General features: G+C 39.0%; 2 protein-coding genes across 3 annotated transcripts in view; both read right to left on the reverse strand.

Annotated features, from left to right (window-relative positions):
- Positions 1-3,366, reverse strand: part of LOC132092549 (protein jagged-2-like) — a 41,545-nt gene extending 38,179 nt beyond the window's left edge. For both annotated transcript variants that reach the window (XM_059498831.1, XM_059498830.1), the window contains exons 1-2: positions 3,167-3,366; positions 2,405-2,725 (exon numbers count right to left, since the gene is read on the reverse strand). In XM_059498831.1, coding sequence (XP_059354814.1) covers positions 2,405-2,725; positions 3,167-3,235 — 390 coding nt within the window. In that variant the 5' untranslated portion in view covers positions 3,236-3,366. The remainder of the gene's footprint in view (positions 1-2,404; positions 2,726-3,166) is intronic.
- Positions 3,367-18,265: 14,899 nt separating this feature from the next.
- On the reverse strand, positions 18,266-71,712 carry LOC132092551 (uridine diphosphate glucose pyrophosphatase NUDT14-like). The gene is made up of 5 exons (XM_059498832.1): positions 71,520-71,712; positions 37,887-37,930; positions 28,930-28,994; positions 26,575-26,872; positions 18,266-20,578 (listed from the first exon to the last, which is right to left on the reverse strand). Exons 1-5 carry the CDS (start codon positions 71,598-71,600, stop codon positions 20,329-20,331), a joined length of 738 nt encoding a protein of 245 aa, XP_059354815.1. The 5' UTR covers positions 71,601-71,712; the 3' UTR covers positions 18,266-20,328.
- Between the last annotated feature and the right edge of the window lie 48,288 nt (positions 71,713-120,000).

Genomic DNA, 120,000 nt, shown 5'->3' on the forward strand with positions numbered 1-120,000 from the left:
CTTTTTGTTGACCGGAGACACAGCCAGCTGTGACTGGCTAATTACACACTCAAAAGTGTAATCAGTTGTGAGGCTCTAGCACTTCTTTCCCAGGTGAGACGAGAACGAGTGGCTCCACTGAAAGACCAGTTAAGGGGGAAGGGAACTCTGAGGGCAATAGATAATTGTTTATCCATGTAACGGTCTCCTAGCAACTGCCCAGCAAGCTCCCAGTCAGGTGTGGCTGACGCTGGCGTTTAGCCTTGAAGCGTAGTGGTCCTCCACTCTGACAGACGGATACAGCTGCCGTCTCTGTCGTCAACATTCACTGTGCCACCAGAGAGGCTCTTTACAGTCTCTCAATCTCTTACGCTGGAGTTACACGTCCACTAAAACTGTAAATTAACTCGGTGTTACACAACTGCAAGGGACTAGAACTAACAAGTGAAGATCCAAGCTCAAAATCTGCGTTAAATAAAAAAATAAACAGTCAGACTGACTGATAAATGCACCCAAGTAGGGCTGTGTCAAAATCTTTATATGCACTTCTTAAAAACACAAGATCAATCTTAACTTTATGCAAGTGTTTCCTGCATTCCTGCTACTGAATCTACATCCCCAAAACAAAACAAAAAAGCCATAGTTTACCATAGTTTGTAGTCCAAATTATATTTGACATTATAAAAAGGCTTTATACAACAAAATAATGGCAAAAACATGTTCCTCGCAGGTTGCATGCGCTTAAAACTTAAAACATTATCAAATCAAATAGGGAAATCTGTTTTAATACTAATAAGCAAACTACCATGCCAAACAATCCAGAGATATAAGAAAACAAACTGCCCCTCCTATGGGTGAGGTGCTAGAAATCTTTACACAATGCACCCTAGATGAGGTTACACCAAGCACATCAAACAGATGTCCGGATGCAGAGGCACTCATGAACACATTCCTCTGGCAATTTCATTAACTTCCATGGGACACTAAGAAACTGCAAACACTCAGCACTCGAAATTCAAACTCAATCACAGCCTTTAGAGACGGATGTACAACCACACAACATGTGCTCGGAGTTATACAGGGACATATAAGGTGAAATTTCAAGCGGTGGTCAGAAGAGATGCAGGTGTAGCATCAAAGGCGGCTCTGAAAGGGTCAGTGTGATAGCATGTTACAGATTAACTTAAACGGTTAGGTGTTTGTGTTGGGGGGGGGGGGTAGTTTTTCATGCCTATGGGAGGGCTAGTATAGGGGTCTGCCAGGTGAATGTGTGCCTAACTGGGCTGCCATCCAAAGCAGACAGTCAATACTACAAAACACCTATTTTGTTGTTGTTGTTGTTGCTGTTGTTGTTTGCAGGTGTGACACTGAACCGCATAAAACATTGCAGTGATTTGCTACCTGATATCAGCAGCAGTAATGTGCCTGAGTGTCTGGAGAGACACTTGATAAGTTTTTCACATATCAACACAAGAGAGAGAGACAAGTAGTACAAGGCCAGCTTTACAACACATTGCCATAGAAACTATACTTTCCACTAAAATCCCACAGTTACTAGTTATGGTTGTCACTACTATAAAAGTGCAATATTAGCCACTAGAACCTTCTCACAATGTTTGAAGATGATTCCAAATGAATGTATTAGCACTGTATAGATGTATTTGTCGTTGAGCATTTGTTACGACATCAGTTTACCCTAAAACATTTTTAAGTAAATTTTTTTTTTTGAAAAATGTTTAAGTTAAAAAAATAATATTTCAATAAGCCATTAAGTGAATCTTTGATAAAGATTCGCATCACTCGCAAAGAAAAGCCAAATGAAACCAATGCAGAAGCGGCGTCAGAACCTAGTGAGCTAAAAATGATAGGCTATCTAGGTAGGCAGCTCACTACGTTTTAAGACTCAACCACGCGTAATATTCTCTCATGTTTTTTTTTTCTTTCTAAACCTGTGTGAATAACAGACTCAGTCCCCGTTCACTTACACTGAATCGTGTTCCATACGATGCAAGTGAATGAGGACTGTCATTCTGTCTAACATCTCCTTTTGTGCTCTAATGAAGAAAATAAGTCATACAGATTGGAAACAACATGATGAGGATGAATACAAGACAGAATTTTGATTCGAGTGAGCCATCTCTTTAAGAGATGCGTGTCACCTTAAATGCACCCTAGTTTTAAACACGCACAGCAAAGTGAATGAAAGATAACCGTTCTTAACCATTATAACAAATGACTTCTTTTTTTTCACAGAAAAATCGTAAGGGCACAGCAGCCTTAAACGCCCAAGATTAAAAAAAGAGACCCTGTCATTACTGTAACAATATAGTGCACTCAACTTCCGAGTAGTGACAGCTCACCGCGGCGCATTATTATTATTATTATTATTATTATTATTATAGTTAATGCAAAGATGCGCACTTACCGGCCAGGCGAAGTGAAAGGGGATGATGATCTTTCCAACATCGCTCGTTTTGCTGGGGTTGTTCTTTGCAGTCTTAAAAGAAATTATATTTCCACCGAGAACGTCAGTAGATCCAGAGCCAAAGGTGCACGGCCCAGTGGTGATGACTTCAGACTGGTACTCCTTCAGACACACTTTAAAGTATGTATCGCACTCGTCCCGTGCGCAGCGCTGGTCTTTAGAGTTCCGCGTGCCGTCGCAACATTCCCCGTCCCACAACTCACCGTTTACATTCTCTACAGCAATCAGTTGTAACTCAAAATAGCCAGAGGATTGGGACACCTAAAAATAACATATGAATAAAAAAATAAAATAAATAATCAGAAGCCATAATTCTGGTGTTTTATTATTGAAATGCAGATCGTGTTTGCAAAACTACGGTCATATTATTTGAGGGAATGCGTGGCGCGCGCTTTAGCATTCAAGTCTCCAGAGAATCAGTCTACAATTTTGCTAACCTGTTAGTGCGTAACGTTACAGGGGCTGGAAACAGCGATTTTAAAAGATCCTCTAATTGATCCACCCTTAATTTTATCGGAGTGCAAGTTAACATGCATTACATCTGACATTTCCAATTGCACATGTGGCTGCGTAATTCAAATATCGATTACTTTGAGCAAAATCCATTGAAATCTCCAGCCCACACCCATCAACTTTTGCCTGCTGATCACTGCTATGGCAATTAAATCTATCTGCAATACTGGAAACAATCAGCGCTCTCACCTTCGTCCATATCGTTAACAGCAGGCACGCGATTGGGAGCCAATTCCTAATCCAGATACAATTCCTCATGCCGCTGATTTATGCGTTATGAATATTAGATGGGAAACGGCCGTTGACCGGCTACAGGATCCTCCGTTTCTGACATACAAAAAAATCACAAGCGTGGTGTGTTTGCGCGGTGATGGTCTGTGCTGATCTCTCCCTCGGTCTGATCGCTTCACGACAGAAGATATGTTTCACAGCTACCACACGCCTGGAGGAGATCTCGCATGATTGACTGCTGGTTGATCCAATCACAAAGCCTCTTGCTGATACGTTTGGCCAATAGCCATTCGAGGGCGGAGCATTGTCAAAAACTTACGCTGTCTATTTCATTACTGTTTCACAACGAGCAATAAAATGCATGTTCTTTTTCCATCAATAATTCTGACATTTTTGTAACAGTAAAATTAAAGAATTTGTATATTATTGTTTGAATGGTTTCTGAATACATTCAGCGCCAACCACACAGCAAATGTAACAAATTTTAGCATTTTAAGCGTTAAAACATGACCCCGTTGGCTGGAAATGTATCTATCTAAATTCATTACAAACAATGTTGTGTATTTTAAATTGACATAATACTATATTAACTTAATGTTTGATTACAATTCCTTTAAAATTGTCATTATATTTTATTAGCATTACAGGCACTTTGTTTTATTCTTTCTTTAGTAGTATTGGGTGTACTGGTGATTTGGCAATATATTATATAAAATAAAATAAAAATCAAGTCAATTAAGTGTTTTAAAATTTTATTGAAATTCACAGTTGAAAACATAATGTAAAAAAAACAAAACCACGTAAAGTAGTCCGAGCCTCAGGAAACCTGTATATCCTCGCTCCTGTCCTGATGCGTGCACAGCCTGTGTGATTTGACACAGGTGAGAGCGCCCTCTACTGTACATCAACATGAAAAAAGAGATCCCAAGAGGACAGAAGACAAACATCAAAAAACATTTAAATTTAGATTATTTATGGGGGGAAAAAATGTATAATCTAAAAGTCTAATAACCTTAGTACCTAAGGTGGTTCTCAATGATCCTTGATGGAAAGAAACAAGTATAAAACATCTTAAAGGAATAGTTCACCTAAAAATGAAAATTTGCTGCACCCTCTCCCTCAGGCCATCCAAGACATAGATTAGTTTCTTCAAATGATAATTTTGAAGAAATTTAGCATTACATTACTTGCTCAAAAATGAGAATGAGAGTCAAAACAGCTGATAAAAACATCACACTAATCCATAATTCACATAATTCAAGTCCAACATTTAACATCTTGTGAAGTGAAGATCCGGCATGCTTGTAAGAAAGAAATCCAAATCCAAACTTTAAAACATAGCTTCCGGCTAAAATACAAGTTCATAAACTAGAATAATGCTTCCTCCAGTGATAAATTTGGAATCTCATTCTGAAGGCACCCATTCACTGCAGATGATCCATTGGTGATCAAATAATGAAATGCTATTATTTCAAATCCGTTCCGATGGAGAAATAAATTACCTACATCTTGGATGGCCCAAGGGCGAATAAAAGTCAAAGCCTAAAAACATATTAAACCAGCATAAGCTGGTTTGTGGGCTGGTTGTAGAGGAGTTCTGGTCACTTTTCAGCAAGTAAAACCAGGAGATCGGCATGCCGACCGGCTGAACACCAGCTTGGCCAGCTAGGCTGATAGGCCACTTGGTCATTGATAATACCTTAACACTCTACATTTTGCTTGTCTACCTTATTTATCACACCTGATTTATATCATGTCTCATTATTAAAGGCTGAGAGACCTGCATTTTATGTGTCAGATAAAGGAGTCATACAAATGAGCAGTACTGAGCTCCTCCGTCATTTTAAAATATGTCTGATCCTGATTTGTATTAATAGGCAGGATGCATGCTTTTGTGAGCACTTGAAGTTATGCAGACAGGCAGTGTGCCCGAACAGGCTTTGGTTTTCTTATGCCACCCAATGCCCTCTTCCCTGGCAAATGCCATATATAGGCATACCGTAGATAAATGCAATGATTACTTAAACAGCAAACTCACTTCAGCTGGAATATTTCACACACTGCCACAACCAGGCACAAAAGGGTGGGCTGGGGGAGCCTGAAGGAAGAGGAAGAGGAAGAAGGTATGGGTGAGTAATAGCAGATTTGTGGTGGAGACGAAGGGGGAAGGGACTGCCGGACAGCCGGACAGAGATGCTGGTGCTGGTAGGCGTGTCTTGGTGGCTTCCCTCATCCATATTTCATGGCTTTTCCTTTGAGGGCTCACATATAAACCTATGGCTAATGCATTGATTCCCTTATATCTCCAGTCATGTCCTTGACCCACTTTAATGGCTTTTACAATTGTTAGTTGTTCATTTCCTCCTAAAAAGCAGCTGGGACTGGGATATTAGGAAATAATGAATCCCTTGTTGCAATTCTGATAAGACAAAACCATATGTTAAAGTGACAGCATGATTCAGCCATGCAGAAAAAAACAGGGCATCGAATAGCAACATTTGTACATGCTGACAGTTTATAAATCAATTGTGGGACCCATTTTCTTTTTGAATTGCTGTGCTCAATTCTCATCCCTATATTTGATGCATGACCTTATTACTGAAGCTTGTTTCCATAGCGATAGGCTTACGATTTTACTGTAAAGCAAGTACAGGAAATTAAATGTGATATAAGGAGATTTCCCAGAAGTGAGAAATTATTGATAGGAAAATCACACAGATTTAATGGCTGCTAGACACTGGGTCCTTTGTATCAAGTTACAAAGAACTTCCTGTCTTTTTTCACAAATGATCTTCATAATATATATCGGTAACCTCTCCAGCTACCAGTTTTTATTTCTGCTTTAGTGTGAAGTTAACATATTGGATTCATGAAGCATGGCAAAACAAGTGTCCACCATTCATTTCCAAATAAAGGCATTATTAGAAGAATATTTCTAGGAGATCTGATGAAGAAAAAAAACACATATTGCTATTTTTTGTTATCAGTAAAATTATTTTACTGAAAAAATACTCAGTAACTGAATTACAATTTGTTCATGAGGATTTCTTAATTGTACATGAGATACAGTTACCAGATTATTATGTGCACATTTGAATTTGAAGGCATTTCCAAAGCAATTTTATAGACACCCAAATACTTTGATATTTTAAGTTAACTTAAAAGTACAAGTTATACCTCTAATTTTTACATTATATTACCTTTAAGGAAAAAAAAAACAAACGCATTATGCCTTCCATTTGCTTGACCTTTTCGGGGGGGGGTGGGCATTGACTAATGTCATTAGTGGAGGTGTGACACCCTTCAAGAAGCTGTCAGTAAATGGTCAGTAACCCATGTCCATAATAACAAATGTGTTTTCATGAGAACAGATGGGCTTCAATGAGGCGTTACAGTAGAAAGGTATCAAGGGGAAAAAAAATATCAATTACATGTGACTTTAAATATCTGAAATAAACTACTTAACCTCCCATAACTTCAAAAGAGCAAACAGAAGAATAAGGAAATGGCATCAATTGTTCTCAATGGAATCTCACACTTCACGTTCCAAAAACAATTCTAGTAAGCTGTTGGACACCAAAGCCTAGTTCATGGAGACATAAAAGACAACTAGGGAAGTATGTCATATTACATCACTCCTTGTTATGCATTTTAAAGTATTTTTTCCTCATTTGCTATTGGTAACATTCATCTTCGGAATCCTAATGTTATTGTATGTACTAATGGGAACGGTAAAAAGCATACTGTAAAAAAATGTCTATTTTCAGGGGTCAAATCCCTGTCAAGCAATCTGTGACCTCTTAAATGGTAAAAGTGTTATGCATATTTGCAGTAGTGCATAACATGAGGGCATCCGACACCTGACAGAGCTGAGACTCCTCACACCCTGATCACTGTTCCCTGCTTAGTCGTCTTATCTCCCAGGAAACATTACTTCCTCTAGCCCTGTAAGCTAAACAAGGAATGCATCTTAGGACAGACAGAGCTCATCTTCAGTCAGTGTGTGCTTACAAATAAATTTAAAAAAATTATAAAAAAAAATTATATAATAATTACATATTACGAAATGGGAATTTGATACACTATTCAGTGGTCAAATTGAAATTAAGTTTAAATGTAAAAACAATGCTTCCGATATGTCTCACGGTGAAGGAACAAATAAGTTATCCAGAATAATGGGCGGATTTAATGTAAAGCGAATAAGCATGACAAGTTGCAGTGTGTAAGCTTCTTGTGTCTGCCCTTGAGAATGACCTGACACATCCCCGACTGATTCACTTCTTTGGAGCAGGTGCAGATTGTGCTGCTCAATAATCTTTACAATTAGACCTTATACAATGGGCCCAATCAACCATGACAATCGGTACCAAGAGAACTCACGGATTCACAGCAGCCTAGATAGATAGATAGATAGATAATTTACTTCAGTAATATTCTAATGTTATTTGTACATAATAATGTGCATAATGTAGCTGCACATTTGTTTCAAAACAATTTTGAGTTCACCCTGGACATGTTTAATGAGGAGCAGCAGCAATTGATGATAAATTATGCTAACAATATATAATTAGAGCTCACTTGAGCATGTTGATGAATTGTGCGTAATCAAGAGACTCTTCACCCTCGTTTCATGTGGGTCTCTGAATAGGGTAGAATGCAGGGACATGCCTGTGCTATTTGTGTCATTAAAGATATAATACATTTGCACAGATGATTCTTTTGTTGTCCAGTTGATTAAAGGGGGGCACATATCCGTTTGTCATCCACATCCCCCATTTTCAAGTATTTGAATGTCCCATTCTCAACCCATATTTACTACTTGCCTCTATTCATTTTTATCTACTATATATTTTCAGGTGTGCTATTTATGCATCCTAATCCATAGATTTATGAGACTATTATGCTGTAATAATCACACTTGAAGCTCATGGTTGTCTTATGTACTAAAACGCAGTATCAACTTCCACTTCACAAGGACATTTTTTCCATATGCGAAGTGGTTATATTTGGGCTAGAAATGTCCAGGATGTCCGTCCTGTTTATGACATCACACACTGGCTTCTAAATGTCATGAGAGCTGAACATATCAAACTCTACATGCTTCGGCTGCCCCAAAACAGCAGGGACATGCACTCATCCAGGATATCCTACAACATAGTCTGAATGGTGAACCCGCTGTTTGCTTGTTTTTTTATTCTGCTCCGTTCCAAGCTCCACATCCGTCCACTGGTTCAAAGAGGGTTCACTGAGTCTAAGAGTACACAGTGAAGACTGTGGAATCAAAACTCCTTTCTTGCCTAAAAGACAGGGAGAGAAAGAAGCACACTTTGGAGGAGACAGAGCAGTAGGAGAATGTAGTCAGTGAAGCCTCATAAATATCTACAGCATCTATGATAAGCATCTGCCTCACTCTGTATCGAAACATGCATCATTCCTATACAGTACAGTATACCAGGACATGACTGCATAAAAATGACAAAGATAATTAGATGCATTAGAGGCTATAGAATTTATATATTATATCTGCAACAAGATGCTTGGACTATTTTAATTGGGAAAAAAATACATATTTTTCTAAACCTATAATAAACAAAATGTTTTTTTTCTCTTAGTCTCTTGCTCATCAAGGCTGCATTTATTTGAACAATAATTGTTTTCTTTGATTAAAATTATTGTAAAATAGTAATGTTATAAAATAGTTTTATATTTTATCCACAGCAGAATACTTGGCCTAAAGACATAATACATCTCACCGGAGCTAAAGTTCCTAAAAACAACAACTGTATTTTTTTAAGAAGCCTATTTTGGTCCAGAATGACTTTAATTTAATATACACACACACACACACACACACAAATACACATAAATATATATATATATTATAAATATATATAAGAGAGAGAGAGAAGCTCAAGAAACATTTCTTTTTATTATTAAGGTTGAAAACAGTTGTGCTGCACTGTAATATTTTTCAGGACTATTTTATGAATAGAAAGAGCAGCATTTATTTGTTTATATTATTATTATTCATTAAAAGATGAAGGAAAATGCTTAAAGGGATAGTTCACCCAAAAATAAAGATTGATTTACTCCACGTGATTTACTCACCCTCAAGCAATCCTAGGCGTATGACGTTATTCTTTCAGATGAATGCAATCGCTTATATTAAAATTGCCCTGGATCATTGCACCGATAGACTTGTGGTTAGTGTGTCAACATATAGTGCAACTGTGCTCATGGGGACATTAGTTCAATTCCTCCTTGAGGTCCTATGCCGATCCCACTCCCCTCTCTCCACCCAACACTTTCCTGTCAGCTCTCCACTGTCCTCTCACATTAAAGGCATAAAGAACCCATAAACATATCTTTAAAAAAATGTCCTGGCTCTTCAAAGTTTTATAATGGCAGTGAATAGGCATTGAGATTTTAATGGTCCATTAAAGTTAATCCATCCATCATAAAAAGTGCTCTTCAAGGCTCTGGGGTGTTAATAAAGGACTTTTGTGTTAGACGTTTGTGTTAGAAAACTATACTTAACTATTTCTAACCTTAATCTCTGGCTTCTGCTTACTGTTGTTCATGCGTTCACTAGAGAGTGGCGTTCCAGCAGATGATGCAGGACATAGGTGTAGCCTAATCTCCGGTGAGAACATGCTAGTCTTGTGAGACCCAAGTTTGTCTCCTCTTAGTCTCAGCCTCAGACATTGAGGTTGACTGACCGTTGGCTGAACGTCTGATGCATATGGCACACATAGTCCTCATCGGATTGGTTGAATTCTATAGGATTTTCGCAGGACGTGTGTGTCACGTTCTTTAACGGCTCCAAACACGAAAGAAGAAAGCCTAGTGTTTACAACAGTGACAACGAGTGCTTAGCAGGATCAAATAAATGCTGGATTTTCAAAAGTATGTGAGATATTTAAAGTTCGTGGCATATAATCTTTAAAATATGTCAGAGTTTTACACACCGGTCTGTTATTATGGCGACATTTCCACACCTTGAAACGTGATGATGAATGAAATGAACTGTGATTGGTTGTTTGATATTTCAGTCAAATGGCCTCATGGGCGGGCCTTGGCCAATGAAAGCTGCCAAAGATTCCAGACCTTCAGCCTGAAGTCTAGTCTCCTCTTGGCTTGTATCGAAATCTTCCAACATTTCTCTTTACAAATCCCCATTTTGTACTTCAAATTCATCAAAAGTGCTTTGTTTTGCTTTCTCCTCTGTACTTCTGCATTCGTCACATCTCACCGGAGCTTACACTTCACCTACATCATCTGCTGGAACACTTTCTCTCAGTAAGCGGAAGCTAGAGATTACAGTTTATAAAGTTTCAAATATGGATTTTTAAATATATCTAAGATTGTATTTGTCTGAAAGTAGAAAGTCATTTACACCTAGGATGGCTTGAGGGTGAGTAAATCATAGGGAATTTTTTATTTCTGGGTGAACTATCCCTTTAAGAGTATTATGACACCATCATCCATGAGATTCCTTCACAGGGATCCGCTACAATTTCTCATTCAGAAACCGAACCACAAAAAACAAAGCAAAAATTTGAGACTTGTTGGCCACACAATGTTTGGTGACCACCATTTCCAAGTCAAAAGCCTCTCAGGACACGGTGTGGGCAGCCATATCCTGTATCACTGCCCCTGTGTGCACAGCATTTCTCATTAGCATACAGATGGACAGTGTGTTGGAATCATATCGTGTCTCCTCCTGCTCTTTGTTTGCCAGTCATAACTCCAGAGGTGGGCACAATGCTCCCTGCTCTTCAAAGGGCCGGTCACACCTGGGAGTGTTCTGAGAAAGGGAGCAGGCACCATAGCCAGCTGCATAGATGGCCTCTCACTCTAAAGCACAATGGGCAATCTGTAAGAGGTCCATGTGTCGGGTTACATATGAAAGTGCTTGGCAAAACTCCCAAAAAGAATTTGGGAGCCATTTACTAGAGGAGCTCATTACTATTTCATCAGTAGTGACATAGTGGAAACATCATGTTGTGATGGGCTTTTTTGGTGTATGGTAGGGTTTCTCATTACCTGCAAACATTACATTACGCTAACTAACTTTTTACTACATAAGCCTGTTTTTCCACAACAAGATAAAAATAAGTAACTGCAACTTTTTATCTTGCAATCCTTAGAAAAAAAATAAAAATAAAATAATTGTGATTTATAAATTAATAATTGCGAGATGTAAACTTGCGATTCTGAGAAGAAAAACTAAATGTGAAATATAAACTTGTAATTGTGAGAAAATAAGTCAGAACTGTGAGATAAAATTTGTACTGCATGAAAAAAAAGAATTGCGAGATGTACGCCTATTCTTTTTAATTAAATAAAAAACAAAAAGCCATATTAGTGAGATAAAATGAGGTTTACATTTTCTTTTTTCCAGATATTAAGACAATGTCAAATAAGGGTGTTCACAATAAAAAAGGACGAATCTTTTAAAGACTTCTTTGAATTGTCTTAATTATATTCATGTTGGTTTCATATGTTTTTTTTAGTCGTTTTTTTTTTACTTTTATAGCTTAAGAAAAAAATTATTTATATGTAGAGACTTTATATATAACTTGATTTTTGATTTTATATATACACACACATATATGCATAATTTGTCTCAAATATGGTATAAAATTTTTATAAGCTGCCTTTGCCCCCAAAAAATATTAAAATGAACATTAATAAAAAATAAATAAAACTCATCATTGCATTTTGAACGTATTGATGAACAAGTTAATAGATGTGCATTATGCAATTTATGTGCACTGATAAAAGCAAAATGAGTAAAAATGTGCTTGCAAGTGCAATAATTGATTATCAGTTGATGAAGAATACTACCATGCCCTTGAGAAGATATGATGAAGGTTAGCAAATGCTCTGAGAGGCAAACAGACTAACAGAGAGACTTGCATCTCGTTGAACAAAACCCTGAGGGGTTGCTCCATGACCTGTTACCATTTCGTTCCCTGGCAACAAGTTTTTCATGCAGCACTGGTTGTACTATAGAATTTTTTTGAGGAATACTGTAGATGGTTTGGAGGTCAAATCACGATTCATAAAATCCACCACCTCCAAGAAACTCAGCCTTCAGGTCTGCAATGATAACATCTTTATGTACAGTATGTACTGTACCTCATCCCAGGAACTTACAGCATCCATATCAATGCAATACACCTCAAGGGACTTTGCGTACAGTGAGGAGCAAACTCAAAATACTTAAGGAAGATCTGAACACAAGCACCTCAGTGTAGGTGATCCACAGCCAAGGGCGGTGGAAAAATAAGCCCTTATCTGTAACACAAACCCACATGAGATGCTCAGAAGATGGTGAAGCTTGAAAGAGGAAACAAATGATCACTAACAGGTCAGATTTCGAGTATGCCCTGAGGCATTGGAAGCAGAGTGAAAGTGAAAGCAGGAATTATTGGAGACCAGGACCAGTCTCAACAGGACAATTTGAAAAATGACTTCCTAGCAGGCAAAGCAGATGATGATGCCATGAAAACCCAAATGAAAATATGATCATTACTCCAAACGCGCAAATGCAATTAATACTTAAGAATTAAAAGAGTAGTTTTGATGCACAGATGCAAAATACTATGATTATACAGTCAGATAATAATTCTTTAGACACTGACAGATGATAAATGGGGATATAACTACAAAAAGACTACCTTAAGAGTTCATGCCACAGGCTATGCTTGAGTGGTTAGCCTTAGGAGGAAATAACAGGAAGAGAGGACAATCCCTTGACACCGGCAATCTCATGTGCACTGATTACAAGTACAGGTTCTAGCAACTTAGCTTGGCTTTAGTTTCATCTGAACATTAACTTCTACACAATTAGCCTCATTTATTGACATTTTATGCAATTACTAAGCAAGAAAATGAATGAACTGATAAAATTCACATTAAGTAGATAATATGTGGGATCAAAATCATCACAATTACCACACAGTGTTCCATAACAGGAGTGACAATAAGAGGCTTCAGCCTCCAGCTGCAAGTCTGTCCACACTGAACTGGAGAGTGGGGTGTAACTTGAAGCAATCAATCACAATAACACAGCCAATCAAAACAGTTTCTCTCTTGCTCTTTCTTCTCTTTCACTTTCCCGAACTGCAGTAAAAGATAAAATTTAAAACACACACCTCGTGTAACTTTTAAGATTTTGTTTAGAAAGTCCAATTATAAATGTCTACACTTAATCAGCATGTCCCCGCCCATGTTTGATGCTTCTTCAGTCCAATGAGATTTCAATGTGGGCGGGCCTACCTGACACAATTCAGCCAATCCATTTGATTTATAAAGAACAAAAATTATCTTATTTATATATATAAAAAAAAATCTTATTTTTTTGGTGTTTTCTTGTAACTGTTCAAGTGTTGTGTGATATGTTTGTTATTAACAAAAGAAAAAGACTGTTTACAGTTTGCTATTGAAGGGGTGATATTTTTTATTACATTTCTTTAAGGAGAACAAAAGTGGGTTCATATTGTCTTAGGCAAGTTGCATAGTCAAGACAGTCAAATGCGATAATGTAACAAAACTGTAACAAAACAGAAACTGATCGCTAGATTTGCACCAAATGTTAGAAATGTTTCAGTTTACGTACTTTCTCACAATAAATATTCCAAGGTGGCTTTCAAAGGGGATACATGTGCAAAGGTGATACATTAGGCAACTAAAGACCAAGTCAGCTTAGCAAACAAACTCAGTGGCCAGTAAGTTAATATGTTAATATGACATATCTGTGGTTTCTTGCAGATAAGTAAAAATATGGGCTATCGCTCTACCTTTAAGGCCCAAAACAGAAAACAACAGGCCTTAATTAATCAACCTCCTGCCTAGCGTGACAGCTTCTGAAGGATGTCTAGATATTCCCCACTGAAGCTCACAGCAAATCAGTCCTATGGTAGCCTACTGCAAGAAACAAAATTGGCACATTAGAGGAAGCCCGTGGTTGACATCAAGAATGTGCAAGTTCATACAAACATTCAGCAGCACCATTAATGCATTAAGCTCGCATTATCTACACTGAATCTTATCAGCTGCACTTGGTGTGTGGAGCAGGATGGGGGAGTGATGACAGATCAAGACTTCAGGGAAATGGAAGTGCCCTTTCCTTTAGGGATGGGAAAGACTGGACACTGCATGAAATTTTGAAGTTGCTGTTCAAGTTGAAATTTTGACCTCACCTTTTCATCAAGAACATTGTGTTAATAAATTTTATTCTCCATGCAGATGGTTTATGAAAGTACTGACAGTGAGAATAACAATGAGTGAACAACTCACAAAGAATCAAAATTATGTGAAACTATAAAATACTGACTGAAGAAATCAACAGCCTCAAGAGACCCATTAGTAATGTTTACTCAACCTAGCCTGTGTCTGCCTCCGAAAATGATTAAAAAGGTACTGTAATTTCCAAATGAAGTTTGAGTCACAATGTGAAATAAAGTCACAATTATGAGAACAAAGTCATAATTACAATAAAGTTACTTAAATTGAGGAATAAAGTCACAATTATATTTTGTGCTTGATAAAAGTATACAGAAAAAAGAGTTGTGCTCAAAGCAGCACAACTCTGCCTCCCACACATCATTTTAATTGTAAAGTGAGTTTCCCTCTGCAAATCAAACTGATGCCAGGCTTCACAAAGACAACATTTATCTGAATGTTCATAATCCATTTTGCTTAGACTGGTTTTAAAGACATAATCAAATATGAGCTCTATATTTTCACTATATAGGCCATAAAAGACCAATGTATCAAATATGATAGTCAACAAAAACACATATGCAAACTTTTTATTATTTTTTTATTTTAATATTTTGTATAAAATTTCAAAAACTGAATCATTCCAAACAAATGATCAATTATTTCATGCCAGGCATCACAGGGTTAATAAAAAAGCACCTGAAAGAAAACACAGCTGAGGCAAAATCTTTATGTAAATGTGTCCCACCCCCATCATTAATTTCTATTAGCAAGCTAATCCCATTAGGGTGTACTATGAAATAATCTTTGCATCTCTTGAGTGGTTCCCAGTTCATTTCATTAAACACACAACAAGAAAAGCCAAAAAAAAGGGCTTAATACATCTGTTTTGTATTGATAATGTATTCAGTCTGTGTACAGTGCCCAAGCCCTTTCTGGGTCACCTGAACAAAGCCATCAGTAAATCAAGAAGCATAGAAAACATGCTTAAGTGCCCTTGCCATATCTTCTCCTTTTCCCTGCCTCACAGATCACACTCATTGTGTCTTGTTGTGAGGCGTGCGGTTGCTATAGCGAAGTGGTGGTAATTGCACTCAGTTACTTAATGCTATTATTTGTGACCCCCTCACCCAACCACCTGTCCCTCCTCCACAATCCCTTGCCCTGGACATTCGTCAGTAAGGCGGTCTAATGATTACCAATGTGCCTAAAAAGAGCAGAGATGAAAACAAACATTACCTTGACAACTCAACTCCTCTCGAAGCTCTACATAAAGAAGAGCTCACTCTGATCCCTAGAGAGCCCTGGATGAGAAAGACTTGATGAATTGTCCCTTAGCTTGGACGAAAACATCACGGTCGTTTGGCACATGAAAGCCAGATTGCAACCAAAAGATGTGATAATGTGAGGGACCTAAGAAAGGAGAGTGATACGGGGGCAGGTGGAGTGGATTTCGACACTATTTGAATGTATTACAGCCCTGCAACTTTTAATTAATTACTAATTTATTATTAATTAGTTGATTTACTATTGGCAAAAGAAACTGAAAATTTAAAAAATAAGTCTAATAACGTCAAACAACTTTAAATAAACAAGTTTATAAATTAAGCTTAATGCTAATAAGCTGATATGCAACAAAGGCCTGTTACCTAATTTGATGGCAACAAGTTAAAAAGAGAACTGAATGAGAACTTTCCATTATAGTTTTTTATCCCACAAAATCTGTAACAATCTGTTGTTGTTTGGATGTAGCAGAAAAACACCTTGGTAATATTTATAAAAAAAAAAAAAAAAAATTCTTGAATCTTGATGGCCATATTTCTAACCTTGAAAATCAGGACTAGGTATAAAGTAACATCTTCATAATCATTCACACACATGAAAAATGGCTGAGAATTGAACAAATAATTCTAATCTTGTTGAAAAGTCATAGGCCTACACTCGTTTTCATCCTCCTCTCCACTCTCTGAGGCAGAAGTCTCTAATCTCATCCTTTCCAATCATCATACTACTTGTCTGCTTGATCCTATTCCATCTCATCTCCTTCAAGCCATTTCTCCTGCCATTGTACCTGGACAAACTCACATCCTTAACACATCTCTTCACACTGGTGTTTTTCTCTCAACATTTTAAAAACTCATATAACCCCACTTCTTAAGAAACCCACTCTTAACCCAACTCTTTTAGAGAACTACAGACCGGTTTCCCTTCTACCTTTCATTGCAAAAACACTTGAACAAGTTGTGTTCAAACAAGTCTCTGCCTTTCTCACACAGAACAACCTCTTGGACAGCAACCAATCTGGTTTCAGAAGTGTACATTCAACCGAGACTGCCTTCCTCTTAGTTGTTTAACCCCTTAGACCCCTTGGACCCCTTCTCCTCTCTGTCTGATGAAATTAAACTCTACCTCTCATTCCATCCTGATGATCCGACAATAACTGCTCGCATCTCAGCATGTCTAATAGACATTTCTTGTTGGATGATGGACCATCGCCTTCAACTCAACCATGCCAAGACAGAACTGCTTGTTGTTTCAACAAATCCAGCTAAACAGCTAGAAAACCTCGGAGTTGTGATAGATGATAAGCAAAAACAGCTAGAAACCTTGGAGTTGTGATAGATGATAAGCTGAATTTCTCAGACCACATTGCTAAAACTGCCCAGTCCTGCATTTGCTGGAAGATCAGGCCCTTTCTTTCAGAACATGCAACACAACTCCTTGTTCAGTTCAACCGCTCTTGTTCTGTTCAGGCTGGACTATTGCAATGCTCTCTTGGCAGGTCTTCCAGCCACTTCTGTCAAACCTCTACAATTAATCCTAAATACTGCTGCAAGATTAATCTTTAATGAGCCGAAAATAATGCACATCACACCTCTGTTCATCAATTTCCACTTGCTACCAGTAGCTGCTCGCATAAAATTCAAGGCATTAGTGTTCTCCTACAAAACCACTACTGGCTCTGCATCTCTTTATCTAAATTAATTACTTCAGTTATGTGCCCTCCAGAAGCTTGCGTTCTGCTCAAATCTTCATCTCAAAGAGGCACAATATCACTTTCACAGACTTTTAAATTAAATGTTCCCTCCAGGTGGAATGACCTGCCCATGTCAATCCCAGCAGCTAAGTCCTTAGCCATCTTCAAATAAATATCCGTCTTTCGGATCTTCCGTCTTTATTTGACCCTCTAACATTAGCATTCTGTTTGAAGTGTGAAGAGATGTGTTAACGATGTGAGTTTGAATTCTACTTTATTTATCTTCTTATATATATATATATATATATATATATATATATATATATATATATATATATATAAACACCAGCTTTCTATTTTCTTCTATCTACTTGTTTTTCTTTGTGTGATTGTGTGTGTGTGTGTGTGTATATATATATATATATAAATACCTTGCTACATGTACTGTGTTAGGCTAACCGAAATTGTCATTTGCACTTACATATTGTTGCTTTTTTGTTTTGATTGCTTCTACTGTCCTAAACGACCAAATGTAATGTAAATGTAAAAGAAGATAGGATAGGAGCGAGAGGGCGCTCTATGCTGCTCAGTGCTCCTGTAGTCTACACTGAAAACATAGAGCGCCCTCTCGCGGCTGTAGACGGTCATGTTTTCTCTTGGTTCTAAATAAATGCGACTTATAGTCCAGTCTGACTTATATATGTTTTTTTCCTCGTCATGACGTATTTTTGGACTGAAGCAACTTATACTCGGGTGCGACTTATAGTCCGAAAAATACGGTATGCACATATTTTGTGGAAAAGTGTGACGTGCTAGAGCAAAACATGCACCCCAAAGAAAGTTCTGGATTTCATTAAGCAAATCAGTCATTACATCAATTAAAATTTTGCACATGTATAATAATTTTGCATGGATACCTACTGAAACTGACACAAATAGAAACTCCATGACCTAAGGCAGTAACCTTTTTATTAATTTAAACTTAATGCAGATCAATGTAATACAGAGTGCACATGCAGTATTTCATTTTTGAAATATATATATATATATATATATTCATTCGAGGTGCCATACATGAAAACGATCAGCAAGTCTAAAAATCAAGCATTAGTAAAAGTGGCACGACAATAAATCAACAATTTCTTAATATTGAAAAGAAATCGAGCCCTATCCTGATATAAACATACAAAACACTCAAAAAAGTAAAAAAAAAAAAAAAAAAAATAGATTAAGAAAATGAGGAAATTATATCTGAGGCATTGTGATATGAAATAATGCTTCCAAAACAAATGTATAATTCTAATAATTTGCATACTTTAAAAGGAGTGCTTGAAGTTTAAGAACACTCCTATTGTGGACCAAACCAAACCTGTTCATCTTTTTCCACAACAATATGACCATGGTAACTTGTGAATTAGCACACTGATCATAAGTATTGATTAAGCTGATAAACAATCACAATAGAATATAAACTACAGAGTACAGTGATAGGACAGAGGAAATTCTTTACAATAAGTTCAAATCAGCTGGTAATACTGTTAATTTAACGTGACTGATAATACTCATGACAAAAACAAAGATAGTATTAATAAATGTTTGTGCCTTCACAAAAGTATTAATCCAACAAGATTTAGGAAAAACAACTGACTAATTAATCAATTGATTGAAATTAAGCTAGGAAATGCTTTGTGCATAAGAGAATCTGAACTGACCTACAACAGAGTGACAATCTGATTCAGAAAGCTTCAGCTCACTTTGATAAAATCTTTGCAACTGAAATTACAAGCAGCCTCTCAAATCTTCAAGGTATGATGGAAAATATTAAGGGGATATTGATTATAATCAAGCATTCATAGTCATCACTCTATATATTCATACAGTAAACTGCTAGTGTAATATAAATTATTTCAAGTATCATATTCAATGGATTTCAGAAAGTCACTGTGCTTTGCTGCTGTGACTTTAGGAGGTACCAGTCCTCTGACAATATATGGTATTTGAAAATATACAATTTTATTTTTGTAACTTCAGCAGACAAGCTCATGCACCCCTAATATATTCTATTCCATAAGTTCTGAAAGAATTCAGAACAATGTTAGAGTTATGATGATTATGATAAAGCAGCGTTAAACCTGTAGCACTAGCACTGTACTCACACTTTAGGTTTTTGTAGTAGATATTTCATGAATTAATTCTGCGCAAAATACTCAGAATATCAACTTAATGCTAAGCAGCAATAAACAAACAAAAAAATGTAAATAAAAAAAACACCTCAGTATTTTTCGGCATCATTACTAACCCTGAATGTCCCAAAGTCAGCTTTGGACCTGAGATAAATGCAACAGCATAATAGTTTTTCTTTGTCAATGATTGTTTTCTAAGAAGTGGCTCTCAAGTTCTCTCATTTGTGTAGCTGCCTGTATGTTGGTCACATAATTTACATTAATTATTGTGATTATTTACTTGCTTATTTATATTTAAAAAATTAATGTGATTCTACTAAATGGCCTGACAGCAAAACTGGTGGGAATATGGCTAGAGGTCTCACTTTCTGAACCCAAAGAACAGCTTCAATCACAAATGATCCGGGTCTGAGATTCCTTACCCTCTCAAATCAGAGTGGAATAGATCATCATTAAAAAAGTCTTTAAGGGCTGGGGTATGATTTCAAATGGCTGGCTGAAATTCCTGACATGTTAAAAACAAAGCATTCGGTTACACGAAACAAACTCACAATGAACCTCTTCAGCGGATAGCACACAAGTGCTGCTTAAGACAATAGCTAGAACCACAACAAACAGATAAAAGTGTGAGAAATAACAAAATAATTAACAGTTAGTGACCATTTTGATTACTATATATAAAAATGTATGCAATAACTTGTATTTCTGGATGGCTTGGAACCATTATGTTACACGTTGGTGGAGATCTTGTACTTCGGTGACATGTTGCTGTGGAACCATATGAAGCTGAAAATGACACCCATCGTTTTAGGGATGCTCTCATCAAAGGCAAAGGTCATGGCTTCGAGAAGGGGAACTTTGACCACCTCGATCAATTCGCCCTCTTGGGGTTTACCTCCTCCCTCTCCGACACGATTCTCCTCAGACACCTCCGCATAGAACATGGTCTGCTTCGATCCAGTCACTCCAACTCCTGACCTGTGAGGGAGCAAAGCACAAGGGACTCAGGACACCCGATAATAACAAGCCAAAAAGAGCAATGCGAGAACACAGAAACCTGGAGATGCACTGCAGCCATAAACTTGGAATGCAACTATGAATTTTCTGTTTTGCAAGATTTAAGCTAATGAAGCAGCATTTGAGTGAAATAAATGCTAATGCTAAATACAGCTGTTTTTTATTTCTGATTTCAAATGTTACTGAACCCCAAATTTGACAAATGGACGTCTCCATGATGTATGTGTGCTAAAGAAGTCACATTTTTGCTAAATATTAATTGTCAAACAAAGTTTTTATTAGAGTGTATTCCTGATGTTGTAACTTTGTAATGTAACTTTGATAAGGTGTGCATTTTAACATGATTTAAGCTAAAGAAGCCACATTTTTGCTAAAAAAAATTACTGCTAAAAATGTTACTGTAAAGATACTGTACCACTGTTGTCAAATTGTTCTCCTGATGTGAAATGTAATCTTAGTAGATTTCTCTTTCCCCATTCAGATAAGAACTGTACTTTCACTTCTAAGCTTATAACCAATCTAGAAACTAGCTGCCTAGGGGTGTTACCCAGCAAGTGTACTAACTGCCATCAAAAGCACTTGCTCATGAAGAAGAAGAAAAAAAAACCTCCCACCCATTAAACCACTTAAACCGATTGAAACATTTATAGATGAGGAAATATCCACCGCTGAAGCAGCTCTCTAGGTGTGAGGACCTGACAGCATTGAGAAAGACCTCTCATAACATAGCATCATCTGGTAAGCGCCACTGAGACTGAGGCGTTACCTCACCTGAGACTCTGTCATGGAGACATCACCATGGAGATCTCCCTGACACTCTGAGAGCATTACAGAGATGGGAAGCTTCTTCCTAGTATTTTGTAGTCTGAAACAGATTTTTTTAAAATGAGCTCATAAAATATGGAAGAAAATTACAAGGTCGTGATGCCTGCAAACCATCGAAGTGATGGATGATGGACTGAGGCGGCAAAAATGGAACAAGCCCCGGCAATCACTTTCTAGGATATGTTTAACCACAATGGGTGCGTTGCAAAACATGACTCTACATTTGAGAGGACGAATTTCAAGAGAATCTCCAGGACTCCACTGAGTCTGTCAACAATGAGGAATGGGGTCTATGTTGACACCCACTCATGAAGAATAGACAAGAAAAGGACAAATTATGTTCTGAACCCCTCCTGGGGCTCTAAAGGGGCCAGCAGATACAGCACTTCTTGTTTACATGTTTTCAACACAGAACATAGACTCCTGCTCTCTTTAGGAGAAAGTTTAGCTGATGTTAATTTTACAAATTGAAAACTCAATGCGGATTACTCCTGCTGCTTCAGTATAGCACAAAATAATTTATAATTTAATTTATGTGATATTATCCTCAACAAACAACTAAAATAGTGACATAAGCAATATTTTATGGAGCCACAGTGCTTACACACTTTGGGATAGAAAACTTTTTTTTAATAAAGCAGTTAATACTTTTATTCAGCAAGGACATTTAAAATTGATCAAAAGTAACAGTAAAGACTTTTTATTTATTTATTTTTTTTACTTTCTATTCACCGAAGAATCCTGAAAATGCAGTATCACAATTTCCTACAAAACATTATGCAGATCAATGTTTTCAAACTTCATAGAAATAAATGTTTCTTGAGCATCAAATCAGTATATTAGTATGATAGCTGAAGGACCGTGTGACACTGAAGATTTAGCTTTGCTAGGAATTAATTGAATTAAAAAAAAATATTTTAAAATATATTAAAATAGAAAACAGTTATTTTAAACTGAAATAATATTTCACAACATTATAGTGTTTAACATTTTTGACAAAAAAGAATGCAGAAAGAGCCACTTTTGGCTGCTTTAACCAAGTTAACATATTTATTAAGCAATCTGGTTGGTGCTGTGGTCCAGTGTTTAGTGTAAATGCTCAAATGGACAATGTGTCATTTCCTCATCGTCTTCTCCACACCATTTCCTGTTCCCTTTTGCTTCTAATTACTAAAGGTGAAAAGGGGAATAAAAGACAATTTCACTGATTAATACAAATCAAACAGAAGTAGTTCATCCTCTCTCTGCATTCCTTTATGGCACTACCCAGCCAATAAAAGCAGCAGGTGCAATGTGAGGTCCACAGGTTTTTAGGATGCCGCAGTCGACAGGTGCGTCTGACCGAGTCTGTGTGTGCCAAGTGTGAATTTGGGAGGAGGATCCTTTGTGACTCCATGTGGTACTTAAGCTAATCAGAGATAGCTGTGGCACAGGTCACAATAAACAGCACCAAGCAGATGTTGCAGTCTCTCCCTCTCTCTCTCTCACACACAGGTGTGTGACTGTGGCAGGTGTGAGGCGGCAGGGGTTTACAACGGTCTTGTCAATAAGAGACTGATAAGAGCATAATGCAGCACTGTCACTTCTTCTTTTACATGAGATTGGGACCCATTTAACACCTGAATACTTTATCTGAGGTTCTTTATTCTGGGGGTTTAGGGCTGGTAATGGTAGAGATGAAGGTTAAATATTACAATAGCCCCTTTCACACTGCCATTCCGGCAAATACACGGGTAAAGTGTTCCAGCAATTGTTCCCTGGTTGCTAGATTTTGCACTTTCATACTGCAGGTGATTACCTGGGATATGTGCGTGCTTTCACACACAACCCGTAAAGATCCCGTAATGACACGTGACATCAGGGCGTGACGTGTAATGAACGAGTCGAAAACATTCGGCACGTTATACTTTCACTGAAGCTGGGCGAACGATCTCTGCGTCAGCACGGAAAGTGAGGAACAAACTGATCTCTGCTTCATTACAGTTTGCACATATATTTTCGTCGCGAACGTTGATCTTCCTTCAAAACAGCCGGTAAAAGAGTCGCGCGATAACGTGCGTCATCACTTCAACACAGCATTAGATCTGGCTTTTGTTCACACAGTGCTCGTCCCGGGTTGAACCTGGCAATGTTACTAGGTCCCCGACCCGGGTTCAATGCCGGAATCAATCCCGGAACGTGTTTGCTTTCACACAGAAGGCGACCCGGCAATGTTCCGGCTATATGCCGGGTCCAACGTGCAGTGTGAAAGGGGCAATATGGAGAGAAAAATCAGTTGAGAAAAAAATAAAATAAAAAATTCAGCCATGACAGAGTGCAGTATTACCAGACAGTCATACATTCCTTTCACACACACTCTCCATTGTTCAAAAATTTGGGGTGATTACAATTTTTTTATGTTTTTGAAAAAGTCTCTTGTGCTCACCATGGCTGCATTTATTAGGTCAAACATACAATAAAATAGAGTAATAGTGTGAAATATTAGTACAATTTCAAATAACGTTTTTTTTTTTTTATGGGTTCAAACATTACATTATTTTGTGTATTTGGTGTAATGCAATGTGTTTACGTGGTCATAGGGGTCAAGGGGTTATATGAAGTTGCTAAAAATAACATTATTTTGTGTATTTGGTGTAATGCAATGTGTTTATGTGGTCATAGGGGTCAAGGGGTCATATGAAGTTGCTAAAAATAACATTATTTTGTGTATTTGGTGTAATGCAATGTGTTTATGTGGTTCAAGGTTAAAAAAACAAATTATTTCGCATGTACTGTACATTATTGTTGCTCCTCTATGCCCTGCCTTCTGAAACGCGTCGATTTTTACAATGCTCATTGTTCTGAAAAGCGATGTATATGCCATCTATCCAGTGCGTTGTGATTGGCCGAATTCCTAAAGCGTGTGACGGAAATGTTATGCCCCTTACATACTATGATGCTGAGTGTCCCGGCGAGATGAAACAAAAACAATGAAACCCATTACAAACGATTCATTTGCTGCATCCAGTGGGGACATAATAACTGATTATAATGACTGGGGCAGCTGTGGCCTAATGGTTAGAGATTTGGACTAGTTACACGAAGGTCGTCGGTTCAAGTCTTGGTGCTGGCAGGAGTTGTAGGTGGAGGGAGTGAATGAACAGCACTCTCTTCCACCCTCAATACTCATGGCTGAAGTGCCCTTGAGCAAGGCATTGAACCCCCAGTTGCTCTCTGGGCGCTGGATCTACAGCTGCCCACTGCTCCGGGTGTGTGTTCACGCCACGGTGTGTTCACTTCTCACTGCTGTGTGTGCACTTGGATGAGTTAAATGCAGAGCACCAATTCTGAGTATGGGTTACCATACTTGGCAAAATGTCACTACTTTCACTTATATTGTCTTTTTATGCATTGTGTATCGCACCGCGTAAACATAAAACCCACCTCTGCATTTATGGAGTTGTAACACTCCAAAAAGAAAGAAAAATGTTAAATTGCATGATATGACACCTTTAATACATTTTAACATTTATTTTATTCCTCTCATGACAAAGCTGAATTTTCAGCATCATTACTCCAGTCTTCAGAATCACATGATTCTTCAAAAATCATTCTGATATACTGATTTGAGTCTCAAATAACATTTTTTAAAACATTAATGAATAGAAAATTAAAAAGAACAGGATTTACATGTGCATCTCCAAAAAATTTTATATCATGAAAAAGTTATTTATTTATTTTTGTATTTAATTAAAAAATGCAAACTTTCATACATTCTTGATTCATTGCACACAAACTGAAATAGTTCAAGAGTTTTTTTTTTTTTAATTCTGATGGTTATGACTTACAGCTTAGGGAAAAAAAATCATTATCTCAAAACATTTGATTATTCCATTCTGAGCTTGATTAATTTTGAGTATAAATACTGGGTACCTCTTGCGCTAGTTTAGAACATGCAACCACAATTATGGGAAAGACTACTGACTTTTGCGTTCATTATCAAAGCTGCGATAATGAACGCGATATTGCTTAGCTTGTCAGTGATCTATGGATCTGTCTATTAAATGCATTTTCCATTTAAAAGCAGGTGATGAACATTTACCGCTAATCAGAGAACCTGCTTTCCTGACGAAATGCGCGTGACAATCGCATTCGATATATCGCCCATCCCTAGGAGCTTAAGACCATTATCAAAGCAATCTGGGCTTCAATAACACCTCAGTAGTCCCACAGACTGATGGCCTTCATGCCACGCCGCACTGAAGCAGTAATTTGTGCAAAAGGAGCCCCAACCAAGTATTGAGTGCATAATTAATCCTGCTTTGGAGATCTTGAAAATTTATTTTTTGCAAATCTTTTTTTGAAAAATTTGAGATACTGAATTTTTTATTTTCCTAAATTGTAAGTCCTAACCATCAGAATTAAAACAAAAACTGAAATATTTCTAAAATATAAGAATGTTTGCTTTTAAAAAAAAAATGAAATTACGAAAAATAAAGAACTTTTTCATGATATTCACATTTTTTGAGATGCACCTGTATTTGAAGTAGAATTACTAAACATTTGTAATTATATTATAAAAATATTTATCACTTTCGGACTGATCAAAATTAATGCCTCCTTGCTGAAATAATATTTTAATTTATAAAAAAAATGTATATTGACAGTAATAGTAGTATAATATTATAATAGTATAACAGTTTCGTCTTAATGTACCATGTGTAAAGGATAAATATATAATCTGAAAGCTGTTAGAATAAATAAATAAATAACGAAAATAAATAAGCCTGCATAAACCTGAAATTACTTGTTTTAATTATCAATGTATCACTGACGGGACTGCTTGTGTTATTATTAGCCACTTTCACACTTGGAAGCTGCTAAATTTCTTGAACAATTTTCCCACATCCATTATTAGAAAAAGCAGCAGCTTTCAGTATTTTATACTCATTGATATCTGACACCATTTGCAAGAAATAATCTCGAAACACAATCCTACTGAAAATTTTTTTGATGACATTTCTTAATACAATGTTGCTAGCTAGCTACATCATGCTTGATATTGATAGTGATAGCAGACTAACTCTGTGTGATTTTCACTTATGAACTTACCATAAGATCATCGATCAGACTTATTTATGAAGGGTTCTCACCTGTATGATGTGATCTTCCTCAGTTTGGTGACTGGCACATCATAGCCACACTCTTCCAGCACTTCCTGTCTGGCAATCTCTTCCAAGGAGAGGTTGGGTTTGTCCACTAACCCTGCGCACAGCTCGTAGGTCACGCCGGCCGAAGCAGGAGGTTGGTGGCTTGACGTCTCTTCGCTCGTCTCCCCTGCTTTGTCCTCTTCTGGTACTTTAGGTTCTGCTGGGGTGGCTTCTGCAGACTCTTCCTCCGCAGGCTGCAGGGGATTTGGTTTGCTCCGCTCCCATTCACTCATGTATACAGCTGTGGAGAAGATGTGTCACTCATCATCAAAGACTGCATCCAAACACAAAGACAGATGAGGAAACATTGGAGTACACAAGCACTTTGATTGATGAGGTCTCGGACGTTTAAGCTCATGTAGGCACAAGTATGTGTTTGAAAAGAAGTTGCAAAGAGGTCAATAAGGGTGCCCAATATAAGGAGAAAAAAAAAACCTCTTTTTATTAACATTGGTATTTATATAGTTTAGAAAAACTCTATGCATTTTATATTTAAATTTAACTACTGTAACCATCACCTAAAAATAACAATATTTCCCCACAAACCCAACCTCTCTATATATAAACAGGGTTTATCTAACCCTTACCCTAACACTATAAACATATTTATGATATTTTACATTTAGAAACCTTGTAATAATAAACCTTAACCTTGTGATATTAGTGATGGGTTGCACAATATGTCTATAATTTTATTAAGTCTATATAGTTTTTATAAAGTTTTAGTTATTTTAGAAATAAAACTAGATGAAAATTTGAAATCTTTCTTTGGCAACTATAAAGTTAAAGATTTTTGATATTTTATTTCAGTTAATGACATTTCTTTATGGTTTTAGCTTTAGTTAACAATAACCCTGAGCTGAACTCATTGTTCACCGCTGACTGAGAGCTCATTTAAAGAAAAGCCATCCTTCAGTAGACTTGTTCTTATGTTTCCCTGCACAAGGCCTTTCTTTTCATTTCTAGCATTGTTTGAAGACTACAGAAAAAAAAAACCTGTAGAAAGACGTCTCTCTTTCAATAAAAGGCTTTCCTTCCATTCTGAAAAGCAGGGCGCCGTCCCTGGCGAGCATGTATAGAACAATAGTGTAACAGTGTAGCGCGGGGCCAAAGCTTCACAGAGAGCACTGAAAAATGCTCTGTTTGCACGACGACCATCGACATGAAAAATGTTCCATTGTGAGAATGTTACTGTTTTAGAGGCTGTTTTAGAGTCTTTTAGGGCTTTCCACATCGCATTAGGCCAATATATGCTTTTGTGGTCTTCTCAATGTGTAATCTAAACATTGAACGTTTCATTTAGAAATGACTAAAGATGATACAAAGGTCACTAGACCAAATAAAAACACTTGAAAAATCTAGAATGTGCAATAAATTTGAGAGAAATGACCTGAATGGATGTGGCAAGGTTATAAACTGTATTGTTTATAAATGTTTATCATTATGTTATTCTCAGGCAAACCTGAAAACATATCAGATGTTTTTAAAAATCTGCAGAAGAACAAAAGATCCTTCATCATCTCTTTCTAGTATAGATAACAGAATGATCTGAGTGTTGTACGTCACTTTGTAACAAGATCTAGTATAAATGAAGCATGTGTGAAAGTGTTTGAAAATGAATCTTTGTAAAATCACTGTACAATGTCAAGTTGTCAAATCATGCTATAAAAAGAAAGTAAGAATAGCATATTAAAAGAAGGTTTTAGGGATGTTTTGAATGTATCTGTGCCACACAGGCTCTTGATATTGAACACACAGACACACACAGACACACACACACACACACATATATATATATATATATATATATATATATATATATATATATTTATTTATTTTTATTTTTTTAGGGCTTTCTAATAACAAGGCTGTACAAAATTCACAACTGAATTGAAAATGATTATTAAATCCAAAATCAATTGCTGAATTTTAAATGAATTTGAATGAACAAATGGATGCAGAATTGAAATACAAATTTAAGGAAGCAGAATTGCATTAGCCATGCTTGATTTCTTTTAATTAGAATGATAGGGAGTGGAATTTACTAAAATGCAATACAAATTCCAACTCATTAACTGAAAGGGAGCCATTTCTTAATTTCCCTTCACAACCCTGAAATCTATTTGAAAACCTTACAGCCTTAAACCTTCTTGTCTCGGGGATGTAAAAAAAATAGGCTGTACAAAACATTCGTTAAGTTGGTGTGGAGAAAACAAGATTACAACTCACATCAATCAAAATCAAAGAATCAAAGACTGTAGAATACATCAGGAATTAACAAAGACTGCAGGATGTTACCTGGGCGGAACTGCTTGACCAGGATGAAACAGTGTGAGGTGGTGTTGAAAATCAGCACAGAGACACTGGAGAGAGGAAACAACAGATTTAGAAGTTTAGTTGGCATTTAAAGAAACATTTTGCAGAGTACTTGACAATAGTTTCCTTCCTGTTAACGCACCCAGTCTTGCCAGAGCAATAACACAACTGGTCCAACAACTCATATCCTTTAATGATAAATAGAGAAAGTGAATGTGAGGATGTGTGTTGGAGAGAGAGGCACATAGACACCCTTGCTCCATCAAGCCCCAACAAATCACCCTGGATTAACACCTTGCATGTGGTCTTGGTTTTTCACTTTATCTCGGTTTCAGACTGAGCTGATGCCTTAAGAAGAAGAGAATAAATGCCTGTGTTTTAAGGATCTCTATAAAATAGGATTTATCCACTGAAGCATACTGGAATAGCCAGGCCTCGGTGGACTGAAAACAAGCTAATAGCTCAGCATGGCATGAGGTCAGAGGACAGTGTGTTTCTGTATAGCACTTTCACACTCACACAAGCGACATCTTTCCCCACTCCTCAACCAGGAGAACATGTACCTGACATAACATCTGTCTCGAGCATTAATGTGAGATTTTAAATTCTAATTTACTAAGTCTAATTAGTCTAATAAGTCTAATTTTTTTAGTCAAATTGCTTTACTAATTGAACTTCTAGAGATGGATCTTGGTTCACTTAGGAATAGTTCACAGAAAAACAAACTTTGCTTAAAATTTACACACCCTCAGGCCATCCAAGATTTAGATGCGTTTGTTTCTTCATTGGAACAGATTTGGAGAAATTTAGTATTACATCACTCACTTACCAATGGACCCTTTGCAGTGAGTGGGAGCAGAGAATTGAAAAAAGCTGAGTGTTTGTAAGAAATAAAGCAAACATCAAGGATTTTAACTTTAAACTATCAACCAAAATAAGTCCATAATCCATAATAACATTTCCTCAGTGAAAAGGTTGTGAAAAGTTGTCCACTCACATCAAAATAATGGTTTAGAACTGTTTTCACTTGTAAGTGGTGCTTAATGCATGCATATTTCTTGCCTGACAATGTTTTCTCTGGAGAAATCAATATTATGGATAGAGGACTCATATTTTAGCCAGAAACAACTGTTTGAAGTTTAGACTTGTATGTGATAGTTCTTAGATCCATGTCTAGATTAATTTCTTATAAGCACAAAGCTTTTCTCTTCAGAAAACTTTCATTGATGGACTGGAGTTGTGTGAGTTACTTGTAGATTATGATGATGTTTTTAACAGCTGCTTGAGAGAACTCTCGTTCTGACGGCACCCATTCTCTGCAGAGGATCCATCAGTGAGCAAGTAACAATGCTAAATGTCTCAAAATCTTATCTCAAATCTCAAAAACTTTTTTGGGGTGGTCTGTTCCATTAAGTTGTGGACACATTAATGAAATTTCGGAAAAATATTCTGCATTGCAATTGCATAGCAATGTACATTATGAATCACAGCCTGAAGTCACTTTTAAAACAAGACGCTTCCTATTGATCAACACGGAAAAAACGTGGACTACTTGAACCAGCTGCAAAATCTTTCTGAGCAAAGCTTCACGCAAAATTCACAATTGTTTGATAGCGTTTTATTAAAATGACTGGATTTTGCCTGCAAAATTTGGCAAATGACAGTAAATGTGACAGCACCTTCAGAGTGCAAGATTTGATGATTGTCACAGACCTCATAATATTCTAAGCTATAATACGTTGTATTAGCGTAATTGTTTCAATGGCGATGTAGAGAGAGACTGAGTGGGGAAAGCGGATATGTCTGTAGAGGCAGGAAGCCCTGCCCTGCCTTTCCCATGATGAATGCGTGCCAGAGATTACCACACAGCCTGAATATAAACCTACACACACTCCTGAATCTTAAACACAATCCGCACTCACATACAAGCATTTGTTCTCTCCTGATTTTTTTTTTTTAAGTCTTAGAAAAGGAATGCACAATAAGGTATATCAGTAGCTTTATTACTTTTTTCTTACTAATCAATTCTGAGTATTTAGTTAATACTCTTTTTCTGTATTTTGTTCTTAAACAAACTTGTTTCTTACAGTTAATCTTTAAAACCACTAATAGTTTAGTGATGCACCAAAATTTCAGCGACTGGACCCACCATAATCTGAAGGTTTGAGGCCTGATTAAGAGGGGTCCTGAGGGGGAAGCAGCACACATCCAGTGTCTATCAGATAAGATCCTCCTTTTATTTCCACTGTTGACTATCCAAAATGAAGAGTGCAGTCTAGGTCAAACCTTGAAAACTGTGCAGCTGATAGGTCAATGCCCTGGCGAGCTGAGGCATGTCTGAATGGCGTGCTCCTCACCATTTCACCTCTCTACTCTGAAAATACTGTCAAAGTCATGCAGGACGTGTCACACACCGTTAAGCATGTTGTCCATTAGGGGTGTTTGGTGCTTGCTGCAGGATGCAATGATTTTGGAGCAGCAGCAAAGAAAGCACATGACTGGTACTCCTGATTATAAGAACCAGTGTTGGGGAGTAACTAGTTACATGTAACGGCGTTACGTAATTTAATTACAAAATTATTGTAACTGTAATTAGTTACAGTTACTAAGAAAAAATGAGTAATTAAATTACAGTTACTTATGCAATTTTTTACGATTACAAAGGGGATTACATTTGAATATTTACACACATCCACATACAGATTTAACTGATTTCTTTCCCAAATTGCACTGACTATTCTGAGACATACCGCCCTGATAATGTCCGGGATGCGGAAATACAGTCTGGTTCGTAGAATCCAGTCATAAAAACGGAATGCCTAACGCGGACGGAATATGCCACATTTTGGATGACTAAATCAAAAGTAGGTCAGTACACTTGAATCAAAACATGACATCGACTAGTGTCTGTGAATATAAAGCCCCAAAAATGCAATATGACTTGCACATTCTGCGTTTCTGTGGAAATCAGGCGCGAACTGGACACCGGGAGAAACGGGACAATTCCCGGTGGCCTGGCAGCCGATTTGGTCCTCTATTTAATATCATTATTGTATAATTGCCTGCCGAATGTACTAAAGCGATCATTTGCGAATCCGCCATTTGATAATTAAATCTCTAATAAGTCATGAAGTGTTAGTCATGACTCGCGCGTTCTCCACGCCTCCGCCAAACGGTTTGGATCAGACTCAGAGTAATCAATGAGAGAGAGAGAGAGAGAGAGAGTGAGTGTGAGAGAGAGAGTGAGAGAGAGAGTGAGAGAGAGTGTGGACTGCTGGAGCAGAGAAGCAGAACTACTGTTCAGGGTTTCAGGTCAGTTTCATCTGTAAAGATGCTTTTTTGTCTTTGTTTTTTTATTTATTTAATCAAGCAGCAGCACGTTGCTCATCAGTCATCACTCAAAATACTATATAAAGGACATCATTATTATCTGTTGTAATGTTACAGTAGTAATTTAGCTGAAAAAAATCAGATTTTTTTTATAGGTTTAGGGGGAGCTACGACAGACAACAACACAACCCTTACGGAAATTAACATTTTAATATTTAACTATAAATCCAGAGAAAATGGTTAGCCTACTATTGTTTAACTGTGATAACCAAAAATGTAAAATTATTTTACAAATGTATTTATTTAAAAATAAATACAAATCCACTTCCAAAAAAAAAACAAGGTTATTTTACTTTTATATAGGCTAATAAAAGCATGGTAATTTTTTGTAAGGGAAAAACATGACTCGTGTACAATATTAGGATTTTTCTATAAAGATATTGTAGTATTGTAGAGTATTGTATTGTAAAGTATAGTTTTGTTCAATCTTGAGTATTAAAGTCATGAGAGGGATGGATAACAGGGCAAAATAAAGAGACTGAAGAGAAAAATGGAAGTGAAGGTGCCGTTCAGGAGAGAACTTTAAATTATTTTGCATGTCCCCAAATTAAAGATTTAAACCTTTTTTATGTCAGGTCCATACAAAAAAATAGTTTTGTCCATGAATTTGTTTGTGTGAGTTTGAATTTTCCAGTCTGAATTTTTTTCCCAGTCCGCCCCTCCTGTAAATTAATGGCAAAGACATGGTTTCATTTACTACACAGAGGCCTACTGAAGCTCGCAGTGTTTTCAACCTCTGCTGCCTCAATATAGGAGTACACGAGCACATAAACATAATTTCTAGAACTGCTCTGTGTCACTTCATGTGCATTTTACTTATTTTGAGAAAACTATCATCATATACAAAGAGAAAGCTGTTTAAAAAAAAACACCAATGTTTCAGGAGTTTAGTACACAGAATACATCACATGCTTATTAGATAACTGTATTTAAGTTTATGTATATGCTTTTATTTATTATTCTTTAATTTTCACAAATTTAGAAAGTAATCAAAAAGTACTCAAAAGTAATTAGTTACATTACTTTAATAAAGTAATTGAAAAAGTTACACTACTATTACATTTTAAACAGGGTAACTTGTAATCTGTAACCTATTACATTTCCAAAGTAACCTTCCCAACACTGATAAGAACCAATAACATCAAATACACAACACTCTTGAAAGTCCTCCCAAAAGACAATGGCTACCAACTTAACCTCCCAAACACCAGCAGAGCTCTCAATACACACTGGAGCAGTGGCACTAATGGACTGAACAGATGCTGATCTTAATGGCTTTACCTTTCAACTACAGATCACCTCATTCATCAATCCACCAAACAGTGTAACAAAACAATGAGTAGGTCAAATGGTGACATCAAATATTTAAACAAGTGCCTGCATATACAAAGTTTGGGGTTGGCAAAGTATTTTTTTTTTTTTTTTTTTTGAAAAAGATGTTTATGCTCACCAAGGCTGCATTTATTTAATAAAATTGTAAAAACAGTAATATTGTAAGCTTCTGTTAAAATGTGAAAAATATTTTTATTTGAATACAGTTATTTGTACAATTTAATTTATTCCTGTGATGTCAAAGCTGAATTTTCAGCAGCCATTACTTCAGTTTTCAGTGTCACATCATCCTATAGAAACAATTATAATTCGCTGATTAGGTGCTCTAGAAACATTATCAATGTTGAAAACAGTTTATTTTTCGTGAGGATTCTCAGAATTTTAATTTTAAGATAACATTTATTTGAAACATTTTTTTAACAATGTCTTTACTGTCATTTTTTATCAATTCAATGTCTTTGCCAAATAAAAGTATTAATTTCTTCTCAAATACTTACTGCCCTCAAACCTTTGAATGGTAGTGTATGTCCATAACATGGAGTACAAAATAAAACCAATCGCAGTTCCTTTTGTTCAGCATCATGTTTTGGGGCTTAGAAATGTCGCCACAATAACAGACCAGTGTGTAAAACTCTCGGACGTATTTGAAAGATTCTATGCCATGAACTTTAAGGGCCCTATAATACACCCGGCGCAATGCGACACGAGGCGCAGCGTAATTGTGTTTGCTAGTTTCAGTCCGGCGCCGTTCACATTTTCCTGTCCAGTGCCACGTTATTTAATTAGCAAATGGGTGGTATGGGTGGTGTTGGTGCAGTGGATAAGACACATGCCTTTGGTGTGAGAGACCCGGGTTCAAATCCACTGTGGGACACCAATGTGTCCCTGAGCAAGACACTTAACCCCTAGTTGCTCCAGAGGTGTGTGACCTCTGACATATGTAGCACTTGTAAGTCGCTTTGGATAAAAGCGTCAGCTAAATGAATAAATGTAAATGTAATGTAAATGCATTTGTGCTCATTTTTGCGCCCATGGGTGTGCTGGTTTAAAAAAGAGGTGTGTTCTGGCGAATTGCTGATGCAATGCTATTTTAAGGAGCTGAAAATAGACTGTGCCATAGACCAGCTCAAACCTGGTCTAAAGTCTGGCGCAATGTTTTTTCTTTGTTATTGGAAGAGCGTACACGCTGCTTAAAGGCCGGGGGAAAATTTGTGCAGCAGAGCCAGATAACAAACGTACACACCCACTGCCGGAGTGTTCTCGTTCTCGAGTCAAGAACCGGTTGCATCGGTTTTTCGGATCACCAGTACACTGAACCAAAAACAGTTTCGGTCGGACGCTTCCGATTTGAGAACCGAGGAGCTGATGATACTGTGAATGTGTGATTCAGCGTGAAGCAGACTGACACAGAGTGCGTCTGAACCGAACTTATTCTTTTGGTGATTGATTCTGAACTGATTATGTGCTAATGTTATGATCTCTGTCCACTGGAACGCTATCGCTTTTAATTTAAAACGGGTTATTTAAAACAATTACTTATCAAACAGATGGAATTAGAAATAAAGGCCTGCCTCTAATAAAAGCCTGCTTCAAATAAAAGCCTGTTACCTTCTGCAGTTCAGGTAAATAAAGGCCCCGGCTTTTATTTGAGTAATTACAGTATATATAAATGCCTACATTTCACAATGGATAGTCATCACATGTATCAGAATTAGGCTATTTGCTCGCACACGAGCAGCTCCGTTTCATCTCGGAGACACTGTCTGTCTTTGCGCTTGCCAAATTCCACCATGTAAATAGCAAATCCGTCATGGCACGAGCGCAACTGGCTCTTAAAGAGAATGGAAGATGAGACTCTGATTGGTTTATTGCACGTTACGCCCAAAAAACACCCATTACTCATTAAGAGAATAGGGACAACCCGTTTAGACCATGCTCCCGGGTGCGCCAATCGTTTTTTCCATCGTTAAAATAGCAAAAGTGGATTTGGACATGCCCTGAGTGCACCTGTGCTGTGTGCTTTACATTTTGCGTTTAGATCGTTAAAATAGCGCCCTTAATATTTCACATAGTTTTGAAACTCCAGTGTTTAGTTGATCCTGATAAGCGCTTGTTGTCACAGTTGTAAACTACGGCTTTCTTCTTTCATAAGGGGTTTGGCGTCATGGCATCTTTGTTTCTGGACAGAATTAGAAGAACGCGACACACACGTCTCCTGGAAATCCTATAGAATTCAACCGATGACACCTTTGACACTCCTGAAGTTTTTCCACTTTTGTGTGCCATATGCATCAGACGATTAACCAACGGTCTGTGGTCGTGACATCTGAGGCTGGGACTAGGGCTGTGCAAAAAATCTAATGTGATTTTCATGCGCATCTCATCAGTAAAGATGCTCCTGTAATTAGAAGTATTTCTCCAGCACGTGCGTTCAGATCAGGGTTGCCAGGTTTTCACAACAAATCCTGCCTAGTTGCTTCTTAAAACTAGTCCAAAACTAGTTTCCAGGAAGTTCCCCGATAAAAATTGCTTCCCGGGGTTAAAATATACATTTTTTGGAAGGGTTGCCTTGGTAAAATTTGCATTTTAGGAGCTAAATATCACGTTATTTGTATTGGGGTTGCTTCAAACCGCGGACATGAAAAACAATCGCAGACTTGGCAACACTGGTTCAGGTGGAGCGGCAGTTACTACACAGAGCCGTAGTCTACCGACATTTAACACAAAATCGTTTTCAAAATCGACAAAGAATCGTCTGCGATTTTAACATCGATTTTGTGTAGATTGTCAGTCAATTGAAAAATCTACGGCTCGGTGTAGTAAATGCCAACCAGTGTTGCCAAGTCTGTGGTTGTTTTTCATGTCCGCGGGTCGAAGCGACCCCAATACAAATAACGTGATATTTAGCACCTAAAATGCGAATTTTACCAAGGCAACCCTGCTAAAAAACTTATATTGTATCGCATTCGATTTTTTGCACAGCCCTAGCTGGGACTATCTTCAGCTCCACTCAGTCTTGTCCTTGCATCTTGTTCAGAACAGGTTTGACACTGTGGTTTGATTTTGTGATAATCTTTTCAGTCAATTTGAGTTTCTGTTCTTCCCATTGTCGTTTGAGCTGTGCTGGTGGTCCAAAATCCAGGTCCACATAGCCGTTTTGACTGGCTGTCATGTTCTCAACAAGCATTGTCATTTTCTCACTTTAGATTTATTGAGGTCAGAAAAATGACTTGTGTTTTGAATGGTTAGAAAATGGTTATTTCAAGCCCATCGAAATCATGTTTTGGTTTGCAAACCATTTTCTCACAGACATGGTCCAGATGCTCCTCATCATAGAACAAAGGGCCTTCTTAAGAAACCTAATATATGGACATACTGTATCTCTTTCTATATTATTGGCCGGAGACTTTGTAGCTGTTTTGTTCTTCTTACTGACAATGACTGAATCGCCAGATAGCTCCATGAGAAAATAAAAATGTCTGGCAATATTGACACACGGTCCACAGAGGTACTCAGTCCTTACTGATAGCTTTAATGAACCCTGTATGAAAGGTCAGCTGTGATCTCAGGGCAGCAGTTGACAACTGGAGTGATACAAAGGGGTTCCTCTTAGGTGTGTAATGACCCAAAAACTGCTTTGGGTCAGTGGGAACAGAACTGAAGTTTAACTGCTTCTACCTCTCTCTTGGACACTTCAAACCTGGTCAGGGATCAGCGAGTGCACTGAAGGGTGGAGGGTTGCAAACACCTATTTAAGCCTACTAAAAACAGGACTGTGTATGAAAGAGAGAAAAAAGGGACAGATTTATTGTGACAAAGCTAAATGGAGACAAGATCGTGTAAAAGACAGAACTGAAGAGAGATCAAGACGTGCACACAAAGACTTTTGGGGCAGGGGAGAACTTCCTATTGTTGCACTGTGGTGAGACATTCCAGCCCTAAAAGCCTCTAATCCTCTCAGGTTTACAGTCGCCTTAAAGTATTGTGTTAAAAAAAATGCAACTCAATGAATCTGAAAAAAACAAAATCTTAATGACTCACTAAGGCAGAATGTACCAATTAGGTAGACTCCAAAATGAAAGAGATACAGTCAAAGACAGTAAATAAATAAACCAGATTCAAAATGAGTCAAAGAGGGTTTACTTCAAAATTATATTGTTAAAAAAGCACACAGACAACAAAAAAACGACAACAACAATAGTAAGACACATTCTCACCTATCATGGGTTTGCATAAAGTCCCAGGACTTCTTTGTCCCATTCTGTGAAAAAAAGCAAAATGACAAAATCATAAATTTCTAAAATAACAATTCAGGTAAATCGGTAAAACAAACAAACAACTGAGACAGACAATCTGAATATTAAAAACTATAAATCATTGCATTGAATGAGTCTTACATTAAATTTTTTTTTATTGCAAACACATAAACTCCATGTCCAAAGATGACCTGTAATGAATACTTAGTTTCATTGGAAAAGTGGCTAATGAGAAGATTTTTTTAAGGTTTCATTTAAAACGTTAAATACTGATTTTTTTCATGCTGTAGCTTCTATCATGAGTAAGTTTCAATTTCTCAGGCTAAAATATGTAGAGGTAGTTGCTAGAGTAGTTGTTAGGCAATCAGATATCCAACCCAAAATTATATAAGAAATTTTAACTAGTGACATGGACCATGTCTATAGTGTCATTGTGTCACCAACCAATGATTTCATAACCCCTCGATTTCCATTTTTTTTTTTAGAAAACATGGATACACCAAAGGCGCTTTAATACAGGTGCATCTCAAAAAACTGGAATATCATGGAAAAGGTATTTATTTTCTGTCATTTATTTAAAAAGCAATATTTCTTATATTCTAGATTTATTGCAAACAAACTTAAATATTTCAAGAGTTTTTTATTTTAATTCGGATGGTTACGACTTAAAGCTTATGAAAATTAAAAATTCAGTATCTCAAAAAATTAGAATAGTACATTTTTAGTTTGATTAGTTTGATTAAATTTGAGTATAAATACTGGGTACCTCTTGGGCTAGTTTAGAACAAGCAACCACAATTATGGGAAAGACTACTGATTTGACAGTTGTCCAGAAGACAATCATCAACACCGTCCACAAGGAGGGTATGCCACAGAAGGTCATTGGTGAAAGGGCTCACTGTTCACAGAGTGCTGTATCTAAATATACTCATAGAAAGTTGCCCGGAAGGAAAGGTGCACAAGCAACAGGGATGACCACAGCCTTGGGAAGATTGTCAGGAAAAGCCGATTCAAGAACTTGGGTAGCTTCACAAGGAGTGGACTGAAGCCTGAGTCAGCACATGAAGAGTCACCACACTCAGACATCTTTAAAAAATTGGCTACAGCTGTCACATTTCCATTTACATTGAATCATTTAGCAGATGCTTTTATCCAAAGAAACTTACAAATGAGAACAATAGAAGCAATCAGACCAACAAGAAAACAACAACAGTTTACAAATGACATGACAAGTCTAAGTTAGTCTAGCACAGAACACGTAGCCAGGTTTTTTTTCTTTCAAGAATATGATAGACAAGAAAAGGTAAGTGCTAGTATTAGTTGGTTAAGTGCTGGTGAAAATGATGAGCCTTTAGATGTTTTTTGAAAATGAGTAAAGACTCCACCAGCTGGGCACAGTCCAGGAAATGGTCCGTGAGTGATTTTGAACCTTTTTGGGATGGCACCACAAGGCTTTGTTCACTTGCAGAATGCAAACTTCTGGAGGGCGCATAAGTTTGAACTAGTGAGTTTAGGTATATTGGTGCCGTGCCCGTGGTCGTCTTGGGGGCAAGCATCAGTACCTTGAATTTGATGCGAGCGGCTACTGGTAGCCAGTGTAACCTGATGAGGAGAGGAGTAACGTGAGCTTTTTTTGGCTCATTGAAGACCACACTCGCTACTGAGTTGCAGAGGCTTGATAGTACATGCAGGAAGTCCCGCCAGGAGAGCATTACAATAGTCCAGTCTGGAGAGAACAAGAGCTTGGACAAGAAGTTGGGTGGTTCGCTCTGACAAGAAGGGTCTAATCTTTCTAATGTTGTATAAGGCAAACCTACAGGACCGGGTCGTTGTAGCAATATGGTCTGTGAAGCTTAACTGATGATCCATCACAAATCCTAGGTTTCTGGCTGTCCTGGAAGGAGTTATGGTTGACAATCCCAGCTGTATAAAGTAGTTGTGATGAAACAATGGGTTAGCTGGAACCACCAGCATTTCTGTCTTAGCAAGGTTGAGTTGAAGGTGGTGGTTATTCATCCAGCTAGAGATGCCACTCAGACAGGCTGCAATGCGAGCAACTACCGTAGGGTCATCTGGTTGGAATGAAAAGTAGAGTTGAGTGTCATCATCATAGCAGTGATAGGCAAAGCCATGCTTTTGAATGACAAATCCTAATGATGCCATGTAGATGGAGAAGAGAAGTGGTCCAAGTACTGAGCCTTGAGGAACCCCAGTAGCAAGTTGTTGAGACTTAGAAACTTCACCCCTCCAAGAGACCCTGAAGGATCTATCTGAGAGGTAGGACTTAACCCACAGGAGTGCAGTTTCAGAGATGCCCATCTTTCTGAGGGTGGACACTAGAATCTGGTGATTAACGGTGTCAAAAGCAGCAGACAGATCCAGCAAGATGAGTACTGAGAATTTTGAAGCTGCTCTTGCCAGTCACAGTGTTTCAGTAACCGAGAGAAGGGCAGTCTCAGTTGAGTAGCAGCTTTTGAAGCCAGACTGGTTGCTTTCCAGGAGGTTGTTCTGTGCAAGAAACCTAGAGAGCTGGTTGAACGCAACTCGCTCAAGTGACTTTGAAATGAATGGAACAAGGGATACTGGTCTGTAGTTTTCTAGAAGTGCTTGATTTAGAGATGGTTTCTTAAGCAGTGGGCTTACCAGAGCCTGCTTAAATGCTGAGGGAAATGTCCCAGAGTGAAGAGAGGTGTTGATAATGTGAGTAAGTGAAGGTATAACTAAAGAAGAAATCGCTTTAAGGAGGTAAGTGGGGATCGGCTTAAGTGGACAAGTAGTAGGATGATTAGACAGGACAAGTTTGGAAACGTACGTTTCTGAGAGAGAAGCAGGAGAGAGAGTGTGCATTAGTCGTTGTGAAGTTGTCCTCAGTCTGCAGTGTGGAGACTTGGTCACTGATGGTTCTTGTCTTGTTTGTGAAGAAAACTGCAAAGTCGTCAGCTGTAAGAGGCGATAGAGGAGGAGCTGGAGGTGGATTAAGAAGAGAAAGTTTTGAAAAGTATGCGAGCGTCACAACAGTCGTTCATTTTGTTGTGGTAGTATGATGTTTTATCAGTGAAGACATTTGCAGAGAAGGAAGAGAGGAGAGACTGATAAATACGGAGGTCGGTAGAGTTTCTTGATTTATGCCATTTTCTCTCTGCAGCCCTGAGTTTAGAGCGATGTTCACGGAGAACATCGGACAGCCAGGGGGCAGATGGGGTGGTGCGTGCTGGTTGAGCAAAGAGTGTCAGTAGCACTTTTCGTGTTCAGAACTGAAAATTGAGAGAGTGAAGGAAGTGAGGATGAAACCACAGAGGATAGGCGAGATGGAGAGAGTGTGCGTAGGTTCCGCCTAAAGGTGACATGCGGTGGAGTGTGTGCCACTTCAGGAGTAAGTGCGAGGTAAGCAGTAATGAGGAAGTGGTCTGAGGTGTGCAGTGGAGCAACTAAAGTGCTGTTCATGGACAGCGCGTGTAGATGAGGTCCAGTTGGTTGCTTGATTTGTGAGTCACTGTAGTAGACACTGGCTTGAGATCAAACGAGGTGAGCAGAGTAGGGGTGTGCCAGTACTAGTATCGATAACGAACGGTTCCTGGGCAAATTCCAAATGGAAGTGATCATCCCTATCCCCTTGGAGTGGGGACTTTGGAGTAAATAGGGCACATGTTGCCATTAAGTAGTCGTTAGGAATGCACTTTGCAAAAGGAGCAACATAATTTCCTCATTATCTTCAGCTGGCATGTTCCTGTGACAGCGCAGCATGTGTCCTTCAGCAGATGTCACTGTTTTACTGTATGTTTTTTTATTGTTGTTAGCATAACTTTCGCAAATAAACATACATTTTATATGTAAAATTTTTTTTTAAATATGCTATATAATATATAAAAACTAATACATATAAAACGGTAAAAAAAATGTTATGTCGATGTCCATCAGCGAATCTGCTGACGGACACGTGCTGCGTTGTCACGGAAACATCCCAGCTGAAGATAATGAGGAAATTATGTTGCTCCTTTAGCAAAGTGCATTCCTAACCACTACCAAATGGCACGCACGTGCCCTACTCACGCCAAAGTTGCCACTTTAAGGGGATAAAGATGATCACTACCAAATTTAATTTGCCCGGGTTCTGTTCGATACCGATACTAGTACCGGCACATCCCTAGAGCAGAGTGTTAAAGTCAGCAGCCTGGGGTTTATCTAAGTGGATGCTGAAGCCACCAAGCAGTACCAGCAAGAAGTTTCCCAATTGACCTGGGGGACGATAAATGACCACAAAGTGGATTTTAACAGGGTGGGTTACAGTAATTGAATGTGATTCAAATGAACCGTTACCTGTAGGAGATTGTAAAAGAACAAATTTCCATTCTTTTGAGATAAGGATACCAGTACCTCCACCCCTCCCAGTGGTGCGAGGAGTGTGGGAACAAGTGACATTAGTGGAGAGGGCTGCGGGAGTTGCAGTATCTTCAGGTTTGATCCAAGTCTCAGTTGGGGCCAAGAAGATGAGACCGGAATGGGTAGCAATTGAAGAAATTAAATCTGCTTTGTTAACAGCAGACCGGCAGTTCCAGAGACCAACTGGAATAGAGAGTGTAGTATTAGAGGTCAGAGGAACAAGCCGTACATTTCTGGGATAGGCCTGCCTTTGACGTACAGTGCGTGCTCTCCGAGTGTTTGTAGTGATAGTAGAGATCTAAAAGCACACAGTGAGTATAAGTGACCTAAATAAGTATTTGAGAACAAGCTATACAAAAAGTAAAGAAAGGGGAGAAAAGCAATACTCAAGTGCCTTGTCGGTGTCCTTGCTTGGTAGAGTCACACCGGTAGAGTCGATGGTCTATACACTCGTCGGTCTTCACACAAGGAGACACACTTTTATATTTGCCTGAGTACCTGTTATTGAAGTCAGTTGGCCATGCCTCACTATTTAGCAGACCAAAACTTTGGAGTCTCAGTCAAATGCAAAAACCAAGCGCCACTTCAGCATTCACAATGGTCAAAAACACAGTAAATGAAACAAAGTTTCCTAGCAACGATGATCGCGCAATAGTCTAATGAGAAAATGAGGCAAAACACTTACAAACTGTTGTCCTTATCTGTTGCTCGACTGTTTCTTCTCATTCTTCACATTCCTAGGACCGAGCCACTCCTGAACCAGAAAAAAACGTCAGAAGCATTTCACCTGGGTGTAATGATATAACCTTTGTATTCATCCGGAAGAAGGAGGCGGGAACCGGCGCACAATCAACAGAAAACTTTAATGATCAAAATAAACACAAAGCAGCGCATCAGCCCCTCACGGACGACTGATGCGTGCAAAATAAAACCAAAACACAACTAAAATCCCAGGCCTGGTCCTCTCTCGTCCTTCACTGTCATCGCTCCAGTTTTATATCCTTCCATCTCCTCCATGGGCCTCGAGACCGGTGGGTCGAACAGGTGTAGTTCATCTCCAATCACTCCCCCGGCCTCGCTCCCATGTCCCTCGGCCCCGCCCCACTCGTCACATACCCCCATCGCCCCTCGCAGGCCAGGGGGTACTCCCGAGACTGCGCTCTACTCCCCCCCCCCCTCCCCTCCCTCCGGGGGGGCCGCTCACGGGGACCTGCGGGAACCTGGGGGTAGGACAGACGAGGCGAGAGAAAAGGAGATAAAAGGAGGAGCGACAGAGACGAGAGAGGGGATAGAGGAAAAAAAAAATAAAAAATTCCGGTTCCCAGACGCACCGCTGCTCAGCCCTCCACCAGCTGGGCGATCTCCTCCGCGGTGCCTGGCGGTGGCACTGGACGGCCCTCGGCGGACGGCACGACACTCCTCCGCCGCCCGGTGGACGGCGACGGCTCCTCCGGTTTTGGGCAGCCGGCAGGAGTCCCCCGTTCCCTGCTCCTCCCCGTTCCGGCGGAGGCAGCAGGCTCCAGCCACCTGGCGAACGGCGCCGACTCCTCCGCTCCCTCACGGACGGCAGCCGTCTCTCCACATCGTGGGCGGCCGGTAGCGAGCTCGCCCGTCCCCGGCAACTCGCTCCAGCCCACCGCCTCGAGCATCCATGGCGGCACACTCCTCGCCAGCTCGATGGCACCGCGGATTCACCACAGCGGCGAGGGATCTTCAGCAGCGCGTCCCTCCTTCTCCCGGGCTTCGGCACCACTGTAATGATATAACCTTTGTATTCATCCGGAAGAAGGAGGCGGGAACCGGCGCACAATCAACAGAAAACTTTAATGATCAAAATAAACACAAAGCAGCGCATCAGCCCCTCACGGACGACTGATGCGCGCAAAATAAAACCAAAACACAACTAAAATCCCAGGCCTGGTCCTCTCTCGTCCTTCACTGTCGTCGCTCCAGTTTTATATCCTTCCATCTCCTCCATGGGCCTCGAGACCGGTGGGTCGAACAGGTGTAGTTCATCTCCAATCACTCCCCCGGCCTCGCTCCCATGTCCCTCGGCCCCGCCCCACTCGTCACACTGGGGTTAGGAGAAAAAGAACTGGACTGTTGTGCAAGGGTCCACAGTCCTCTTTTCAGATGAAAGTAAATTTCTCTCTGGTTGGAGAGGTCTGGAGTCTGGAATAAGACTAGAGAGGCACAGAATCCAAAGCCCAGTGTGAAGTTTCTGAAGTCAGTGATGATTTGGGGGGCTGTGATGGCTGCTGGTGTTGGTCCATTGTGTTTTATCAAGTCCAAAGTCAATGCAGCCATCTAACAGGAGATTTTGGAGCACTTTATGCTTCCATCTGCTGACAAGCTTTATGGAAATGCTGATTTCATTTTGCAGCAGAATTCAGCACCTGCCCACAGTGCCAAAATCACTCCAAAGTGGTTTGATGACCATGATATTACTGTACTTGATTGGCCAGCCAACTTGAACTGAACCTAACAGAGAATCTATGGGGCATTGTGAAGAGGAAGATAAGTAAAATCTGACAAGCAATACAGAGTAGCTGAAGGCCGCTATCAAAGCAACTTGTGCCACAAGCTGATTGCCTCCAGGCCACGCTGCATTGAAGCAGTAATTCGTGCAAAAGGAGCCCCAAGCAAGTATTGAGTGCATAATTCAACCTGTTTTGGAGATCTTGAACATTTATTTTTTGTAAATCTTTTTTTGATTAATCTTTGAGAAAATATTCAAATTGTTTGAGATACTGAATTACTGATACTGAAGTCATAACCATCAGAATTAAAACAAAAAAACTCTTGAAATATTTCAGTTTGTTTGCAATGAATCTAGAATATAAGAAAGTTTAATTCAATTACAAAAAATAAAAAAACCTTTCCATGATATTTTTTTTTTTTTTGATGTACATTTTGGTTGTGCATTTTAATAGACTGGTGACGACCTCACAGAGAAGCATTATAACAACTTCAATTGTACAACCCGAATTCCGGAAAAGTTGGGACGTTTTTTAAATTTTAATAAAATGAAAACTAAAGGAATTTCAAATCACATGAGCCAATATTTTATTCACAATAGAACATAGATAACGTAGCAAATGTTTAAACTGAGAAATTTTACACTTTTATCCACTTAATTAGCTCATTTAAAATTTAATGCCTGCTACAGGTCTCAAAAAAGTTGGCACGGGGGCAACAAATGGCTAAAAAAGCAAGCAGTTTTGAAAAGATTCAGCTGGGAGAACATCTAGTGATTACTTAAGTTAATTGATATCAGGTCTGTAACATGATTAGCTATAAAAGCTTTGTCTTAGAGAAGCAGAGTCTCTCAGAAGTAAAGATGGGCAGAGGCTCTCCAATCTGTGAAAGACTGCGTAAAAAATTGTGGTAAACTTTAAAAACAATGTTCCTCAACGTCAAATTGCAAAGGCTTTGCAAATCTCATCATCTACAGTGCATAACATCATCAAAAGATTCAGAGAAACTGGAGAAATCTCTGTGCATAAGGGACAAGGCCGGAGACCTTTATTGAATGCCCGTGGTCTTCGGGCTCTCAGACGACACTGCATCACTCATCGGCATGATTGTGTCAATGACATTACTAAATGGGCCCAGGAATACTTTCAGAAACCACTGTCGGTAAACACAATCCGCCGTGCCATCAGCAGATGCCAACTAAAGCTCTATCATGCAAAAAGGAAGCCATATGTGAACATGGTCCAGAAGCGCCGTCGTGTCCTGTGGGCCAAGGCTCATTTAAAATGGACTATTTCAAAGTGGAATAGTGTTTTATGGTCAGACGAGTCCAAATTTGACATTCTTGTTGGAAATCACGGACGCCGTGTCTTCCGGGCTAAAGAGGAGGGAGACCTTCCAGCATGTTATCAGCGTTCAGTTCAAAAGCCAGCATCTCTGATGGTATGGGGGTGCATAAGTGCATACGGTATGGGCAGCTTGCATGTTTTGGAAGGCTCTGTGAATGCTGAAAGGTATATAAAGGTTTTAGAGCAACATATGCTTCCCTCCAAACAACGTCTATTTCAGGGAAGGCCTTGTTTATTTCAGCAGGACAATGCAAAACCACAAACTGCAGCTATAACAACAGCATGGCTTCGTCGTAGAAGAGTCCGGGTGCTAACCTGGCCTGCCTGCAGTCCAGATCTTTCACCTATAGAGAACATTTGGCGCATCATTAAACGAAAAATACGTCAAAGACGACCACGAACTCTTCAGCAGCTGGAAATCTATATAAGTCAAGAATGGGACCAAATTCCAACAGCAAAACTCCAGCAACTCATAGCCTCAATGCCCAGACGTCTTCAAACTGTTTTGAAAAGAAAAGGAGATGCTACACCATGGTAAACATGCCCCGTCCCAACTATTTTGAGACCTGTAGCAGAAATCAAAATTGAAATGAGCTCATTTTGTGCATAAAATTGTAAACTTTCTCAGTTTAAACATTTGCTATGTTATCTATGTTCTATTGTGAATAAAATATTGGCTCATGTGATTTGAAAGTCTTTTAGTTTTCATTTTATTAAAATTTAAAAAACGTCCCAACTTTTCCGGAATTCGGGTTGTATCTAGTATGACAAAACAGTTCTGCTTTTCCCCCCACATACGCACGACCGGAAGGAGTGGAAGCGGTCGACTGTGGCATAATAAAAGCTCAGCTGCTTTCGAGCCGTGTGTCACACTTGTTCAGCAGCCTCGTTTCGCTTCGACAGCTTTCAGCCTCACCCTGCTTCATTCTACTACATTAATAAATCATTAGTTCATCCATGAACATGATTTCTGCCCGAGTCCCATCGGATAGCATTGGCTGTGGGGATGAAGACGATTACTCCCATGATTCCACACTCAGTCACGGCGTTGTCAAACTACGCCTTTGTTTCTTTGTTTGTTTTAAATATGCGCCGAATAAGCGGCGAAAAATTACATATTGTGCCTGTAACAAAGAGCATGTTCACATTAAAGATCTAATGGTAATACAATAAAATATACAAAGGTTAAAGAGATTCCATTTAATCCTAATAAAATTATTTAATCAGAACCGTTTGGATTCAAGCTAGACAAGTAGATTTGTGTATTTGAGTTTTCAAAACACCCCAGTAATAATAGCAAAAGGTGTGTAGCTCTTAAAAGGTTAGCAGTAACAGCCCAGGCTTATGTTATGTGTCTCCCTCACCCTTTTATATAAACCTCTAACACTTTTAATAACCACAGTGCCTGAAGACAGGGATTCTCTGAGACATGAATCTCACAAGAATGGACACGTTTCTGCAAAAGGTTGTTGGCTTTGCTTAATATGATGTGGGATCAGCCCTGCGTGTGCGCTTATACTCTATTTGAAGGGGCATCACCTCATGTTTAACCTACAAGATTGTAAAACGTATTGCCTTTTCTTTATAGCCTACCTTTAGATCAGTTTGACTTGTAGTTTGGGATGGAAAGTGACTGAACACTCAACAAGTTAACAGAACAATTCAATAGATATTCAGAATATGCTTAACTCCGACACTTCGCAACCGATATTTGTCTCAACACATATTAAATCATGTGTCATAGCTGTGAACAAGCAGCCTACAGCCTTTATAATAAGGAGAAGGTTCTGGAAATCTCTTTATGCTTACACCCACAGTAACTATTCACTCACCATAAAAGAGTGAATTTGCACATCACTCTGAACTTAAAAATTAAGCATAGCTCAGCAAAAGCGGCATCTTGTAGGACTGTTATGATATCCTACATCAGCTAAAGGATAATGATAACAGGCAGCATCATGAGACAACTTTCAATGTTTGAAGTGATGTTCATTATACAGAACGTGGTCCTTTATAAAAAAAAAATAAAAAAAAAAGTATGATGGAAATATATAATTATTTTTATACAATAATTCATTTTAAAACCATTATATTTTGCTGTAGTTTACTCATTCATGCAGATTTTCACTGTGGTCTAGTTAAACCCTCAACGTGACGGTCACTTTTTTTATGTGGATTTGACTGTTTTTAATATACTCCTTTTTTAATATCTGAGTGCTGTCTGCCTGGTTTGTGTAGGAGCACAAAGCCAGAAAATCATAGGCTTCATTACACATCTCAATGAACGGACACGGTGCGATTTAAAAAATGCAGCACCTTTTTCTAATTGAACAGCTTAAGTGTGACCTACCTATTCATGGTTGCAGGTCTGTTCATAAGAAGCAAAGACCCATTAACAAGAAACAGTCATCGGTTACTTGAGGCACCAGTGTAAAATGAGAGTGTGGAAAGTGAACCTGCATACAAAGCACGGTCAGTGGATCCGACTGGGTAATGGTTTCTTTGGGCAATGCTGCATTTCGGGCTAATGACCTGTATCTTCTGGCTCCAAAACATGACTGTTTTGGAGGGAAGACTGAGAGAGCAGAACAAACTTCAGTCTTGTAGCTCTGTATGGTGTCAGAGCTGCTCCATTAATCCAAAAGCAGCTAGTTATATGCTTGGAAGAGTACTTCCTCTTCATACTCAAGCATCTGCTGCTTTGCTACATGAACAAAAATGTCAATGTTTAGAAAAGTTTGTATCTTTTTGACAAATTAATTTCCAATTAGTGGTTAGTGACCGATACAGTTGTTTTTTTACGGACGACGTAGATGCCGATATCTCAGGGTGGCCGATTAAAGCCGCTATAATTGTATTTATTTTAATTAATATTTAAGAAATCTGAAATCATTTGAAAATGGATTTAAAAATAAATTTGTAAAATAAGCATACTTATACTTTAGATATACTTTTCCACAAATAACTAATATTTAATAAAAATATAATTTAAAAGAAATTAAACCGTAACCAACAGAGCACACAGTATTCTGAGAAGTTTGTGTGCATTGGGAATAATTTTTTTTTTTTTCAAATAAAGCCAGCACACAGTGAAAATTACATGAATATGACAGTATGCAAATGCATAAAGTGCATCATAATTTGAAATCACAAATTTTATGTTTAAGCATTCAATTTGCTCGGACCAAACGTCACGTAGAGAACACGCGATCATGCAAAATAAAAATTCACACTTTACAAGATCTCACAACTGGATTCGTCTAAGTGTGCAAGGTTTGTGAAAATAAATTTTCATTAGCCATTCAAAGATTTGTTTAAATTATGTAAATGGGTATTTGCTGAACGCTGACGGCAAATGAGAAAGTATTAATTTAATAATAATAATAATAATAATTAATTACATTTATATAGTGCTTTTCTAGGCACTCAAAGCGCTTTACATTGTCAGGAGGTATCTCTTCATCCACCACCAGTGTGCAGCATCCACCTGGATGATGCGACGGCAGCCATAGTGCGCCAGAACACCCACCACACACAAGCTTACTGGTGGAGAGGAGACAGAGTGATGAAGCCAATCAGCAGATATGGGGATTGTTAGGAGGCCAAGATGGTCAGAGGCCAATGGGCGAATTTAGCCAGGATGCCGAGGTCACACCTCTACTCTTTTCGAAAGACATCCTGGGATTTTTAATGACCACAGAGAGTCAGGACCTCGGTTTAACGTCTCATCCGAAGGACAGGGCTTGTTGACAGTATAGTGTCCCCATTACTACACTGGGGCGCTAGGACCCACACAGACCACAGGGTGAGCACCCCCTGCTGGCCTCACCAGCAACTCTTCCAGCAGCAACCTAGTTTTCCCAGGAGGTCTCCCATCCAGGTACCGACCAGGCTCAGCCCTGCTTAGCTTCAGTGGGCAACCGGTCTTGGGCTCCAGGGTGATATGGCTGCAAAATATTATAATGTGTGCCTTTCTATTACTTAAAACGAAATCGTTATAATACTTTTTGTATTCATTGTAATTCCTTTGTTTAACAGTTCTATTGGATTATTAAACAGACTTCTATCCGTATTAGACAGAACTTTTAACGACGATGGCGAACAAAAGGGAGAATGTGACAACAGGCACTGCTGCTCTCAGCACAGTCAAAATACAAGTCCCGTCTAGAACGTATCGTCCAAACAGAAAAAACTTAACGGTCGGTGCTGATATTTGAAAAATGGCAGATATATTGGTTGACCACCCCAATCATTTGTGATTGCTGTATGTTTAAAGATCTGAAAGATAATTTATAAGTAATTCAGATCTGCTAGAATTAATTATTTAGACTGATCTGTCAACCGGTTTAATCAGTTTAATGATTTACTCACAAATCAGATGATAGTTGCAAGCAAGGTATCCAGCCGATTAAATATCTTGGAGAAAACATAACTAGCAAAATGTATATTACAACTGAAATTTTTCTGAACTTCCTTGACTTTCCAATTATCCCAGGTTTTTTTAATTAAAACAAAGTTTTGGGGAAAACAATTGTTTTACTCAATATTAAAACATATACACTTACATACTGCAGAAAAGATGCTGTTCACCTTACAAAAAGTGTTATAGAAACACCTGGGTCAGGAAAGAGGTGTGTGCTGCTTCCCCAATCATGTCACAGTGATTTAAACATTTTTGTGTAGGTGCTAAATTCCCGCAGGGTCAGACAAGTGGGGATTAAAATGTGCCTTTTCAAGGCAAGTGTATACTTGAGTACATACTTGTGGAGGCGAAAGTGGGTATGTTAATGTGTGGAGGGGGATGTACCATGCCGAGTTTCAGATTCTCAATCGAAAGTCTTTACATTACTATTATCTGAGCATTTCTTTGGTTCATAAGGGATGATGCCAACTAAAGTATATGAAGCAGAGGCCCGCAGTTTACGGAGAAGCTTGAACATTTGCATTCCATGAACGCAAATCCTTAGTCTTTGTCTGAACACCAGTATTAACCCAAACATCACCAACAATTTGAAAGAACACAGAGAGGGAGAGGCTTTGCAAGTTCATGCATCGCAAAGACAAGCCCAAAATGTGAAAGTGCTTTAAATTGAGCAGTAGCTCTTACAGTGTAGAAGAAGACACAAAAGCAAAGGCTTAAAAATGAGGGTACCACTGATTAGAGTTCATTTTTGTTATTAAACAGACGACCATGCGCAGTTACATACCACAGACACCAGGTCTACTGTCTACATAATCACTTCCATGACATCCTGAAGTATAGAAAGAAAATTGTGCAGGGATTTCAGCCTCTTTGTAATATTAGTGTTATCATATTGAATGCTAAGCATTTTTAAGATAAAGGTGTAAAGTAAAAAAAAAAAAAAAAAAAAAAAACTTAAAATCAGGGAAAACCCAGCTATTGGTCACCAGTAAACGTGACTAATCACATGGAGCCAGCATCATGCATCAACACGAACCGGTTTATGAGGGCTGTTTCTACTGGATCACTCTTTATCTGTAATGGCTAGGTACTGATTTCACAAATCGATTAGATTCCAATAGAGTAAAAACATTAATAAAAAGAGTGATATCACATGTGAGAGGTGTATGATAGTCAAGAAAGTCAGAAAGAAGAAATCTGAAATGGACTAACTGATTTATAAAATAAATGTATCAATTTTAATAGTTTCTAAAATTCATGCCACCACACTGTAGAAGTGATACTAGAAATGGCCTTGATTCCAAAGTGGTGGACAAACTGCACAATTCTCATCTGCAGATAAACTCTGCACTTGAATGAATAGCATGTGAACACCACAAGCCTTTACATACCATGCAAGATATAAGCAACAGATTAAGGCAGGTACACAGATTCCAGCATCTGCTGAGAAAATGCATTTACTGTAAACATACAGGCAACTGAGTGCAAAATGCTATTAGCATGAAAAAAAAAAAAAAAGACCATCTATTTATGGCTTTACGTTCTTGATGTTGCTTTCCTGCAATCAATGTTCCCTCTAAGCTATGCGTGTGTATGGCCGTGCACTTCTTACGCCATGAGTGCACAGAATAAAAAATATATCGCGCACAGGACAGACGCAAAAATTTATAGTTAATGTAAAATAATTGCAATGCTCGAGTGTTTGAACCAGTAAATGTGGTTAACAGATTTCATAGAAAGAGTATGTATGATGTGCATACACACACACACACACACACACACACATACAGGTGAATCTCAATAAATTAGAATGTTGTGGAAAAGTTCATTTCAGTAATTAAACTCAAATTGTGAAAGTATATTAAATAAAGTCAATGCACACAGACTGAAATAGTTTAAGTCTTTAGTTCTTTTAATTGTGATGATTTTGGCTCACATTGTACATTACTATTATAAAGAATTAAACTATTCTTTTTGAGATATTTTTTAAATTATTTTTTATAGAATTTCTTGGTAAGTAACACAGCACTGTAAAAAATGTTTTCTCAGGTAACCTAAAACGTGCATAATTTAGTTACATCAAGGGTCAAATCAAATATAAATAGCACATTAAAGTTAAAAGTTACACACTATTTTTGTGTGCGCGCTGTACAGGTCTGGTATACTTTGGTATTCTTTATATATAAAGAATGTTTTTGTTTAGGTGGCTGAAATGTCAAACCAATAGAGAACATTTCTGCTCAGCAAGAAAAAAATTAAGAGTGAAAATTGCCTGTAATGCATTTCATCTAAACAGAGGAAGTGAAATCAGAGATTTCAGAGATTTGCTATGCAGGTGAATCCTGTAGAACCAGACAACATCCTAACTCAAAAAGTCTACTACTACTACTTAAGGCTGTTAAGGGAGCTGTACAGTCGTGGCCAAAAGTTTTGATAATTACATAAATATTGGAAATTGGAAAAGTTGCTGCTTAAGTTTTTATAATAGCAATTTGCATATACTCCAGAATGTTATGAAGAGTGATCAGATGAATTGCATAGTCTTTCTTTGCCATGAAAATTAACCTAATCCCAAAAAAACCTTTCCACTGCATTTCATTGCTGTCAGTGCAGAGCTTGCTCAGGAATGGCAGCAGGCAGGTGTGAGCGCATCTGCACGCACAGTGAGGCAAAGACTTTTGGAAGATGGCCTGGTGTCAAGAAGGGCAGCAAAGAAGCCACTTCTCTCCAGAAAAAACATCAGAGACAGATTGATCTTCTGCAGAAAGTATAGTGAATGGACTGCTGAGGACTGGGGCAAAGTTATATTCTCTGATGAAGCCCCTTTCCGATTGTTTGGGGCATCTGGAAAAAGGCTTGTCCGGAGAAGAAAGCGTGTGCACTACCATCAGTCCTGTGTCATGCCAACAGTAAAGCATCCTGACACCATTCATGTGTGGGGTTGCTTCTCATCCAAGGGAGTGGGCTCACTCACAATTCTGCCCAAAAACACAGCCATGAATAAAGAATGGTACCAAAACACCCTCCAACAGCAACTTCTTCCAACAATCCAACAACAGTTTGGTGAAGAACAATGCATTTTCCAGCACGATGGAGCACCGTGCCATAAGGCAAAAGTGATAACTAAGTGGCTCGTGGACCAGAATGTTGAAATTTTGGGTCCATGGCCTGGAAACTCCCCTATTCTTAATCCCATTGAGAACTTGTGGTCAATCCTCAAGAGGCGGGTGGACAAACAAAAACCCACTAATTCTGACAAACTCCAAGAAGTGATTATGAAAGAATGGGTTGCTATCAGTCAGGATTTGGCCCAGAAGTTGATTGAGAGCATGCCCAGACGAATTGCAGAGGTCCTGAAAAAGAAGGGCCAACACTGCAAATACTGACTCTTTGCATAAATGTCATGTAACTGTCGATAAAAGCCTTTGAAACGTATGAAGTGCTTGTAATTATATTTCAGTACATCACACAAACAACTGAAACAAAGTTTCTACCTAACTTTTTGAAAACTAATATATTTATGTAATTCTCAAAACCTTTGGCCACGACTGTATTTAGATAAACCACTGAGGTCATCACAAGATGATCTACTGAAAAATTATTTTGAACAGTAACACCAAAGAAAAAAAGCAACACAATAAGGTCTCCTTTAACATGACTTAATGTGTTAGCTAACATGAACTAACAATTAGCAATAAACAATAGCAATAAAGAGATAAGGTTCCTGGCTCATATGTATAGTATTAATCCCATGGTCATATGACTGTGTTGAATAAACGCTTGTGAGGTACAAGAAATTCTAGTTTAGTGGAGGACTATACTGCCCTACAAAGGCAAAACACCTTAACTCGCTAGAGTGTGAAACTGAGAAAAACGACTTTAAAGTGTTTTACTTGTCCAGCCAAATTAATTATAGGTAGGACACTGAAAAATTTAACAATTAAATGTTTTAGTAATGAAAATTATCTACATAAAAAATTGTGAGACTTGATTTTTACCAGTATTTTGAAGTTAATGTACTCTGCCTTTGCATTGTCTGCAAAACGTGAGAAGTCACACCAAGGCAAAAGGAAGTTACTTCCACATTATGAATATTTGGCTGCTGATCACCATTTTAAAAAATTGTTAGAGTAACACCTATATAAAATCTAGTGATCATGAGCTGTCTCATATAGGATATTGCATATAGTAATGTGACTGTATTAAGTTTTTTTTTTTTCATAACAAGCAGACTAAAAGTTAAACAAACTCCAAACCTGCACCGTAACTTCATATTGACGTGAGGCTTAAAGTCATATAACGTTGTAATAGTTTAAGCATCCCAAACAAAGTGAAAGAGGGTCAGCTGGTGTTATACAGTGTTCTGCCTTGGTTTCTCCTGGGCTTTTCGAAGTTACAGTTGAGACGACAGTAATTTCAATAACTAATTTTCAACAAAAATCAAAGTTACAGTCTTTTGGCTTTGCATGGCAGTATAGGCTTCACTTCTCAAGAGAAATGTGGTACAAGTTTGGCTGCACTGCTTGGTTTTCATGGTAAAGCATGTTGTAGTACAAGGAAGTACATCATAACATACAACATTAAGTTAACATCTGTCTGGGCTCTAGCCAGAATTTGAATCAACAATCATCTATTCACTGCCAATATATTTTCCAATTTTCTAATTTTATGGTCTGAAAAAGACAGAAAGCCATATGGCATTAAAGCAACACCAGACTGAGCAAATAATGACTGAATTTTCATTTTTGTGTGAACTATTGCTTTAAAGGGATAAAGACCAAACTAAGTGTCCACTAGAAATATTTTCATTCCATAATTCAATTTTATGACCTCCAGAAGCCCTGGTGAGGTTCTTGCTGCTTTTATGGTTTGCCCCCTATAGGCCTATTCTGTGTGGCTGAGCATGTTTAGGGTCCCTGGTCTTGCACACAGATGGTGGGGGCCCCTCATTATCAGGGCCACTCTGTAGGTCAACAAGAAAAGGCCTTTTGGGAACCTGGGAATCACAAGCAACATGGATTTACAACACAGATTACAGGGAGTGGAAGGAGATGCAGGGCCTTGAAATTATTGTGCCCCCTCAGTCCTACTCGCAATAAAGGCTTATGAGTGAATAGGGAGGAGCGACAGGCCTCGTTCTTTTGCATGCTTAAAGTCTAATTATCATCAGCTTGCAGTTTATAATGCTGTGACCCCGACAGCTGCTGAGAATTCAATTGCCGTCACGCTGCTATTTACAATCAAGGCCTTTAATTCCCACCATGTGCCGTCCAAACTTCCCCAGATTTAAAGCCTTCATCGCACATTATTCCCACCAGAATATCATGTGCCAAGCCCTGCAGATATTCATAGTAAGAAAGCCGGCAGGGTGTGTTGTTGTGAAATACAAGGGATAATGAGCAAAAGGAGTCATTATTTTTAAATCACATGCTTGTTTACTGCACCTACCCATTTGACAGTCGAAAACGAGCATAAACCTAATGACTGAGTCAGTCCACTACTCAACACACTTAACAACTGGAGCACCACATCTGGACAAATTCGTCAGTTTGGAGCTATCTAATCAAAAAAAATTTTTTTTAGTCCAGGGAGGGGGGAAATCATTAAAGTTTTAGTTTGGTTTGATATAGCTCTGGACTGTTTTGATTATCATAACCCTATGGTATTTTAAGGTATTTTAAGAGAGATTACGTTGTGAATAAAATAGTTTATCCAAAAATAAAATGTCCTATCACTTCCCTTTATTTTGTTTCTTATAAATATGACTTACAAAAAGAGATGTTAAGCAGAATGATGTGTCATTTAGTTACTTTCTCATCTAACTAATTAAATGGCGAATAAGAGATTTTCTCTCATCTCATTCTGTGTGCCAAATATATTTGTATAAATTAATTGTATAATTAAAATTACTTAATATGACTTTCAAAAGTTGAAGTAATTACTTTAATTTATTTGTTAGAATATGTATAAATATTTTAACTAATTGCAAAAGCTGAATAATCAATTAATGTCTAATGATTAATCAGTTAAATAATCGATGATCAGTCGATTAATTGTTCTAATAACAGTTCGATTATCAAAATAATCGTTTATTGCAGCCATACTGGAAACGACTGATTCTTGAATCTAAGATTATAATCTTTAGGCACCACACACTATGCGATTTTTTTCTGAAAACTGCAAATAGCAACTGAGCCCAACTGGAACAGATCTGGTCCGGATTAATTCTCGGCTTAAGACCTCATTACATTGAAACAAACAATGTAACCAAACCCACCAACCACCAAAACAAATCACTTTCTGTGTAAACAACAAAACCCCACCCTTTGACGTGGACACATGCTGATTGCCCTCATGGGCCTCACTGGGAGGAGGCCCATAATAAATAACAAAAAAAAAACAAGAAAAAAAAAACAAGTGACAAACCAGGCGGTAAACACTTTCTGGAAGGTTTCTTTTCTCCGAGACTTGTCAGCCTCTCAGATGTGATCATCATCAGTTGCTCATCTTCATCTGTCATCTTTTTTCCTAATTCTTGAAGACGCAAGATCAAATGCAGACATGTCCACCATTTTAACCCAATTGAAAAGGGCTTTATGTCGCTGCTTCTTTTTCCAGCTTTTGCGCTTCAGAGCACAGGGTTAGGGAAGAAAGAGATGGGAGAACAGAGGGAGCTCAACCTCTGTGTCTCCATCTGCTTTCACTGCACACTCCACGCCTCATCGACCCCACTCTCCTTCTGCCCCTCCATCCCACAGGTGTGAGCTTACCTCCCCAAATTTCCCCCTCCCTTCAAGCACCATGCTGGGCCTGAGTAATGCTCATGCTTCTGAGCCTGGGGTTGCAAGATCCTGCAACCATTACATTACAAATGCCTACTGCTGAGAAGGCAAATAAAGGTCCTCAATTATACTGCAAGTTGATTGATGATAAAACAAACTTTATTATTATTTACACATCTTTATTATTTAAAAAAAAAGTTTCTACATTATTATTGTTGCTTTATAATATTTTTTGCAATGTAGTTTTTTTTAAACAAATATGAGTTATTAATTCATATTTACAATTAAATTTTGGAGGAGTCTTTTACAGTGTTTTACAACCTGAATTAACCTTGTCATAAGGTTAAATTATCCAATACATTAAGAGTCTTATTGACTCTTGACAAACAGTCTTTAGGATTTGCAAAGATCTTAAAAAGAAAAAAGACTGCCAAATGATTTGATATTTTTCTTGTTTTTATTAGTCTTTTTTCTCATGTAATTATTATTAGGATATTTAAAAATTATTATTAAATATTTTCAATTCAGAAATCCAAAACATGTTTTTAATAAAATGAGTATATTCAAGTCATTGTCTTCATGAACTGAATTAATGTATTCTTTACTAAAAAAAACTTGTATCCTTGTAACTTTGCTTTCACTAGGGAAAAACAAGCATCAGAAAACAACCCTAACATGTAAGGGAAGACAGCATACATTATATTCTCCACTATGTGAGTGATTTATTAACTTTTCAATGCACCACACATCATTGTTCCTATGAACAATCCACAATCTCACAGAGAAATGATACAGGACATAAATACAATGCCCTGAATTGCGGCTGAAAACCTCTAGCCACAAGATTGTGGCTTTGCCATGCAGTGGGAAAATGTCCTTGGGAGCAGTTGCTTCCAGATTCTCACCATACAAAACCAACATCTGTAAGAGAGGAGTTCAATGGAGATATAGGGCCGCAAAGTCTTGGGAAAGTGGTAGAATCCTTTCATCGGATGTGTTTTGGGTTTGGAAACAGTTGATAAGTAATAAGCTGCACTGCAACATACTTACCACGCGATGCAAGATGACAGGCCAGCCTTGGGTGACAAAGAGTACTTTCTTTCTCTTTTCATCTCCTTGTGCTCTCATTGTTTTAGAGTGTTTCTGAAAAGCTGTCTAAAGAGAGATCTACACAGAGGATTAGGGTTAACAGCTTTCATGGGAAGTGCACATTGGTTGCTCTCACCTTTTTCTTGCTCCTTGGGCTCTAATGCATTCATTACCTCTCTTACGCATCTGCCTCATGTAAATCCCATTTCCTGTGTCTATTGAGCGCGCCCAGTGGCCTGGTGCTAGGGTGGTGGCCGCCACACGTTTCCCATGGCCTCCTCACCAATCTGCTCACTCCAGCGTCCCTGCCCCTATTGTTCCTCATCTGTTCTTACCCACCTAGTGCACACTGTTGTCTGCCCATCAACCCTTGCTTTAATCCAACACCCCACCTCTCCCCAATACACTCACACTCTCCTTTGATACCCCCCTTTCTTAGCCAAGACCCCTGCTGCTAAAGCAGTAGCTTGGCAGCTGGAGCAGTTAACTGTTGGCTCAGCTGCTGGTTCTCGGGACCTGAGTGACTCTTGCCTCTGCGCGAGAACAACACTGGAAACCTGCTCAGGCTAAATTTTATTATCCAATCACTCTAGTAATTAATTAAGGCTTAATCAACTGGAGGTGGATCCAGTGGAAGAGCACTGGATGACTACTGTACCTGATATACAAGAACCTGTGATTCAAGAACTTGTCACAACAGATAATGTATAAGGGACAGTTAAAAAATATAATTTAGCATTATTGTTGTAGTACTTGAGACCAGTGTCCCTATTTATCAAGCAACTGAGAATTACTCTCAAGAACACTGCCAAAAATTTACTTAAGTGTAAAAAAGCTCTTGGCTCAACGCTGTGCTTAAAGGTTAGTTATCAAGCATTTCAGTCATAATTTAAGTGAAGTGTAGGACTAAATCTTAAGTGTCAGTCTTAAGAGTTGATTCACAACAACACTTTTGCTGTGCCACAAACAGGATTTTGGGTGACGAAATACGCATGGACATTATTCGTCAAAAATATGAAAGTGAAAGTCGTGACATTTTGCCAAGTATGGTTACCCATACTCGGAATTGGTCCGCTGCATTTAACCCAACCAAGTACACACACACAGCAGTGAGAAGTGAACACACCATGAACACACCCGGAGCAGTGGGCAGCTATAGATGCAGTGCCCAGGGAGCAACTGGGGGTTCAGTGCCTTGCTCAAGGGCACTTCAGCCATGGGTATTGAGGGTGGAAGAAAACACTCTTCATTCACTCCCTCCCACCTACAACTCCTGCCAGCACTGAGACTCGAACTAGCAACCTTCTGGTAACTAGTCCGGCTCTCTAACTATTAGGCCACAGCTGCCATGGGTACCTGTCTTTAGTGATGCAATGCAGAGAGACGCTTCAGAAACTTGCTGCAGCGCGGCTGGTGAGTGGCCGGGATCAGCTCTGGTAGCCATGTCGGAGCAATAATGCACAGCAGAAATGGGCAGTGTAAATAATGGGTAAGAGATCTATTCATGACACAGTGTAGGTAGCTTCACTGATTATAACAGGAGTGTTTTTATAGAGCATATAATACTCACGCTAGACTCAAGTCGGTTAAGGTGTTCTTTGGTAATGTAAATAATCTTTGTTCGTTTTCTGTTTGAATAACTGAGGAAATCTACCTGTTTGATTAACTGCTCGTCGTCAAACATTTCAAGAACATTCTTCCTCTGTCTCCTCAGCGCCATCACAGCGCATAAACTGACAGTCACCACTGATAAGCTACTACTAAATACTGTAGAAACTTAATTTTCTGTAAAGTTGCTTTGCAACGATTTGTTTTGTAAAAAGCGCTATACAAATAAACTTGCATTGAATTGTGTTCTTAAATGACAGCTTTCCTAAAAATATATCCTATTTCTAAAATAAGAAGTATCCCAATATATCACCTTATTTGCATCTCTAAACAGCGTTGGCATTACCTCGCTAGTGAGAAATGTCATGTGTAGCTTTTAAGTTGCTACACTATAGGCAACACTGATAAAATCGTCAAGGCAGCTCTGACAACACCTTTTTGTCCAAACTGTGTGAATGTTATTACAGTTTTACTATGCGAAGTGATATGGAACTGTAATGTGGTCAAGAGAGCTGCCTGGAACTAAGAGAGCTGCCTGCATTGCCACATTGCATTACACCAAATACACGACATATTCTTTTTAGCAACGTCTTATGACCCCTTTTAAAGGTTTTTCATGGAACCATTGATGCCAATATATTAGGAGTATACTCTCTCCACTCTCAACTTGTTCGAAATAGAATTCATTAGGGATGGGACGAAATATCGTTTGACAAAATATCGCGATACAAAACGTGACGAAACGCATCGAGGTCGAAAAAAATGATAAAGATAGATGGCACTGCTGCATGATTTGCGTAGTATATAAATAATTTAGTGTATTATATGTGTGTGTATGTATATGGGCCAGACATACAGTCTATGGTGGCAGGCTGGCAGCACCATCTGCTGATCAAGCAGGGTAAAAAAACTAAATGAAAAAAAAAATTATATCGGGGAACGGACTTAATTTGGTTGTTATTTAAATTTTATATATGTATACATGCCTGTATGTATATAAAAAAAAATTATTTTCTTTATATGTTCAAATAAAATAAACAAACAAACAAAACGGTGCGGTACGTCGTCACGTCAAGACAGCGCATGTTGCAACAACAACACTGCAGCGAGCTAACAAATATTAGGCCCCCAAACAGCCGACCATGGAGTCAAATGAGGTCGAAATTGAGGACGCTCCGCCTGGATACAAGTCATATGTCTGGCAGTATTTTGGCTTTCTCATTAAAAAAGACAAAGACGGCAATAGAGTAACTGACAAGACTAAGACTGTGTGTAAGCTATGCCATGCTGTCATTCCGTACACCACATCCAACACAACAAACATGAACCACCACCTTCAACGTCACCATTAGGGCTGCAACTAACGATTATTTTGATAATCGATTAATCTGTCGATTATTTTTACGATTAATCGATTAATCGGTTTATGTACTTATATTTTAGTTTTTCCCATTTTTCCCCCAAGTAAATTATTAATAAATGGCCTTTATCATTCAGCATAGATTTAAGAGATTTTAACCATTTTGCACTGTCATATCCTCATCAAAAATATACCTGGAGTTGTTTTATTGTGTTAGTAATCCTTTGTCGAACTCTTCTGCAATCAGAACACTGACCCATACTCTAGCAAATTTCACAAGGAGATTTCAAATAATGTTTTCACCATGGCAGTCCTTAGACCTCCTAAAGTAGTTTAACATCCTGAACAAAGCTTATTAAGGAATCTTTCCGAACATATTTTCACGAAGAATAAGGATAAAACAGAATAAAATTGCAGTACATTGTATTTTATTATTTACTGGGAAAAAGCTTTATAGCTTTTGCTGTGAAATTGTAAACAATCCTTCAAAAAAAGTGCCAATGGCATGAAACCTGAATGGAACTCACAATTTAAAGTAAAATCCATCAGAAGGTTGTCCAGAAAAAAAAATAGGACACACACAAAAAACCTGCTGTGTGAAAAAGAGCAGTGAATAATACTTAGAAAAAAAGTGCATTTCAAATATCTACATTTACCTCTCTAATTCAGTCATAATTAGGCTGAACGACTGAATTTTGAACTGGTAAATGACAAACTGATCACAGAACATGTTTGTAAAGCTTTAAATGTTAACTGTTAAAAAGCAATGTTATCAGCTTTTATGACTAAACATTTGCAAACAACATTGTACTGGAGAATCTGCACAAATGAAAGTCTTAGGGGCCGTTCACAAATCGCGCCTAAAAACGCGTGGAAAACGCTAGGCGCGCCGCTTTCTCCTTCTTTCCAAAGCGCTCAGGCAGAAGCGCCCCTGAGGCGTCTGCCTTTGCTAAGCAACCATGACGTGCTCTCTCGTTGAAGACGCGGAAATTTCAGCAAAGGATAAATGGATTTGCAGCTCAAAAAATCGCTTGCAGTAGCTCTGCTACTAAATTTATTTCAAAATGGAAATCCATATACAACTATGATCAGCTGTTCCTTTCATCTTGACTGAGCTTTTAACGTTGTTATGGGAAAGGATGAAGCTGATTGGTTAGTTCTTGTCACATGACCCGCGGTGCAGTTGCTGCATTCTGAAAAGTTGAGATGTTTTTAACTCGATGCGGTGCGGTGTTGGAAATAACGAACTTGAGCGCGCAAAAGACGCGATATGTGAACGTCCCCTTAAACAGTGCAGTAGTGCAGGTTACTCTTCTTTTTTTAAAGGCTCAATGTAAAGTACTCCCACATCACGCTGAATGCTGCAGACATAGACATCATATGATGTCACCGCAGATTTGAAATATGCACGAAATGAGCCGCTTAAGGCAAATAAAAGTTATTTAGCAACGAATCGATGACTAAATTAGTTGACAACTATTTTAATAATCGATTTTAATCGATTAAATCGATTCGTTGTTTCAGCTCTAGTCACCATAAAAATGTAAAGACGGCCCCGGGGAAAACGAGCCTACCGAAGGGACAGCTGACCATGAAACAAGCGCTGACACCAACTCTACCTCAGTCAAGTCCGCGTGCAAAACAGATAACCAGGCTCATTGGCGAATTCATAGCGGACTATATGGCTCCATTTAACATGGTAGAGAACAGAAAATTCATCCAAATGTTCAATGTGCTGGAGCCCAAGTTTAAGATGCCATGTCGAGGACATTTTTCAGAGAAGGTAATCCCAGAAATTTACAATGAAACCAAACAAAGCGTGAAAGAGTATCTAAAAAATGCCGACTGTGTCACCCTGACCACCGACAGCTGGACCTCGCGTGCAACACAGAGTTATATAACCATCACGGCAGAAGTCATCAACGAGAAATGGGAGAGAAAAAGCTTTGTGTTGCAAACTCGTGAGCTAAGTGAAAGTCATACTGGTGTTAACATAGCTCACGTGTTGAGAAATGCACTGAGTGAGTGGGAGCTAACGAGGCCACAAACAACCATTGCTTGTGTCACAGACAACGCGAGCAACATGGACATTGCTGTGAGAGAGAGCGGTCTCCACCCTCACATCAAGTGCTTAGCGCATGTTGTGAATCTGGCCAGTAAGCGAGGCTTGGCTGTATCCCACGTCGGGCGCCTTCTTGGTCGTGTGCGAAGAATAACTACATTCTTTCACAAGAGCACCACGGCCACCGCCGTCCTGACCAACAAGCAAACCCAGTTAGAGCTGCCTCGGCATAAACTTATCACCGATGTCCAAACCAGGTGGAATAGCACATACGACATGCTGGCGCGCTACCTGGAGCAACAAGCAGCTGTCTCAGCAGCGCTGAGCTGCCCAGGAATCCGAAGGAATGCGAGAGAAATTGACACTCTGGATAACAGTGATATATCAGATGTCGAGGACATAGTGAAACTATGAAACTGCTTAAGCCACTGAAGACAGCCACAACAGTTGTCTGTGATGAAAAAGAGCCCACTGTTTCACTGATAATCCCACTGAGGTTCATGATCGAGCAAAGCATGTCACCAGACGAAAATGACACACAGACCATCGCCAACATGAAAAGCGCCATTCTACTCGACATCTCGGACCGGTACTCTGGGGAATGTAATGACATGCTGCAGGAGTGCACTGCGCTTGACCCAATATTCCGAAGCCTGTCCCATCTGAATGATGAACAACGCGAGTCCGTCTATGCTCGAATACATGAAAAAGCTTCAGCACTTCATGAGCAGCGCAACCAGGTAGGCTAACTTTTATTGAAAAAAAACGAGGTGCCCTGCGCGTGTGTGTAACTCTGTATGTGTAGGCCAGAGCCCGAAAACTTATTTCTCATATTGTTTTTTTTTGCTTTTTTATTAGTCGATGAGAGAGAGAGAGTCTCTGTGTGCGTGTGTCTGTGAGAGAGGGAGGGAGTGAAGGATTGAAAGACAGAACTTTGACATGTTTTATTTTATTTTTTTCAGACCAGTGACATAGATGAAAGAACCACTAGGGCCAGTGCTTCAACATCAGGGGCAGCAGAGCAGGCCAGGGTCATGGTTGAGGCAGCACAGGGAGCAGAGCAGAGCCAGGAAGAGCCAGTGGAAGGAGATAGGCAGATGCAGGACGTGACACAGCCTCCCCCACCAAAAAAGACAGCGTTAGAAGATCTCCTTGGGAGCTCCTACACTACTGTTGTTGAGACAGTGCAGTCCAGCAGAGGGATTGAAATGGAGATACTCTCCTACAGAAATGGGATTCCTATCCCACTCAACAGTAGTCCACTTGAGTGGTGGAAAGTTAATGCATATGCTTACCCCATACTTGCCCCCCTGGCCAAAGCCTACCTTTGCATTCCTGCTACGTCAGTGCCCAGTGAGCGTGTCTTTTCCACAGCAGGAGACATTGTGTCAGCTCAAAGATCACTGATTACACCAGAACATGTTGATATGTTAGTTTTTTTGAAGAAGAACCAGTACTGAGATAACTTAACCTAGGATTAGAGCAGCACTAAGGGAGTGTTCTTGTTTGTGTTTGGCCAGTTAGGCCTTGTGTTTCCCTGTGTGCAGCTGAAACAAAAATAAATAAGTTGTTGTTATACAGTAATATTTTCTTCTTTTTTCTTTTCTTTTTTGATATCGTATCGTGACGTATCGTATCGTGACCATGGCATATCGAGGTGCATCGTATCGTGAGTTTAAGTGTATCGTCCCATCCCTAGAATTCATGTGCCAAACTTTCTTTTGCCACACAACGAAAAGCAGTTGATAAAACACTCATCTATAGAACCTTCTAACTTTGTACATTACATTTTTTTTAAACAGATACTTATATAGGGCTGCACATCACATATCATATTTTGCCCATGTTTTGCGCAGCTTGTCAGCGAATAATGGCTCGGTGTAGTAAATGCTGCTCCATGTGAACGCGTGCAGGTGATGGAGATTTACCGCTGATTACAGAACCGGCTTTACTGACAAGATGCGCATTAAATATTGCATGCGATTTATCGTGCAGCCCTAGACTTATTTGAATTATATGAATGAAAATGTTCATTTAGCAGAACACAGTTTGCAGGTTGCAAAGTGCCATACTGTACAAAAACATTTTCTTCACAGTCACTGAAAATTGAGTAAAAGGTGTATGCCAAGGTGAGCTGGGTGGTGGCAAAATGTGAAAGTACAGATGGCAAAATGGATTGGCAGCAACCGACTACTGCTACATGGCAGCAGGGCTGTGTGGGTGGCAAAGCGCTGTGACTCAGTGATGTGGCTGGTGTTGAGAAAACTCAACTTCCTTCACATAGGCAAAGGCTGGAGGTGTGGGTGCATAGATTGCACTTATCTTCAGTTGCACCTGAAAATGTGTCTGGTGTTTTCTGACCTGCACTTTAAAGCACTTAAGACCTCCTACCATCATTCATAATGGAAAAGTGGGACAATTAAGGCCTAATTACTCTTTTCAACTAAATTCATACACTTGTAATCCTGACAACACTTTGTAATTAATAACATAAATTGTATCTATAAACTGACTGGCCTAAAAAATTGTTTTATTTCACTCAATATTCAAATGGCTTGCATTACTATGACATACCATAACATCTTTTTTTTTATAGCGGAATCCTGCCTTTAAAAAAAAAATAAAAATACACATGCTTAAGTGTTTAATCAACACTCACAAAAAAAAAACCTTGAGGGCCTGCCAACACTGCCAAATGTTCACAGTGTAGGGTCCTCCTCAGTAATTTCACCATAGTAATTGGAAAAAAAAGGTATGAAGTTAGAAGGTTTCATGTATTTTGTGCATACGTATGCGCTTGTGAATAGAAATCTAATCAAATTGGGAAATCTTAATTAGAGATGTTCCGATACCCTTTTTCTCTTCCCGATACCGATACCTGGGCTTAGGGTATCGGACGATATAGAGTACTGATCCGATACCTGGGTGTGTATCTGTATAAACAGCTGTATATACTACTAGCCCTGTGTAAATTGCTAGACTTATTTTATGGTGTGCTTCAGACTTATCCCTTAATAAAACATGAACAAATAAATGGTGAACTACTGTATTTATTACAGTATTTTTATTATCTGACATGAATTTGACAGTAATATTATTTATTTTCTTAAGTGCAAAAGAACTTCAAATGCAGCCAAAAATCTAACACCACAAACTAAAAAAGGTATTTTAGTTTACAATATAACTGTATAAAAAACTGCAACAAATAAGTCTAGGAATATAAAAAATTATATATTAATCAGATAATCTCTTTATAAAAAAAGTCAAAAACAAGCAACCGTCTAGGCATAATTATTATTATTAATAGAGACGTATTATTATTACTACATAGAGACATAGCTAAATCTACTGTAGGCTACAACAGTAGCTTAATATATTGTCAATTTACTCACATTAAACCAAACAATTATTTTAATGGGTTGCCATGAAGATCTTTGAGTGTCTGCGTTTATGATATGCCAGTTTTCTCAAATGAAACGGTAAATTCTCATGAAGTGACAGTTTATGCGTTCGTGTCCTCATATAGTGACACACGGCAGAGACTACAAAACAGCGAGCTCCCGCGCATCTGCGCCCGTCACCCACAGCGATGTAGAATTTGCAGGAGTAATATTTAAATAGTATTTTGCAGTTTAATATTCACAGACACTAGTATATATTCGGCTACAGTCTGGAGCCCTGCGCTTAGACTAACACGGAAGCGACTGAACGCAGCTGTGGGTACCGAATATACTCGGGAGTCTGTAACTTACTACCGGTGCGTTCCATTCTGTGACAGTTAAGCCAAAAAAATAAAGATGGCGTCGGAAAGTTGCGGTCGGTGGTCAGTTTGTGTGTAAATGTATGTTTCTGAACAACGTTTTCCACTTTTTATGTAATTTCTAGCGAGAATTTCTAGCGCCTCAAAAGCCTGTCCGAAATCCGTTTCATGAGGTGCCTTCGGGCAAAAACGCTGCCTGCAAAGTCATTGCCTGATTAGACAGCAAGGCAGCAAGTCACCTGCCTAAGTTTTCGGATGCAGCCGTGCAGCGGTTAGGCAAAGCTAGCGGTCATAACTAATGCTGTGTCTGAAATCGCTCACTCATTCACTCATTCACTAATCCCTATATATGGGAATATGGCAGTTGAGTTCACTATATCAAGAAAGAGTGAACAAATAAATAAGTGAATGGATTCTGACAGTAACGTATAGCCTACACTGCGCGTGAGACTTGGAGCTGTTGCAAAAACATTGCCATATGTACTTTTATATTACATGTACCTAATTTTAGAAAATAATACTAATAGCAATAATACTCAAAATTACCTTAGAAAGTTGTGGCCTAATGGTTAGAGAGTCGGACTCGCAATCGAAAGGTTGTGAGTTCGAGTCTTGGGCCGGCAGGAATTGTAGGTGGGGGGAGTGCATGTACAGTGCTCTCTCCACCGTCAATACCACGACTTAGGTGCCCTTGAGCAAGGCATCGAACCCCCAACTGCTCCCCAGGTGCTGCAGCATAAATGGCTGCCCACTGCTCTGGGTGTGTGTTCACAGTGTGTGTGTGCACTTTGGATGGGTTAAATGCAGAGCATGAATTCTGAGTATGGGTCACCATACTTGGCTGAATGTCACGTCACTTTATATTGCAGTTATACATACCTCCGCGTCAGCTTTGTGGTTTCATCGATGGTACATAATTATTTTTTTTTTGTAATGCTTTTACGTTCATAATCATTAAATGCTATTAAAATAACGTACTGAGAACAAAAATAAACACACAAACACATTCATAATTATGTATTTATTATTTTTAGTATCTTGACACTCGTTCAAGCAGCGTTTTGAGCTCAGATAAGATGGTTGTAGAGCGTCCTCAGGCGACCGTAAATTTTTCATCAGAATACACTACCTGTTATTAACAAAAAAATGTAAATTATCCACCAAATTATCATCATTTTTGTAAGTTAACAACGATGCCACCTCAGTAAATTAGTCAAATATTAAACTGAGTTATTGCCTACATAACAAATTTTAATAAAAATATTGTAGGAAAAACGTTAAAACAGAAATAATAAAGATGTAAACTTCATCTCTCATTCAAACTCGCTCGCTCCCGCTCTCGCTTCCAGCTCGACGCTACTCTGTATTGGATTGTGGGAAATAGTGCTTCAGCGAGTGTACATCGGTTGTACACTCGAAATCAGAATTAATTGTGGGTAAAAAGTAGTGGACAAATGTAGGGAATGAAGTAGTTCACTCAGAATTCGGACAGCATGGCTGACACCCCATATAGTGCACTATATAGTGGATAGGGAGCGGTTTCGGACACAGCATAAGTCTTGTTTAAGGAAATGGTATCAGATCGGTATATGGGTTCATGTACTCGTCGATGCCAGAATTTGTTGTGGTTTCGGTGATATTTCCGATACTAGTATCGGAATCGGTACAACGCTAATCTTAATCAACCCTACTGTCTGGATACCTAAAAAATAAATGACATGCTGAAACCACTGTCAAGTAAATGCCTTCATCTACTGCATGTTGGCATGATGCTTGGTAAACATGAACACAAATATAATTTTTTATAATTATAATTTATGAGTTGGACTTGCAAACATGTTATTTACTAGGAAAAATGTACAAAATTACAGGATACTTCAGGGTGCCAAACAGTGTTGTAGTCAAGAGCAGCTCAGTCCAAGTACAAGCTGAGACCTTAAGACTCTGAAACAAAGTTTTTTTTTTTTTTGGCACCTTTGTTGTAAATTTTACTTTTTAGCAGGGAAAAGGTTCTTTAGATTATTACAATTAAAAAAAATGGTTCTTTAGAATTGTTCTCTGAAAGGTTATTTGGAGAACTCTGAATGATTCTTTTATGGCATCACCATGAAACCCTCCTTCTGGGACCTTTATTTTTAATACTGACACTGGAAAAGGGTTGAGTCCAAATCTAGACCAAGACCAGATTTAGACAAAGGAAATATGCCAGTACCACACCAACCTAGAAATCATGCTAAAATGTTGAAACAGCATTAAATCAAATAAGCCTCTGAGCCTTAGAGAGAATTAATTGGCTGTTCTTTGCTTTACTTTAATTTAACATTAATAGACTTAATCTAATAGCAAGAGAATCTCGAGAAGCACCGTACATTTCATCCATGCCCGCACAGAGTAGCAGATGTGTATGACTAAGACACCTCATTTGGTGGACCTAGGGTCTGCTTGTCAAACTGTAGCAGGGGGAAGTATGACTATATTCTGAAATATGCAACACACAGCTTGAGGAGAACAATCAAAGAGGAAACACCCACAGGTGCTCTGCTTAAAAAAACAAAGGTTTTAATCCATGCTTAGAGAGAATTAATTGGCTGTTCTTTGCTTTACTTTAATTTAACATTAATAGACTTAATCTAATAGCAAGAGAATCTCGAGAAGCACCGTACATTTCATCCATGCCCGCACAGAGTAGCAGATGTGTATGACTAAGACACCTCATTTGGTGGACCTAGGGTCTGCTTGTCAAACTGTAGCAGGGGGAAGTATGACTATATTCTGAAATATGCAACACACAGCTTGAGGAGAACAATCAAAGAGGAAACACCCACAGGTGCTCTGCTTAAAAAAACAAAGGTTTTAATCCATGCCAGTACAACAGAAGGAAAAATGACGTCAACTAAGGAAAATACTATGGATGTGTTGACATATTTGCTACCACAGTTTCACAGAAAAGGATGGGGATGCATGCCAAAAAGCAGTCAGTGCCAACAGGTTAAAAGATTAAACCATACCCGGAGGCTATTTGAATATAATTGCAAGGTCTACAGATGTGTTGGCACAGGATTTTTGCTATCACTTGGTTTACAGAAATCAGAAGAAAAAAAAACACAACACCAAAACAGGTTAGAAGATAAAATCAGGGTCACAAAGTAAACACAGTTTCAGTCAAAAAGAGGCTGAGAGTGCCTAAAATTAAATTCTATACTTAAAATTATATTTCAAAAATATGCACAAAAAATGACCTTGTAGTGACGTCCTATGGTGTTTCTGTATTTTTTTCCCTACATGTTGTGATGGTCTGTGTTGCTGAATGTATAGCTACTAGCTAACGTAAAAAAAAGTAGGATAAACCCACTAAATACAATAAAATACATTAAAAGGATCATTGCAGCATGACGAATAGCGTGGAATTCTATCTATGCTAAAAATCAACAATGAAATATAGAGTAACAGCTATGAAACAAAACAACTGTTCACCACCCGACTGCACAGCTACCACAGAGGACTGTTTTGCTAACAACATTCTGCTATGCCAACATTGCCAAGAAATATATTCTAGCGAGCTCAAGGATATCCCACTTAATGAATCTGCTTAAAAAATGTTTTAATAATTAATCCTTATATTTAAATTTAATACAAGCAAAAAGGCCTCTACTGAGAGTTGTCCCTAATAACTGCCTTTACCCGTTACTATCAAAATACAAAGTAGTGACTTGCTCATATATATATATATATATATATATATATATATATATATATATATATATATATATATATATATATATAATATTATTAATTATATCCACACACACACTTATATGTACAGTAATGTATGTTTTTTGATGGATAGCCAGACAGGCAGATATTATAGATAAATAGATTTAATAACACAGCTGGTTTTAGCTTGTTTCCATCATGTTCAGTCCAAGATAAAGTTTCCTTAGTACCAACTATACAATATTGTGTGCATCAGGCTTTTAATAAAGCTTTCCTAAGCCGACTGTGCTCCTTTTAATGTAAAGCATGTGCTCGAGGGAAAGTGGCTGCTTCCCTGTCTATGGATTAATAGCGTCTTGCTAGTTCAGCTAAGAAGACTTTACACGAAATCAGCAACATCTTCTTTGAAATACATCGTTTGTCATATCGAACGCAGGAATGTCTGTTATGCCAATCCTGAAACACTAGACGCAATGTTGGTCGATAAAAGCAATGACAGAATGAATGGGGGTTGGGCTGCTGACAGCAAAATGATGAGGTGTGACCGCATCACTGACAGATGATAACGTGCGATTAAACTATAGCGACTCACCTGGTTATAATGCACCCTAAACGGTTTCAGATAGTTAGAGCTGGTGCACGGAACCACTTTAATATTATTGATCTGCTCCATGGCTTTGATTTAGCTGCCCACGGATACTTCTCACCACAGATGGCAGAGCCGCGGACTACTGGTGAACGGAAGGAAACGTCTACGGAAGCCTGTGAAGGGCAAAATAAGAACGCTGTTAGTCTTTGCGTTGTAATAATGTTCGACTGCGGTGCAGAAAACGGCCAGTCAGCAATAGTTGCGGGTGGATGATGCCCTTTATTTATTTATTTATTTTTGAAAGGTTAAACCACGCACTCTGTCGCCTCAGCACAACACACCTTTACCGCGCGCTCGCCTGACGCGCTAATATAGGTAAGGGGTGTATTCCAGAAAGCAGGGTTAACTTAGCCTACCGTGAACTAAACCCTGAACTCTCGGTTGATTAACCCCAAACCTTGCTTACTCGAGGTATGTGGTTCCAAAAACGCGTCCGGTGTTGTGTAATATTCGGTTCCCGTGAAAAACTTTTCCCGTGGGTGGAGTTTACATGAATATTCATTAGTTCCCTAATCAGTGCACGCTCCTCAAATTGCTAACGTTACTTGGATTATTTTGAAAAGGTAACGAAGTGTCAATATGTTAAGCACTGAAGCATTGTAACAGTGTCAAAGCAATGCAGTTTGTGTAATATTAATCGTCTGTAAGCTGATTTGCTTGATTGATTGCAGGCACACAGAAAAACAATAAGCGAATAAGCTATGCAAACCTTGGGATATATAGTTTCTTAATCATATATTTTTTTATGTGTTTAGCTTTTTATACATTTCATTTGTGGGGCATTAATTGCTGTTTGAATAGTATGATTAGCTAAGTTAGGCTACTGGTGACTATTACTGCAGTGTATTCACGACAATTCTTGAAACAAATATATATGCCGCCTAATAAATATAGCTAGCTGTCCTGTGTCATTTATAAAAAGTTTAGTTTGTATGTAGCCAGTGTTTCTGTTACCTAAATAAGTAACATACATAGGCTACTGAAAACAATTTTCTTGCAGTGAAAAAGTCAATATTATAATCAATCTCATTTGTAATTGGTTATATAAAATGGTGCATAAACCTTAAAGTATTGTTCTGATGCAGTCTTCTTGGACATAGGTCAGCATCTACTCCAAGAATATTATTTTTTACATTTGGATAAGAAATCATGTGTCTCATCATCACCAATGTTATAACATGGCTTTGATTTCCTTTTGTGATGTTTCCACATATATTGATCATCATGTAAAGTCACTGTCTGTTTCAGACTGGATGAGAGAGCTGAAGTCACTGGTACAGTAGCTGATCATTGTATGAACTGGACATACATGGAGGCTGTTCTCATCCAGAGACAATAAATATCTCAGACACTCACCTAATTTTGCATTGCTTCATTCCATGCTCACTTTCACACAAATTTCCTTGTCTTTTCAATTTGAGTTATATTCATAAAGCAATTACTTCTGTACTAGTCATAGTAACATTTAATGAATGTAATATTTATGTGATCTACAATATCATTTTTTTAGTATAATTTTAAACAGTAAACATACTTAAAGATAACATGTTATTTGTTAACCTGCATGTCATGTTACTATTAATACAAATCAGAGAACTGTCAACATTAAAGAGTGTTGTTAAATTATTGAAATATTAACTTTAATGAATCTCAGAGGATATTAATTTCGGTAAGCGACAGGAGAACAGAGTTTGGCTGACAAAGAAACATTTGGGTTTCACTGTGTAATAGTTGTAAAACGTGAAAAACAATTTTGAATAAGATGTTCAAATGTTAAACATTTACACAATGGATCACTCTTCACTATTCTTAAACATGATATGATGAGGTTGTTTTTCAGTGCCTATGGTCAAAGAACAGACACAATGCTTAGACATACAGATACAATGTATGCAATGTATGCTTATGATATTCATTATTATTATATTTATTATTAGTAGTTCTTTCTCAGATTGTCTAAACCTTTAAGCTCTGTATTTGACTGTTAACTCAATGCAATAAAGAAAAATGTGTCCATTTTAAAAAGACTGTTCATTTAAATATAAAAATGAACTCACATGTTGTTTCAATGTTGCATGACTCACTCTGTAGAAGATACTTTAAAATCTTAGTAATAGGAAAAAATATGTGACAGAAGTAAATGTGCATTTATAATAATAAATACACTGATGGGGCTGTGAAGGCTGGTAAAAACTGGTTATTAAAAAAAAAAGATTAAAGAAAGCATGACACAGGATGCTCACATCGATTTTATTAAGACACAGATACATTTGTAGTGGTTCGTTTCAGGTTTTGTATACAAATTGTACTAGTCTCTCTTTAATGACAACTAGGTAGTTTAATCAAAGCAAACTATTAAAAATAAAGCTCCACAAATGAAATATATAAAAAGCGAAATACACCAAACAGTAAAAACTGTATTAGGTAAGATAGGTTAAATTAGCTTATTGATTACACAAACTATTCATTGTTTTGGCACTGTTGCAGTTAATGCTAATTAACGATTAACATTGACACTTCGTTTGCTGTTCAAAATAATCCATTAAATCAAATAGAGATTTGAAGAGCGTGTACTGATATTTTCAGTTCCATTCGTTTGTACGTCGTTTCAAGGACACGCCCACAATAAGGGAACTAATGAATATTCATGTTAACTCCACCCACGGGAACAGTTTTTCACGGGAACCGAATATTACACAACACTGGGAGTAAGTTCATTCAACTCAGAGTATGTTTCTGGTTAAGACTCAAGACATTCTCAACAGAGCGACGAATCGACGAGTCACTATGGAAACGGACTAGTGATGTGTCGTTCGTGAACGAATCGTTCTTTTTGAACGAATCTTTTAGGTGAACGAATCGTTCTCGTTCACGCAATCCACTGACTCATATTTCTCGTTCACTGAAGTTCCTCCCTCCACAGCAGCGCATGCGCAGCTCAGTGAACCAGGTAACAACCATTTCATCCTGTAAAAGAATTACTCAACTTCGTAGTATGAGATATGACAGAGCATGTGATTTGTTGAATGTAGTGAACGAATACGCCCTTCAATGAACGAGTTTCATATGAGTCTGAACGAGATCTAGGGATCTAATTGTTCGTGAATGAAATGACTGACTGGTACCCATGTCGGTCGTGAACGAGTTGAATGATTTAGTACATCTCGTTCGTGACTGAAATGAACTGGTACATAGCTTATCTCGTTCGTGAACAAAATGAATGAGAGTAAACTGGGTTAGTCTGCCATTTACCATGTCAATCTCGCAAAATGCAAAGCGCAGTTATAGGTACTGTGCACATACACTTGGTTTGATATTTAGCATACAGAACTCCACGTTTAATCCCCGATTTATGAATGTGAATATATAAATTACAAACTGTCTGACCAAACAATTAAAATGCTAATTAGGCAAGAAAACCTCTGCTTTGTTCATCTGAACAACTTAATTAGACTTTATATATTGAATGCGATTATGCACACATTTGAATAAAGCCAGATCAGTTTTTGTAACAAGTGAATACGTTCGTTAATTTGAGACATAACACATAATACACTCTTTTTTGCCGGCTACTGGCATATTTTTTGTAATACGAAGAAATGATCACTGAACGAATCAGTGAACAATTCTGAACGAATCATTTTGGTGAACGAACTGAAAATAAACGAATCTCTTGAAAGAATCATAATTTCCACCACTAAAACGGATGCTAAGAAAAAGCCATAGACAGTAAAAGAAATGGACACAGCGACCCCATTGGATTCAACAGAGAAAAATGAAGTCAATTAGAAGCACGCACTTCCTGGGGGTACTGCGCAGACTCAAACTGAGCTTGATGACGTAGATATCACGTGAGCAACCTGTAAGTCTTCTAATCGCTGTGCCAAGAGAAATCTAAATCACCCACCGAATCTTGCAGAGAAGGCGAGCGTGAACAGGAGCAAATTTTGGTAAGTATTCTGATTAATTATCTCCCTTGACTTTATGCCTCCACGTTCCCCCGTTTGCCTCATAGACAGTAAAAGATTGTCTGCGAGCTTCTCCTCCTGTCCATACGGTAATTTCTCTACTGCGCGACAGAGAGTCGCTGGTTATGACGCAATCATTAGCCTATTTTTTACAAAAACTGCTTCTCAGGAACCTAACGTAAGATACAAGGTAATGGAGCCTTTTATACATTTTCATGTTTCTTTAGAAATAATTAATGGACAAATGGAGTCTTTAAACGCCTCAGATGTAAAGTTATTCGCTGTCAAAGTGACGCCAAAATGAATAAAAGTCAATGGAATGCTAACAGCAGGTGGAGGTCCGCTAGCCAATGGTGGCACCCAGGGGTGCTTAAAAAAAATATGAAACCCTGCCCCCCTGGAAAAAGCGCGCCAAGCTGTTTCTTTCTTCTTCTTTTGTGCCACATTTACACATAGCCGGGTATTTAGAGAAACAAATATTTCCCCCCCTCCGTTTTCAAAAATAACATCGTGCACACAACATCGTTTTCAAAAAAGTTGTCTTCTTCTTCTTCTTCGTTGATGTTTAACGGCGGTTGGCATCCAACATTAATGGTGCATTTGCGCCACCTACTGTACTGGAGTGTGGACCGGAGATATCTAATTAACTAAAAAAAAAAAAAACCTATTGTAAGAAATAACTTCCAACGATAATACTTATATCCTTTCTGCCAATCTTGTTTCCTTTAAATATCGAAATAACAGTGTACTCATATCATTTAATGGTTTCCCCAGCAACTCTTCAAGTGAATTTCCTTTTCCCCCTAACCTTCTTATGCCCTCTCTTATCTTTGTTCTTTCCTTCTCATATTTCTGACACTCAAAAATCACATGTTCCACAGATTAAATATTATCACAAAATTCACACCTATCTGATATGATCTTACCCATAATATGTAAATACTTATTCAACCCACAGTGTCCTATTCTTAACCTAGTGAAGATAATTTCTTCCATTCGATTCCTTCCCGTAACCCTCTCTGTCCCAACTTTTTGTTGAATGTTATATAAATGTCTCCCTTTCTCCTCTGCATCCCAATATATCTGCCATTTTTTATTAATTTCTGACCAGATTTGTGCTTTGGCTTCTGCCTTACTTATTGTAATTTCTATATCCACATCTTCCCTTTTACTGGCTTGTTTTGCCAACCTATCTACGGTTTCATTTCCCTTCACCCCCACATGTGCTGGAACCCATGTAAATTTTACCCTTACCCCCATCTGACAAATCCGTGAATGAAGTTCTAGTATTTCATATATTATGTCCTGTCTTGCTTTTGATCTAATTGATTTCAAACTCTTCAGAATGCACTAGAGTCTGAGCATATGACAACTTTTGCAGGTTTCATTTCTTCTATCCACTGCAATGCCAACCAAACAGCCACCAACTCAACGGTGCAAAAAAGTTGTCGTTTACATCAACCCGCATAAATACGCCGTCGAGCACCATCATAACTATGCCAAACCTATGGGCGGCAGTGTAGGGAGAAGGATAAAGCCATGCAAGCCAATCAGAATCCTCAAAATCGAGCAACTTCCTGCTGACCTTCGTGTACTCCTTCGCCTCTGCTCCTCGATATAATACAGCAGTTGTGTTTGCAAATGCAAACACACCAAAAGCGTTTGCACAAACGTAAAAATGAGTACCACCTTAACAGCATCCATGATCAAACAGTAACGTTACCCAAACAAACTCTAAACATAGGGCGCTAACATGACGTTAAGCATTTTCTGGCGCATAATGTGACGTTTGAGAACCTAAAACCCCGTTTCTCCCAGTTGACACGGCAACACATAACCGGCGTTTTCAGAAATCTCCACTTTGGCCGGAGTTTTTAGAAATAATCGTTTTCAGGGATAAAAACGGCGTTTTCGTGTAAATGACTGGCCAAAACGCAGGGAAATATCTGCGTTTTCCCATCATGTAAACGGGGCCTTGTTAATTAGTTGTTTAAATGCTTAGTGCATATCGCCACCTAATTGATGGATGTGCAATCATTTTTATTTTTATTTCCATTTAATCTTTAATCCTTGAGAATGTGAATTATATTTTATAATTGAATTAAATTAGTTTGTTTTATGCTAATTATACATTAAGTCATATCAGATATGTATTTTGATTTAGAATTTAGACATTATAGAAAATACCACTCCATGTGTGAGATATAACATGTAATAAATAAAATATATTAATATATATAAGTTAAATATTACCTTGTCATAGTGTTTTATAATTTATGCATACCTCTTAATACATAATTTATAGATAACTCTTATATATGCCAATAAAAGAAATAATCATATTAGAATAATATATTACCTTATTTATTACTTATATTAGCACTTCCTCATTAACATATATATATATATATATATATATATATATATATATATATATATATAAAATAGGCTATATTACATATTGTAATATTATATAATGTTTTGCACTATCTGTCACGCCCACTGAAGGCTCGCTGAAGTGAACTAACCCTGGAACATAACCTGCTCCGGAGCAGGTTAAGTTCAGAGAGTGAGTTGCTATGACTACTAACATACCCTGAAAGTTACCTCCGTTTTTGGAACCGAAATTTGAGGTTATCTGCTTACTTACTCTTAAACATACCCGGGTATGTCACATAACCTGCTTTCTGGAATACCCCCCAGGTTTGCCAGGTTTTCACAACAAAACCCACCCCATTGCTACTCGGAACGAGCCTAAACTAGCCCAGGCAGGGTAAAATACTCATAAAATACACGTCTTTGGAAGGGTTCCCCCTGTAAAATTCACATTTCAATGGCTAAATTTCACATTACTGGCGTCTTCAACCCACGGACATGAAAAACAACCCACGGCAACAATTCCGCGGACTTGTAAACACTGTTATAGCTGTGCTCAGCTTGTGCAGGCATTACCTCAGAACTAAGCGCCAAGCACAAATACTTGAATGTGTCAACTGACCGCTCACCTTCCTCGATAGAACAAGTATATATCTAACACATTATACATTTCTGAAATCCCAGATGTTTTCTAACCACACCAGAATAATTTTTTTTTTATATTATAGCCAGAGGAAACATGCCACACCTATTAGTGTAAAAAAAAAAAATTCTTGCTGAATTTGATAACCCGGAACAGGTCACTTTTTTTGTAATCTGGGACATAATTATTAGGCCTAAAAAACTATATTCACCAAATGTTATGCAACGTCACCAATTTTTAAAAAGCATTATGAAAAAATGACAAGTACAGAAATCTCAATAAAGAAATGTTTATTTCAATATCAGGAAAAATAATGTATTTCTGTACACAATGAACAATCTACTGTGTTGATTTAGTCTAATTCATTTACAACTATTAAAATTGTTTAACATTTGTTAAACTTTATATAAACATTTTAAAGAATCAACTAAAATTTAAGCAACAGCAAGCAACAATTTGATTAATGGATTACTCAGTTATTCAAGTTCTCCATTCTATTAAAATTGGGGCTACTTGGGGAACTGCTTCCACTAGCTCTTTGTACTCAGCAATAGCGCCCTTCATTCTACTCTCATTCAATTGTTTTGGCTTCTACTTATTTCTCTCATTTCTCTCTCTCTCTTTCTTTCTGTTGCCTTCTCTTTTCCTGATGCTGTGGTGCCATTGTATTCTGTAATACATTTCATGGAGTTAATTAAAGGCCATTGATATTTGCATATTTTAGCTGACTAATGACTGTGTGGGTGTGCGCGTGCAGGGTGTGTCTTTGTGGGTGTGCGTGTGTCTGTGTACAGAAAATTGTCAACTAGCCTGGGAGCAGATCGCCCTCCTGCTCAGGGATTTGAACCATACTAATCTAACTGGGAATTTGGGAAATGAAATTAACTGTTTACTTCATCCTTATACCTTTGCTTGATACTGGAATACGTTTCCCAGATTCTTTCTCTGTAGTATCTCTCTGTGAACTAATGTTATAACCTCCAGTAGTCCGCATTAACACCCATTTCTCATTATAGCATATGCAGGTGGTTCTCAATAAATTAGAATGTAGAGGAAAAGTTCATTTATTTCAATAATTCAAATCAAATTTTGAAACTCATGTACAGTATTAAATAAATTCAATGCACACAGGCTGAAGTAGTGTAAGTCTTTGGTACTTTTAATTGTGATGATTTGTCTCACATTTGTTGCTTGAATAGATCACAAAAATAATTTGACAAGAATTAGGAACGTTGTATTATGACAAATGTATGTCCTTAACATTAATCTAGTCAGAGTCCTACAGTATGTCACTGACCTTGTCATGCAATTCCCAGGGGAGCTTATTTATTGACAAGTGCCCCGCTCCTTTCTGTGAAATCACCTCCGATGAAGTCATGTGATTTCAGACACATGACATCCATGCTAAAATTATAGCAAAAGTCCTGTTGACTAAATTTTGCTAGAACAGGAAATAAACACACTGGAGTGTAGGTGTCCCATATTACCCAGATTCACCCTATATATATATTTTATTTTTTATTTTTTTCATCTGCCAAACCACTAGACTAATTGAATTTAAAAAGTGAAATAATTTGAAATAATTTTATATTAATCTTTTATTTGAATTATGTAAGGTAATGAGGTCACATGACAATAATGTAGCATACCGTCTGAAACATTCTTTTATACTTTTATTAGCAGCAGTATTCCATTGTAGACACATCCTTTCTGTCTTCCATCTTATAGCAGAAGTATTTCATCCTCATTTTACCTACACAAAAACACTAAAAGCATCTACCATTGCAAAGTAAATCTTTCTGCTTATCTGATGGCCATAAAACATCAGTAATCTATGAGGGAACGTCTAAACATGTGGTTTCAATGGAGTTTGAGGAAACAGAATGCTGCATTTGACATGGATGTCTTAAGAATGGCAGAGGTAAGCTGCGTGTATAATGATGGGTGCAAGTTTCTTATCTGACCTTATGACTCTGCTAACGTCTCATCAAAACCAGCTGAAGAGGTTTATCCTCTCTTCCTTGAACATCTTTATTTATCTTTAATTTATTTTTCTTCAATGGTTGAGTCTTGAGGTGATGTACTTGTGGGTTCCAGCACTAAAGCATGAAGACTTTCTGAGGCTCGCTGAAAGAAGGCTCAAAATTTTTAATTTTAAGAGTCAGTAATGATATAGCCTAAAATAAGTGTAAGTGAGAGAGGAGGATGCTTGTTTGTCACCATTTATTTTTACATGCACACAAAGTGCAAAACCGTCACCTCTGTGTAGGGTGACAGTTTTTCTTTGGCTGCCTTAGATGTCTGTGATCACAGCTATAGAATCACATATAGAAATGACACCATCTATAGTCGGTTCATCATAAACAGGTGGAGAATATGTCTATTGATGGCTTGACATGATTTCAGAGACAGCAGAATGCTAATTACAGAGAGAATAACCTAGGGACATATATGACTGCCAGGTCAAGGTTACAGATATGAACAGTGTGAAATTAGCTTCCAGGTCCTGAATTATAGGTTTTTTTTTTAACACTTTCCTGGGTCTATATGCATAAAAAAAAAAAAGAAAATCATCCAAAATACAATCATTTGGAGTGAAAGGCAGATTTTTACTAGAAAAACTCTAATTTGATATAATTTTATGTAATTTTGTTCTTTTCATTGATTAATTGTCATCAATCATCAGATGTATTTGAATGCAAATAATATATATTATTATTTTTTTCTTATACCATGTTCAGCGGTACCTTTAGGTTTTAATTTCTTTTAAGAGCCTTATCTTTTTTATCTTCTCCTGTAAAAAATCTAACAAATAGTATAAACAAAGACACCAAAAACAAAGACCCAAATGTTGTATTTCTCATGTGGTCATGGGTTTCTCTGTAAATCCACAGTGATTAATGTGATGACAATTCAATCCACAATATACTCCACACCCTGCTCTTTCAATCATATTTCTCATACCTCTAATCATAGTTTAACTCTCCCACACAAACAGTTTCCGCCCCTTGGTTCCTCTTTCCCGCCCTTTGACTGGAAAAATACATGTTCTAATTTGATCTAAATTAGATCTTTTGATGAAGGCTCGGTGGAAGTGAGTCGATAAGGCGGCAAGGAAATTCACCGTGTTCCTTATGGACCTGGGGTGTGCACCTTTCCAAACATCTTTAGGCACATTACTGTGTGGTACAGTGTTTGTGGTTACTTGCAATAATAAAATAATCAGAGCAATCACAAAAGCACCTTACAGGCCCAAGCCTGGAGGTGTTGCGAGGATCTGAAGACATCTGCCCAGGATGCCCTGATTTTGATGCTAAACTCAGGAGGAGAGAATGATGTCACCCAAACTGCAATATGGCACTCCGTCTATCTCTTCAAGCCAGTTTCCTTCTTGGAGGGGCAGAAGTACCACCCTCCATACACTGGCAGGATGTAACACTTTTGCTAGCTGATTTACATCTAAATAAACATTGCCAGACAAAACAATGTGCGACTGGAATGGAAACGCAGCTCTTTTTTCTTCACCCGGCCAATTGATATGAGCCGACTGAACAAGGCTGCAGTCTATGATAAGCAGTATACTGGAGGTTCACAGACGTGGCTTTCAGAATTGAAAAAGTGGTTCACAGAGAGTTTAAGGAACCTTTCATGGTATTTATTTAAAAGGGTAGTTGATTGCGATTTTACTTTTTTAACGTTAGTTAGTTTGTAATGTTGTTGTTTGAGCATAAACAATATCTGCAAAGTTGCAGCGCTGAAAGTTCAATGCAAACGGAGATTTCATCTCTTAAAATTCTGGCAGTTTACAAAAATGTCTGGTAAGGGACTACAACAAGATTCTTCCCGGGTCCATTACGTCACGAACCCAGATAAACCCCGCCTCAGGGAACACACAACAAAGGGGGTGAGGCCACGTCCTGCTGCTTTACAGAAGAGGAAGAGAAAACTAGGGGTGCACGTAAAAATCGTAAAAGTCTTCTAACGATTCTAATGGATTCACAAGTTTAAAAACCAACGTTCTAAAGCAGCGGTGCTTAATACTGTTCCTCGCAGCGCCCTGCATCTTTCTCTCTTTCTCTCACTCTCTTTAATCAGAATAAAACTGTATATTAAAAGCTAACAGAAGCAGTAGCATTTACAAACAACAGCGTATCTGAAAGTATGAGACAACAACAAACAAACATACCATTAAGAGGGGCTTCATAATAACAGCAACTAAATTGAGGCGCTTGTCAGAGAAGTGACAGATCGGTGTGGAATAAAGGTAAATTATGTGAAAAACAATGCGTTTAAAAAAAGAAAAAAAAAGAAGCATGAACACGTTAGACTGCACCCCATAAACACAATCAAGCCTAGAAAAAAGTATATTCATATGTATGCATGAATATTGATATTAATATTTCTCCATTTATTACAATAACTTTGTTCTTTTCAGTAGACAGCACTGAAAATAATGATATGCAGTTTAGTAAGTAAATTGGATTTTAACTCATTAATTGCTCTGATGGATTATATTCAGTAAAGGATATATCAGATTAATTAAAACCGGTGACTTGTTTTTTTTAACTGTGCTTTGAGATCCGACTCAGAGTCATTAATTCAGGAATCAGACTAAACTGTTCACGCTGTATGTTTTTTTAAATATATATATATAAAAAAACGGCTCATAAGAGTCATTGGCAATGACTCGCATTCACAGCCCTGGTAAATATTTTGCATCATTTATGTCTTATTCTCCAGTTCTATTTCCAGCACAAAGTAAAATGCTTTGTACCTAAAGGGATTAAACATCCACAGGACTTGGAAGCTATTTATATAAGCCATTGTAAATACCCCTGTGTTCTGCCACAGCATTTTTGTGTTAACTGCCCTTGATGGAAACTGTGCACTGTATCCAAATAATTATCCAAAGGATTGAAAGTCTAAGAACACAAGATAACTAGAGATAAGACACGGCTTATTACACAGTCTATCTCTTAAAGCTGAATGGAAAACTGATACTGGATCGCCTGGTCTTCCTTTTAGTCTATGTTAGGCCCCCTGCAAGACCCCCTGTATCTTATCAGACCATCTTTTTGGCTCCGGAGCCCCAACAGAGTGCTAATCCCGCACCAGTGTGCACCTCAGGGCGTCGCTGTGGTTTGGACCGTCCCTTCAGTCTGAATTACACTCTTTGCTGCTGCAACATAAGCCAGGCCACTGCTGGCTCTACAGAATACAGGGTCATGGAGCCTTACACACTCCTTTTCAGATTTCTAGCTTTCTCTCTGTCTCCTCTTGTAGTCTAGGCACAGTAGGTTTATCAACAAGAGTCAAGCAGGGATTTGTTGTTGCCGGAGATGACAAAGGTCAGACTTTTGGGAATGCACTTAGCTGAGGTGCCCACTACCCTTCTGTTAGTGTTCACAGGGTGTCGGACCAGACACGACATCCCGTATAGATTGTGGTCTTGAAGGTCAGTTGCATATGGGTCAATGATATGAGTGTCCACTATAAAGAATAGTATCTTTTCAAATCTTTTCATAACACATGCAATGTTCTTAGAAATGTATCCTTAGTACTGATGTTTTGAACTTTAATACCAGTTTAATGACTGTGTGTGTGTATATGCATGAAAAAAGCCAAATTATTATATATTTTAAGACCTATATATATATTGACCTGTTTCCTGTCATGATGTTTTTTTCCCTGCATGTTTCTGCAATAGTTGCTTTTCAAATATCTAAATAAGCAGTAAGCAAAATAAGTGATCTAACATTCTATGATTTATTAATGAAATTCAGTGTAACATGTTACTTTTTATTTATAATATAAAAAATAATTATATGTTATAAATATAATAAAATAAATTAATATTGTATAAACAAAATCAACGATAAGCACATAAATAAGTGGTAAAGGCTGCTTGTGTGTGTGTGTGTGTGTGTGTGTGTGTGTGTGTGTGTGTGTGTGTGTGTGTGTATGTGTGTGTCACCCTGACATTTATGAGCCTAAACAAAAATATCAAAATTATTTTAAATACAAATATTAAAACATGCTTATCATAGAAGTTTAAAGATGAGTTAAAGATGAGTGTCATTGACCGATATTTCTTCATTTTTATTCCAGTATTAAAAACTAAAAATGCCTTTTTTAAAAATCTAATTACATAATTAGAAAATTACTCAAAAACTTTAAGTGGTGCTGTACGAAGAGGTTGCAATGCAGCCTTTACAGCAGTGCAATGAATGCACCGTGACCCTCACAAGTCAGAAAGCTGGGCTGGAAAATAAAGGGTCGTACATGATGCCATGCGGGCAGGTGTGATGTATACGGCTTTGGGCGGGACAAGAATGGCCATTGCCTGTCACATCAAATGAGACTTCGACCCTCCTCCCTTTCCAGGTAGGGCCTAAATTAAAGCAACCTGATCTGTGTGGAACTTGCCTCTCCAAAATAGTCTTCAAAGCAGCAGGCTTCTTTTCCATCCAAGGACTTTGTAATGGAATCCAACACTGTTATTTTGCCTCTTGTATTTTCAGGCAGGGCTATTATTGTTCTCAGTCTCGGATGTGTTACCCAGACAGAATTCCCTCGTACTGCTCTTCATTTTGCGCAAAAATTATAACCCGCGTACTCAGACCCACAGATCAAGAGTTACAAACAGAAGAGAGATCATGAAATAAGCTGTTTGGAACTCTGATGTATTGAGAAAGATGATGGTAAAGTGATAAAGGGAATCCTAATGAGGTATTTTTAGAAGTGGACAAAAGTGGCTCACTGTCGTCTCTGGGGATGACAGGGCCACAGGCCTGACAAGCCAACTGAACTTTGGTCTCTCTCTCTATCTCAATTTACTAAGGACCAGCTGACCACCCCCTCTCTTGCAGGGGGACTATGTTAAATGCCTCAAAATTCAAATCCTATTTTTTTATTTGAGGCTTGCACACACTCAAGCTCAGCCTCAAATGCAGGGCTCTGGCTCGAGTGTGTTTGCGAGATGGCTTGTGCCTCTCATCACCATGGGAATTCACATTCCCTTGCTAATTACTTGCTTGAATTGGCCCACAGAGACACTGTTAATGACACGTAACCTGATCTCAAAAACAGCCTGTATATGGAACGAGGGGTTACGGAGGGTGGCAGCAGGGGGCTGTAGTGGAAAAGGTGACCAAAGAGAAAAACAGTGTGACGCACTAAACCAACTGTGCACGCACAGTTCTGTCTCTAATTCCATAGACCATTACGTGCCCCGTAACGGTGGGGGGAAGATCGGTCATAGTTGTGGTGGATGAAGTTATTTGGTGGTGATAGGTGGGTTAGGCACTATGGCAGAGGGCGCTTGGATGCAGCTGTGTTCATTAACTGCAGTCTAAGAATAATAATTAGTGCTTTTGTTGCAGCATTGGCGTGTGCGCTGTAGTCACTGTACAGAGCTGTGTCAGAACTGTACAGAGAGGGACTGCAACAGAACTGTGGCCCTAAACATCCACTGCATATGATGATGTGTCAAGGAAGCTTGGCTAAAAAACAAAAAACCTTACAAGAGGTGACTAACAGCCCCTAAACAAAACTAGATCCTGGTTACTAACAGGAATAGGCGGCCTCTTCCACAGCTTATATAGTTAAAATAACATGAAATAACAATGAACAATACTTAAACAGCATTATTTACTTTTAATTTAGCTCAAGTTGTATAAATGAACATTTACTAATGTATTATGTACAAACATTAATTAACCTTAATTATTTTTAATAAATACCATTAAACTATTTTCAGTATTTTATAATAATAATAATAACTATTATTGTTATTATTGGTTAATGGTAATTTCTAATATCAATCATATGTTATTATTATTATTATCATATAAGCATTCAACTTTATTGTAAAATAACAAAAGGAGCAAATATGTAACAGATAACAACAGGTAGCAGATTAGATTAGATAGTTCAGATTTATGTTTATGTTTTTAAATATTTGAAGCTCTAGAATATTTTCACAAACTCACATAGAAATATATTAAAGGTCTAAGTATATGATATTTGTACTTGAATAAGAGCCCAGAATCATCTGAGGCTAAAATGAGTAGTATAGCAGAAAAGTAGATACAGCAGTACTCCGATATTATATATGCTTTTCTGGGGGGAAAAGCCTTAGAAAGGCAGCCTTACATCATCACATTCATTATCGAAAGTGAGTGTAAAACACATGCAGAAATCATCTGGGTATTCAGAACCTCTTTTAGTCACTATGGGGCAGAATTCGTTATCAGTGTGAAGAAAGCTTCACACCCCCACTGAACCACCAGCATTCATTTTCACCTCTGGCTCAGAGTGAGCAAGACACCTGTGGTGGTAAAAAAAAAATCAGAAAAAAGTAACTACTTTCAGAAAAAAGTAAGTGACTGAGAATGACAAAAAATTAAGATTTGTCTTTTTTAGGAAAGGAAAGGCTGGTCATGATATGGTAAAAAAAACATGACAAATACAGTACAGAATGTTGTATTTTCTCAACCACAATGACAACCATTTACATGAAAAGGATGTTTATTTGCTTCTTATCTCTTCCTGTATGTTTGCACATTAACATTTAGTGTAAATTGATTAGTCACAGATGGTCTTACAGTAAACTGTTAATAACATAAGGCACACTCATACACACTAATACTGTAAGAAGCCTACGCCCTCCATTCTGATTCTCATCTACAGTAAGAAATTTATCACATTTGCTACTTATTTTTCAGCTTTATGGTCTTTATAAGAAGTTATGTGATAGGTCTGCAACTTTATAAGGGATAAGCGCCATCCATTGGTCAGAGTCCTGAACTGCCATTTTTCACCCCTGAAAACCAGATTTATTGTATAACAATGAATTCATAAACACTATGTGTTCAAACACAAGCATACAGAAACATCTTCATCTCAGCCATCGCAGTCCTCAATAAAGGGTGTTTTGTCATGCAGTGCTTTTGATTCTGCAGCCCTCCCATGGGTGCCAGCGGTACGTCAGTGACCGGATGGCTGTAAATAAAGCCAGAGAGTTTTGGTTAACTCCCTTGAGCTTCCTTCTTTTCCTGTGCCACCCGCTTCAGAAGGGCAATATTATTCTGTCCCCAGGTCTGAAGAATAATTCCATTGTACTAGAGGTAGAATACGGCTTTCCTCCGAGCCCACTTTACTGCCGCCATTCTTTATTCAAAAAGCACCGCCTTTATCTGCCCTCCACTGTACGTGCTCCTGCTGTCACTCGCTGGGCTCAGGCAGCTTTGGTAGATAGGCCCCGATAAGGGTGTCACACTATGCAAACATGTCCCAGCAATGGAACTGGGTGACTAGCAGGAAGCATCAACAAAGAACAGGGTATTAAAAGCTCTCAACGAGTTTGATTGTTTCCCATCACGATAATCGTAATTGTAAGGTGCTTTAAAATGGCTGATATCCTGGACATGCCTTTCATTGTTGTATTGTTTGCCCTTTAAGACCACCAAGGAACAACTTATTAATAATAATGAAGAATTATGCATCGCTTCTGTATAAATGGGGTAAATAGTTCACTGCTTAAAGTATTTGAAAGCTACGTTGCAGGTTTGTCAGCCATAGACGGTGAACGACAACAGTGTGTTCCCAAATACCGATGTATTTATGCATTGGGGTTGCATTTGGATCTTTTGTTCAGCGTTGGATAGTTTCCTGTATATCACCACACCTGTGTGTGCCCAGAAATCAGCAGAGGGGTCAAACCGCCTGCCCATACATGTTAGCATTTTTCTCTCAATCAGGCCACGGCTTTGGTAATCCTGAAAAAAAAAAAAAGACTTTGTAAAGAAGGGATCGGCCTAAATCAAAATACACTCCTGTTTTTGGTTTCTATGGAGCATGTGCTCCTACTTAAAAGCTCAGATCCTGATCATTTAATGTAAATAACAACACATAAGAATATAGTATTTCACATCAACAAGGACATTTGACCAGTTGCTATGGCCTACTGATACAAAACTGTACATTTTGTATATATATATATATATATATATATATATATATATATATATATATATACAGTATATACCATAGTTCAATTCACCTATTTCTTTTCTTCTCTTTTTATGTTTAATTGCCTCCCCTGATGACAACAATCTCTTATATCGCCGCATTGTACTTTAGGAAGATAGTGTTACAGCAGAGATCATATTTCTGCTTAGCCTTAGCTCAATTATAACGTCCTCCTACTCTCTCCATAATCTATTGGCTTTACTGGAAATGGTGTTTGGCTTTAGTGTCAGTTCTTCCAACCATGACTGTCTGAGGGAAAGTGTATGATAAGCAGGACTTAAGCCATCATATGACAAGACTTGTTCAGGCTTTGCCCAAGCAGTCCAGAGGAAGCGTAGCTATACTTAATAATACTTATGCAAAGAATTGAGAAAAGTATGTCCAGTGTTATGAGGCAACAGAACATATGAATAGAGTAGAATGTGCCTTCTGAGTGCCATTGTTTGGGGGTGCACTGGAGGTGGTGTGCAGCTGGTTTATGCATGAGGAGAAGAGCGAGCGTAGGTGGCTAATGGGATGTGTTCCTTCATGTCAGTCCTGCTGCAAGAGAGAAGGCGGGAGGACGGCAGGCGCACAGTTTGCTGTAGAGCGGAACTCTTTTCAGGAGGGATTAGTTTAAGGGAGCAAACAGTCCTATATAGGCTTATGTGGCATGTTCTGAGAACTGTTATTATTAGCTCACAGAGGTACAGCAATGGAAACATGGAACAATCATTAACAAACCTATGTGTCAATCACAACAATGCATAGAGGTGGAAGGCTGCTGATGGAGATTATTTGAGGTAGCTTATGAAAATCCCACTTATATGGCAGGGGTTTCACACTTTTTGTTGCCAAGGAAGGACCCCCACATATAATGATACCCTTGCAAAGGACCTAGTGTCTAAACTATGAAACTATTTGTTTATACTGTGTATTATTCAAATAGATTTGTGTACATTTAGGTTTTGAGATGAGAATGTTGAGGAATGCACATTATTGGCACAATATTTACATTTAACATTTACCCCATCAGTGATTAGAGGGATTTGTACAGTTTAAACAAATATAATAAAAGTACAGGGCTTTATGGGCTCTTTCAATTGAATTTATAAGATTAACATGATATAGTTATAGGCTACACCGAGGTACCTTATATTTGTTGGGGCATTACATGGGAAGACGGGGTGATATGACCCCCATCTCACCCCATGCTCTATATTTTCTTTAGACTTTGATGTGAGCTTAGATGAAGCTCTACTACATACCTCTGCTATAGGGCATAATGGCATCTTGTCCGTTATTAATAACCACAAATTATATACAGTCTATATGTTAGAACACCTGCACAGATGGGTTCAAAAATCACAATGAGAGAACTTAGAAGATAACAATAATAAAACAATTTTAAATACTATAAAGGGATATGTATATGTATAACTATATGTATGTATAACTATATCTACATAAAATAATATAGTGTGTACCTTAATAATTATCAACAAAGTCAAAAAATTTTACAGTTGAACTCACAGCTTTTGTGAACAAAGGTGTTGGGTCTCATATGATGTATATTTGAATTTATACAGAAAGAATCCCAGGTGAAAGCTGGTTCATCTCGACTTAATTTGTTAAAGCTGAAATGGGAGGAAAGACAACATTTCTTTTGTTTGGCAACAGCGCCATCTGGCTGTTCATGTCACTCCCATGTTTTAATTTTTATTAAAGAACAAGTCTTTAGGTTTAGGTTTTATTGATGTCTGGAATGGAAGGGCCCTTTCTCTTTCTTTTTTTTAGCCAGCATGTCAAGTTTTCACATTATTCTACCAACATATATCTTACCAAAAGTTTTTTTTTCAACTGGATTATATTTGTATAAATATTTTTATTTTTATATATTTATTTAATTATTATTTCATTATACTTGCATTTATAATTTATCTAATTTTACAAATTAGTTGTAAAAACACACACACATTTATATAACTTGAATTTTATGTCTATCAAAGGTTTGAAAACAGAATTTACAATAGTGGCTAATTCTCATTGTTGAGCCTTGCCATCAATGGGTACAATGGAAACAAAAACGATAATAATAATAATGATAATAATAATAATAATAATCATCATTTATACATTCAAATTCCCATTATAGGATTTGATATGCCAATAAAGAAAACTTTTTTCACTAAGTCATTCTGGTGTTAATATCAAACATGGCCGAATACAGATTTGTGATTACACAAAATGACCTTATATTGGTTTCCCATATACTTCTACAGGAAGTCACATTAGTATGTATGAGGACATGTAACTTTCTGTAATGCACTGCACGAGACTGACCTATCAAATTCCTTTAAGTTCACATTTTGACACCTGCTAGTAGATATTTACACCTGAATAAAAGTGAGAAGTGCTTGCCTGCTTCCTTGGCCTTGCTATGTTTTTGGAAAGGGGTTCAGAGTGATTTAAGTGGGTTTCTAAATGGTTATTAGAGTTTACTCTGTGATTTATAGGATCTACATATATATATATATATATATATATATATATATATATATATATATATATATATACATATATATATATATATATATATATATATATATATATATATATATATATATATATATATATATATATATATATAAATTTTATATATATATAAAATAAGGAATTAAGTTTCTTAATGATAAAAAAAAACATGATTTACATTATAGAGTCAGCCTGTGCAGGGGGGTTGTTGGGTTGTTGCTGGACCCCAAGTTTATCAGAGCAGATCAATGGTATTATTTAGCTGAACCATTCACTCATGAACACAGGCTTTGTTAAAGAGACATTAATGGATGGCAGTGGCGGAGCTAGACTTTTAAAACAGGGGTGGCAAGGTATTATTTTGGGGGGTCAATATACAAAGTGTTCAATTACACTAAAAATAAATTATTTTCCACAAAATGTATACAGATTAAATTAAAGTTGTTTATTTTCCAAAATGTACACAATTATATATGTATTAAGTATACAGCAAAAATAGAACAATTTGCTTGTTATTATTTACCATGAGTACACCGTTACTAATAATACAAATACTAAAGTAATACATTACGACAAAATCTGAGTATATTGAGGTCTAGCCTATTTGACAACACAAGAAAAATTGCTTAAAGACGTCTAGACATGTTATGTTAAGTGCTAATTAATTGTATGTCTACACAAAATTACTTCAGTACATCTCTACAGTCACATCTACTATCAGGGATGCAAACACATGTATGGTCAAAAAAGAGAGAGTTATTGAAGCCCTCGCCCCGTGGCAAATATCCAGATACTTACATAATTGTGATGAATTTAATCCTTTGTAAGTTATCATTTTGCATTGTAAGATTACAGTTAACACCTTTAAATATTACATAAATGTATTATGTATTTTTATTAAACTTAGTGAGTGAGTGTATAAATGAGCAGCAAAAAAGAATTCTTGAAAAAATCTGCACAGTAACTTTATAAAATCTAAACATGTTAATAAAAACAAATTACTATTAGTATATAGTATATTTATATAGCCTACACTACACATAAATAATATACAATTAAATGATGCTTAAATATATTGTGTAGGCTAGGTACAGTATAAAAATATAGGCTTTTAATAATCTTTCAGTGCGCAAAACCATGATAATATGAAACGCTTCAAAACAGAGCGCACAAAGTGCGTATGCGCATTGCGGGTGCAGAATGATGTGCTCAAAGCAAAATGGGGTCACAGTGTGCTGCGCTGCACAAGTGCGCATTTAGAAGTTCACAGCACAAAGTGAAGAAATGTCGAGCGCACAAAGCTGCGTGTCAGCTTAACCAATGAAAAGTGTAGCAGCAGCTGCACGTTTGTGCGTGCTGCGTATAGCTGCATTCACGTCCGCTGGGAGATTTGAGAAATGTTCGTAAAAATGAACAGTGTAATGTTTTCAGCGGGGTGGCAACAGGGGTGGCAAGGACTTCGTCTGGGGTGGCAATTGCCACCCCAACTAGCCCTCTGGCTCCGCCACTGATAGATGGCTGATGCTCTCACACTTCTTTCATAACATCAGTAAGAATCAGAGGCTGTCTACTAAGCAGCAACTAATGAATGCAGTGGATGCCTGAGGCTCTTATTATATATCAAGTAGAAAAATGATTCATGGGAACCCGGTCACACCCATCTTTATCTTTTTACCAGCATCCCCTTGAGAGTGCTATATAGAAGTGTGCAGATGATTCGTAAACACAAAACATTTTGAGACAAGCGTGTCTCGTAGACGGTGCTCTTGCCGAAGTGATGGTGTTCACTACCTCTTGGGGTTGATCACCTAGAACCTCCGCGTCCCATCCAGGGACCAGACATGGAGTTCCCAAAGGTCTGGACGCGGGTGCCAAATGGTGCCCCGTCTCTGAGTCAGTAAATCCCTCCTCAGAGGAACCGGCCAAGGAGGGGCTGTCGAGAGGAGCACTAGTTCGGGGAACTAGGTCCGAGTAGGCCAATATGGCGCTACTAGCAAGACTTGCTCCTCGTCCTCCCGGACTTTGCACAGTGTCTGTGCGAGAAGGCTCACTGGGGGAAACTCATACTTGCCCGCGGCCAGCTGTGTGCCAGTGCGTCCGTGCCGAGAGTTCCCTCGCTCAGGGAGTAGAACAACTGGCAGTGAGAGGTCTCTGGAGAAGCAAACAGGTCTACCTGAGCGGCTCCGAACCGTCTCCAAATCAGCTGGACCGTCAGGGGATGGAGTCGCCATTCTCCCGGGAGCATTGCTCAAGACAGCTCGTCGGCTGTACGATTGAGCAGGCCTGGAATGTGAACGGCACGAAGTGACCTCAGAACCTTCTGACTCCACAGGAGGAGGTGGCGAGCGAGTTGCGACATGCGACGGGAGCGCAGACCACCTTGTCGGTTGATGTACGCAACGGTCGCAGTGTTGTCCGTTCGGACCAGCACATGCTTGCCTCGTAAGAGACCTTTGAGACGGTTCAAGGCAAGGTGTACTGCTAGCAACTCTAGGCAATTGATGTGCCACTGCAGATGCGGGCCCGTTCAAACCCCTGAGACTGCATGCCCATTGTACGTGGCCCCCCAGCCGGACGATCCATCGTTTTTAAAAAGACGCACCCGTGGAGCTCTTTTAGAGAGAATTTGCTCTTTTAGGAAATGCTCTTTCAGTGCTGAAGCGCAAAGGGGAGATGGCTGCTTGCCACACGACAGGGGATAGTGCAGCCTGAAGTGTGCAACCCACTCGATACTGGAACGACCACCACTGTAGCGCCGTCCCGCCAACACAGGAAGCTTCCCAGAGCGTGCTGAACTCGCAGTTCACCGTAGACACAGTCAAGGTAAGCAGAACGACACTGTCGCTCGGCTTCGAAGCAAAAAGCTGGTATGCATTGAACCTGCTGCCTTTTTATACTCACGCAGTGATCAGCGGCAGCTGGATGCAATAATTGCATGCCATTGTGCATTGGCTCGTTTAGTTTACACTCAAAGTAGATTGGTCTATCACCGACGTGGTGTCGAGAGTGACTGACTGAAAGGGAACCCACTATTCACAATTTTCTAAAGCCAATTTACTGTATCTACTTTCACACACACATCTGAATTCATTGTTATTTATTAATATGTCTGTTTAAAGGATCTGATTATAACTAGCTACAAAAAAAAAAAAAATTGATGAACAGCAGAAGAAGAGTCCTGACTAGTCATTAACCCTCTGGAGTCTAAGGGTATTTTTGGGGCCTGGAGAAGTTTTGTCATGCCCTGACATTTGTGCTTTTTTCAGTTTCTTATAAATATCTAAATGGGTAAAGACTAATCTCACTGTAATCAGCACAAACTGGGCTGTAATAATATGTGAAATGCATGTATGTACATGATTGTGTTTTTGAGAAAAATAATATTATGCGTGGTTAGTGAAAAACTAAAAATGTTAAAACGCTTGAATAAGGCAAAAAAACACATAAAGAACAATGGTTCCCGGGATTTAAACCCTACATTTACATACTAAACCCTACATTTACCAAATGTAATTCTTCCTCATTATCACAAATTCTCCGAAATGAACCATGTAATTTTTTTTAAACCTTATTTTAAATGATTATTTTTGTGCTTGTGACAAGTAATTACATTGCATTAAAAATGATTCATATACTAAAGCAGTGGTTCTCAACCCTTTTTACTCTTAAGTCTTTTATGTCCACAAAAACATTCAAAGGCCCTATACTTTTCCCATTTTTCCTGATTTACTGTATATGCTAAGAATTTATGATAAGTATTGTTGTGTAAATATTCTTCACTCAATTTATTCCTGCTAAAATTTTAGAGCTTGACATTACTAGAAAACTGCACATTCATAAAATGCCTTTTATAGGTTTTCCAGGTCTAGAAATTACATTTTATTTAAAAACTAACAGTTGTATTTATATGTATGTATATATACTGTATATATTAAAAATATATAATTTAAATGTATAAAGTTTAGTTTTTTAAAAGTATTTACCACAGCAACTTAATGAAGCTAAAGCCAGTCTACTCATGCTTCATTTCAAATCTGAGGACATTATCTGTAAAACTGTGTATTTTATGAACCATTTTGTAAGACAAAATGTCTTGTGTTATTTTAGAGAAAGCTAATAAAAAGTTTTTTGACTCTTTGTAAGCTCTCCTGCATGCTGTTACCTCATGTCTGGCCCGTCAAACTGCCCCATTCATGATGTTATTGTTCTCACTCAACAGACCTTTTACACCCCCGCCAGGTATGACACATAATCCTCATTATTCCTTTATGATTATCCTTTTGTTTTATTCAGCCATTATTAGCCTTTATTCTGGCATTACAATGTTTACCAAGCCACATCGATTCGATCCCAATATACAGGTGCATCTCAATAAATTAGAATGTCGTGGAAAAGTTCATTTATTTCAGTAATTCAACTCAAATTGTGAAACTCGTGTATTTAATAATTCAATGCACACAGACTGAAGTAGTTTAAGTATTTGGTTCTTTTAATTGTGATGATTTTGTCTCACATTTAACAAAACCCACCATCTCAACAAATTAGAATACTTCATAAAACCAATAATAATAAAAAAAACTAAATTGTGAATTTTTGGCCTTCTGGAAAGTATGTTCATTTACTGTACATGTACTCAATACTTGGTAGGGGCTCCTTTTGCTTTAATTACTGCCTCAGTTCGGTTTGGCATGGAGGTGATCAGTTTGTGGCACTGCTGAGGTGGTATGGAGGCCCAGGTTTCTTTGACAGTGGCCCTCAGCTCATCTGCATTGTTGGGTCTATTGTTTCTCATTTTCCTCTTCATAATACCCCATAGGTCTGGTGAGTTTGCTTGTCATTTAACCAACTTTTGGTGCATTTGGCAGTGTGGGCAGGTATATATAATGTATGTATAAAATGTGACTTTGGTTTTCAAAAAACACAATGGACCAACAACAACACCAGCAGATGACATTGCACCCAAAATCTTCACAGACTGTGGAAACTTAACACTGGACTTCAAGCAACTTGGGCTATGCGTCTCCACCCTTCCTCCATACTCTAGGACCTTGGTTTGCAAATGAAATACAAAAGTTGCTCTCATCTGCGAAGAGGACTTTGGACCACTGGGCAACAGTCCAGTTCTTCTTCTCCTTAGCCCAGGTAAGACGCCTCTGACTTTATCTGTGGTTCAGCAAATTCTTTGACACATCTGTGTGTGGTGGCTTTTGATGCCTTGACCCCAGCCTCAGTCCATTCCTTGTGAAGTTCACTCAAATTCTTCCACACTTTTTCCTTCCACTCAACTTTCTGTTAACATGCTTGGATACAGCACTCTGTGAACGACCAGCTTCTTTGGCAATGAATGTTTGTGGGTTACTCTCCTTGTGAAGGGTGTCAATGATTGTCTTGTGGACAACTGTCAGCAGTCTTCCCTATACGATTGTGTAGCCTGTGAACCAAACTGAGAGACCATTTTGAAGGCTCAGGAAACCTTTGCAGGTGTTTTGAGTTGAATAGCTGATTGGCATGTCACCATATTTTAATATGTTGAGATTTGTGAATTGGTGAGTTTCTGTTAAATGTGAGCCAAAATAATCACAAAGACTTAAACTATTTCAGTCTGTGTGCATTGAATTTATTTAATACACGAGTTTCACAATTTGAGTTGAATTACGGAAATAAATGAACATTTCCACAACATTCTAATTTATTGAGATGCACCTGTAAAACAATGTTTCTGACAAAGTTATGATGCTTCCAGTACTAAACCACACTACTTATAAAAGGAACAAATGTGTTGAGAACTCAAGGTGGTGCTGTTTCTCTACATTGAAACTTTTCAAGAGGCTGATTTTGTTGTACACGCACAAACCTCAGATGTAAAAAAAAAGAGCTTATCTAGGTCAGCAGCTATGAAACCGCATGTTTTTACAACAATAATTTATATTCCATGTCATAAAGCAGCAGACAATCCCTCTGTGGCCGTGTCTGAATCCTGAAATGTTAAATATCTTCTGAGTGTCAGGTATAGTGCCCCAGAGAATATGGCTTCGTGCACTGCAGAGTGGATAAACTATATTACTAATCTGCTATGACATTTTAACCAAAAGCAATTAAAAGTACAGTTACTGTATTACAGCGACAATCCACCAGGTCAAACCTGAGGTTAAGTGTTTTGCTGAAGGTCATAATGATAATAGTCACCCACAGTGATTTTTATCTGTCTGTCTGTCAGTCTGTCTATATATATATATATATATATATATATATATATTTATATATACATACATACACATCTTTCTAACATCTTTTTTCTAACAAAGTCATCAGTTTTTGCGTGTGTATTTGTAATAATAAAAAAAGATAAAATGTCAGTATGTGTGGGTGTAATGAATGTTCACCCACTGTGACATTCTCTAAGTTACTCTCTTGAAGTGGAGACTGACAGGCCTTTTTAGTGAATATTTCCTAGTGAAGCAGCCTCACAGTAGGTTGCTGCGGCCTGCCTCTCAGGCCTCCTTCAGTGCTCCGCAGTGGGAGATCACTCCAGCTGAGAAACAGAGAGCCAACACTCTTACCACAGTTACAGTGCCTTCCTCCCCTCTGCTGTCAGCAAATCACATTGGGATCAGAGATGCCCTCTATACAGAGACAAGGGTTTGTGCTTGCTGCAGACAATACTGTACACAGCTGTATGACAGTATGACAACACTGACAGTATCAACTGTGTTTCAAGTGCACACTTTTGTACTGGATGAAATTACTGGAATTTCCTCACTCTCACCACAATGCCATTTCAAACACATCTCAAATAATTTATTGTGTTTAACAGTACTGGGAATGAAGGTGATGGGAAAATAAATTTTTGCAGTAAAATTACTTATTCTTAGTCGTGCTAAGGTTGATTTTCATTGATTGACACAAAGTAAAATTTGTATGTTTAAATATTTACGTTGTTTTTTTTTTCTTCATGAACCACTTGTCTCATACTATATTTCAAACACCTAATAAGTGAAGTGACATTCAGCCAAGTATGGTGACCCATACTCAGAATTTGTGCTCTGCATTTAACCCATCCGATGTGCACACACACAGAGCAGTGAACACACACACACACACACACTGTGAGCACACACCCGGAGCAGTGGGCAGCCATTTATGCTGCAGCGCCCGGGGAGCAGTTGGGGGTTCGATGCCTTGCTCAAGGGCACCTAAGTCGTGGTATTGAAGGTGGAGAGAGAACTGTACATGCACTCCCCCCACCCACAATTCCTGCCGGCCCGGGACTCGAACTCACAACTTTTCGATTATCAGTCCGACTCTCTAACCATTAGGCCACAACTTCCCCTTTGTCACACTGACTTTTTTTAAGTGCAAAACTGTTCAATGTGTTGCAAATGTTATATGTAGAACAAATATTGAAATGGTTATTAGATTATAATAGTTTCAAACATAATCATTCATATTAAGAATAATTAATTAAGGTAATTGACAGTAATTTACAAAATCTATACATTTAAGTCATTTGAAAAGATGCCCATAATGAAAGCATGATAAAAAAGTAAACAACACTAACAACAACTATTATTATTATACCATGATTTAATTAATAATAATAGTACATAAATAAATAATTGTTAAATTATTATTATTATTATTATTATTGTTAATTCTAATAATAATACCTGATTTCACTGTTACTGGCTTTTTGTTAGTCTCATTAAATATTAAAAAGCTGTGGATAGTGGGTTTCTTGTGCTTCCACACACACACACACACACACACACACACACACACACACACATATATCACACCTCTTAAACATCGCCATAATAATCCATGGCAAAGATCTCAGCCTGCCTTTGTAAACAACCATTTTAAAGGGACAAACAAAGAGCCGGAAGTGCTGTTTGTGTGTCAGAAGTACAATGAAAATGGTTGTACGTAAGAAAATAATTAGCATTTTGGGTTAGTGAAGGGGACAAAGGCACAAACGCATTGGTCAGAGCCTGATCATTTCAGCAGATGGCTATAATTAGAGTCACAGTGTGAGCATGTGGTGCTTTACAGTATGTCAGATGTTTATGTCTATTGTGGGAATACCTTGCTCACTTACAGTCCACTTAAAGGGGACATGCTTTTTCACCATGGCAGCTTGACAACATAATGACAACACAGTCAACTCATCAGTAGTCAAAGCAGGCTATTCCTGCATGCTGCTTACAAAGTGCCATTGAAGTTTGTTCTGATGGGCTGAAATCATGGTCTAATCAAAGCAACGAGTCGCTCTAAAGCATGCGGCGGTTCTGGACATCCACTCTTCATTAAAAGTACAACTGAAGTCTGAAGATTAAATCTTGTGCTTGATTAAACAATGGAATTAATTAAATTGAAATGCCAGAAAAGAGGCTATTGGCATCCGTCAATCATCCTAATTGCACTTGATGTGGTTCTGGTTATTAGCCACTAGAGAACAAGGTACTTGCAAAATATGTGTTTGTGTCTGTGTGAATGCGTGAGGAATAATGCTAGTGGTTGGTGAGTGGCATATCTTGACATGTCAGGACACATACGGTTTTTTTTTTGTTGGAAGATGGATCAGGACATACTGTTGGAGTTGTCATTTTTAAAGTTGTCTTTTTAGTCTTCTTTTTATAGACATGCTCCCTCCGTCCTACAAAAGAAGATCAACATTTTATTAACATCATCCAGGTGGATGCTGCACACTAGTGGTGGATGAGGAGATACCCCCTGTCTATGTAAAGCGCTTTGAGTGCCTAGAAAAGCGCTATATAAATGTAATGAATTATTATTATTATTATTATTATTCAGATCAAAATAAATCAGACTGATTTAAGCTGTTTGCATGAAGGTTTTACACTCCAATTGAGCCTTCAGTCCTTTTACTAATGGATTATTTATTTGCATGTAAACGTAGAGGGCACTGCCCCAGTGGCAAGCTGTTATACCCTTAAAGGTAACATTTTTGCACATTTTTGCTAAGAGTGTATAATTTTTAATTCACAAAAAAATACAAAGAAAAATCACTAAGTAATATCATTACATATTCCAGAGTCTTGTCTCCATAGTTATTTTCCTTGTAATCATTTTAGCCAATTAGACTTATTAAAGTGTAAACAGTTTGACTTTACATAATTACTTAATTGTGGCAACCACTAATTCTGTGTTCAGACTACTAATTATAATTCCAAATGATAATAATTCCATGTTCCAAATGGTATTAAATCCAAACCACACCTCCTCAATGACCCTGCAATGACTATGACTACTCCCCTGCCGCCTTAGGCTCCTGCTAAAAGACTGATTAAAAATTAATCTCACACATAAATAATTCAGCAGCAAAAGCAAACAGCCACAGACAGTATGCAGATTCAGGCAGTTGACCCCACTGTATAAAGCATATTCCCAGCAGAATTTTAGTATACATGCTCTCTAAAGCCTCTAAAGTGCTCTAAATGTGTTATACAACATTTTTTTTCGAAGTCCTCAAATCTGATAACATCACTCCAATAGTTTCTATCACTCCACTTGCATTATTTCTCACAGCGGGTCTTAAGGCGGAAGCCCAATTCCATTACTTCATAAATAATACTTTTTTGTGATACTTTTTGTAAAAACATTTTTGTGTCATGTAATGTAGTTCTAAGATTTTCTTTTTTAGGTGAAAATGTAATTGTTTTTTAATAAAGACAACTTGAAAATTTGCTTAAATGTTTTCGGAGATCGGTGAGATTCGGAGCTTCAGGAGGTCAGCAGCCGTTCAGCACTCATTAACCCGCCGAGAGCAGCCTCACAATTTGCCGCTGGCTTTGATGTGGTTAAACATGAGCTATAATTAATTTAGGTTAAATCTAAGAAGCAATCTGGTCTTTTTAATCTGTCATTTGGCTGAAGGCAAAGTCTCACAACTTTATATTTTATATAACTTTTCTGCTGTATCAGAAAGCTGTCTATGTACTTTTGACTGAATTGCCAAACAACTTTTATGATGGCTGTTGTTGTTGTTTATTAAATATTTTATTATTCAATAAATAATATTTGTAATAAATGATAGGTGTATTTAATATTAGTATTTGCTATTGAGAAAGGTTGGGTGTGATCGTGATGGTGATTAGTTACATTGTTACACTGTGTGTGTATAAATTGTTTAACATTATAATTATACTGTCATTTACGTTGTCCTTGTTGAATAAAAAAAAGTGAATTTCTTTTAAAAAATGTAATAAAATAATTTGAGTGGTCCATTTTGGAGCCCGTTTTCACTGCTAGCCACTTGAATCACGCCAAACATGCGTTAATACCAGGTGTAAAGACAACTGAACCTGTCAGATCAGCATAAGATCCTCAGTATCACACATACAATTGTTCTATGATTGATAAATGATCTTTCCATTTTGCATCTGTGCAAGTTTATGGCATCCATTAATGTGGGTGTAGTAATTAGCTGGAGATGGTTTGCACTCCGTCTATGTGTGCTTTATGTATGTATGTCTCCAGGACGACAACTGTGAATGTTTGGTGTATACATCTTGGGATAATTAGCATCGTTGAAATTGTTCTCGCCTGCTGTGGTAATCTGTCTATGAGGAGCTTATTAGAATGAGTGTTTACAGAGTGTGCCTGCAGACTGGGCCTCTGCTAGCTTGCATCTATTCCTCCCCTCTCCCCTGTTGTCCAGTCTGACGCCTGGCCACAAAGCCAATCCTCATGTCCTTATTGTTCAAGTACAACCAGCCAAGACAGCCATCAGCAGGCACCGGGCAGATGGCCCTATTCAGGAGCTCTCACAATGACAATATTGCAGGCCAGCAGCACTGTCTGGACCCTGACTGGCCCCCTATAGGTCCACAACCCATCACTGATTAACTGAAAACACAAGAAGACATTCATTTCTGCCATGTATCAAGCATGTGCATTTATAAGAAAGACTGATGAGTCTTCACTAGGGAGTGGTTAAAATGGCAGACTTTAACACCAACTAATGGAATGTGAGAAGGACTTTATTAAGGTCTTGAAATAATGTTTTTTTTAAAGTGAAAGCACACTACTAGTATAACCAAACATAATCGTAAAAATATGATATTTTGATACTGGTTTCCCACTCCCTGTGTCTACATATGTTCAGACAAGTGGTCATTGTGGTTTTTCAGACTCACCAACTGGAACACTTATCAGGATAGAAGGAAAATTGGTTGGGGCAAAATACCTTCAAATTCTTGAGGATGATTCTTTTCTATACCCACTGTAAAAACACAATATTAAATAAAAACACAATATATTTAAAATATTCAGCAATACTTAAATAATTAAAGATAATAATAATCATTATTGTATCATAGTATTAATTAATAATATGCATTTGATATAAGCAACATAACCCCCCCCCCCCCCCCCTCATAATAATGTTTAATAACATTGAGTTGTGGAGCCACAAGGGATGAAATATGATGGAACTGTGACCTGCAACGTCTGTTACACTGTATTTTTATTTTTTTATTTTTTTTTGTCCATGTAACACTATTGTAAACTTTTGATGGAGAAAAGCCTTCATTATTTCAGTGAGCCACCTGCTCTGATGAAACTGATCAAAAGGCCCATCAAATTGAATTAGATATGCTAAATATGTTTTGTTTGGAGGCAACACAGTCAGTTGACCATCAAAGTACTTAATATGTCTATCAGTCTAGACTCTAATCTAATTGTATTTGAACTCACTCATGCAAAATCAAATAAACAATGCAGTGAGTGGGATGTGAAAGAGTTGCTCTGCCTTTTATGTGTGTAGTCACACTGTGAAACTATATGAAAGATGATCAATAACAGCTGACATGACATAGTCATGGGGGGGGGGGATTCAATGGAAGTCAAATGTGTATTTATATGTGTTTAATGTGCTGTGGATGGGTATTTGTGTGTGTGTGTGTGTGTGTGTGTGTTTATATATATACAACCGGTCAAAAGTTTGGGATCAGAACAGTTTTTAATGTTTTTTATAGGAGTTTCTTACGCTCATCAAGGCTGCATTTATTTGATCAAAAATACAGAAAAAAAGTAATATTGTAAAATATTATTCTGTCAGGACCACTATTGTCAATATAACTTATGATTAGCAAAAATTTTGATGTTGGTTCTGTTCTGTAACCAAATATAATATGATATTTTCACTGCCAAGTCCTGACTGGACGAGAGGGGGAGCTGGGGATGGAGGTGGGTGAGCGAGCGATAGCTGCTGAATGATGACTGAAGGGACCTTATGAAGGGAATTATGATTTGTATCATGATCCTATGTAGATGTGGATAGGCTGAGTGTCAGTTGATGCGAGCTCGACTTACATGGCTGCCAGAACTATCGCTACGCTTCATTTATAATGTGAAAACACTTTTTTCTATTTTAATATACATTAAACTCATATTTATTCCTGTGATGCAAAGCTGAATTTTCAGCATTATTACTCCAGTCTTCAGTGTCACATGAGCCTTCAGAAATCATTCTAATTTGCTTATTTATTATCAATGCTGGAAACTGTTTTTTACTTTTTTTTATTTATTTTTTTCTTTGATGAATAAAAAGTTAAAAAGAAAAGCATTTATATAAATTAGAAACCTTTTCTAACAATATACACTAGAGTTCAAAAGATTGGGGTCAATAAATTTGTATTCTTTCTTTTTTTTTTGAAAGGAATTAAAACTTTTTTTCAGCAAGGATGTGTTAAATTGTTATGAAGTGATAGCAAAGATTTATATTGTTAGAAAAGATTTATATTTTGAATAAATGCTGTTCTTTTTAACGTTTTTTTCATTAAAGAATACTGAAAAAAAAATATAGCAGTTTGCAAAAAAATATTTGTCAGCCCAACTGTTGCCAGCATCGATCATTCTAATAATAAATAAGCATATTAGAAAAATCTCTTAAGGATCATGGAACACTTTATACTGGAGTAATGGCTGATGGAAATTCAGCTTTGCATCACAGAAATAAATTATATTTTAAAGTATATCAAAATAGAAACCATTATTTTATATTGTAATAAGTTTTTGAAAGATTACAGATTTTTTCCCCCTGTACTTTTAATCAAATAAATGCAGCCTTAATGAGCATAAGAGACTTCTTTATAAAACATTGCAAGTCTTACTGATCCCAAACTTTTGACCGGTAGTGTATATACATATATATATATAAAAAAAATTATAATAATGTCATGTTACATTGGTTTATTTATTATAATTTCTAATTGTAATTATCTATATATAATATACAAATTCACAGATTTAAAGTTGCAAATCACCTTTTATATAATTTTTTACTCTGACATGGAAATGGGATAATGATTTCTAATAAAGTAAAAAGATAATCTTACCATGGTAATACTTAGTACTTATTGTCTCGTGACTGGTTAGATTTTATTATTTACTCCTGAAAATACAGGATAATTTAATTGTGGGCACTGGAAGCTGGCGCATCTAATGAGAGTTTGTGTGGAATGTGATTGCCGTGTGTCTGGTATTCTGAGCTCCTTGGATCAAATCTCACATGGGGAGGTAGCGGTGATGGCAGGTGTTCACAACCTTAAATTAGGCTCATATGATTTCTGAGTCAATTCTGATTAAATGCAGGAAGGTCTTGACAAAAAAGCTTAAAAGGTGGTTGTGATTGGGAATGATCAGCAGAAATTGTTAGTGAGATCATGCAGCAGGATTGTGAGTGTGGTGCATAAGGGGAATGAGATAGCTGCCCTTTTAAGTGATGGAATCCTCAAAGAGCAGAGCACAGCATGAGAGATGCCAGAGCACCTGCCATCTCTCTGTCTGCATGACTCTCGACCCCCTCTTTCTCCTATATTCACAGGACCAGAGTGAAATAAACTCTAGATCTCTGGAGGGAGCAGCAGGGAGCCCGAGAGTGCTTCCAGAGAGTGTGAGATGTTTGTGCTGATTTGAAATGTAAAGGATAATAATCTTAGTTATGACTCATGCTGAATGCTGGTTTCACATTGTTTTTTTAATTAAAAAACGTCACATGGCTCCGGGGGTGAACAGAGGCCTCCTGTAGCGAATCAATGTGTTTTTGTAAAAAGAAATATTCATATTCAAAATGTAATAATCAATTGACTCTAGCTTGCGCTCACTGTTGAAAACGGAAGCAGTTCCAGGGGAATTTTGTATGAAGTAAGCTTTGCACGTGCCACATTTAGAAGTGACATGATTCAAGTGATTATTATGTTTTGAATATGGATATTTTTCTTCAATTTACTGCAGGAGGCCTTTGTTCACCCCCGTAGACACTTTTTTTTCCATGAAAGGGCACTTTTTATTTCACATCTTTTAGACTGAAGCAATGCAACACCTGCTGACTGCAATGATAGAGCTTGAGAGATCAAAGACAATTTTTTTATATAACTCCGACTGGATTTGTCTGAAAGAAGAAAGTCATATACACCTAGGAAGCCTCGGGGGTAAGTAAAACGCAGACTAATTTTAATTTTTGGGTGAACTAACCCTTTAAATGACAGTAAAGGCTTTTACATCGGAACAAAAAGATTTAAATTTAATTCCTTTTCTTTCAGAAAAGTTTTTAGTATTACGATTATCACAAACATACAGTATTAAGCAGTAAAACTGTTTTCAACATTTATAATGAGCAGCAAATCAGCATATTAGAATGAAAAAGAAAAAAAAACCTGAATATTTAGCTTTGCCATCATAGGAATAAATTACAAGCTCAATAATTTAGAAATAAAACAAGCAAAATACTGACATCTAACATTTTATGTCACGGCAAAGAAGACTGGATGCAATTGCAAGTTAAATTCTCCTTTAATAGAGCTTAACGCTGAATAAGTCAGATGTACAATCAATGACAAGACAATAAAGCAGCAGGAGAGATGGCAACACAGGGACCTTGATGGGCGATGGTGTCCGTGGTGAGTGAAGTCCGTGAAGTAACTGAGGCTGACGAGAAGAACGAGGAAATCCGGAATAATTCCACAGGAACAGACAGGCAACAGGAAACAGCGACGAGAAAGCCTGAGCAGGAAACAACATGAGAGACACGAACAAACACCAGGACTCCAAACAAACGATCTGACAAACATGAGACGAAAGACAAGGCGTTAATATAGGCAAGATGTAATAAGCCGCAGCTGCCGCTGATCAGTAATCAACGGCAACGCCCACACAGAACAATCAGGTGATACACTCCGCAACCTACACACAGACAACAAGATGACACCATATATCTGAGAACCGTGACAGTACCCCTCCTCCTAGGAACGCCTCTCGGCGTTCCCACCACCCCTTACCTGTCGATTGTAATCATCGATAAGGGAGTGATCCAGAATGTCCCGGGCAGGTACCCAACTTCTCTCCTCCGGACCGTAACCTTCCCAGTCCACCAAGTACTGGAATCCACGTCCCCTCCGCCTCGAGTCCAGAATACGGTTAACCGAATAGGTTGGTTCCCCGTCTACGAGTCGCGGCGGTGGAGGAACCGTGGCAGGCGGATTAAGCGGTGAATGAAAAACTGGTTTAATTTTGGAAACATGAAAGGCGGGATGAATCCTCCTGTACGCTGGAGGCAATTTGAGGTGGACTGCCACCGGACTAATGATTTTGGTGACAGTAAACGGGCCATTGAATTTGGGAGCAAGTTTATTAGGATCGGAGCGGAGCGGAATATTCTTGGTAGAAAGCCACACTTTTTGACCAACGACGTATACGGGTGGCCTTGACCGGTGGCGAACGGTCTTAGCCTTGGTGCGTGCCCTCACCTGCAACAGAGTCTCACGGGCTCTGTTCCAGGTGCGGCGGCACCTCTGGACAAAGGCGTGGGCAGAGGGAACCGCGACTTCGGATTCCAGACTGGGAAAAACAGGTGGCTGGTAACCTAAGCTAGATTCAAACGGGGAGAGGCCCTTAGAAGACACTGGTAACGAGTTATGTGCGTACTCAATCATAGAGAGTTGTTGACTCCAGGAGGAAGGATTCTTAGACGCCAAACATCGCAACATACGCTCTAAATCCTGGTTGGCTCTCTCGGTCTGACCATTGGTCTTGGGATGGAACCCAGAGGAAAGACTAACCGTTGCCCCCAGCAACTTACAAAACTCCTGCCAAAATTTGGACACAAACTGGGGCCCCCTGTCAGAAACCACATCCACCGGGAGGCCATGTATCCGGAAGATGTGGTCAATGACAGCGACCGCTGTCTCCTTGGCAGAAGGTAATTTGGCCAAGGGTATGAAATGTGTCGCCTTCGAGAACCGGTCCACAACGGTCAAAACAACCGTATACCCTTGGGAGGGTGGGAGGGCAGTGACAAAATCTAGCGCAATGTGGGACCAGGGTCTCGAAGGGACAGACAGCGGTTCGAGTAACCCATCTGCAGGACGGTTGGAAGTCTTACCAGTGGCGCAAACCGAGCAAGCCAAAAAAAAATTGCGGATGTCACGAGCCATACCTGGCCACCAGAATCGTTGCTTGACCAAACACCTGGTTCTATTAACCCCTGGATGGCAAGCAATGTTAGAGCAATGACCCCACTTAATGACGCAGGACTTTAATTAATCCGGCACAAATAAACGGTTCGGTGGGCATGCGGGCGGAGGCATTACCCCTTCTAAGGCCGCCAGGACCTTCGATTCGACCTCCCATGTCAGAGTGGAGACCACTAATGTCTCAGGAAGAATACACTCGGGAGTAGACAGGCGTTCGGACGGACCAAAAATACGAGAAAGAGCATCGGGCTTGATGTTTTTGGAGCCCGGGCGGTACGATAGAGTAAAATCAAAATGACCGAAAAAAAGTGGCCACCAAGCCTGCCTGGAATTGAGCCTTTTAGCTGATCGTATATACTCTTAGTTCTTGTTATCAGTCCAGACGATAAAGGGAACCCCCGAACCCTCTAACCAGTGACGCCACTCCTAATTTGACCGCCAACAACTCCCTGTTACCAATATCATAATTACTTTCCGCAGGAGATAAACGGTGAGAATAAAACGCGCAAGGGTGTATCTTGTTATCTGAGGGAGACCGCTGGGAAAGAACTGCTCCTACCCCCACCTCTGACGCATCGACCTCCACCACGAACTGACATGATGGATCAGGGGCAATCAGAATGGGAGCCGAAACGAAGTGACTCTTCAGTTCAGCAAATGCAGCCTCGGCTGCATCTGACCACCTGAAAGCCGTTCTGGGGGAGGTCAAGGCAGTCAGAGGCGCGGCTAGTTGGCTGAAGTTGCGAATAAAACGCCGGTAGAAATTGGCGAACCCCAGAAACCGCTGTAGGGCCTTACGGGAATCTGGACTTGGCCAATCCACCACAGCCTTAACCTTGTCAGAATCCATGCGAATTCCCTCAGACGAGACGATGTACCCTAGGAAGTAAACAGATTGTGCATGAAATTCGCATTTCTCCGCCTTGACAAAAAGACCATTCTCTAACAGCCGCTGAAGCACTCGTCTGACGTGTTGAACATGTTCCTGGAGAGACGAATAAAATATCAATATGTCATCCAGGTAGACATATATGAAGTGATCAACCATGTCTCTCAACACATCATTGACGAGTGCCTGGAAGACCGCAGGCGCGTTGGAAAGCCCGAAGGGCATAACCAAGTATTCAAAGTGCCCTCTGGGGGTGTTAAAAGCGGTCTTCCACTCATCCCCCTCCCTGATGCGGACCAAATGATAAGCATTACGCAAGTCCAATTTAGTGAAGACGGATGCTCCTTGCAACCTCTCGAAGGCCGAAGACATCAATGGCAAAGGATAGGTATTCTTAACCGTGATGTTGTTCAGCCCCCGGTAATCTATACAAGGTCGCAAGGAACCGTCCTTCTTCCCCACAAAAAAGAACCCCGCCCCTGCTGGAGAAGAGGAAGGGCGAATGATCTTGGCTGCCAGAGAATCAGAAATGTATTTCTCCATGGCCTCCCTCTCGGGAACAGACAAAGAGTATAATTTGCCCTTAGGCGGAGACTTACCCGGCACTAGGTCTATAGCACAATCGTAGGGATGATGTGGAGGGAGAGAAGCTGCCCGGGACTTACTGAACACCTCCTTCAGGTCGAGGTACTCCTTGGGCACGTTAGACAGATCCACAGTCTCATCCTGCAAAACAGAAACAGACACCGTGGGACAAGCAGATAAAAGACAAGACTTATGACAACGAGTGCTCCACTCAGTGACAGTACCCAGAATCCAGTTTATGCGGGGATTGTGCCTCCTGAGCCAGGGGTGGCACAGGACGATGGGAGCGTGAGGTGAGTCCATAAGGAGGAACTGAGTCTCTTCGGAGTGATTACCAGAGGTGATGAGTGTGATGAAATCCATGATGTGTGAGAGAGTAGGTAGTGACTGTCCATTGAGTGCGCTGACGGAGATGGGGTGAGATATTGTATTGCCACCCTATGCTCACATACTGCAATTTAATTTAGCCATTTAATTTAATTCTCAATAAAGCTTTTTTTATTACTATATTTTAATGTTTCTGTTTTCAGACAACGGAATGAATATTATAATGACTGAAACGCGGTCCATTAAGACTACATAACCAGTCCAACTCTCAAACATTAATCTGCACTAATGAAATCAAATACACATACGATAAAGTCAGTGGTTGTGCTGTGACTGATGTCGGCTATACTTGCTTGTAAAATAGAGTTAGAAGCAACAGAATATCTTTTCTTTTTTTAACTGAAAGTGCTGTTCCTCTCTGCGCTCGCTGAACACGGCAGAAGCAGAGAGAGAGGCTTGCGCTGGGAAAGAGAGACCTCGCGCAGCAGCACCAGAGAGTCTCAGAGACTAAATACTACATAATTGCCCAAAAAGTCAAAAATCTAGCGACAAAGTCGCCAAGTTAGCAAATCTATTGCCCAGCGGACCGGCTTCAACCGTCTCGTAAGTGTTGATAGGCTATTACTTGTGAGGTGTAACCAATCAGATAGTGCCGTGGGCAGGACATTGAGCAAGTCTGCAGAGTGGTGAATACAGAGAGGCTGCGTGCCAGCTATATCAGAGCCAGCCAAAGTAGCGCATTTTAAAATAAAATTGACTTTAATCAAACCACGGATCTGTGATAAGTTTTGTGATCTGTCTCGCCATTAGTGTAGTAGCACTTATCACTTTGAGGGGGGGATAAATTTATCCCCACTGGGGATAAAAATAATTCAGCAGAGGCAGGGATACATTGACCAGAAAGGGGGAAATCCCACACATCCCCCCCGGTAAATCGCACCCTGCTTGTATGTGATAACTCTCAGATCTGAATGTCTGTGATATATATATTCTGCATAAAAATGTATGTTCAGTATAATCAAGTACTGACAAATATTTTTGTATTGTTTGGTATACTATATATATATATAAAATAACCACTTTTGACCGGAAACAGACTTGGCATAACAGAAACACAACTCACCAAACAGCAGGTTACTCAGTTTAAAGCTAGACAAAGAACAAAAATGACTGGGCTATTTATACCAAACAATACAGGTCATATGACATGAACTAACAAATGAGAGACAGGACACATGACCAAGACAACCAATCAGAACATGACACAATGAACCAAGGAACCAGTAGCAGGAGTACATAAGGGCAAGGGAGGCATGACACAAACAGCATAAATCAAATAAAAAATAAAAGACATTAAAACAAGAACATGAAACAAACCTCAAAACCCCACATTACATGTCCTCTCCTTTTAAGGGCGGCTCCAGACGCCCTAACCACACAGAACAAAACCCTAAAAATCCAGGAGGGTGGTAGAGCACAAGCAGAATAGGGGGAGGGATGGAGGGGAACAGAGTCTGAATCGCAGAACAGTGATGGGCCTGGGCTGTGGAGCATAGGACAAGAGCATGGGCCATGGTGCAGTGGCAGACAGTAGCCAGTGCTTAAAATGGGCCGGATGGAGCTAATAGCCTCGGACCTGTAGCACCGAGGCCAAAATAGCGCTGCGTTTCCACCGTCGGGCAAGAAGCTTCACTGCGCTTCACTAAAACCTGCCCTTTACATGCCCCTCTAGAACAACGTCATACAACCCCATCATTTTACCAACAAAGAGAAGTTATCAAAAAACTAACGAGAAATAAGTCACTGGAACTAGCGCGATCACAAAACATGATAACGAACATGATAAAAGCGGCCGTTTGTTTGCATGGTTTGTTAAATATTTAAATCAAAAAGCATTGATGTTCTACTATAATAAGTGATATATTGATCATGATGAATTAATTTATCATAATTGAAAATTTCACACAGAAATAAAGCGTTATGAAAATAGCCTCCTTATTCAGTCGAGTCTGTTTATGTTTATTTGTAGTCACAGTAGCCTATATACATCACATTTAGAAAGAATCATAATTTCTATATTTTTATAAAAGCTCCCGAACAAAAAACATTATTATATTTCTATGACATAGGCTACGCAGAGCTAAACTCTAGAGACGAGACTTATGACAGATATAATGTGTTAGTAAATAAATACACGACTGTAATAGAGAATAAGAAGCTGATGTCTGATTTCTTCAAGTGGACACATTTACCATGTTTACTATGGTAACGGAGAAACTCCACCTTTGTTAATAACCACTCCTCTAGCTCCAGCCGGCCCGCTTTGTCCCAAGGTTTTCGTCGGGCCAAAAAAGCCAGGCCATTGGCTCAGAGGAAGCACTGACAAGGCATGATCAAGCACCGAATGTGACAGTGGAAAGCGACTGGCCCTGGCACGCATTAGCACAACTGCTTTTGGCCCGACAGTGGAAATGCGGCTATTGATACACTGGAGGACCTGAGCCGTGTAGCAGTGACAGACAATGAAGCAGATGTGGGCCTGGACCGTGCAGCACTGGAGGCCCTGGACCATGGAGAAGATCCAGAGGAGCATGGAGCCATGGCGGAGCCGACAGAGCAGGGAGCCATGGCGGAGCAGGCAGAGAAGGAAGCCATGGTTTTGCAGGCAGAGAAAGAAGGCATGCAGCAGAATTTTCATAAATGACCTCTTTGGTCATGAGAGGGCAGACTATGAGTTCATGAACAGCCTCCATGGCCATGGCAGGACAGACAGTGAGTTCATGAGTCACCACCTCAGGAGGTTCTGCACCAGATGCCCCTACCTCAGGAGGTTCTGCAGCAAATGCCCCCACCTCAGGAGGTTCTGCACCAGATGCCCCCACCTCAGGAGGTTCTGCAGCAAATGCCTCCACCTCAGGAGGTACTGCAGCAAATGCTCCCACCTCAGGAGGTTCTGCAGCTAATGCTCCCACCTCAGGAGGTTCTGCAGCATATGCTCCCACCTCAGGAGGTTCTGCACCAGATGCCCCCACCTCAGGAGGTTCTGCAGCAAATGCCCCCACCTCAGGAGGTTCTGCAGCAAATGCTCCCACCTCAGGAGGTTCTGCACCAGATGCCTCCACCTCTGGAGGTACTGCAGCAAATGTTCCCACCTCAGGAGGTTCTGCACCAGATGCCTCCACCTCTGGAGGTACTGCAGCAAATGCTCCCACCTCAGGAGGTTCTGCAGCAAATGCCCCTACCTCAGGAGGTACTGCAGCAAATGCTCCCACCTCAGGAGGTTCTGCACCAGATGCCTCCACCTCTGGAGGTACTGCAGCAAATGCCCCCACCTCAGGAGGTACTGCAGCAAATGCTCCCACCTCAGGAGGTTCTGCAGCAAATGCTCCCACCTCTGGAGGTTCTGCAGCAGATGCTTCCACCTCTGGAGGTTCTGCAGTGGACGCCGCCACCTCTGGAGGCACTGGAGTGGATTGATGGAAATGAGAGGCCTCTGGGGCAGATTCATGGACAGAAGAGGCCCCTGGAGCAGACTCATGTACAGAAGAGGCCTCTGGAGCAGACTTGTGGATGGAAGAGGCATCTGGAGCACTGTGTGCAACCCACATGCTCAAAATGGTGACCACCATCATGGGCAGTGCAGCAGACAGTGGGATGCCTACCGGGCTTAAGAGCATAGAAACCACTTGGATGTCAGCCACTTGCACTGACATCAGTGGTGGGTCCATCACATTAGCAATCAGTCTCTTTAGTCGTGGTCTCTTCAGTCCTGGCATCCACAGGAGCATGGATACTATTGCCCCCCTTCCCCCCAAAAAATCCTTAGGGGAAACTTGTTTGGTTGTCGTGGCGTAACGATGCTCTGATGTGAAGGCCGTGGTGTGACGAGGCTCTGATGTGAAGGCTGTGGCAAGGCGAGGCTCGGGTGTGGCGGCCATCTTGGCCGGGACTCAGGCATTATAGGCTATAGGCTCTTTTACACAGATAAAGATGCTGAGTGCAGTATCTCTGTGTCCAGTCATACAGTTGGTTTGTTAAGCACAGAAATTAGTGTGTTTCTTGGGCAGTTCTCAGGCTAAAACAAAGGTGAATGTAGGTGTACAGGAGTTTATCTGTGACAAAAGAACAGGCTTATCAACCAGTTGCTGCATCCACAGCCTGTGTTGAGCTCCTGCTTCAGTTTTTGTAGTGGTAAATGACCTGTTTTGTGTTTCCTGCCCAGCTTTTTTTGCCAGCAGCACATGCTAATGCCATGAGAGCTGACCATGGGAAATACCACTCGTGGCTCTAGGTGTTTCATAATAGAAGTGTCAAATGTTTCCATTAAAACAAATATATTTAAATTATACATGCAGATAGATATTTTTAATCACAATGGTCTTTCACGAATAAACCATTGAATAATTATCTAATGTAATAAACAAAACTTCCATGCAGGTTCAGGCTGGTTTGAGCCTGTTGGTAAAAAATTCTTAAGCTGGTGTTTTGGATAATGATAGGTGGTTTTAGCTGGTTCAAGCTGATTAGTGCTGGTTGACAAGCGACCATGTTTCTAAAACAAGCCTTACTCTTAAAAATAAAGGTTCCAAAAGAGAGACTTGCAGTGATGCCACAGGAGAATGATTTTGGGTTTCCCAAAGAATCATTCAGTGAATATCTCTGGTGACATGAGTCAGACTTTCCCAATCATTTTGTCCATGTAAGCTAAGCCCCTTTCTAATATTTGCTTGCAAGCTCACATTCAGATCTGCCTCCACTTTTTTTTTTTTGATAACTTGTTTCGCTCAGTAGTACATCACAATCAGTAGAAAATATCTGTCAGGTACTTTTTTATTGCGACTTTAAGAAGCCTCAGTGAAGCAACAGCAAACCAGCATCCAAAACATATGCAGGTCTTTTCAACAGGGATGAGTAAGTTTATGAGAAAGATAGAGAGGAATGGGATGTGAGGATGGAGGAGACTAAAGTGATAAACTCTGACAATCTCCATTAAATCAAAGTTTATATAGGATGCTTTCTGAATGCATCATTGCTTTACCAGACTCTGAAAGCAATGGTGGCAGAAAGGCTTGCTAGTCCTGTTTTATTGCATTAAGTAATTTAGATCACATAAACTTCCCTCTCTCTTTCCCCTCTTCCCCCTTCTCTCTTCACCACTGACAGATGAGAGCTTTGTATAATGTACATTGATATGACACTCTTCAGAGTATATGGCATTTTGATTCAGACTGTAACTTACTCATTCCACATGACTTCATCAACAGCAGTAGGAAAAGGCAGATAAAGGGAGTTAGCTGCCCACTCTAACTAAACAGGAAAATGGAAGAACTGGTGCTGTCCTGCTGAAAACAGGTGTGTGTGTGTTTTGATATTCCCTACAGGCATGGAAATAAATGGAGTGCATCATCCCCAGCACCTCTAAACATGACCTGTTGAGGTCAAAACCACTGAATCTTTCCTCATGGATCTATTATAATATTTTTTATTATAATATAATATTTATGTGCACAAATCATTGAGCTTGTGGCTTTTGGTTCATTTCAATGCAGTATATGTGAACATGTTCACTGATCTTAACAAGTGACTTGTTGGCAAGAGTGTGGAGGTTGATATTTATGGGCCCATCTGTGCGGGTGGTCACGGCTACCTAAAAGTCTCTCAATGGAGCTTCTGTCACGGTGTCTGTTCTGTGTTTCCCTGGGTCTCCACTAGTGGTCTCACTTCCCCATAGGCACCTCACCGCAGGCATTACAATTCTCACAAGGCCTTGTCCCTTCATCACAGTAATTGCACACCTGTTAATTGCACTCAGGTGTCTTCACTTCATAGTCATTATCCTGCCTATTTATACCGGTCTGTTTGCTGTTTGTTTCATGGAGTCCTTACCTTTTGTCACCAAGTTTCCTCGCATTCCCTTGTGGTTCTAGTTTTTTGTTTCTTGTTCTTGTTTGTTTTGTTTTTGGACGGATGTTCCTGGTTATGACCTTTTGCCTGTTTTTGGATTTTGATTTTGGATTACCCAATAAAACTCACACTGCTCTTAGATCTCTCGTCTCCTGTGTTCCCGATCGTTACAGAAGGACTCCATCATGTCTAGATCCAGCGTTGTGGGACTTTGTGTCCGTTCCCCAGCCAGTGTGGAGGAGCGGAGGGCGAAATTCCTCAAATTAACCACCCTCCGTCAAGAGGGGAATGAGGTGAGTGTTCTGGCGGGTGGAATGGGATATAATGATGCGGCCCTGAAAGACCTTTTCAACGCCGGTCTGGATAACCCTGTGCCAGAATTGATTTTTGGGGGTTCATTTTGTACCTACAACATCGGTCTCCGTGGGATACCCCAGCCACACCTGTCTCTCCCGGTGGGATGGCCGACTCTAGACCGGGGTCTACAGACAGGAGGACCGCCAGCCCAGCACCACTGCACAATATGGCCACCAGCTCAGTGCCACTGTGCAAGATGGCCGCAAGCCCAGAGCCATGGCACACGATGGCCGCTTGTCCAGCGCCTCTGCACAAGATTACAGCCACAGTTTACCCTCCAGAGTCGAGTCAGGTTCTCGTTGACCCTCCAGAGTCGAGTCAGGTTCCCGTTGAACCTCCAGACTTGGGTCAGGTTCCCGTTGACCCTCCAGAATCGGGTCAGGTTCCCGTTGACACTCCAGAGTGGGGTCAGGTCACCGTTGACACTCCAGAGTCGGGTCAGGTCACCGTTGACACTCCAGAGTCGGGTCAGGTCACCGTTGACACTCCAGAGTCAGGTCAAGTTGCCGTTGACACACCAGAGTCAGGTAAAGTCAACATTGACACTCCAGAGTCAGGTCAAATCACTTTTGACACTCCAGAGTCAGGTCAAGTCACCATTGACACTCAAAGTCAAAGTCAAAGTCACCTTTATTTATATAGCGCTTTAAACAAAATACATTGCGTCAAAGCAACTGAACAACATTCATTAGGAAAACAGTGTCAATAATGAAAAAATGATAGTTAAAGGCAGTTCATTATTGAATTCAGTTATGTCATCTCTGTTCAATTAAATAGTGTCTGTGCATTTATTTGCAATCAAGTCAACGATATCGCTGTAGATGAAGTGTCCCCAACTAAGCAAGCCAGAGGCGACAGCGGCAAGGAACCGAAACTCCATCGGTGACAGAATGGAGAAAAAAACCTTGGGAGAAACCAGGCTCAGTTGGGGGGCCAGTTCTCCTCTGACCAGACGAAACCAGTAGTTCAATTCCAGGCTGCAGCAAAGTCAGATTGTGCAGAAGAATCATCTGTTTCCTGTGGTCTTGTCCTGGTGCTCCTTTGAGACAAGGTCTTTACAGGGGATCTGTATCTGGGGCTCTAGTTGTCCTGGTCTCCGCTGTCTTTCAGGGATGTAGAGGTCCTTTTTAGGTGCTGATCCAGCATCTGGTCTGGATACATACTGGATCCGGGTGACTGCAGTGACCCTCTGATCTGGACACAGACTGGATCTGGTGGCCACGGTGACCTCGGAACAAAAGAGAAACAGACAAATATTAGCGTAGATGCCATTCTTCTAATGATGTAGCAAGTACATAGGGTGTTATGGGAAGTGTTTCCGGTTCCGGTTTACCTAATTAATGCAGCCTAAAAATCCTTTAACGGATTTGGATAATAAAAGCATATTAGTATTTTATGTGTATGCCAGGTTAAAGAGATGGGTCTTTAATCTACATTTAAACTGCAAGAGTGTGTCTGCCTCCCGAACAATGTTAGGTAGGTTATTCCAGAGTTTAGGCGCCAAATAGGAAAAGGATCTGCCGCCCGCAGTTGATTTTGATATTCTAGGTATTATCAAATTGCCTGAGTTTTGAGAACGTAGCGGACGTAGAGGATTATAATGTAAAAGGAGCTCATTCAAATACTGAGGTGCTAAACCATTCAGGGCTTTATAGGTAATAAGCAATATTTTAAAATCTATACGATGCTTGATAGGGAGCCAGTGCAGTGTTGACAGGACCGGGCTAATATGGTCATACTTCCTGGTTCTAGTAAGAACTCTTGCTGCTGCATTTTGGACTAGCTGTAGTTTGTTTACTAAGCGTGCAGAACAACCACCCAATAAAGCATTACAATAATCTAACCTTGAGGTCATAAAAGCATGGATTAACATTTCTGCATTTGACATTGAGAGCATAGGCCGTAATTTAGATATATTTTTGAGATGGAAAAATGCAGTTTTACAAATGCTAGAAACGTGGCTTTCTAAGGAAAGATTGCGATCAAATAGCACACCTAGGTTCCTAACTGATGACGAAGAATTGACAGAGCAACCATCAAGTCTTAGACAGTGTTCTAGGTTATTACAAGCGGAGTTTTTAGGTCCTATAATTAACACCTCTGTTTTTTCAGAATTTAGCAGTAAGAAATTACTTGTCATCCAGTTTTTTATATCGACTAAGCAATCCATTAGTTTTTCAAATTGGTGTGTTTCACCGGGCTGTGAAGAAATATAGAGTTGAGTATCATCAGCATAACAGTGAAAGCTAACACCATGTTTCCTGATGATATCTCCCAAGGGTAACATATAGAGCGTGAAGAGTAGCGGCCCTAGTACTGAGCCTTGAGGTACTCCATACTGCACTTGTGATCGATAGGATACATCTTCATTCACTGCTACAAACTGATGGCGGTCATATAAGTACGATTTAAACCATGCTAATGCACTTCCACTGATGCCAACAAAGTGTTCAAGTCTATGCAAAAGAATTTTGTGGTCAATTGTGTCAAACGCAGCACTAAGATCCAATAAAACTAATAGAGAGATACACCCACGATCAGATGATAAGAGCAGATCATTTGTAACTCTAAGGAGAGCAGTCTCAGTACTATGATACGGTCTAAATCCTGACTGGAAATCCTCACATATACCATTTTTCTCTAAGAAGGAATATAATTGTGAGGATACCACCTTTTCTAGTATCTTGGACAGAAAAGGGAGATTCGAGATTGGTCTATAATTAACTAGTTCTTTGGGGTCAAGCTGTGGTTTTTTGATGAGAGGCTTAATAACAGCCAGTTTGAAGGTTTTGGGGACATATCCTAATGACAATGAGGAATTAATAATATAACTCATGACACTCATGAGTTAAGCACTACCACAGTTAGACCTCAGGAGTCAAGTCAAGTCACCGGTGATCTTCATGGGCAAAGTCAAGTCACCAGTGTTCTTCATGGGCAAAGTCAAGTCACCAGTGTTCTTCATGGGCAAAGGCAAGTCACCAGTGTTCTTCATGGGCAAAGTCAAGTCACCGACTATCTTCATGGGCAAAGGCAAGTCACCATTGATCTTCATGAGCAAAGGCAGGTCACCAATGATCTTCATGAGCAAAGGCAGGTCACCAATGATCTTCATGAGCAAAGGCAGGTCACCAATGATCTTCATGAGCAAAGTCAGGTCACCAATGATCTTCATGAGCTAAGTCAGGTCATCAATGATCTTAATGAGCAAAGTCAGGTCACCAATGATGTTCATGAGCAAAGTCAGGTCACCAATGATCTTCATGAGCAGAGTCAGGTCACCAATGATCTTCATGAGCAGAGTCAAGTCACCATTGATCTCTCTGAATCCAGTCTAAACACCACGGATCTACCAGAGTCTCTCCACGTCTCTGCTGAACTACCAGAGTCTCTCCACATCTCTGCGGAACTACCAAAGTCTCTCCACGTCTCTGCTGAACTACCAGAGCCTCTCCACGTCTCTGCTGAACTACCAGAGCCTCTCCAAGTCTCTGCTGAACTACCAGAACGTCTCCCCATCTCTGCGGAACTTCCAGATCCTCGTCACATCTCAGCCGAACTCTCTGAGCGTGCGACTTATCCTGTCGTGGCCACGGAGGCCACCCTTAACCTGTCCATGTTCTCTGTTTCAGACTTGCCTAACCAGACTTGCTCTCCTGTGTCATCGATCTCACTGTGGTGGTCTTCGGCGCCGCCCTGGTGGGCTCCTGTCCCGACCACACGGCTGTGGTGGTCTTCTGCGCTGCCCTGGTGGGCTTCTGTCTCGACCGCACGGCTGTGGTGGTCTTATGCACCGCCCTAGTGGGCTTCTGTCTCGACCACATGGCTGTGGTGGTTTTCTGCGCCGCCCTGGTGGGCTTATGTCTCGACCGTACGGCTGTGGTGGGCTTCTGCGCCGCCCTGGTGGGCTTCTGTCTCGACCGCACGGATGTGGTGGTCTTCTGTGATGCCCTGGTGGGCTTTTGTCTCGACCGCACAGCTGTGGTGGTCTTCTGCACCACCCTAGTGGGCTTCTGTCTCGACCACATGGCTGTGGTGGTTTTCTGCGCCGCTCTGGTGGGCTTATGCCTCGACCGTACGGCTGTGGTGGTCTTCTGTCGCCGCCCTGGTGGGCTTCTGTCTCGACCGCACGGATGTGGTGGTCTTCTGCGCCGCCCTGGTGGGCTTCTGTCTCGACCGCACGGATGTGGTGGTCTTCTGCTCCGCCCTGGTGGGTTTCTGTCTCGACCGCATGGCTCCAGTTCCACCTGATCCACCCGGGATACTTGCCCTGTCAGCTCGGCCCTGGGCCCCGAACTTTCTGTTCCCTCCCGGTCTTTTGTTTTGTTTCTTT

This window comes from Carassius carassius, chromosome 18, assembly GCF_963082965.1.
Source record: "Carassius carassius chromosome 18, fCarCar2.1, whole genome shotgun sequence".
In the NCBI taxonomy this organism is placed as follows: domain Eukaryota; kingdom Metazoa; phylum Chordata; class Actinopteri; order Cypriniformes; family Cyprinidae; genus Carassius; species Carassius carassius.

Coding starts and splice junctions, on each gene's coding strand:
- LOC132092551 (XM_059498832.1), bottom strand. CDS start 71,600: ATGGAGCAGATCAATAATATTAAAGTGGTTCCGTGCACCAGCTCTAAC. Junction 37,931..71,519: donor TTAGGGTGCATTATAACCAG/GTGAGTCGCTAT, acceptor TTTTTTTCACAG/AATGGGACAAAGAAGTCCTG. Junction 20,579..26,574: donor AGGAAGATCACATCATACAG/GTGAGAACCCTT, acceptor GCTCCCTCACAG/GTCAGGAGTTGGAGTGACTG.